The sequence below is a fragment of the Parus major genome, chromosome 1, assembly GCF_001522545.3.
Source record: "Parus major isolate Abel chromosome 1, Parus_major1.1, whole genome shotgun sequence".
Classification (NCBI taxonomy): domain Eukaryota; kingdom Metazoa; phylum Chordata; class Aves; order Passeriformes; family Paridae; genus Parus; species Parus major.
In genome coordinates, this window is record NC_031768.1 from 71,008,072 (window position 1) to 71,111,055 (window position 102,984).

At 38.7% G+C, this 102,984-nt stretch overlaps 2 protein-coding genes across 5 annotated transcripts; both read left to right on the forward strand.

The window, feature by feature from the left end:
* The first annotated feature begins 7,526 nt into the window (after window positions 1–7,526).
* Window positions 7,527–88,364, forward strand: XPO4 (exportin 4). Its single transcript, XM_015640379.2, has 23 exons — window positions 7,527–7,752; window positions 28,136–28,241; window positions 31,692–31,833; window positions 32,081–32,219; window positions 43,974–44,090; window positions 44,870–45,023; window positions 54,272–54,384; window positions 56,800–56,957; window positions 57,222–57,396; window positions 61,314–61,490; window positions 63,356–63,498; window positions 63,610–63,755; window positions 65,010–65,187; window positions 66,669–66,828; window positions 68,436–68,605; window positions 69,560–69,734; window positions 70,840–71,133; window positions 72,043–72,223; window positions 73,674–73,792; window positions 74,691–74,821; window positions 75,585–75,702; window positions 76,901–76,993; window positions 80,098–88,364. The coding sequence occupies exons 1-23, from the start codon at window positions 7,672–7,674 to the stop codon at window positions 80,293–80,295; spliced, it is 3,468 nt and encodes a 1,155-aa protein (XP_015495865.1). The 5' UTR covers window positions 7,527–7,671; the 3' UTR covers window positions 80,296–88,364.
* Window positions 88,365–92,070: 3,706 nt separating this feature from the next.
* EEF1AKMT1 (EEF1A lysine methyltransferase 1) lies at window positions 92,071–99,361 on the forward strand. Of its 4 annotated transcripts, none has more exons than XM_015647877.1 (5): window positions 92,071–92,113; window positions 95,405–95,554; window positions 96,477–96,559; window positions 97,209–97,489; window positions 98,662–99,361. In XM_015647877.1, exons 2-5 carry the CDS (start codon window positions 95,408–95,410, stop codon window positions 98,787–98,789), a joined length of 639 nt encoding a protein of 212 aa, XP_015503363.1. In that variant the 5' UTR covers window positions 92,071–92,113; window positions 95,405–95,407; the 3' UTR covers window positions 98,790–99,361. The 4 variants fall into 4 exon arrangements, with proteins under 4 accessions (XP_015503363.1, XP_015503354.1, XP_015503344.1 ...); XM_015647868.3 differs by lacking the exon at window positions 92,071–92,113 and adding an exon at window positions 92,274–92,624; XM_015647858.3 differs by lacking the exon at window positions 92,071–92,113 and adding an exon at window positions 92,663–95,128.
* The last annotated feature ends 3,623 nt before the right edge of the window (window positions 99,362–102,984 follow it).

A 102,984-nucleotide genomic window follows, 5' to 3' on the forward strand; every position in this document is an offset into this window, starting at 1 on the left:
ATTAACTCACCTTAGACACTATCATCTTGTGCACGGCTGCACGTGACTCTGCAAAGTGAGTGGCTTAAATTTAGAACTCTTAATACTTCTGACTCATCACTATCTGTTTTATCAGAATTACATTACTATTTTAGGCAGTAAGCTTCCCCTCATAGGTGATAGACAGCTTTTTTTCCCTGTTTGACTTCATTAGGCTGTCATTATTATATGGATACTAATCTAATACTAATTTCTGATAAGGCTACCAAAAGTTTGGACTGTCTGGTATAATTGGACCTGCTAAAGGATCTTTCTAATATCTCAACACACCATGAAAATTAACACTAATTTTTTTCAATAAAAACAGTCAAATCCATGTGGGGCTAACAAGAAGAGTTAATTTCTAACAGTGCAGTGCTGTGATGTGTTGCAGGAGGCAGCAGAGATGTGCAAAATACAGGCAAGACTTTCAGTGGTTCAGAACCAGGTTGCCAGTAGTTATCCCCAGAGCAAACTTGGCAGGCAAGAGTGATGGCCACAGCTCATACTAACTTGTCACCCAGGAATCACCTTCTAAGGTACACTGCCATGTTCCATCCACTCAACTCAAGGGAAGAAAGAAATTCTTTGAATATCCAAGTTTATTCTGGAACTGCCAAAGCTGAAAAATCTCCTCAATCTTAGGATGAGCTTTCTGGGAGCTGGTGCAAACTACAGACCCAAAGTGAAGCAGTAAAATGGTTCTATGCAATGATCATTCTGCCCATGGACTCTCAGCTACTGGAGAATCTGTTGGCAAGTACTTCTACAACTTGCTTCTTCTATATATGGTAGAAAAATAAAGAGAAACTAAATGAGTCCTGTTGCATATTTCTACTGCAACTTCACAACTTAACCACCTTCAGACAGCCTATGTACAGCTAACTACTGGACCTTGCTTTCTCTATTGGAATTGATTTCATTACTTGGCACACACTTAGGGTGACTGTACAGAGGACTGGTCAGCTGAAGAGTTAGGTTGCTTTCCATGGACAGCCTTCAAAAGAGGAAATGGCTAGATGATGAACCAACTTGTGAGTACTTCATGGTATTTTTGCATCCAGGAGGAAAATTTTTGAGCTGAAGTTTGTGTCAGACCTCCTGAAGGGAAAACCTACAAAGTAGTATGGCAGCATTTCCAAACACAAGTGAAACAAGCCTGTGGGTGTGTACGTGTGTATGTGTTTGTGTTAGGCTATAAAGGCTTCACTGGCACCTTCTGTGAACTGCCACAGATATTTCACCTCTCAGCTTCTCCAGATCACACTGTTTGTCTGAGAGTGACACATCCAAATTGGGATGAATTCTCTAGTACTAAGGTGGTAAGTCTTACCTAAGGGTCTTGCTGAGGATTTCCAGGTAGGTCCTTGCTTTTTATGCAGGATCAGTGACAATTTGGCTGTGACTTTTAAGTTACTGAAAGGAAAGAAAAGTCACCGCCTAAGCAGATGACCTCAGGGATAAACTAATAGGAGTAGGAAACCCTTTTCAGGGCTGCATCTCTAGAGCAGGGTGAAAACAATATTTTCAGAGGAGAGACTAAAGCATCAGTAGTCTAGCCTTTGATAATCAAAAATGACTCAGTCTTAAGTGAATGACACTTACATGAAACAAGTGTCTAGAGACAGTAGCCTAAAATACACTGGTGCTGCATTGATCCCTTTTGGGTTGGTAAGTTTGCCTTGACAACAACTTTGAGATGAAAGAGACAGTAAGCTGGCAGTCTGAGCTGGCATTTGTGTCCTTCAACATAGAAATCTGCTGCATGAAGGTTTTTAAGTGTTTGTTACAGATAAGTTGAAACAGGCTTGCTTAAGCTATCATCCTGCCATCTATTATACTAGGAAAGTGTTCCCAAATACTCCAGAAGTCCATGGCAGAGGCAGTGCAGAGGCTGTGTGGAGGAAAGCATACATATTTTCCAAATACTTAGTGTAAGCTATCGCTGATAAACTTCCAAGTGTGAATCATAAGCAACATATTCTGATCAACCCGTCATAAATCCTAAAGATAACTCTAAAGGTCAAAATAGCTAAACTTAGTGACTGTTCTGTTGAGCTCCCCCCTTCTCAGCACACTGCAGTGCTAACCCCGACACGTCTGGTTGCCAGAAAAGTGGAGTCAGGAAGAAACAGAACATAAGCAGATACAAACCCAAATACAGCAGGTTTCCTGTAAAACAATTAATGCACTCACTTGCTTTAAACAATGCTTAAGTTCTTATTGCTACAGCTTCAAATACAGGAATGAGTATCATAAGATGCCAAAAGTCTATATCTAGTAGAGCTGCCCACCCAGCCTACATTTTTTAACTCTACTGACATGTTGCCATCCAGCGTCAATCTTTTCCAACGCAAGGCCTAGCTTGTGAAAAGCCAGTTTAAGTACAAGGTGTATGCCTCTCTTGTTGGGAAGAATATTAGTTTAACAAATATGGAGTCTGACTCAGTCATTTGTGTGTCTGACATTCTCCTGAATTCCCCTTCTGCAGGCTGCTGTTGCGGCAGCTCAGCTGATGCTTGGTGTGTGCTGTGGCTGCTCCTGGCCACTTTGACTGTTCACTGCTCTGACAGTGTCACCAAGTTCTGCTCACACACAAATACACTACACACAAATTCTCTATAACCTCATTCTTAGCCCCTGTATTTTTTCCTGTGTAATAGAGTTAATAATTGGTTTGAATCTTGCTTCCAGTAAGACCCAGTCTTGCAATGTGGAGGTTGCTCACATGAATACCTAACATTTTGCCTCTTCCCAGGTAAATTCCATTCTTAACAAAGCTGAGAACCTGAAATTAAATACTTGAATGAGCAATCCAGCTTTGCAACACTACTTACTGCTGTTTTGTAAGAAATAAACTGAGAGCAAGTGACCAACATCACTGGGCAGTGCTATAAAACTTGCTTACAGTAATTTTGGTAGAAGCTTTTCCTCCAGAGGGGAATAGTGACTTACTGTGCCCAGGTAACTTGACTGAAGCCATTTTTATGGAAGTCTAGCCAACCTAGTCTAGGGTGTCTGAAGGATTTAATCTGAATTGTTTTGAAGTGTCTGGTGGGAGATTTTGTATGTCACTGGAAATGAGCATCAAGACCACCACAAGTGGAAGAGTACTGGAAACAGCACTCTGAACAGATTTCTGCTAGGCACTGATGAAAAGACAGTGATAAATCAGGAAGTATTGCAGGAATTTATTGCAGAACTTATTTGCAATTTATTTACAGGAATTTATTGCAGGAAATCCAGAAGAAATCCATGCAGTCAGGGTAGATGTTAGGAAAAATGAGCCTGGGAAAGGGAGCAAACTGGATGTTTGCCAGAGAAATGAGGTCTACTGAGAAAAAAAGTGCAGGCTATGTAGGAAGAGATCTCTAGAACACTGTTGGAAATCAATCCTAGGAACATCTTAGGAAATCAAGCACAGAAAATAAACCAAGATGTATGTCCTGATAGGAGAAGATGGTTTCTAAAGCTTCTACCTAACCAGTGATGAAAGATTAATTCCTCACCAAGCTTGCCACTTTCATGATTGCAGTTGTCATTGTGCTTTTGTACTAGTAAATCCAATTCCCTACTGACTGTGATTTCCTTACCTCATCTAACTCACTTCTCAGTCACTTCTATTTCCTTGCACTAGACTTTGTCAGATGCTCCTGACTACAGCAGATCTTTGCTAGTTCCATTGTATGTGTGCACAGGACTGATTAACACATTCAAAACAAACCCAAATTCATGACTGGTTTAAACAATCAAATGTTTCATTTCCCTTAACATTTTCATCTTTAGCCCAAATTGGCAGTAGTCGGCTGGTTTCAGCTGTGGGAAAAAACAAGGTAGAGAAGGACTACTAGAGCAGGAAGTCCAGGCTGCACTACCAACACTCTTTCTGGCAATGAGTCCAAAACTGAACTATTTTAAGAGGATTAGCACCACAAAAGAGGAAAGTGTGAAGGAACAATGTGATGCATCTTTTTTAGCCATCAGCAGAAATAGCTTCAGCATTCACTCTGACTAGATAAATGAACAATCAGCTTTTCTGAGACTAGCCAAGAGAACATTAAGATTGTAATATAGCTGAGAGAAAATGTGACTACTTGAATGTGTAATTTTTACTGAAGATTACTCCACCCAGTCCTCCCACTCAAAATGAGGACAAGATATACCTGATGATGATATGGCAAAATGCATGATTTTGTCCGCACAAATCATATCATTTGTGAAAGAGCAGTGGATTTAACAAACATGCTAAAGTGTGCCCAAATAGGCAACTTCAGGGCAGAAGGGATAGGTACAGACTGATCAAACCACTATACCTAATCAGAGAAAAGGCAGATGGATCCTGGGGTGTCATACATTATCTAAAATGGAATAACCACCACAGCAGTATAGACTGAAGTCTGACTGAAGTAGGAATCTGGAGGTCCTGGTGGACCGTGGCAAGGACAGAATGAACAGGATGAACAGGTCCACTCCATGAGGATGAATAAGCTGAGGCTGACCACAGGACAGGCAGTGCAGTGCTCTCACCAATCAGGGTGCAGTTCCATGGGACTTGGGTAGGGCTGGAGTGGTGACAGGTCTTCTTGAGAGTCCAAGAGAAGGCAAGATAATGAGTCATGTTCAGAGTCCAGACAGAAAGTGAAGCCAGAAACAGTAGAAGACAGAGTCAGAGTAAAAGAGAAAGGGTTGAAGACAAGGTTATATATTACACAGGACCATTGAGGAAGGACAACTGATGAGCCATGATGAGAGGAGACTGGGCTTGGCACAGGCAAACCTACAGCACTGCATGTGCCAGGTGAGAGTGTCAGGGCAGTTAAAGCCCAGCCATGCACCTCACTTGGCCTGACAGGAGCCAAGCTAAACATAAGTGAGCAGAACACCACAGCGGTGAGCAAGGCTACCTTTATAGAGATATATTAGGTTGTTTTTACAGGCATGTAGCCAACAGCTCAAAAGAAGTACTAGTCCTCTTTACTCAGCACTTGTTACATCACGTCTGGAAAACGACATTGCGCTCTGGGGCCTGCACTATGAGAAAGAATTTGACAAACTGCAGTGAGTACAGCTGAGGGCACTCAAGTTGGGGGTGGGAACAAATGTCCTGTGAGGAAAGGCTGAGGAAATTGCATTCAGTCAGAAGGCTTGAAAAGGAACCCGAGAGTTTTCTTCCAGTGACTGAGATTACCAAGAAAATGCAGCATCACTCTCTACTGAGGTTCACAGCAGCAGGATGAGAAGTAACAGACATATGAGGGCATTCTGATTTAAGGGAAAAATTGACACCAATCAAGCACTGACACGGTTGCCCAGAGAGTTGTGTGCTCTCCATTCTTGGAGACCCCACTGAACAGAGCCCTAAGCAACTTGATCAGAAGGCTGAAGAAACAGAAGTTGTGTGTAGAGACCTCTTGAATTCTTCCAACCTGAAAAATACTGTTCTATTTCTATTGCTTTCATGGCTATTCAAGTGTGCTGCTAAACACAGTAGGCCACAGGAGAATGAAGGACCTTTGAGTATGCTGAAAAAGTTGTTGAAGAATCACATTTTGAATACAAATTACAAGTACAAAAATACTCAATTGAAATAGTTCTTTACTGAACACAGAATTCTTTAAAACATGTTTTTTTCATATCTTTCACAGATTTTTTTTTTTTTTTTACATTTTACCTCTTTGTACACAAACTTCTAAGTCTTTAGCTCTGGTTTCTGTTCTTTAGAGTGAGACTCTTTGTACATGACACTGTTTGCCCAATAAACACACTCCAGGACTTAATGCGTGTTGTCACACTCTTACTACCTTCAAACTGCTCCATCTCTGACTGATCAATTTTACATTGATCCCTCCTTTCAGTGCAGCCCTGCTGATCTCCCCACATTCTTCAACTTGGATGTTGAACATTACCCTGAAATGCATGTTCTAGTTCTACCTCCTAGGTAAACCCCAAAATCAATAATTTACATGGTTCTATTGCTACTTTTAAATTTGTCTAGTAATAAGCACTGCCATGCCCTCTTCAGCATTGAAAGCTGTAATTTCTTAGGGGGAAAATACTTGCATTTTTCTTTGGAATAGGAAAGACGGGTCTCTTGCTGTGATTCATTTTCCTAATTCCTCCTTCCACCTTTGGCTATTACATTGTATCATCTGCATGGAAACATTGTCCATTGACACTCAGATTATGTCAGCAGTCTGCAAGCATTCAGCACTGCTATCAGCCAGCTCAGCTAGATGATAAATTCCAAACCTTGCATAAATTCAGCACTTGAGGTCAGCTAATGCCTCCCCAAGGCTGAGAGAACTATGGCTGGAAACACCTGGCTGTGTTAAGAGCAGAGTGGTCCAGTGGGTTCAGGGGAACACAACAGCTGATGGTGCTCAGTGCTCTGCACTGTGAGGGACGTGCTCTGAAGGTGATCTGGACTGGACCTACTCACTGAATGCTCCTTAGCAATTGCAGATTTTCCATTTTGGCTTTATCTGAAGGTATCAAAGCTCCAAGTCTGCTCTAGTGTGCAAACTGAAGTGGAAACCAGATTTGTTTAAAAGGCCAACAACTCTTTAACCAAAATACAATGCCAGAGAAGGCATAACCTGAGAGTCCTTTCGCTCCTCTGGGTGCACAGCAGTGTTTTCTTCAGCATCCCTTTCAGAGTTATCGCTGTCTTGTTGACTCACAACCAATAACATGAAAGGAGCTCCAGGTGGATTTATGTGGGGGAAAGTACAATTCAGAGCAGTTTTAAATATTGGTGTGGAATTTTTTGTTTGTTTGTTTTGTGGGTTGGTTTTTTTTGTTTGTTTGTTTTGGGGTGTATTTTTGTTTGTTTGTTTTGTTTTGGTGCTTTTTGGGTTTTTTTTATCTGCTGTAAACCACATCATTTGTAAAGACACTTTCCACCCTCTCCCGTCCCCACCACTTTCTAAGCTTTATTTTATAAACTCAGCTTCTCATCCCACCACAGATCTGCAAGCACTGCATTGCACAAGGGATTGCCAGCAACCAGCGCCTGCGGCCGCTGGCACCTGAGCTCATTGGGAAGCAGAAGGAAGCGCATACAAGTCTGCAGGGAGGGTGCCAAGAGGACGGCACCAGGCTCTTTTCAGTGGTGCCCAGCGACAGGGCGAGGAGCAATGGCCGCACTTGAACACAACGGATTCCACCTCAACATGAGGAAGAACTTCTTTCCATGGAGGGTGGCAGAGCACTGGAGCAGGCTGTCCAGGGTGGTTACGGAGCCTCCCTCTCTGGAGACATTCCAAACCCACGCGGACACGTTCCTGTGCAACCTGCTCTAGGCGACCCCGGCTTGGTAGGGGAGTTGGACCGGATGATCTCCAGAGGCCCCTTCCACCCCTAACAAACTGCGAGCCGAGCAAGTGCGGTGCCCCGGACCGGCGGCGGCCCCGCTCCGCGGCTCGGGAGGTTCCGCTGAGGGCGGGCCCCGCCCCGGCGGCGGCCGGGAGGGGCCTGAGGGGCCGGGCCGGGCGGAGGGAGGCGCGCGGGGCGGGCGCTGTCCCCGCCCGGCGCTCGCGGTGCTGCGGCGGCGCCGCCGCTTCGCTTCCGCGGCGGGGCCGGGCCGGGCCGGGATTGGCCGCGCGGCCGCCTCGCCCCAGAATGCAGCGCATGGCGCGTCATTGAAGAGAGACCATGATGGCGGCGGCGGCCGCGGCGGCGGGGGGCGCCCCCGAGGTGATCGCCCAGCTGGAGAACGCGGCCAAAGTGCTCATGGTGAGGCGGGCGGCGGCGCCGCCTCGCCCCCGAAGGGGCGCCCGCGCCGGACCTCTCTCCCCTCCCCGCCTCCGTTCCTGCTGCCCTCGCCCCTCGGGCGCGGGGCTCGGGGCGCAGCCCGCCGAGGCGCGCCGACTTCGCCTCCCCGTCCCGCTCCCCTTTCGGCCGGGCTCCCTCCCTCTCTTCCTGTCCCTCCGCCGCCGCGCCGGCTCGTCCCTGTGGCCCCGCAGCCGGGCCGGCCACACCGCGCCGCTCCTCCATGTGCCGCCCGCTCCCCGCCGCCCCGGGCAGGCTGTGCCCGTTGCCTGCGCCCCGCGCTGCCCGCCCCGGCTGCCGGGTGCCTGTCCCCCAGCCCCCGCACCGCCGCCGTCCGCCGCCCAGACCCTCGCCGAAAGTTGCCAATGAGCAGCTCTCCCTCTCCCTCCCGGGGCCGGGGCCCCGGGCACGTCCCGCGGCCGCGGGGGAACGGAGGGAGGTCGCGCCAGTCCCCAGCCCAGCGGGGGCAGCGAGGCACCCTGGGCGGCGGGGAAGCGGCCTCGGGAGTGGCGCGATCCAGTTCCAGAGTTTTCCTTTAAGCGGAGGGGCACCGGGGAGCCAGAGGCTCACGGTGCTGCCGCCTTGAAGCAAAGCCATTAGTGTTACTTCGCACTTGTTCTGTTTAATTATCATTTAACTGTCCCTGCTGACTGTGTGTTGTCTTGTTTTCATAATTGCGTGGAAAGGAAAGCTCATATGGCAAAGATCGGGAGTGTGATGGAGCTGGATACCAGTAGTGACCATTGATGTTAAAATATCCTAGGTTTGCATCTTTGTAAAAGACTTGTTTGAATGAAAAGCTCTGTGCTGTCTGGTATGGTTTAAAGGTCTTTGTTGCAGATCTTCTATAAATGTCAAGCTGAAAGCCTTCCTCTCAGACTTTATCTTGCCAAAAAGTGATTTGGACAGAAATAAACTTTGTAAGGTGTTGCTATTAATGGGTTTCCAAAAGAATGAAAGAAACAGTAGCAAAGTTTTTCTGGTATCAATAATTAATCAATAGCCAGAGCCTGAATGATTGTGTTTTAATGTCTCACTGAAGTAGCATGACTGTAAAGTGAGAGGTAATCAGCTTTAATTGCGGGTATCCCATCAAAATATGTGTGTTACTCCTTGTCAAGTCAAAGCCTGAAGAACACTGACTGTGTTTCCAAGCAGCAAAGTAAAGGTAAATAGCTTGGCTAGTCCTTTTAGAAAAATACTTCACAAAGTATGCCACCAGTGATGGGTTTCAAGTTTTGAGCTGCTTTTGATTTGTGTGTGCTTTACAAAACTTGTCTGTGTAGATTGTTAGATGTTCTGGTAAGGTCTGTGTGTCTGTGTTTTAAAAATAACACAAATGCAGTAATTACTGTGAGAGTTTGACTGCCTAAGGAAAACCAGTAGCAAGTATTACTGTGTAACAGAACATGTGTGGAATGAAGCTGGTGGTTAAGTAGTTTTCAGTACCAAACGGATAGCATGTGCAGCAGCATGCTTGACTCCAAAGTCTTGCATCTGTGCTTGAAGACTAAATGTAACTTGTGTGGGCATTGTTTCCCTAGCACAGAGAGGGAAAAGCAACTAACTGTGGAGCTGAATTAGGTAAAACCTTCATACTGTGAAAAGGCACAGGCCTCTTATGGTAATGTTTGTGCTTCTCCTGAAGAATAGTTGCTGAACTTGCTGGTAAAAATACATCTTGTAAGCACATGGATGTTAGGATCCTTGCTGAATTTCTACCTTCCTTCCTATAGCCTCCAACAGTATGAAACCTGAGTTGTGGTATTTAGCTTTTTCTTCTTTTATTTTTTTTCCACAGCTGATTTTGGAAGTTTCATAGCAGTAAACTGAGAAGAACTAGTTAGATGGCTCTTACCAAGGAAGTTGCATGAAACAGAGATAATCATTAAAATGATCCATGAGGGTGAGGACCCAGAATCAGGCTTTAAGCAGGGTTGGCTGTGGAAGAGCTGTGAGAACTGTTTAGGGTTCTTGCCCTGTGTTCCATCTCAGCAATCATTGAGTCTTTGGATAGATGCAGGAGAGGAGTGCAGCTCAGCAGGTGCTTCACAAAGGTGGACATGAGACCCCAGAGACTGAAAGAGTTAGGAGCTCTGCTCCTGTTCTGTCTTGCTAGCAACTGTGCAAAAAGAGGGGCCTAATTGTGTTTCAGGACTGCACCTGGACAGTGATGATCTGAATTTCATTCAGCCAGAGGGCAGCACTGTTTGGTTAAAGATTCGCTTGGGGATGAGGGCAACAAGTGTGGCGGATGGGAGAGGTGAACTGATCAAGCAAACTGCTGGGATCACTTAGATAGGTATTTATGTAAAAATCTGAGGACTTGTGGGGTGGAGGGTGAATAACCTGGTGCTAGTGTTGGAGGTCATGAGTCAAGGTCAGCTCCTTGCAGTGGAGCCACACCTGAAACAATGGGAAAGGGCAGAGCTGTGAATGGTCTGACAATAGATGGCAGAAGGTTTTAACTGGGAGGGGAGCTATGGAGGGATTCAGCAAGGTTTTCTTGTGATAGTCTGTTGCAGCTGGAACAGTGAGAATCCTTGCAAAATACAAATGGCTAGGGATTCACCAAAGGTGTTTCAGCATTTCAAAACACAGAGCAGGGAGTGGTGGTGGTTTATTTGATATTTGTCTTGATTTCAAACTGAAATACTGAGCCTTGAGGAGAATGATGGTGTGCTAATAAAAAGATCTGAATGTGTTTAATTAACTTTCCTTGAGCATAAGCATGGATTACTGTGAGCTCTCTAAACCTTTGATAAGTATTTTTATAATTTTTTTTTCATTGCTCTGAGCTAGTTGAGTTTTCCTTTGAAAAATTACTTTTTTTAGATATCAGATAAAGCATGCCCAGGTCCTGATCTCCTAAACTGCCGATCTTTAAGGACTTTACAAACCATGGCATGCCATGTTTGAAAACTGGAAACATTCAATTTTTTCTCTCAGCATGCTTTTCTACAGCTGGAAAGGCTTTTCTTGTGTTGCCAGTAATGCCTTTCAATGGTAGTTCACATTCAAAAGGCTTAATTTGAGAAAGGATTAGAATTTGGTATAAATTGATGAATTATTACAGAAGATGAAACTTATGTTGTCATTAGCTGCCAAATATGACTTTGAAGGCTGGTGCTGTGACAATTTTCTTTAATATGCCTAAAAGTATTTGCAGTATAAAAATTTGGTATGGTAATTCCTTTCTAGTAAAGCTATGTTGTGTTTAGCTGAAGTAAGATTCCATTAGTGCTTTGCTGTGAAGTTTCTCAGTGCCACAGGCTGATACCCACCTTTGGCCTTTGTGACATTTGCTTGGTAAAAACCATACACCAACATCTGTGTGAACTGAATTAATTTACTCCTTCTCTGTTTCCTACTGGCATGGTGTCCCCTGACCATGTATCTCCTCTCTGTTATGTTCTGTTTAGCTCAGGTGGTAATTAATACCAAATATAATTAGTTCTAGTTAAGCACTGTTTTAATAGCTGTTTTCGTGGGTTATTGAAGACATTGCTTGTATTATTAAGGAAAGAAATGTAAATTTCATCCCAGAAGTGAGAGGATGAAGTAGGAAACATGCCAAACACCATCTAGTTATTGCTGAGAGTTTATTAAGGCAGGTTAAAATTTTCTAGCATATGGTATTCTCTGACATCTAAATGTAAATTCACAGGTTATTGCTTGTTTACCCCACCTCTCTCCAAAAAGACGTGCTCTGTTCTTACCTGCAGCTTCACTTTCTCCCTTGTGACTCTGTGCAGAAGATATTAATATTGCTGAGATGACATAGGAATTAAACAAGGGAATGGATTTCTGTCAGGTTAGCAAGATGTATTGGCTATCTTTGCAGCCATTTAGGTTGCAGGGCTAGCACAGGGGCACTGACATTAGATTTTTGGACACGTACAGAGCTGCTCTGCCCCTGCTAGTGGTGAGCTGTCAGGTTGGCTCAAGTGTATAATATACCTTCACTGTACAATTTACTTGCTAACTCAGACTCTCCTGATATTAGAAATGCCAGACTTCACTTAGAGCTGCACACTGAAAAGAGAAGAGGTTACAAGTTTCAGAAGGGAACATTCCAGCTGGAGAGAAGACAAAAAAAAAAAAAAAGATATCACAGTAGTTGTGTTTGGTGAAGGCAGACTGTGTAGGGAGACTATGGGATCTCCCATCTTTGGAAATACTAAATACTTGACTGAACAAGTCCCTTAACAACCTGATCTGACTTTGAAATGAGTTATTTTTTGGGCAGGGGATTGAGTGAAGTAGGTCCAGAGGTGTATGTTAGGCTATTCTATGTGGTGTGGCTCTTGGAAAGTTCAAAGAAGATTTGAGTGAAGGCTTTTGCAGAAGAATTCCATTCTTTAAAAGTTTGTGAATGTTCTGTTTTGACTGTGGTCTGTTTCAAAGGGTGGGTGTTGGGTATGTGAGTGAGGTGGTATGGATTCTCACATCACCACCTTCTCAGGGTGCCACTTAGCTTGTGATTTGTCCTGCTATTCTGATGGAGATTTCAGGTAAAGTTGGGTAGTCTGACAGTAGTCCTACAAATTTCACTTTCAGATGTTCACATAAGTTTACAGAATAGGAGAGTGCATTAGTAAGACCAGATTGTTTATAGCATCAACCATGACAATTTGTATGGTTGACTCTTTTTGACTTACCTTTCTTGGAGGTCAGGCCTGTTGTGGTAAGTATGGTCAGGAAATAAAGCCCCTTGCTTTCTAGCTAGTCCTCAGCGATCAGATGGGCTGGGTGCAGATGGGCTTAATTTCTCATTTATAACCAGATAGGCACTAAAGTCTGGTCATGTTGAATAAGAAATTTCATGGTTGTGCAGCCATGAATGGTCTGTTTTATTGAAGCAGCAGATTATAAGTTCTTCTTGGATTGCTAATAACTGCACTAGACTACAAAAATATCAGTGCATAGCTCTGTGTACAAGTGTTCCCAGGTTAGCTCCAATGCAGTCAGAGATGCAAATCTTACCACAGAGTTGTGCCTGCCTTGAGGAGAGGAAAGGGGCAAGCACATTTGACTTGTCTGCAGAGTGGGGTTGTAATCTTGTCCTTCCATAGTGGAGAATTTCAAATATCAGTTTTATACTTCTTGGGCAAATGGATGAATGACTGTAGTTAAAAATCATTGGCTTCCTGTTGCTGCCATCGTAGATGTGGGGTGGGGTGACATCTGTTTTCTAATTTTCATATTGGTGGGTGTGGTATTTAATATATTAACAAGGGACTAATGAGGGTCTTTGGTTACCTTCATCAAACTGAGCTACCTATCTTGTGGGTGAAATAAACACATCATAGACCTGTGGTACTTCAGTGTGCTCCTCCACACGGCTGAGTCATCATCAGTGGTGGCCATCACACCTTCACCAGGTCTTTACTGCCATCGTTGTCTCCTCAGAGGAGCAGATCTAAACCAAGGCTTGCTGTGCATGGTGAAGGGGCAGTGAGGCTGAGGGCTGGCACAGGGACATGGGTGCTCTTCTGCACTTCACTGAGACATCATCAGGCTGAGGGACCCTTCCTTCAGCCCGGGCACCATTCGGTTGTTAGGCCTTGCTCAAGCCCAGGTGCAAGGTGAGCAAGTGGCCAAGCTTGTGGTTTTGCTGAATCAGCCTCATCAGTTCTCCACTGTCTCACATCTTGACATAACCAGCCAGTCTATTCTACACAAAGACTGTGGCAATCCTTATTCCACAAGGAAGTTCTGTTTCTTGTTGCAATATATTTTCATTGTGAGGCAATTTTTCAGACTGTGAAGGATGGCTCATAGTAAGGGTGAAAGGGAGAGATGGACTAGCTCTGCTTTTGTTATGGCAGGTTGCCTGTTAGAAAAAATCAGACAAATGAATCATTCCAATGCTAAGGTTTGTGAAAATCCTCCAAGTTGTCACCCATAAGACAAGCAGGATGTGTTCTATATTATGGCTAGAATAGACAAAACTTCTTCTCAGATAGGTTTTTTTTCTGGTGTTGGCCTCTTGCTGCTGATGTAGAGAGGTCTGAAAAGTTAAGGATGATCCTTTCACTAGTAGACACTTTATTTGAATTAGCAATTTCAAAAGCTTGAGGTGTTACTGTTTTTCTCCCACAGATATGTCCAGTTGTTTTTGGAATGCCTTTTTTTTTAATTCTAGTTTTCATATGTATTATTTAGTCTTTATATATATATAGCTGTATATATATATATAGAATAGGCTTGTCTAAGTGCAGTGGGGTTTACAAGTAGTTTTGGAAAAAATATAGTTCTTTGAGTGAAGCCTGCTATTTGACAATTTAATGCATTCTTAAATTATGAGAAATGACTATAAAGTATTCTGATTTTTATTCTACAGTATCCTTTGTGATTTTTATAATTCTCTATCATATTGCATCCTCCCGTCATCTCTTAGCTAAACTGAAGGGTCTTGTCATTTTCTCATATGGGATGTTCCCCCATACATCAAGTCATCCCTCTAATTTTTTTGTATTTATGGTACTGTTTTTGAATAAACTGAGCAGAATTCTGTGATGTAAGTACTTGAGGATTTTAGATGGTTGTAAATTTTTGATATTCCTCTGTATTCCTTTCCTAATAGTACTTAACATTGTACTTTTCTTTATTGCTTCAGAGTAGCAAGGTTATGTTTTCAGAGAACCATACCCAAGCTGTCCAGATTGTTTTTTGGAGCAGCACTGAGTAATTTGAGAGTCCACTGTATATTTGTATAGTTTTTTCTTCTTTTGCTTAAGAGCTGGTATGATTGGTGCCTTTTACAGGCCCACAGTTCAGATTACAGCCTGGGAGATAAGTACATGCAGCATGCTCCATGCTAGTGAAACTCTTACCTGGGAGCCAAGAACAAATGTGCATGAAGCTTATCTATACTGAAGTGGAGAGTTGAGATTAGAGAAGTGAGAACTGATAGAGATTCTGATATATTTGAAAAGTAAACATCATGTTTGATGAAATTAAAGTCTAGTGACATGGGATTATACATGCTTAGGGTTTATTCTTCCTGACTGTTTCACAGAGGGAGTATTTGTTTTTTTGAATCAATATGTTTCACACCCATTTGACATGTCACCGTTGCATTGACATATTTCTATATTTTGTTCTGAGTAATCGATGTAAATACTGTATACCTGCTTCTACATTCATCTGCTGGGGAGCTTCATTAGTCCATAACTACATCTGGATTATTCTTCAGTCACTACCTACTGCTGTTTTCCCTTTAACCTGCTTCTTAAGAGTCTTATCGTTGTTATGCTAATCTGTGTTCATTAGTTAGTTAACAGCTTTCCCTATGGAGAGGTGGAAGAAATCCTCTTGATTATTAAGTTGAGCTGATCCTGTCACAAGCAGATAAGTAAAATATTCCTTTTCATCAGTTTCTGACACTGTTTTGATTCTAAAAAGTCTGAATTAGGTGTACATAAGAACTCTGCAATTTTGATGTGTAATGAGGTGTATGAGTGGCATAAATCCACATATGTGCTGGGAGAGGTGGCGTACAAGGGAAAGTGTCAAATCTGAGCTGTAGGAGATGTTGGTCCTTTGGACATTGAAGTCAAAAACATCTTATTGAACAGGGAGTAGTTGTTAAGATTGGGATTCTAGGGAATGAAGGAAAACTGACAGGAGGATATACTTTAAGTAGTCCCTCTTCTTCCTCTTTCCTGTCTCTCAAAAAGGAAAATCCAAAAATTTCCTATTTAGAGACATAACAATGAGTGGCTGCTGTACAGTGCTGTCTTTGGCTCTGCCAAAACATAGGATAATAGTACACCCATCTGAGTGGTTGTATAGTGAAGTAGATTGGGTAGTGAATTCAGGGAGAAAAATGTCTTTTAATTAAAGTAATTTTCACTGTGTTGCATTAGAGACAATTCTACTACCTTGACTGAGATGAGAGAGTTTGCCTATCTATGCTCCTGGAAGAAATTTGGTCAAATTATGTTGTTAAACCACTTAGGAAGTAACAATTATCTTCCTTTTCAAATCAAAAATGATTTATTTTTTTTTAGTAGAAAATACAGTAAAAGTTATTTAAATTGATATAGGAGCAAGTGAATAATGGTTTTTGCTTTTGTTACTTTGTAAATCAGGTAAGTTGGTTTAGTGGTGCCTTCTAAATTCAAAATTGACAGAACAACAAAAGTGAAAATGAAGAAGGGCTAAAGGTATATCATAATTTGTGCTGAAATTGTGAATTTCATTCTTTGTTGTCATTCAGGCCAGCTGTATTATGTGCAGCTGTGCAAAATGCTAGAGGCACAGCTGTGGTAGTGTTGAAAATATGCCTTATGCCAGGGTCTCTCAAAGGCTTTGTATAATTAATCCATGGCTGTGAAATCAATGAAGTGCAGAAAGGTGTTTTGCCATGGAATTTTACAGTTTATAATGGCGGTCCTTGGGATTTCAAAAACCTTGGCTAAAGTAAAGAATATCTGCAGTCCCAGGCTTGTAAGTGTGACATAGACTATTTTCACAGGAGCCTAAGCTAGCCTAACACTGAGTGGCAGAGAAAAAACATTACTTGATTTTTTTGCTGCATTGATTATCTGCTAGGGCAGTGAGCTGGATTGGCTGTCAGAAGGCCTTGCCAGTTGCCAAAGCTAGCACAGGACAATAATGTGTGTTTAGGACTGGAGAGGATTTACCATGGCTGGAAAGAATGGAAGATCTCCAAGCACCACAACTGCTGGAGAGGCAGCCCCTCTTCACTGCTGTCAACTTAGACTAGGATCCTGTTGTAATGATGGAAAATGATAATACCAACATCCTGCACAAATGTGAGTGAGTGGTATGTTCCTCAACTTTGTATTTCAAGTTTTTCTGAATTGGGTAATTTGATAGATTTTAAGACACAAGGAAGTGATGGAGCCATATTCTGTCACTTCAGGCTGCTACGGAAGGACCTTGAATTTGACTTTTTCATGTCACAAGTAAATATCCTGGCTGCATAGGTTTTTGCTCCAGTAGTGTGTGAAGGAGGGCAGGGGCAGTTTGCAGAATTCAAAAAATGTGTTGCAGCATCATTAACATGGATTGTGAAAATCCGGTAGCTGTGTGTACTCCAGAGGCTGCACTGACCTGTGCCACAGAGCGTCTGTGGCTTTGGAACTTAAGCATTGGTTTGCACAAAGATCAGTGGTGCAATTGGATGACAACCAACACTCAGTTATTCCTTCCTTTATTACTGTAAAACAATGTTCCAACTATTGTTAATTGTGGCATCAGTGGTGGGTGAAAGCAGTATCAGAGCTAATAAGCAGCAGAAACAATTGTACAAGCACAAACCATGCTAGCTCATTGATTAGTTACAGCAGAACTGCCACCTGTGTCTTGTGGCAGCACAAGAGAAGTCATATACCTGAGGACAGGTGGAAGGTATCCAAGCTGGTGGTGTAGGGTTAAGTGTCATCCTCTACATGTAGATGCCCAGCATCTACATGTGTTGCTTCTCTGCCTTGGGCAAGCAACAAAGGCTCTTCTCCTTTTGATTATTTCATTTGGTTCTGCAAAGAGGTGGTCTTCAAGGTTTTGTTATTAAATTCCCCAAAACTGATCTGCCACAGCTTGGTCTTGTATTGGTGTTCCTGGCATTCATGTGGTCCCTTAAGTCAATTGCTCATTCATCTTGCTATGACTTCACACAGTTGCTGTTGGTGCTGGCAGACCTTGCCTGCCTGCTCTGAGTTTCTCCCTATAGCTCAATTGGTTTCCTCTTGTGTTACACCCCTCATCTAAAAGCCACATTTTACACATTTGTCACTGGTAGATTTCATGAGGACATCTCCACAGCATCTCTTTGTATATGTGTAAACAGGAACTGGAGATCCCAGGTGGGAGCCTGTGTCTGTGTTGCACAGGACTGCCACCCTGGGAGGCAGGGGAGGAAATATGTTCCCCCTGTGCAGCTTGCTGCTGGTTTCATACTTGGTGTCTTAAAGCTGAACTGTGTTGTTGAAGCCATGGCTGAAAAGCATTACATTAACCTTCATTGATCTTAAATGCAGAGAGAGCTTTGTGTTTTCTGTGCATAATCATTTTGTTTTGGTTTTTGTTTTGTTTTTCATCAAGGTCTTAATTGTTCATATTCAGTTTAGCTTTTTCATCTCCTGGGCCATCAGCTTCTACTGTTTATTTTGCTAATAATGTTGCTGCTATTTGACTTCTCTTTCATGGCTGCATCTTGCATTGTTATTGAGGAAATGTGCAAATAAGTTTACAAAACAGGCAGACTCCTCTCTGGTGACAAGAGTATGAATGGTGCTTTCCTCACCTGTCAACAGCAGCCACCAAAGCCCAAGCACAAAAACAAATGTGCTTCTTCCTGAGAGAATTAGAGAGCGTAAGCTGCAGGCCCTTTATTTTGTGAGGTTGTTTTAAGTGGGATTAAGAACAGATGTTTGGTAGCTTCAGTATAATGAATTGTTTAGTGGGGAATATATAAATATTAAATTCTAATATCAAGAGAAATGACAATATTGTTTCTGGAGCTAGTCTCTCCCGTTCATTTTACAGTAATATTCCCTCTAATAGCACTGAGAATAAAATATATTATTACAACCATATTTCTTCATGGTAATTTTTCAGTGGAGCTTGAATGTGTGGAGCCCTGTGAGTCTTCAGAATTTGAGACTAATTTGTGCAGGTTTCTTAGAGTGAACTCAGGCACTCATTCACTAAAAATTACATTTTATAAATGAAATCCCAAAACATTTCTGTATGGAATTAAAAAAAACCCACAACTTTTGTCGTAGAAAACTTATGTTTAGAAGAGGTTTTCTCAAAATATGTGTCATGTGTTTTCTCTCCTGGTTCAGGCTGTATTTGCAAGAGCAGAGCAAAGTGGTGAAACAAGGTAAAAGTAGAAGACATCTTACTGTCTTGAGCATGTACAATTCTAGATGTTTTTTTTGCTGTTTCCCAGTATGGGCAAACTGGGGAAAGGACCTTTTACAAGGTGTGTTCAGTGAAAGTTCATGATTTTTCCTGGGTTTGAGTGAAAGATGTTATTCTTTATACAAAATTAATTTCAATTTCACAATTTTTCTTGGCTTTCTGATCTTCCACCTAATGCAGGTTATAAATGTCTTCCTCTGGCCTCTATTCAGCTCCTCTTTTTCTGCTAAACCTTGACTTCTTGTCTATACCTTGTATCTGTCTTACCTTATCTGTTTTCTTACATGATTCAGATATTGTACTTGGTGTGTGTTTGACTTGTGTCTGTAAGTTTTCATTAATACCCTAACAGTTAAAAGCCATTAATAAATATAGGCATTTTAGGCCATGCCATTTTGGGAGTACAGTAAACCAAAGGAGTTTTCCACATCAGATTTAGATAAACATTAAAAACTTTCTTATCTGACTTATAATCAACTCTTCCTAAATAACTATGTTAGGACAAAATGGTTTTGACATTTTAACAAGATTGATGGTGGAGGAAGTGCTAAACTCTGAATTTTGGCTGCCCTGTGTGCCTGCCTTTCTTCATTAACTTGGTGAGAGGAAGTGCTTTTTTGATAGGAGTCAAAGCCTAAAACATCCAAAAATCAAAATTTATCACAATCTCAGTTTAAATATTTTATGTAGTGATGGCTTTTGACTTGTGTTTTGGGGTCTGAGGTGCATGGGGGTGACCCCTGTGATGTCTCACTCCACTGCACATGCTTACTGTAGAAGGCTACATGCAAATAAAAGTAATCCCACCCTTACAGCAGGGGGTGGTTATAGCTGTTCTTCCAGCAAGTAGAATTTGAAATTGAGCAATAGGAAAAAAATAGATAGTATAAGACACTTCTTCACACACAATATGAAAGTTTCTTTTGCAGAAGGAGAGCAGGTGCTGACTGTATTTGATGTATAGTGAGCCTGATAAATGGATCATATATTATGTATGTCTCAAGTTACAAACTTTGGAAAATGTGTATTTCCATTATCAGCATTATTATGCTCTCCTGTCCAGTAGAAGAGGCATCACAATGGTTCTTTTTTTACTTCAAATTTTATATTGAAATTCACTGTCACTATCCTGGCTCATTTTTTTTAATGGTGTCTGTGCTGTCTTATAGGCACAAAAATGAGCAATACAGAGGTGAGCTACTTGAATCTTATGATCAAGTTGCAATCGGGATTTCAGAGGCTGTGGATAGGCTAGGATCTTATCTCTTGCTGGAGAGCCAGGACCTGTCGTGGGGATAGTCCACCCGGCAATGAGGTTTGTGGTGTTCCGTGGTGCTGAGACTCCTTTTCACCTGTGTATCTTCCATGCCTCCTTGTGGGGAAAGAGAGAAGCAGCTGGAGTTGGTGGGAGCTGAGGGAGAAATGTGGTTAATTTCCACCAACTCTTTCTTGCTTCAGGATAAGCGGGCCAAGGTCACTCCAGCTCCAGGTGATGGTCAGAGGATGGTATTGCCAAACTGGGTATTACTCAGAATTTAAGGCCATCCACCACCAGCCCTGTGATACCTGAGGAGTAGAGGAGCTAGAATGCATGGGGGATTATTTTCTGCCAAATCTTCCATCCCTTAATAGGAAGATTTTGCCTTTACACAGTTAAAGGAAACAGGAGAGCAGGACTTGAGGATAGTGTGAGTGCAGTTGTTGTAAGGGCACTTTGACTTTTTGTATCCTTTAGTAACATATTTTTAGGGTTCTGTACTACTACGGTAGTCATGTGCCATTTTTACTGAAGTCAAAGTGGGTTGATTTTATTTGTTAACATTAATTGCTTTGAAAAGGTTTGGATTTTGAACAATGAGATTTTCTGTAACTGTTCTGTGTAGTTACGGGATTTTTCTTATCTTTATCCTTCTCTTGCATAGTGAGTCACACTTTCTGTCTTGATTGAGCTTTCTCTGGCATGCATGGATTGACTTCTTGTTGCTTTGTTGGCTTTTGATGACTTAAAGGACCACGTTGATTTTCCATGCCATCGGTCAGTCAGATGTTTTAGAAAAGTTATTTTGCCAAACAGAACTGCAGGTCAGACCTCATTTGTGCTTTGAAATATTAGAACAGTGAATATAGAGATTATAAAATAAATAACATCTAATTTAAGGGTCTGACCTGTAACCTCATGTCAGCATTCATCTTCCCACTGTCCACAGCCAGACTATTGTAGGCTAAATATCCATTATGGGATATTTCTCAGATTTAGCTGTGCTGTGCACATAAATAAATGAAAGGTAATTTTAGTGGAGAACCTGTAATAGTCTATACTTGTGGATCAAATTGTTAGCAGAGAAGTAAAATCTCAGTAGTGTTTGTTGCTTGCCTTGGAGAGAAATCCTAGAAAATGTTTTGTTGTCGGTGGTAATGATTTACTTTGGCTGTTTAGTCAATTGATGTGTGTATATATATATATAGTATCTTATACAAGAACATTACTAAACTGAGAATAGTTCTTATTACAAACCACAATTTGGCTCCTGTTTTACTTGCAAAAGACTTAATTACATATTTCAGCTTCAAAATACAAAGCAAAAGTTGATAAGAAAAGAGTAGTCTTTTTTCCCTATTGTTAAGTTTCTGTATGAAAGCAAGATGTGAGTGAGTAGGTGTATAGGAGGCAATTCCTCCAGCAGTCACACATTTGTTCTAAATATATACTGAAAAATACTGGGCACTCTGGGGTTTAAATAATTCAAGTCATAATTACTTTTGGAGAAGATTTTTTTTTAAAAAATCAAAGGAACTTTTTGTTCAGAAAGTCTTAAATCTCCATCATGTTGTCTCTATTGCAGGTTTCATTGGAAGTTATTAATTGCATCTTTCTTACCAATCTTCACAAATAATCTTTATCTTTTAAATTGGAGGATGAGTTACTGCTGTAATTTAAATGATTGTTCAAAAAATTAAGTGTAAAGGAAGTCACGGGAATGTAGCTGGAGATGATTTTTGTGCTAAGTTTTCTGTAGTAACTGTTACTGAAAGCTAGGCAGTCATGACATGACAGATCTGACTGGGACAGCAAAGGCTGCTGTTGATACCAGTTGTCTAAATTCCTTCTGGCCTTGTGCCCAAGGCTGGAACGTCTGATCTACTTGTAAAGCAGTTGCAGAGCTAAGCATGTTCATCTAGTCTGAATTGTTAGCTTGTGGCATCTGCTTCATGAGAGGACAAGACATCCTTGCATCATTAGGTATCAGTGTCTGCTAGAAAAGTAAGGTGAATGTCTAAGAATGAAAGCGTGGCTAATTGTCCAGTTCTCTGTGCCTGACCCCTATATTTAATCTCTTTGATTAGCTACTCTAAGAAAACGAGTGACAGTTTTTGAGTACGCTATGATATATTGTAGGAAAAAACTTTACTTGAAACACTTGAAAAGTGTTACTGCTAAAACTGGAATGGAAACTTGTTATGGCTTGGCTCCACAAAAGTCAGGGTAATTCAGACTTGGGGTGTGCTGCTTGATGTGACTTTGGTAGAGTTAAATTTGGAAATCTCCTTATTCTGAGAGTCTGATTCTTTTGTATAAATTGCTTATACAGCAGAACTATTTTGGGGAGTAGCTCTTTCAAGGTATTTGTGTTATTTAAGATAGAGAAATCTGTTTTTAGTGGGTTTTGGTCATCTTGGTAGAGAAACACAATAACTTAAAACTGAATGACTTCTGATTATTTAGTTATGTTGCAGCTGTAACAATTGCTTACATGGATGGAGTAATATATTTAGCTGTCCTAAATGCAGTATGTGCACTAGTTAAAAATTATTCCTTGCCCTTGTGTTATTTTCTCCTTTTTTATCTCTTTCTATTTTTGCCTCTACTCCTCAGCTATGTTATCACCATGACATAGTGTTCCCCTGTACATGCTTCTCAAGTTCACTCATGATCTTTCTCCTTTGCATATGCCTCACTATTACTTGGCTTCCCTTCCTGCTGGGACATGTTGGCAAGCCATCTGGGCTTCCTCTATTCCCTGCTTCTCTGAGCATGTCTTGCCTGATGGTGGCTGTCAGCAAAGTCCAGACCCAGCAGTGCCATTGCCATCTGTGGTGGCTTTTGCTTATCCCTGTATTTGATAGAGTTCTGTTTCCTAAGCTCTTCCCACTGGGATTCCAGGCTCTCCACAGCACAGTCTAGACACCATTCTGAAGAACAGGAATGTCTTGAACTGGGTTTTCATAAGCCAAGAGTGACCAGAGTTTGGCAACAGTTTTATTGTACCTTTTGACTGCAAGGAAGGCATAATTCCCCTACATGTTTGGGAAGCTAAGTTTGAAGAATTTGTGGTGAATTTTATGAAGTTGCACTTCAGTAGAAGTATCAGATTTTTGTTTCTGCCCTTGTCAAGTTTGTAATGTACTTCACTTGCAGACATAAACATTGCCTTTGGCAAGAAGGGCTTTAGTACTTGGCTTTAGTACTAGCAGGTACAAGCAATTTGATCATCTCTTTTTTTTTTTTTTTTTTTTTTTTTTTTTTTTTTTAACCAAGAAAATTCTCTTAGTAGGCATGTTTGCCTTCCCATAATCCTGCTGGTGTTTAGGCTGTGCTATTCATAGGGGACCTTTTTTGTAGGTGGGAATACTGTGGGTGTCAGCTTAAAGCACTCCAGTGTACTCTTTCTGTGTTCTCCCAAGAAGCAAAGTCTGGAGGAGTGCATGACTGTTCTTTGTGACACGCTAATTTGCAGGTTTCCCCCAGTGTATTTGTAGGAAGATGCTGACTTGGGTTGTATTCAGTGCTCTTACCATAGCAAAAGTGAAAAATCAAAATTTGTCTTAGCAAGTTTGTTGGTTTTTTCCCCTGCAAGGAATGAATGCTGCTCACGCAATCCTTAGTTATGTTTATATTTCATCATGGCCAGGATTTTTCTTAGCAAAGTGATGATGCAGAAGTACCAATGCAAGCTGGTTAACTAAATATTTAAATAAAAAAAAGACTCCGTTATTGATTTTAATAATAATGTTGTCACTTGAATGGCAGAAGTTGTTACTTTTAAGATACTATCAGTGTCTCAGTGTCTTTAAGTAAGCAATGAGTAACATTATCTGGAATCCACATTGATATCAGAAGAAACTACTAAACAATCAACTTCAACAAGGTGTTGAAGGTATTGAAGAGGTAGAGATTCAGAGTCAGAAACCAATTCAGTCTTTTTTATTTGCCTTGTAAGAAGTTAGACATTTTTTACAGTGAGGGAGGTGAAGCACTGGCACGGGTTGCCCAGAGAAGTCGTGAATACCCCATCCCTTGAACAGGGAAATGTTCATGGCCAAGTTGGATGGGACTCTGAGCACTCTGGTTGGGTGGAAGCTGAAAGTGCCTCTGCCCATGGTGGGGAGTTGGACTAGATGGCCATTAAATGTCCCTTCCAGCTACTATGTGATTCTGCAATTCTATTCTGTGATCTAAAAATATTAATAAAATAATGTAACTTCTAATATTAATAAAAAAAAGTTTATTTTGTATATCTGTTATGATTGACATGAAACTTCCTGAACAGAATCACTTGGGGGAATGGAATTTGATACATTTATTTTTTAAAGCAAAAAGTGTTTTCAGATAAGAGGAAGGAGCTAAAAAAGCAAACTTCAAATGTGGATGTGGTGTTACTTCTTCAGTGGTAAATACACAATGACTTCAACTTCAGCGTTAATGAACATCTCATACTTGCAACCTGTTTACTTCTTATGTATCTATTTGTATCTCTTCTTTGTGCCTATTACTTTAACTTCTTGTCACTTTCTGTCCTGGCAGGTAAGTCATAATTATATTTTTAAAAGGAATGTTACTGAGGTAGGAAATGCTTGTGTAAAGCAGGTGTTTCTGCATACATAGGTGTAGGTTCAGTTCCTCTGTATACATCTGACTACTCCTATTGAAAATAGAAGAAAATCCCAAGGCCCTTATTCTTTTAGCATGTGTGTTACATTACTTTCATAGGAGTTGTCCAGGCTTTCAGGTAAGTTTTGTGGTCCTGCAAGTGTTAGTGCTAGTCTGCTACAGTGTTTCTAGCCTTGTCTTTTTTCAGTTTCCCTTTCCTTTGAGTGGGTAGCTGCCATTTGAAACAGTAGTCCTGCTGGATCCTGTTAGTGGGTGCTACTGCTTCTGGTCCTTTTCTGTATCCAGGCAGCTTTGGTAGTTAAAAGGTTGTAATTTTATTTATAATACTGTGCCAGATAGGAACACTCTTCTTATGGGACAGTAGCTTGTTATGCCAAAATCAGAAAGATGATCACTGTCCTGGAGGAGTTTTTATAGGTAACTTGCAAGGCAAAAGAGAGGACAGATGGTTAGAGGTAATGTCAGACAGTACAGAAAGGAAAGTGATATTGCTGCAAATGGTTTCAAGATGCCAAAAGAACCTGCTCATTACCTTATTGTGTTTTAATTCCTTGTAAGTTGGATAGTAGAGAAGAGTTTGAAGGAAACAATTAGGAAGAACACAGTGAATGGGAATGTGCGTTCTAGGGGATCTTCCAAACGTGATGAATGCTTTGAGTCTATTTCTAACCCTATTGTGCCAAGGAGGTGCTGAGCACCAGGGTACAGGGCTCTTGGGCTCACTAAGCCAGTGTTTCTAAAATATGAAGTTTGCACAGAATATACATATATATGTTGGCCTTTTCTTTAAAGCAAAAACCAGCTGGACTTAACTTTCATTGTACAGATAAATATTGTCTGAAGGCAGTAGATTGAGCTTTAAGCTCCCTCTGGTGGCTTTACAGTACAGTTCAAACTTTGACTGTTACACTTGTCTGCTTTGGACAATTTTGAGACTTGAAGTTTGTAATGTATTATTAACTTCTTTTAATTTTAAAAATTAATACAGGAATATGATGTGCCATATGCCTTTACAAGGTGTCAAAGGTCTTCTGTAACTGGACTTCAGAGAAATAGAAGAGCTAAAATAATATAAAGCAAGAGGTCTACTTTCTAGTTAGTAGAAGCATAAAGGAGGTATATCCCATAAAACTTCTCTGGCTGTTTTCTTAGTGGTGCTATAGTTTGTAGTGGATATCCCTGAAAGTGTCCTTAAGTATTACAGAACAATGAAAGTACATAGGACCCCTGTATGTCAAACTTAAATATAATGTGTTAATGCAAAACTAGTTTTGGATCAGGTAGCCCTGATTTGGTCTTGCTCTAAGGATGTGAATATGAATTACTCTGGGCTTGCAAAAAGTTATGCTTTGTCACACCCAAAAGATTCATTCTAGCACGGCTATAATTAGTGAGGCTTCATGAGACTGCAGAGCTGTGAGCTGCAAGGTCAGTAGTGTTGAAAGGGAAATGTCACTCCACTCCTTTTCTCCCCATCATTGCACTGGCTCTGGCACTTGTCTGGCTTTTTGATGTTTATTAGAGTAAGAAATGTTCATCCCCCTTGCTCCCAGATTTCCTCTCTATCCTCTTTTTCTTTTGTGGACTAGTTGATAGGAAGTATCATGCAAAGAGGTAGCAAGACCATGCAGGTGGGACCAAGAAAGGAGTAGGACCTCTCCTTTTGGTAGCAGAAAGTTATTAAAATAGGTTACTTGTCTCAGGAAGGTTGATTCTTAGTTCTTTTGAAATATCATTGGGCAGAGCTGTGTGTTCCTTGAGACTTAAAATTATTCCCAGTCATTGCACAGCAACAGAGGCTGTAGATAGAATGCACTTTAAATGATAACTGGTGCTGAAAAAAAGCAGCCTATCACCACCCAATATGTCCCGTACTGTGCTAGTTTATGCTTTTGTGTTGGGTTATGGAAAACCAGACAGGGTCCAGATGAAAAAATCTGGGCTGATTTTTGGTAATTACTTCCCCAATCTGTTTCAATGTGCATTTGCACAAGTTCTTGTCTATACAATGTGGGGAAAAATTTGGAGCTGTCTTTTTTTCAGTTGGTTTGGTTTTTTACCAAAGCTCTGACTGAAGTGTGTATCAAGCTGTTGCTGTGTAGGTCATTCCTGCATGTTTGATAACCTGCTTCAAATATTTTTTCTGGCATTCTGTATAACTGATTCTATTGCAGTGAATGTAGCTAGAGTCTGTGCAGAGGAGGACGGTCCTTCACACTGCAGAAAACACAATCTGCTGCTCCCATTAGGAACAGCTCCTGCTGCATGCAGGAGACTTGAGGTTACATCACAGAAATATCTGTTAAATCAGATTTCTTGTGATTTATTTACTGGAAAATGTTTCACTTATGTTAAAAGCGTTGGTCTTGATGCCAAGGTCTTGATGCTTTTATTCTCAAAGCAGTGGATCTAAATCATGACTGAAAGATAGGTGGCACACATGTTCTTCTCAAACTGCTAGGGACAGGGCTGGAATGTGGAGTTCGGAAGTTCAGCTGAAGTTCAGTAACCTACGCTGTCACCTTGATCCTGCTCTGCAGTTTGGATGTGATCTTCCTACACGTGTGCATATTCCTTTCTCAAAGGTTAGCATCACTTTTGCTTACCCTGTTTGTGGTGTCAAGCCCAGTATCTTGTGCTGTGTGTGTTCAGATAAATCCCAAATAGCAGAAGTCAGAGAATATTAGTGGCACAAGTGTAAAGCAGTGTGGTGCTGTGAGCCGCTGATACTTTTTGCATGGCTGTTTTTACCTTGTAGGGCAGTGGGGGCTGTTGGGGTTAGGTGAGGCTGCAGTGCAGGCAGCTCCTCTGTACTTTGTGGGCACCTCACAGGGGTCTTGGTTATTGCATGGTTTCATGCTTTACCTCTAGCTAATTTTCAGGTAGAAACTGCACTGGAGCTGGCTCTCAACAGGAGAGCAGCAGGTGTTACCTGAGCAGCCAGGATGCCCAGGAGGTAATGGGGTGGGTGTATATAGGGTGTAAGCTGAGGAACCACCATAGCCATTCCCAAATGGGCTTCCTTGTCTCTTCAATCACACACGGTTCTCAGGATGTCAGCTTTTATATTAAACACTAGAGGGTAGTATGTTCCTGGTATTACTTTTAGAAGATACCTTCAGTAATTTTTAAATCCCCCAAATTTATTAGGCAACTAAATATTTTAAAACAAATGTAGAACTAAAGAAAAAATAGTGCTTTGCTTCCAGGACTGTGACTGTGCTTAGCATTTAGTGATGTGCAGTGGTATTTTTGGTCTGAGTAGAAAAAGGATTGGTTTGAATTTAGATCTGACTTCTAACTTTCTTCAGAAACATCATTAGGAAACTATACTTAAATTATTCACTCTCTGCCTGATATCTTGATATTCACACCTATGTGCACGCAATGTAAATACAGAGTGGTATATAAGAAGAGGTAATGCCTGAGAGCAAACAGTTTTGCCAAGAGATCCTTGGTCTTGGTATTTAACAATGCAAGCATTTATAAGTTCATGACATTGCTCTTATTATATTTTTGATCAACGCTTGAATAACTTTTTTTTTTTTCTTTCAGGCACCACCTTCCATGGTCAACAATGAACAACGCCAACATGCTGAGCACATATTCTTATCATTTAGAAAATCAAAATCACCATTTGCTGTTTGCAAACATATTTTGGGTAAGTTTCAATAAATTAAGTTAGGCATATAACTGGAACTGTGCTGTTCTTTTGCAGCTGGGACTATGAGCATCGGTTTTGATTTAGATGAGGGGTACTTTTTGATGGAGGGTGAAGTCTATTACTGTCCTTTTTTGTTTTATTTCTGTCAGTCTCAAAGCTGTAAGGTGTCACTTCATGTAGCTAAATTACTAAACTGATTTAATAGATTTCCTCTTCAACATGGTTACTGTAATACTGTCTCATCTGTGCAGCTTGTGCAACTGCCAGTGGTGTGGTTGCTTGGCTTTGTGCTTGCTTCCCATTAAATCAGCCAACAATGCAATTTTATGCATTTCTACCAGATTTTGCATTGGTGCTGAAATGAGAGTTTATGTCCTGTTGAACAACTTAGTTGCTGTTGACAGCCCAGCTGGAGGAAAAGAAGAAAAAGCTAGAAAAGTTTCTGTCCACCTGGTGGAAGCAAGACACTATTGATTTGTAAATTTTGTGTGATTATACCTGTGGAGAAAGGAAAGAGGCAGATACCACCCTTCATCAGAAATTTCTTGGATTTTAGTGGAAGTGCTCTAAATGTGGTTGTGTAGCAAGTTAAAAAAGAAAAATGTTTTTACAGCTGCTGTAGAGACTTAGTAGAGTTTGGCAGCTAAATCTGAAAATTACAGGAGCAGTAAAGATGTTAGATTGCTGCTCAGCACTGAGGTATTGACCAGATGTGAGTGCTGGGGACAGGTGAGGGGGAATTTCAGTGAAAACTGACGCCAAGACCTGACAGGGGTAACCTCAAAGTTTGTGCAAAAGAACACATGCCAAAACCACAAAAATCAACTTTTCTTTTAAAGAGTTTACCAAAATGAACAGAGAAATATTAGAATTGTGTTGAAAATATTGTTTTCATACTTAATTAATTCTGCAGTATTTTTTTGGGCAGTTATTTCTAAGTTTACTGGATTAGAGACTTACAATGAATGAGTATTATGATGTCAGTATTGCAGACCTACTCCTATGTTATACTGTGATGTGTAGACCAGGATGTGCTTCCTTTCCTACATCCACTCTGCAACCAAAATTTTTCTCTACGAATGAGTTTCTTTTGGGTTTAGTATATTACAGGATTACTGCATGTGGTTTGGAAGACTGTAATCACACTTTTTGTTTGATGGGTCAGCAAAACTGATGCTTCTGGTTTTTTCATGTTCATTCTGTTTTTTCTGGTTCATTGATTTTTAGAGGAAGTTAAGTGAGTGAAAACATCCTTAAGTAACTTTGTTTGCAGACAGTTTGGATCTAAATGATACATTCATCATCAATAAGAAATAAATAATGAAATTTCATGAAATCTTAAATGTGGGTGGTTGGAAGGGTGCTGATTTTAATACATATTACATCCCTAAACTTTTCATATGCTACCACCATTGAGAAGCCAGCGTGTTTCCACGTGGGACCATTTTTTTATAGGAATGTAGGCAGTTATAATGCTGAGACCTGGAACTTAGAGACATTAGAGACTTTTTCAAAATTTTGTGCTTCCTCAGTAAGTATCTGTACAATCTGGACAGAAAGAACAAATAGTTAAGGTTTGGGAGTTGGGAAGAAGAGGCGGGGATTATGAAATCAGGAACCAGGGAAAGGAAACAAACTGTTCATGATGAAGAATAAAAGAGTTGAAGTGTATTGAAGAGATGTGTGCAGGAAGGATGGGTTGGAACCAGAGGACCAAGTAGATGGCTTTAAAAACAAACAGGAAAAAACATGGTCAAGATGGAAACTGGAATGGAGGTAGAGAGAGAGAATAAGGATGATGTCATTTGTGGATAGAAGAGTGTGTGAATAACACAGGGAGAATAATGGAGAAGGTAAGCATATGGGAAAGGGGAAGAGCCACTACTATGTTCTTTAGAAACCTGGAGCTGAACCCAAGAGCCACAAGGCTCTGTGTTCTGCTGTAAGCTTATAGCTGTTCAGTGCACTGGCAAAACTTGTCCTTCCTTTAGTAAGTTCCAGTGGTGCTCTGGCTGATTACAGGCTTGTGTTGGGGACTGCAGGTCTGTGCTGTCAGCGTCTGCGGGACTTGGCTCAAAGGAAAAACTCCATCCTTTTTTAATTACATTCTCTTTTTTTCATATGTATGTTTGAGCTTGGTACAGTTAGAAAAGCTGGAGACCCAAGGTAACAAGTGCCAGAATTAAAATTCCCATGCAGGAATAATGTGTGTTAGACATACACATTAATCTTTTACTTAAGCAGTTACTTAGTTTTCCAAATTAAGCTAAGTAGATTTAAATGTGGTTTATTTGGATTTAAGCATGTTTACCTGTGCGGATTTAGATTTGGATCCTAATTAAATTACTTTAAAATATTTGAGTGTATTAGCTGCTATCTTTGCTACAGAACTTGCATATAAAGGAAATTTATATTATAAACTTGTGTGTATGTAACTGGGGGAAGAAAGTTTGTTTTGTAGTAATTAAAAGCCCTTCATGTCATGACTGAGGTTTTTTAAAAACAGTTTTTCTCGTCCTGGCAGGTCAACTGCTATAGCTCAAACTCTTCTTCTTGTTTGGGAATTTTATTTCATCATTTCATATTTCATGTTTTTGCCACCCTGTGGCTACACCCTTTCTGAAAGCTCAGAATGTTTTGAAACTGGCTTCTGAGATATTACCTGCTATTTCCAAGTTAAAATTTTGAAAAGCAAAGAAACAAAAATGTTTCTGTAGCTTTCTGGCATCATAGAAATTATATTAATATTCTCGTATTTCTCTTTAAATTGTACTTTGTAGTCACCCAAACTGTTCCTTTTCTCCATTATATACTTTTATACTTTCCTTAGTGTATCTGTATGCATAGTAATACCATATTCAGATAATAATGGCAAATGATTCCTTACAGTGTGGTCAAAAATTATTTTTTCATTAACTCAAACTAAATCTGGAAACTTGAACATCATGTAGAACACTTTAAATATATCATGGTGTAAAATTTTTTGCTTGGATAATTAAACACAAATATTACCTGTAAGTGGATTTGGTTCTTTTTATTACCCATGAAATAACATGTATTTTTATGTACTATTGGTTTCAAAGGAAAGCATAGAAATATCCAACTTTGACATACCTGTAATATTAATCACTTTTATTAATTAATGTATTGGAACTAAATCTGTCATCTTGTTTATTTTATTCCCCCATTGTGTTAGCATTCTTATTCCTGTTCTTTGAAGCAGCCTCCTAGCACAGACAACTTCTCTCCTAGGTCATTGAATTGTACTGGACAATTTGATAATTGGCTTATTGATTATTTCTCCCTCTTTTGAGTTGTAGATTCCTTCTCTGTTTTCATAGCAACAGTATTCTATTTAATAATAAATTATAGTAAATTCCCTTTTTTTTTGTTGGAAACACATCCAAGCTGAATACATGTTTTAGTTGCCTTTGTTTTTTCCCACAGAAACTAGTAAAGTGGACTATGTCCTATTTCAAGCTGCTACGGCGATAATGGAAGCAGTTGTAAGAGAATGGATTCTCTTGGAAAAAGCTAGTATTGAGTCACTGCGAACATTCCTTCTAACCTATGTCTTACAAAGGCCTAAGTAAGTATAGAAAACACACCTCTGAACATGCAGCATCCTGCATAAAGTCTGGGTTGTCATTTTTGTTTCCCTGGGTAGCAGTGCAAGATCATTTTAAGAATTTGTATTCTAGTCTTAGCAGTTAATTTCTGTCAGCTTTCCCTTATGAATTCACACCAAATATTTGAAAGAGAAATGCATTCAAAATTTTATTGAGCATTGATGTCCAGAATTACATGCAAATATATTTGTGTAATTTTGTTTACAGCCTTCAAAAGTATGTTCGGGAGCAGATTTTATTAGCGGTAGCGGTGATAGTGAAACGGGGATCATTAGACAAATCAATTGACTGCAAAAGCATTTTTCATGAAGTCAGCCAGCTGATCAGCAGTGGTAACCCCACTGTGGTAAGTACTTTAGTTTTTTTTCTTCAAAAGTTAAGCTGTCTCTATCGGCAGCTTATGTTATATACTGAGTGGCTATGAAATTATTTTATACTTCGCTTATCTGATTAGTCATTAAGTTGATAACTATTCACTCATTTACCAAATTGCAGATTGTTTAATGTTTTGGGACTAGGGGTAGTACATGTAGCTCTTTGCTATACAAGGAGACCATATTTTTAGGCAATGTTTTTATGAATAGTTGCTTTGAGTGCCATACTTGTGGGTTGGTAGTTTATGTTGGGTTTTTTTGTGTTTTTTTAAAAAAACCTGTTATTATTTGTTTGTTTTCCTTTTTTCTCTGGTTTTCTTTAAACTAATAGTAAGACCTAAAACAGATTTTCCGTTAGCTGGGAGGTTCTTTGCATACTCCGTTCCCCTTCCATCTGTGCAGTGCTGCACTCCACTGCGGCTCAGCTGTTGAAATAGACTGCGAGCAGGAGGCATAGGCCTCTGCTGTTCTTTGGGAGACAAGTAGGTGGAGAGAAAGGGGTGTGAGGAAGTAAAACATGGAATGGAAATACAAAACTTATTCTTGATTTAATGTCATACTACTAGGGGTAAGTGTTACCTTCGATACTGAGCTTGAAGTGGAAACAAGGTGTCCAATATCTATCTATGCATTTAGTGAAATTCCGTTTGCTATGCCAGGGGATAAGTTTAGAATAGGTCATAATAGAGGCATGTAACTAGAGCTTAAAGAGAGGTGATTTTTTCTCCTACCAAATGAAAATCAAAGAGTATATGGATTCCATGCTGAAACTTTAACTGAAGCTTTTCTCAAAAAAAAAAAAACAACCTTGAGTGAACTGGCTCCTGACTGCTGAGCTTTTGGAGCAGCAGTTATACTAGATAGATGGGAGGGGCAAATGTTTAATGCTGAAAATTCAATCAAAGTGTACTAGAAGTAATCCAGCTCATGTCATGGTCCTAAAAATAGTGTGTCACCTCTGAGTAAGAAGTAATATTGCTCCAGGGTATGGAAATTTCATTTAGTCTTGTAAAACTTAATTTCATGGTTATTTACCTTAAGGAAACCATTTTAGCCTTTTGATTCTGCATAATTTGGATAGAAATGGGAACTTGTTAGGAAGAACTTGAGTTAATGCTTTTTTTCACGAAACATAGTCTTGTTTATTAAAACGCTGTTACAGCTGAGGTTTTCAAGTTCTATGCGTGACACTGTGTATGCTCATGTAGTTTGTAGGATCTTTGCATAAAGACACAAAAGCAGCATAAATAGAAACGTGGACCTTGAACTAAGTAATGCACAGTCCAGCTTGTACAGTTGTATTCTCTGCATGCACTGTCCACAGAAACACTGCACACAGCATACAGCAAGCTAAGACTGCTTGCTCCAAGCATATCAACCATGCTGTGGAGAAGAGTATGTTGCAGAGGAGCTCTGGCTGGGGGAAGGGGTACTCTTCTCCAAGTTCAACTCACTGCCAAATTGAGCTCAGTTTTTCATTTCCCTTTATTTCATTTTCCTTTTATGTCCCCCTCTTCACAAGTATTAATTTCTCCATAGTTTTTCTAAAATATTTGTGCTTAAGTTTTAAGAATGGTATTGAACATGTCTAGGATATATAATGATATTTTCTATTATGGTGTGCTAATAAGACTTAAAAAAAGAGACACGTGATGCTGTTGAAGCATCTTTTCTATATGGCACAGTATATGGTTGTTAGTCTTTGGTAAACTGGTTATAAGCACATGGTCTCATGTGGTTTATATTATAAACCAATTCTCATTCACAAAAATGTTCTTGTAATTTTCTGAGACTTAGCTGCAAGAGAGACTCTGGTATTGGCACCCAGGACTGGCATGTGCAATAATAAGCAGTAGTAAAATGGTGTTTTGGCATGGTACCTGCCAAAACTGCTTTCTGAAGGGAGTCAGGGCATGCCTCTTGTTATAAACAACTAACAACTTTGAAAACCTGTATAAAATAATTCACACAATTAATTATTTATTATTTTAGTTATCTTTTCAAATATGGCTGGGTGGTTTTGTTTCTTTACTAGTGAATCTGTAGAGTTCAGCCATGCCTGTGGGGCTGTGTGGGACTCCTGTGGGGCTGTGCAAGTTGCCTTGCTGCTGTGGGGAGTCTCAGCTAAGAGTGCTTCAGGGTATGGTGTGAAGCCCATGTCCTGAAGGGAATGGTGCTTTCAGGATGTATGGATAGTGCCATGCACTGTCACAGGTGTTTCTGGAGATTTGTTTCTATTAGTTACTTGTAAATACAGGTTTGCATTCAAATCAGGGAAGATGCTAGGATGTAAGTATTGAAAGAGATCAGTAGGTGTTTTCTGGTCCTCTGTGCTCCCCTGTGGAAGGAATAATTCCATTTTTCTGACGCCTTTCCACTGGTGTGATACACACTCTTGCCTCCTTGTACGCTCAAGTTGCAGAAGGATATCATACCTTTGTGACTCCTAATTCTTTTTTCAGTTTCTTTGTCCTTTCTGTATCCTTCTCAGCCTTCTGTTATGACCTTCTGCCCACCCATTTGTGTTGTTCTGCCTGAGGTTCACTACACTTGAAGTCAGCAGCAGGTCACTTCATATTTAAAAGTACTTAAAGCTCTCAAACAAGAGCTATCAGCAGCTTTTAGCTGCTGATAATTACTTAGAGCATGGTACTAATAACACCAAGGCTGTGGATTGGATCCCCATATGGGCCATTCACTTAAAAGTTGGACTCGATCCTTGTGGGTCTCTTCCAACTCAGAGTATTCTGAGGTAATGGCTTTTTACAGCAGTTTATAATTGAAAGTCCATTTTAAAAAAGCAAAGTATTCTCTGTTTCTTGTTTACTTTTTCTTCCCTGTTTGCTGTGAATCTTCTTGATCCATCTTTACCTTGCAAGAATAACATAGGTACTTAATCTTTTCCATTCCCTGCAGCCCTCTACCCACTTTCTATGGGATGTCAGTACTAACTTTGTGATTTTCAGAGTGTTCTGCTCCCTGAAATCTTTGGGAATTTTGAGTAATATCTTGTCAGGTCAAGTCTTGATAGTTGGGGTAATAAGGAGGGCAGTGAATGTAGATGGTCATGTCTGTTGTGTGTCCATCTGCATCAAGGATTTGATGTGCTTACTACCTCAACTTCTCAAGTTCTAGTTAAGATCTTCAGAGATGTATGCATTTTGAGGCTAGAACTTGAAGGTATATAGTGGCAAACTGACATGTATGCAAGACTGATGGATGAACTGTTGAGAATGAAAAAATAAGAGGGAGGTTGAAAGAAAGATAAGAAGAGGAATTGTGATGAGAGTAATAAAATGGCTTTAGTGTTGAGTAATCTTTTAATAGTGGAACACAGTGTACATGTTAAGGAAATAACAGGACGATAAGGAGAATTAATACTCCAGGGATGGGAAGGATGCATGGTTAGAGCCAGGTTTAGAACTGGAGTGTTGGCTTCTGCTGCTGGTTGTCTGCCATTTGGTGCTTTATGAATCTCACTGAAGAAACCTTTGTTTGAGAAGAAAAAGCAAACTTTTAGTCTGGCTGCTGATTATTTATAACTGAGTTTAGGTAGTAATCCTCTTGAAAGACAAAGATTAGCTTTAGAGTTCTTGGTTTTGTTTTTCCTGGCTCCTGTATTGTCAATGCAAGCCATCCCTCTGCTTGTGAAGGAGAATCTGTAATCTCCCTCTGACAGGAATTTCAGGATCTCTTTTCAAAATCTTCATCTCTCTGGGGGACAGAGCTTCTGGCATCAGACACAGTATCATGAGCCAGTCTTAAAATTCTAAATACATGTTTTCTATCACTGATTTTAAGATTTTGGAGAATTACGTGGGCCAAGTCTTTCTCAACTATAAATGCCTTCAATTTATTGACCTTTGTGTTCAAATATTCTGCTTTTGCATAGCTGAAGGATTTCATTTGTCCTTCATCCCTGCCAGAAGGACAGGAATCCTGGCAGCTAAGTGACTGACTCCCAGGAGGATCTGGTCTGCATGTGAACACATTCAGATTTTGTTTAAAACCAGACCAAGATACGGATCACACCTTGATTTCTTCCAGTATATGTATAGGCAGATGCAGAGGGGTCCAGCTGCTATAGACTTGACATGGGACTGGGAAGCAACAGAAGCTGCATTTAAGATCTGCAGTGCATACAGTAAAATGTATTTTAATATAAAGCTCCATATCTGAAGGCTACATATTTTTTTTGTATATGGAAGATTTGTCAAGACTCACTGGGAAAGCTTTGGAATCCTAACAGTTCCTTCTCTTGCAAATTTTTGATTCTGTTGTTCTGTTTCCCAGTGTTCCTAGTTGGTTAGAGAGAGGATCCAGCTGCTTCAGATTACCTAAAGCTTCTGAGGGATGTGCTGTGAATGGATTTCATGTGAGCAGTGGGAAATATTAATAAGCAAAACTCTAGGCATTCATCTTCACTGAGGTTAATCTATCCATTATAATGGCTGCCTGGATAACTAGTTATATTTATTTAGCATTTGCGGTTCTTGTTTCTGTTCTTTAAAGGGAATTTTACTTCTGGAAACCTGTCTAGCTGTTACTGTTCCATGTTGTATGGTAGGAGTTGGAGAGGCCCTCCTGACTTTCACATTTTGACAAAAATATATGTATTATCCATCCCAAGTTGTGTCTTCTGGTCTAGTAAAATTGTTACCTTGTTCTATGAACCTCATTGCCCTTGAGACATGTTGAGTATAAAAAAGAGGGTGAACCAGGATTATTTAGGCTGACAAGTTCTCGTTAAAGGCCGAAATTAGTGTGTTAAATGTTGGTTTGGGAATTTTAGGAATCTAGAAACTATTCCACATGTGAGGTTAAAACTCAGTGATAGAAGTGTAAAAGAACTTTAAACATAAGTGTTTTTTTAGTAGTTGAATTAACCGGGGTGCTTTTGCAGTTCTCAGATTTTTCTCTTGAAAGGGAGCTGTCTTTACCAGAGATGCAGTACAGCAAGTCTCCAGCTTAGTTGCTTAATACCCACTAGAAATGGATAACCCTCAGTTACATTTACACTAAACCCATGGTTTCAAAGACAGGGCTGGGAAGAGAGGAGATGTGTTCCAAGTGGTGAGGTGTGCATCCCATGTTCTATGTGTGGCATACCCTCTCTTTCCTCAGTTTTGTCATCTCATGAGACTTGTGCCTGTGGAGTCCCTCACCTGTGACCTCATGGACTCACTGGGATAAAGGAAATTGTATATTTCCATGTGTTGCAGCATGTATTTTTTTTCATTACAGTGGTGTCAAATGAATAAACAGGCTTGAAGGGAAAAGCCTCTTTTAAGACATTAGCTGCTTGGTGTTTAGTCATTCTTCCTTTCAAAGGTACTGCCCTTTCATAATAAATGTGTTCAGTAATATACTGGATGTTTGTGTTAGTCTGCTTAGAAACAGCCCCTTCTCCCTCACAGCCTCTCCTTTTATTCTTTGGGAAGATCTGCTGTGGAGCACAGCTGTGTAATGCAGCCCATTTGACGTAGCTGGCAGTATGGTAGGCAGAGGCAGGCAAGAAAGACCAGGAATGAGTGCTGGAAAAAGTGGGGGGAGGGAGGACACCTAGCCACCCAAGAGCACTTGCTGGGGTGGTGTATATTCAAAGCTGAGTGCTGCTGATGGTGAGCTGCATGGCTAGTATAACTATTCATTATTTTGAGTTTAATTGAAAATCCTGTATTTGTTCATGCAACTGTGGTAGGAGCGAAGATCGAACTGGTGGTGTTCAGACAAGAACCTGGAGGATATGTTACCTTTATAAATGGTTTTCAGGCCTTCAACTTCTTTTATGAGATTACTTTTTTTTTTTTTTTTCTCTCCTGATTTCTGCTTCACAGCTTTGCCTGTCTCCAGAGAAACAAAGAAAAGCATGTTTTGCACCCTGTGTTCCAGCAAACTCTGCCTGGACCTCTTCCATTATTAGTAGAGGCTGCTACTTCCCTTCTCTCTTTGTCCAAAGCCTGCATGCTTCACATGCCATAAGATCCTCTGGCCCATAGTGATTCACAGGGGAATTGATTTTCTCAGCTCACCCCTGGGAGTTTCCCTTGGTTTGGCCGGGACCCCCAAGGAAGGGAAGCAAGCTCTTGCCTCTTGTGCTGCTGTAGCTCTGACATGTTAACCTGGTGCTGCTCATCTGTCTTTGCTCAGTGGCAGACAGGGAATGAGAGGAAAGGAGTGCACTACCCAGCCAATCCCTTACTGCTGACAGCAGCTGTGGGTCCTATTCCTATCATCCTACCCTGCTCCATAACCTTTTTTCCACCAGTTGGCTCATTTGGGAAAGAACAGATAAAAATCTGTGGGTTCTTCCTGGTGCTTGCTTACATTTCTTCAGAATATGTTCTGATTTTCTTTGGTTGGGAACCACTACTTCAGCTCCTGGGTCCCCCACCCACCTTGCAATACTTCCATGTTGATGAGTTGGAGTGGCCCCTGTTATTCTGTGTACATAAAGATACTTCTTTTGGCCCTCTGGCTGTCCTCTTAACCTTTCAATTTGAAGTTGCAACTTACGTTCTTGTGATTTAGATACTCTGAAAATGCTAGCAAAAGCAGCTGTGCTTATTCAAGGAAATTAGAGAAGTCTGTTATTGCCTTTATAAAGGAAGCCTTGCTTAAAACAATTTATTTAGTAAAATTGCTTTTGATGCATTCTCATTACAGAATTCTGTCAGGAGCAAGGCAGCTAATTCTGCTTCTGATACATTTACTCTTTGATTCTTCCTGCTCTTGTGCAAGTTAAGTTTAGATAGTTTAGGGATACTATTAAGTCTTCACATGGCTTTCCTTTGGTTTCAGTAACAGAGTTTACATTATACATATGAAGACAAAAAGTCCTCTAAATGCATATTCAAGCTGGCAGGGATGTAAAGTGACAGGGTAGATGTTATGATTTGCTCAATTCAGGCAAGACATTCGTTCTTTTAAATAAGCTTACTGCTTTTTCTGTAAGTATAAATTATACGTGCAGAAGGCACTGCATGTTAGTTTAGGTTTTGTAGTAAAATGAATTTTTTAATCAAACCTCTGACAAACTAACTGTATCTCTCCTCTGAATTCAAAATGAGGAAACAATTTTGGTATTGGAGTTCATTCTGCTTTGTCTGTTGGCTTTATTGCTGCAGAGCTGGTGTACCACATGTCCATTTTTTCCTAGGGTGTATTTGAACTCTTCTTCCTTTCAGATGCTTTGTAACCTAACTACCCTCAAATGAAGCACTTCATTTATTCCATGGGCAGCCCAGGCACAAGTGTGAAATCCCTTCAAACATTACTGCTTTAGCTTCTTTTATAGGGGACATTCCATTTGGAGGAATAAGTTGTATTTACCTTTTACATCTGAGCTTTATGAATGATATATGTGTTGTTTATTGTTAAAATGACACACGGTCTTTCTATAGTGTCTGTGTTTTATTAAAGCCATTTAAAAAGAAAACCACTAAAAGGATGTTACTACTGGGTGTCTGATTGCCAAGTTAATCTCTTATCACAAGTCCCATTGATCTTCTGTTTGAGCAGCTGAGAGTCTATTTTATGTATAGCGATCTTTCATAAAGTTTATTCCTGGTAATAAAGCTAACTGGGGTGAGTGCCAAGCTATTCTCAGAGGCAATCCTCTCTCTCAACAAGAGAAGGGTTTTATTTTGTTAGATGGGCTTATTGTTTGGGTATGTACTTGTGGCAGAACTAGTGAAATTGCTAGGGAGTGAGTCAAACTAGGTTCAGAGGTGTACTCTTACTGGTATGAAGTTAATGGCATTGCTGCACAATGGACATTCAGATCTGTCTTTTAATATGATGCCCAGAGTCCACTTGCATTTTCTACTTATTACAGTGTCCTATTACTAAGTTGCATTGTTTATCCCTTCTGTGGTGTGGCAAAAACCTTAAAAAAAAATTAAAAATTAAAAAAGAACCAAAAAATTCCCAGCAGAAAACAAATAAACAAACCAACCAACTAAAACCACACCAAAAACAACAACCACCAACCGAAGAAACCCCAAAAGCAAAACACAAAAACCCCAGAATCCCCCACCCAGAATTTTATATGTGTTAAATGCATTCAATTTTCTTACGTGTAAGAAGAAGAAATTTTACTTCACATAGCGCACCACTATTGGTTTCTCTGAAATTGTTGGTTTTCATATTTTTGAAATCTTTCTTCTGATAATATTTATGTTGAGGTACTTACTGTCTTCACACCAAACATGTCTGTGTATTAAAAAAATGTAATTAAAAATTAGTAGTTAACCTTCAGTAAAATTACTTTATGAAAGTCAAGTTGTTTTTTTTAGTAAAATTTACTTGAGATTTATTCCAGAGTTTCTAAAATATTTTTGTCTATTCAGGAAAGTTTAATAGATGGCTGGGCAAAAACTCTTTTGAGCTGATAATTGGTTTATACTCATGAAAATGGCCATCTTACTGCTATGCACAACAGTCTGTATAAATTCCTATAGTCTTATGGCAGTTCTGAGAAGCAGTGGTGGCTTTGTAGAGCTCTGTGCAAATATTTGACATTGCAAGGTTACGGTCTTGATTGTTCCTCTGCTCTTGTCTGAAAGCTGGACTCCTGGTGGCTGGCATCTGCCTTCTAGGAAACCAGTCTCAAGCCATCTCACCTCAGCCTGTTGCTGCAGTAAATTTTAAATTACTGGCCAGTATCTTCTCTTTGGTCTTCTCCTGCCCTGGTGATCTGGATATACGGGAGTGCTTACAATTCCTTATGGATGCAAGGGGTAAGCGCAGGTGCCAGAAGTATGTGGATGTGCAAATGTTGCACACGAGGCCCTTGGAATGCGAGGGAATGGGGCAGGATTTGCACCCCAGATATTGAAATACCAAGTTAAGGAAGTTGATGGGATGCTGGGAGTTCAGTAGGAGGGAGTAGAGTAGAGGGATGCAGTGTGCCCTGGTATTGGCTGTGAGCTAGCCTGCTGGATAGAATAAGGTGTATAAATCTAGTAACATCATTTTTCTCCTGTCATGCTTAAAACAGGTACTGATGTCCCAGAACTATCTGAGCTGGCTCTCATTGAAACCAGGGGGATAGGTCAATGCTCAAGTGCTCAAGCTGCTTTATTGGAATTTTAACAGATTCAGTCAGCTTACCTGTACCCATTGCTCTTTACACTTTCAAAGAGATGTCCCTATCATCAGTCATAAAATTTAACCTTCCTTTTAAATTTTTCCTTGAAGTCAGGAGAAAAGCACACAAAAAAATCTGTAGCACACTTTTACCATGCAGTAGCACATTACTCTGTAAAGAGAAAGGATAAATTATTACATACTTGCAAACAAACTGGAGAAAAAGGAATGTGCTATTACAGCTAATAATGTTTGTAATCACAGTGGGAACAAACTTTTCTTCCTATTGTTCCTACCCATTTGAACTTGGTGATTGATTTTCCAGTAACTGGCAAATAACTGCAAATGATGGGTAGTCTGCATAGCTGCCCTGTTTGTCCTGTGGTGGTCTAGGTGGTGGCTTGGTGTCCAGATCTTAGTATGCTAAAGCAGAAGCAGTTTAGTTTCAGCCTGGTTGTTGTACTAATGGAGCCACTGATACCATTGGTAATCAGGGTATGTTACAGAGCATCAAAGTGTACAGATTTGTAATTGCAGCTAGTGATGTCCTTATGTCATGAGTCAGTAATTTAAGCATCAAATAAAAACTTGTGTTTTAAACTATTCAGATAGTCATGTGAGAACTTTGCATTGTTTCTTCAAAAACATGTATTCTGATCTGAAACATTGTGCTGAAGTCAGACTTGAGGGGCTTTTCTTAGTTGTTAGGGTTTGTTTTTTTTTACCCAGGTTAATTATTTTCATACACGACTTTTAATGTTTAATACTCAATACTAGTCTATGCTGTTTTGTTTTTTTTTAAATATTAGATCAAATCTGTATGTCCTCTAACTAAAAAAAAATATTTATTGTGTGAATACCTTACAGAGAAATTAGGAAATAAAATACTGAAATGTTTGAGCCAATTAGAAATATTTCTAGTATAGAAATGACAAAGTTGCAATTTTACTGAAGTAGTTTAAATTGTGATGCTGGTTTTCACTGGCTAAATGCTTCTTTAGTCATATGTGTGGTTTGACAGAGCTGCCTGTAAATGAGAAATAGTCCGCATGAAATAAATAATTTCTTTAAAATGGGAGATCTTTTACTTAGCAACTGATCAGGAATATGCTGATCTGCTGTACTTATGGAGCTTTATTGCTTAGTGGAAGAGAAAACCTGTGTATTATCACAAAGCAACTATGTTTGATCTGTCTGGAACTTATTTAGCAAGTAAGAATGTTAATTCAGTGTTTACTGACTAAGATAACTAGTCGTCTGGGGGGGTCAAGGTACTGACTTCAGAGGCATTTCTGAACAAAGATGTTGCAGTTGGTGGGTGGATGGCACTGGTCTCAGCTGTTGTATGAGCTTGCATAAATAGTATCATCTCCACTTTAATCTTTCGGGTGTTCAGAGGTAGTGTGCATATTTCTGTTTAACCCCTGGACACTTGCTGGCATGCATGACCCTTTAACAATTCCTATCCCTCTGTCCATCCCTGGCACCTTGGCTCCAAACAGTCTGGGAGGATAGCCAGTAATTTTGGAGCTTTTTGTAAAGAACATCTCTTTAACAAAAAGTCTTTTCATTTCAGCAGCATACACTTTCTATTGTGCTTGTTACAGTAGTGTACACACAAGTCTGAAGTACTACTTGCACCTCCACTGTGCAATACTTGGTCCCCTTTGTGTGCAAGGATCGGTTAAAAGATATTAAAACTGGTGATGATGGTTTCTGGACTTTGGCATCAGGAAAAAAAGCTTTTTTTTTTTATTTTTTTTTTGTATTTCTAAAAAACAGCAACAAAGGCTGGAGTGTTTCCTACAGCAACTTGGCTTTTAAGTAGTGTTTTAGATAAGGATTTCAATTACCTTAAATTTTAAGAATGAAAAAAATAATTAGACCTTCAGTCTTCATGAATCTATCTCTCTAAAATTAACATGCCTTTTTCTCACTGATTTTATATCACCTCAGAGACATAATTTTGATAGAGTAGATTTAAGGGTTATTTCTGAGGCTTGTCAATGTGGTGCTTTAGAGGGAGGTACTCAAGATCTTTCAAGTATCGGAGCTCTCTGTGAATTCCTCTCATTTTTTTTTTTTTGATGGGGAGAGAGGGAAAAGATGTAGTAGACAGTGTTATTGCAGGTGTTGTTTTTGACAAACTTGTATCACTTTTGGTGCTATAAAGTTAATCATGATCAAATACCAACATGGTAAGTGTAGCAAATGCAAAGAAGGGCCAAAACAAACTTTAGAGTGAGCTGAACTATTAGATCAATAGAAATAAGTGGACAGTGAATCTTCCCTGAGGCCAATACCTGTAAAGGCCTGTGCACGGGGAGACAAAGTAAATGGCAAGGCTGGGAAATGGCTTGCACTAAGTTGGTTTCATTTGTAATGATTATCACACAAATGCCAGCTTTTATATTCCTTGAATACTCAAATTTCGTCTTTAAGGATGGAGCCCTGATGATTCCAGAAATGGTTCATCCAAGGATCTATTTTCCAGAAAGTTTGTTCTAGTTTGTGTTAGAAGGAACTGAAGTAGTAGTTGTATTAAAATGCTAATAAAAAAATTAAGGACACTGTAGGTGCTATTGCATTATTGGACGTCTTTTAGTTATATTATTCCCCCTTATTTTTTTTTATAGCAAACTTTGGCCTGTTCCATTCTAACGGCATTGTTGAGCGAGTTCTCAAGTTCAAGTAAAACCAGCAACATTGGACTAAGCATGGAGTTCCATGGTAACTGTAAACGTATATTTCAGGTAAACTAGTTCTGTATTGATATATGCTACCTCTCTTTCTAAAATTTAACCATTGAGAAGCAAAAATACCTTGTTGTGCCAGCTGCAGTCAGGTACACTGTGTGCCTAAAAGCATTTAATAGGGCAAATACTGGAAATAATGCAGATACTGGCTACTTCAGGAAAATTGTTACTGTATTTTTTAAAAATTTGTATCAAAAATGTGCAACCCCTTTGTGCCCATGTTATGAATGTAGAGCTAAAGATCTTTATGCCATTGGACTCTTTAATTCCTTGGCTACCAATTGCAAACAAAACGAATACTCTGTGGAACAATGATAGTCTTAAATATAGCTTTGGTTTAAAGCCAAGGAGAGCTATGTATGTATTTAAAAATATTATTGCAGATGGTGTAGTCTGGTAGTCTCTCAGATGTATTGTTTGGCCAGTCAGAAATGTTTATATGAAAGCATTGCTTTAAACTGACTGTTGTGGAAAAACTTACCAACTTTTTTTCATGCCAAAGACCAACTTTTTTCTCCACCACTTATTAAAAACATATTGGTTTTTTATCTTTTAACAACTAGTATTTATATGAGGATTTTTTTCATAGTCTTTGCAAATGTAATCAATTAATTTTGACAAAAGGTGGGATTCTAACTGGCAAAGTATTTCCTGTATTTTAATGAAAATAGGGTGAAACTAGAAATTTATTTTTCTCTCTGGAAAAGTATTTCTTATTGATCAATGTTTCATTAATGACTGAGATACTGAATGTATTGTGTTCGTCCTGACTGTAGGAGGACGATCTGCGGCAGATCTTCATGCTCACAGTAGAGGTACTTCAGGAATTCAGCAGACGTGAAAACCTCAATGCTCAGATGTCTTCAGTGTTTCAGCGTTATCTTGCACTAGCCAATCAGGTCTTAAGCTGGAACTTCCTTCCTCCAAATTATATCCTTTTCATGTCAGGCCCTTTGCTTCCCTTGACTTGAGTCACTTCTTGGGTGAGGAATAAAGTCTTTGCAAGGAGAGTAAAGCATAAGACTTAGAAGCTTTGTGTTTAATCCTTGATTTATGTTTTCTTCTGTTAGTGCTTTTTGTTGCCACCATACTTGCTAAGAGATGCTCTTAGAGAAGCTGCTATTGGTCTTCATTAAAGCTTAAAAGTATTTTACATAAAAGAGAAAGCATACAGCGCACCCACCTTTTACAAGTTTATGGTCTGTCTGGTTGGTGCAGGGAGCAGGAAATGTGCAATGTGCTATTTCAGTGTAGAACCATATGGTGAAGAGTCTAAGCCCTGTTCAATTTTTATGCAGAGATCTGATCTGTCCTACTTTTCTCCCTCAGAAGAAGTAGGGACAGGCAAATGCCTTGTCATGTAGGAATATGCACGTTCATGCAGTTAAACCAACTCCCCATAAAAGAACATGGTATATGCTAGAACACGGAATTTCTTCAGACTGAAAAAAAAAAAGTATTTGGTAGCTGAGAAAAGAAATGTCAACTTCATTTTACACTTTCATTTTATATTAATGGCTTTAATGGAAGCCACTGCTTCCACTTTGATATTTTTGTGATATCTGCTGATCATTAGTCCAGAGAAAGGTGGAGCTGGAAAGTAGAGGAGGAAATTGGAATCAGAAAGAGAAAGGCTCTTAGTGAAGGAGAGAAGAAAAATGTTTGGTCCAAAAAATGGGCTAGACAAATACTGTAGAAGTACTCAATCACACTCTGCATTTATTAGGGGTTTTAGACAGCATGTGTCGTAAATCATTATAGTAACTGTTTTAATAGCCAGACTGCCTTTAAGAAGCTTAGCAAGCTTTCCAAGAGCCAAGTTTTTAAGTTGGTCTATAAACTTTTTTTCTTAAAACTTTTGAAATTGCTACCAAGTTATACATACTGCAGGAATCTTGATGTTGCTCTCAAATCCACTGTGAAAGATTTTTTGCTTTCCTGGTGTGACAGTCAGAAGGTGATACCTGTGTGTTTTTGTTTTCTTTTAGTCTGTTCATTATGCAGCAGGCAGCAAAAGTAAATTTATTTGAAACTGGATATTCCTTGGTTCACATCTGTAAAGCAAAATGCCAGTTATATTGGCTTTAAGAAAGGTTCCATGGATTAAAAGTAAATATCCCACTTCTATTCATCCCTGAAGTGATTTGGCAGGGGTTCAGAGAGAAATTCAGTGCATGTGCCGATAAAATGGAGACTGTGGTCATTATTGCACCTTATAAAAGTCTTTGGAAGTGGATTTGGAATTTCAAATAGAAAGGAAATGCTCTTGTATTGTGCAGAGGTGGTTACCTCTGAATTTTAGTCTGGCTCTGCACAAACTTCTGGTGTAGTTCTAAATACAGCATCATAGAATGTTAAGGGGTTGGAAGGGACCTTAAAGATCATCCATTTCCAACCCTCCCTGCTGAGGGCAGGGACACCTTCCACTAGACGAGGCTGCTCAGAGCCCTATCCAACCTGGCCTTGAACACTTCCAGGGTTGGGGCATCCACAGCTTCTCTGGGTAACCTGTTTCAGTGCCTCACCATCCTCACATGAAGAAATTTCTTCCTACTATCTAACCTGAATTTCCTCTCGGTTTGTGCCCATTACTCTGTGTCCTACCACTGCAGTTCCTGACAAGAAGTCCCTCTTCAGCTTCCCTGTAGCCCGTTTCAGACACTGGAAGGTTGCTACAAGGTTTCCACACAACCTTCTCTTCTGCAGGCTCAGCAGCTCCAACTTTCTCAGCCCATCTTTGTAGGGCAGGTGCTCCAGTCTCCTATCAACTACATGGCCTCCTCTGGACTTACTCCAACAGTTCCATGTCCTTCTTACACCAGACAACCAGACCTGTACACCAGGTCAGTAGCCAGTACTCCAGGTTGGGTCTTAGAGGAGCAGCAGTAGAGGTAGAAATCTCCCCCTTCGACCTTTTGATGCAGCCCAGGATGCAGTTGTTCTTTCTGGGCTATAAGTGCACATTGTTGGCTGATGTTGAATTTTCCATCAACCATCACCCCTAACTCCTTCTCTGCAGTGCTGCTCTTAATCACTTCTAACCTGTTGGTGTGCCTGGGATCTTGGTGTAGTTAAACAGTGAAGGCTGTAGTTCTTCATGAGCTCTTTGTCCTCAGCTAAGGTTTGTACTGGTGAAACCAGAGAGAGGGAGATCCATGAAATGTGTGGAGCCTTGGAATTCCAGCTTTCCTTTATACATCTAGATAATATGAAGTGGTTTAGGTGTTAGTAAATAAACGTCACTAGAAATACCAAAGCAAGATGTACTACTGCTTAATCTTATTGTCTGCTATTTGGTCTACTTCAGATACTACAGCTGTTAAACAAGTTTTGCCCATTTCTGGAGATCAGATGGACCTAAGTACTCTTAATGGATCCAGTTCAAATATTTTTGTAATTTCTGATCCACCTGAAATCTTTTTGTTTTCTAGCATTGGATATTTCATTTTGTTCTAAGAATTACAGCACCAGCTTGGGTCTTCTTTATTTATGTATCAACCTGTTTTCACAGAAGTTGGAACTTGAGAAAAGTTGGTCTTAGCTGCCAAAGATTCAGGAACTTTTGGGGTTTACAGTGCCATGTTATATATCTCTTTTCCTTAAGATGACCTCTTTAACTGTTGATTGTTAGCTCTTGGGCAGTGAAACAGAGCTTGGCTATAGTTTCTAAATAGATAGCACATTACATAAGAATGTAAGAATTGCTGTGTTGATTGATTGGTTAGTGTCCTTTTGGTGTCCTCTTTCCAAAACTTGACAGTACATATGCTGAAGCAATAGGCATAAATTTAATACTTAAAGCATGGAGTAAAATGATCCATTGTATTCTCAGATAAATCTTTTTTCCTTTAGTTGGTATTTCCCCTGGCAAGATAGTATTGATTCTCAGTATTCCCTGCAGCACCACAGTAATCTGCAGTATATTTATGTAATATTTAGCAAGATTCTTGTATCCCCAAAAAGGGGAAGTAGCATAAATGTAGATTAACTGTATGGTGGCTATTGCAAAGTGGCATGTTATTCAAATCCCCAGGTTGTTAAATAGAGTCAAAACATACCACTTCTCGAGAGTTCTGTGCTGTTATAAAACAACATTAAGTGTTACATTGTTAAATGCAGTTTTGGACAGTGTTGCCACCAATTGTAAGAAAAGTTCTAGTAAGTCTGCTCTGTCAATTGCTGCCATGAAAGATGCATTCTGGAATATCCACCTCCTTGGAGCAGCAAGTGAAGAAGCTCTGGAACCTACCTAATTTCAAATTGGAACTCAGTGTTTTTAGTTTATCATGGGATGTGGTGCCTGCTGCAGTATGAGGGACACAGCACAGTGACCTAGGAAGCCTCCTTTCAGTCATGTCCAGTTTCTCCCATTTCATTTTCCAGCAATCATCTATTGTTATTTTTATCTGCCTTGAGATATTAGTTTACCCGGTGTTTGTGGAGGCTTCAGAGACAGCATCTTGTGGCATGTTGGCTTCTGCACAGTTTCTTTTTTCAGTGCTGTTACAGTATTGTTAAATGTTATTTACTTGGATGGAGCTAGTTTTAACTGCAGCTTTTCTTAAATGAATGTTTCAACTAATTAAGGAAGTTGATCAGTACTAAAAAGTACAGCCCTCTCCTTTACAAAATTTCCTTCAGAAGTCTGACTTTTAGTACATTGTGAGTACCCAAAGTCTCCAGTTAAGAAGCTGAATGTTGCTGGGGTTTAATACACCTTGGCATGGACATATGAAGTCAGGATGTAATTATAAATTCTATCATTTTATTTCCAGAGATACTACTCTTGTTTACTTTGGGATTTTTCTGTTCCTGGCAGCTATATTCCAATAGACTTTGGCTGAATGTCCTCAAATCTAGAAGTTCTTTAACAGAACACAAGAATTCTGTGCAGTTGTCTCCCATCTACAGAAAGGTGTCTATCATGTTGTTAAGAGCTGTCATAGAACTGCTTATCCCTTATTCTTCAATGTATGGATTACAGTAGATGAATGAAGAGATACTTGAGCTTTAGTTCATGTTTTGGGTTTAGTGCCTGTACTTGCTCGGAAGCAAGCTGGCGAATTTTCAAGTGATTGTAGAATAGGGAGTTTAAAATGCAGGTTATGTAGACCTAGCGGTTTCCACTCTACTAATACACATCATTGCTGTTCCATTGGAATTTTTGATCCCAAGGCAGTTGTATGAACAGGCTGAAGCTTTTGTCTGATCTGAATGTTTTTGTGTTCCTTGGCCATGCAGTTAGAGAGCTCTTCATATCTCTGTTTTGAAAATGTCTTTTAAACCTCGAGCCAGGATGAAACACCTGTCTGGGAGGTTCTGTGAACCAGATAGTCCTGCAGACTTTTAAGATTTGAGCTCAGTCCAACCCAGATTGGTAGCATCTGTTGTGAAAGTGCATGAAAGCCACACAGAAAACTCAGTTGGTTTTGAGGAATAGTTCAAGCTGGCATTGTTGCTGGAAAAGTATCCTGCCTTATCACCTCTCATGAGCATGATGCTGAACAGGGAACCACCTGGCTAAAAATGTGGTGGGATTTTTTTTTTTAAGGAGGTTTTGGCCCCTGGTTTGATTCGTTGCACAGCTACAGAAATGATTCTATCTGTACAAAGGAGTGACAATGTAGATTTCTTCAGCTGCTTTCCATAGGCCTTGTGTTTGTTAGCAGACTGGAATTACCCTGAGTTTACTGCAGCAGTCTGTTCTTATCTGAAAAATGAAGAATATCCTGTCTATTACTTGGGATATAGGGCAAAATTCAGCATAACTGAAACGGCTGTATTTAAGAGAGCTGCATTTTACTTTTATCAGAGTTTTATCATCTACTGCTTTTAGGTGAAAGCCGACCTAGCTTTGAAATCCCTGATGTTTAGAAATTATTTCTAGGATGCTATGTGTTTTCTTGACAGTTCTTTCTATCAATTTTGGGCAAAACCAAGAACATTGGAAGATCCCCTGAATTCTGTAATAATTGCACTAAACATATTTGCATTGATGTTGAACTTTTTAACAATTAATCTTTCATCATTTCAGTTTTCCTGAATGAATTCTGTAATCAGTTGGCAGTGTAACATCTTGACAGCATTGATATCAGAAGAGGAAAAGAGACCAGGAATGACCATTTTTGTGAAGGGGAGCTGATATTCTGGTTTCTTGCCCCAATGGTTTTTAAGTTTCCAGTTTTGCAGTGATGGTTTACAGCACCCTGGATGGCAGCTGATGTGGTGGAAAGGTGTAACTCCTGGGCCACATCTGTGTGGCAGCACAGGTGTTTGCAGTGCCAGTTAGGCTGGAAGTGATCAGCTTGCATATCATAAGCTGCATAACTATAGCAGCACAATGTACTGGGAGCTGCAGAATCCACATGGGTGGTCATGAGCCTTGGAACTGGCATGGCTCTGGAATTGGCCAGGTTTAAAATTAGCTTGGGTGTTCCTGCACTTCCTACTCCTGTTCCTGCAATCTGAGTCCAGTGTCTCGAACACAATGTATTGTTTCATTCTCATGACTGTTAAGAATACTTGTGTTTAATAATATTTAAGCACATGCCGGTTGCTGGATGTATTTGCTGAGAGTGTGAAGTATGGAAAGGTCTGTAAAGGGTTTCTCCATAGGGGGCAGCAAGCCTCTGCACCAGTTTTAGGCAGTTGCTCCTTAGACTCTTCACATGTGCTTGGCTCACTGGCTAGAAAGCCAGAGGAGGTCTTAAGAATCCAGATAAAATCAGTATTTAATGTAACACTAGAGGGCAGGTACCTTTATAATGCAGTTTTTTATTTTTAAAATGCAAGTCTGAGACTGGCACAAAGTACAGAAATATTTCAAAGAACAAAAGTGAAGTGATTAAAACAACTTTTAAGAAAGATATTCAGACCTTAACACTCGGAGTTTTCCCTCCATTTCTGAGATGTTTTTCACTTCTGTCCACAAACTTATGAATGGGGTTCTAGTAGAATAAAGCTCAGCTTTGCTTTTTGAGTTCCAAACTTACTGTTTTGTGGAAGAACAAGCCTTGCCTCTCATGGAAAAAAGACTGTGGGATTCATTCTCAGATACTGGAATTTGTTGAAGTACTGAAGTAAAATATTATAATCCCTCATGACTACCTTAGGATATGAAACATTTTGATATTCATCTTCACCTATCAGTCTCTGCCTGGGACAGAGGCTGTGAGTGAGAGGAAAACTGCACATTTGTTGGTTTTTTATTTTTGTTGTTTTCATATGTTCCTCCAAGAAGCACATAAAACCTCAAACTTTCTTTTCTAAATTAGTTTTAAAATGAAAAAATTATAACTTTGAAAAACTACTCTTATTTTTCCTGCTCCTGAACCAAAACCAAGCACAGAGCTAATGTCTACATGCATAAATTGAGTCAGAGATAAAAGAAAATATCTTTTAACATTATGGTCTTCTCATCTTCCTCTCTAAGCAGTAATATGGACCTTATCATACATTAAGGCATCTAATTATGTTCTATGATTTTTAACAGAGTTCAGTTCACATCACTGAATAATATGATTCATGCAGAAGATTCAAGTCTCTGAAGGAATCAGTGTCCCAAATCTTGCAAAATGGGTGAAACATTGACATGCTTCTGGTAGCTGTTTGTTAGCCTGAATTTCTGTTTCATTCAAAGTGAACTTTATAAAAAAGTTAATAATTCCTCAGTAGACCTGGGAATGTTAGAAGTGTTTGTATTATTACCAGAAGTGGTTTACAATTGTTTTTCATTCTGGAAGCAAAAAAAAAAACCAAACTCTTCAGGATGTCATCAAAGACTAATCAATGCTTACTATTTATCTGTATTATAAGTCTAAATCATAAGCTTGAGTGCTTAGAAAAAAAAGTATTTTGCACATTCTGTACTTCTTGATTCTTTGTGAGTCTTAACAAATAAGTTAATTTTAGATGATGAGGATTGTATTTGTCCTATGTACACCCATGTACAAAGTAATTTTGTGCCATTTTTTTCAGGTTTGGCATAACTAGACTGCTGTTACTAAGACCAAACTGTAGCACGATGTAAGCTGGAGTATTTTGTGATGGCAGTAAACATCTCCACAGCCAGTTTCTGCTAATGCTTGCATGCATGTAGTACATGCTGGAAAATGGTTGCAAGATCCCCACAATAGGTGGAGTCATAATTTGTAAAGTTCAGTGAACAGATATTTTACCCACAAATCTCCTATTGTCAGATGTGTCATCAGTCCGTTAGCAGGAGACTAAAATAACTATAACTATAATAACTATATAAAATAAGACTAAAAATAACAGGATAAGGCTGCGAAATAGTGAGTCTTGTTAAAACAGTGACAGCAAACTAGTGCTTCTTCTATTCTATGTAAAAAATATTTTGTAGCTGGTCCCCTCTGTAGACTCAACCTAGCAAAGAGTAAATTTTTCACAGATTGTTAATGTGTTTATAGTTGTCTTCTAATAATATGTCCAAACCAGTAGCTTATTGGAAAGTCACAGCAAAGGACATTCTTGTCAGTAAGCGATTTTAAAATACCATTTTGACTAAAGCATTTTAAATTGAAAGGAAAAAAAGCATAGCTTAATTTGCCAGATAAAATTAGTTTTAATTTAGGATATTACTTCTGATAAAGGATGCTTGCATGTGATAATTTCATGCATTTTTTTTGGTTTTTTTAGTCAGTAGAACCAAAGCATATTTGATCAATTAAATTACTTCAATTAAAATTACTTCAGATGGAAGTAAAGTAGAAAATGTGACTTTTAGATTTTCCCCATCTGAAATAATGCAGATCTGGTATAGTTCAACATACATTAATAATCTTGAAAATTGTGAAACTGCTATTGTTTTGCACTAGTGTGAAAAACCCTGTTTGTTCTTATGCAGTATAATGTGCTGACAGCAGTCCTGGACAAATACCACCAGTGAAGGTCCTCTTGGTGCTGTACTGTGAAAAAAGTCCTTGTTTTTGTTTTTTTTTGGAATGGAGTTTTGCACTGTTGTCAGGAATTTTGTTTTGTGGCAGAACTCAGAAGACAAGTTTATTTACAAATAACAAATTCTGCATCTTGCTTTGTGACACAATTTTTCATATTAAGCTACTTGCTTTAAATATTGTTCCCTTAAACAAAACCTATCAAAAGTTGAGGTATCTACTGTTTTGACTGATACCACTGTAAAATCTGTTTCATTCTAGACATCGAAATAGTTTCTTATCCACATTTTATGGTACTAGATTACTTACACTACAAAAGGTAATGCTGTTCATTGCCAGTAAGTAAATTATGTGCAGCTGAACGTGCTGTTACTTACTCTGGCGGTTGGGTTAGAAAGGGATCAAAGAGGATAATGTAGGGTTTAAGAAAGACAAATAAAACATTAGTAAAACTGCTTTAACTTAGCAACTACTACTTGAAATGGGTGATGTCACAAAGGGACACTTCAAAAACATTTTGATTTTTGATAAAAATTATTGTGCGATCAGACTGACAAAGAAATGAACCTGTTTGTTTAAATGTTTTTGCTCGTGTCTCTGTTTTTTCAGTGCATTTGCAGAATTTTGTAAATTAAGTTATAACAAAATACATGGTGAGAGCTGAAATGAGTCCAGCAAAATTGTGCCTTTACAGTGTGCACATTTTTAATGAGCGTCTCTTACATGTTGAATATGAAGATGCCTTGTGCTGACTTGTGCTTTTGTTCTTCTCAGTGTGATTAGAAAATGTAGATTAATGCAGGGCTAATATATCTGCATTCTGTGACACATATCTGGCTATTTAGAAAAATAGGATATAGATTTCAATGAGCTATATTTAGCTATGGTAAGGCCTTTTTAAAAGCTGCCAGGAAAATTTTTTAGAAAATGATTTCCTATTTTGTATAAATTTTAACACCTGTTAATTGCGGTTGCTTTTTTCCCTTCTCGCTGTGTCACATTAGACACCCTGGTTATCAAAGTGATCATATCGCTATGGTATGTCTCATAATTATGATCAAACTGTTATCTAACATTCCTGGAGCATTCTTTTTTTCAATACTTAATACCTTTTATTCCTTGGCCTCATGCATGAATTATGCTGTGTATGTGAAGAGGCTTAAAGTTTGTTTCCATTACATTCTTTCTGAATGGATCCTGTTGTATCTAGGATTTTTTTAAAGCCAAGTAGGAATGTTATTGTTGACCTTGACACCAGATAACTGGGCAGACATTATATAGCTATGTTTGAATCCTCACAAAATGTGATGCTAAAGCCAACAGAATCCTGGCGCGAGACCCTCCTGGACAGCAGAGTTATGGAGCTTTTCTTTACAGTAAGTTTCTTTCTTCAACTTTCATAGTCCAGACCACAGGGAAAGCAGCTCCTTCCTGTTCTAAAACTGTATTGTCGGACTCTTCCTTTTGCATCAGGTAGGACTGATTCTGTTCACTTCAGCTTGCTTATCAAAGCAGAGAGAACTATTGTCTTTTTCCTAGGGTACTGAATTGTATTTTGCCTTTTAATTGCTTTAAATTGATGATCACTGGCAATAGAAAAAGGTTTATAGTTATCTCAACTTTTATATGTTAATACTTCTGGACATGTATTCATCAGACAAAAGCAAGCACAATGAGCAGTAGTAGAGTAGTGAATCTTTCAGATAAGGTGTAATGGCTCTCAAAAGATCAAGCAAGTAGTGTGTGTTTGCTGATATTAAAGCATTTGCTCAACAGAACAGCTGAAAATAAGTAATGTAGCTGTAGTTTTCTAGCCACTTTCAGCATACAGAAATCTGCATCTCTTTCCTCAGCACGAAGGGAATCCACAAAAGTTAAAATATATTTAGTTAGAAGAGATAAGGAAGAAGTAGTGTTGGGAGTGTGGAATGTAGTACTCTCTGTAACTTAAAAGCCCCAAAATGTTAAAAATGAATAGAACTTGTTTTGTTTTTACAAACTGCAGTTTGTAATTGTTGCTCATCTAGGACTTTTTGCAGCAGCAATATATATTGGCTTATAAATTCATTTGCTATGCAATTCGACTTAGGTTACGTCTCTTGGGATCTGAGAATTCAATGTTCTCAGGCTTTTTTTTTCATTTTTGCAAAGCAGAGAAATGTGCTCAAAGTTTAGACAAAGTTGATATAAGACAATGTAAATGTAACTCTCCAGTGCTGCTTGACAGTATGTGTTTGGATACATGTCCTTGCTTGACAGGATTTTGGATAAATTTAAATTTTTTTTTTTTTTTTTTTTTTTTTTTTTTACTGCAAGTTTATCCAGCAGTTTTGAAAAGGTGAAAAAAATCACTGGCAGAACTCTCAGCAGCTACACACAATCTGAACAGCTGTCTAGACTATCCAGACAGTTGCTACTGTCAGCTGTGAACCTCCACATGCAAATAACTTTTTGTCTTACATGTTAACCCTTCTTTGTTTAATTGTATGAAGTTGTCAGAGTTGCATATCTGTTTCCTTGATTGGTTTAAAATTACTTATTTGGGATAAGAAAAATATTTTAATAATATGCAGAGTTGTTTTAATACATTTGCATTTTACTCAATAGCAACCAAGGCTCGCCTGTATCTTATTATTTCTGAATGAATGCTAGCCAGGGCAGTATGCTGTCAGTTCTGGTTTTAGATTCCTGATTTGCAGTGGTTGAGGCTTGCAGTAGTAGTTGGCTATTTGAAGTAATGTAAGTAAATGGTAGTAATTTTTATTCATTTATCTGATCTGAGAAATTTTAATAACCTTGCAAAAGTTGGCAGGACTGCTGTGTTAGAGCAAGAGCCTTCATTTCTAATCTGAGCCTCATGTGTGTGACATATATTGGGAGGGATATTTCTGTTGCAGGGTTTGTTTCTCCTGCTAGTTTGATCTTTCAGGGATTAACTGTGTATCTAATTCAACTAGTTATGAGTTGGGTGAACTTGCAGCTATAACACCACAGAAAAATGGTTAGTGTTTTAACTGTACTTTTTGGTATAATATTGCTGGAATAATTTAGCTAAATTTTGCTTCTGGGTGAAAAATCTACTCTATATTCATTTATTAATTCAATAAATCTGTGAAAAAATAGGCACGAGCATTAATTTTTTTTAAAAATCTGTACTTGACCAATTAAAGTAAGAATGTGAACTTATGTTTACTGAAGTAGTAAGATTCAAATCTAGAAAGTCTCAACCACAGAAATAATGACATAACGGTTTGCACAAATGCGGGAAGATTACTGTTGGCCTTGTATAATATAAGGGTGTTGCCAAGGAAGTGATGCATTCATTTTTGTATATGTCTTCAGTGTTTACCTCTGCTAAAGAAGCATCTATATAATCTTGATTGAACTTGTTGACTAACTTTAGCAAGACTCTATAGCCTAGGCATAGTTAGCATAATAGAGATGACTGTCATTATTGCTGTTTTTAGAAGGAGCAAGCATGTCTGACTGGCTGGCATCTGTTTCTCTCTTTAAGACATAACATTCAATAGACAGTTCAATTTTCAACATGTAGGTGAGCCTTAACTAAATGTTCGTTTCAGTGAGTTAATTCAAGGCTTGAGGTTGTGTGAGCTGAGTCACGATCTTGATGTTTGACATGGTTTAGGGAGTTGCAGAAACCCTTGTATTTCAGCCTGAGTGGAAGTTATAGTAAGCTTTTTTTGGTGTGTGCTCATTTGGATTGAGAGCCATGTGACTGTTGTAAGAACACCCTGTTTTCATGTATTATTAACTACCTCGCTTCCTGAAAGGTACATCGAAAAATCAGAGAAGATACAGATATGGCCCAAGATTCATTACAGTGCCTGGCACAGCTGGCATCTTTGCATGGGCCAGTCTTTCCTGATGAAGGTTCACAAGTTGATTACCTGGCACACTTCATTGAGGGATTACTGAACACTATCAATGGGTATGTATGGCTGCTCTCTAAATTTAGATGGCATCTTTTAATCTTTAGTTTGGACTGTAGCATATCTGTGTGGAGAAGTGGTATGGCTTGCTTATTTCTGGATATAATTTGTGCTTACTGTTGGATTGCTTAAATTGAGAAAGAGCAGATTAAAATAGGTGGTGCTTATTATGAAATAGATTTATTGATTGAAAATGTATCAACAAAAGCAATTCCCTTTTAGCAATTTTCTTAATGGCAAAAACCTACTGTTTCTATCTATAGAATTGAAATAGAAGACTCTGAAGCAGTGGGAATTTCCAGTATTATCAGCAATCTGATAACTGTATTTCCTCGCAATATTTTAACGGCCATTCCAAATGAACTTTTCTCTTCATTTGTTAACTGCCTCGCACACCTCACCTGTTCTTTTGGAAGAAGCGCTGCCTTGGAAGAAGTGGTAAGTAGCTGCTCTCAAAAAAGTGGGTAGCCTTTTTCACTTCAATTTGTGATAAGCATAAGGGACATGAGAATTTGGCTATTTTGTTAATAACTGTTGTGAATTCAGTGATTTTGTCCTAGATATTTCTGAAATCACACATGAGAGGAGTTTCTTTTTATTTCACGCAATGTAATGAATATAATTACACGCTGCGTGCATCTTTCAGGCGCTGCTTTGATTTCAAGTGCATCTTAATATTTAAGTGAATGGATTAATTTAAAATATTAAAGTCCTAAAGTATTGCTGACTTGCTGTTGTAGATAATGAACAAGCTGCAGTCCTGAAAGTTTAAAATGACTACATGAACATATGATCAGATTGAAACTTAACTGCTGCCTAGAGTTCTGAGTCAGGAGTTTCTGTTTAAAGTGAGTGTAGCTGTTAAGATCTGTTGTTAACATCATACATGTAGGCTGTTCAGATCATACCTTCTTTGCTGACACAGTTCAAATGGTAATTGTGCGTAGAAATCTAGCACAGGAATCAAGAGGATATTTTTCTTTCAAACTTTGGTTGTAACATTAAAGAGCAGTTAGCATAGCCCTAGTGTTCTGCTCCTAAAAGTTGCATTAAAAATAAAAACTACCACGGACACATAGTTTAAGGAAAGCAATATAAGAATTAAGGTGAAAAATCGTGCACTTCAGCTATTTATGTGCAGTGGCTATAGATTTAAAATGAGACTATCAAGATATTAACTGATATTGCCCCACTATCATCACAGAGGATGATTTTCTTTGTTTTGACAGTTTAGCATAGTGACAGAGTGAGTTTGAAAAAAATTATAGAAGTATTTAGTTACAGAGTTGATGAATCTGTTTCTTTACCAGAGAGCATAGGTGTATTAGTTAACATTCATTGCAGAACATTAGATCATGTCTTCTCTGCAAGGTTAAAATGTATTATATTTGGCCCAGTGTTCACTTAAACTTTTAATTTTTTTATGTCTTAATCAAAAAATTGATGCTCCTGTAGCCTTTATAAGATTCTTCAAAACTATAGGCAGCTATCATTTAATTTCAAAGGAACTAAGAGGATGTTATTTCCTCAGCATCTTGTTACTTGAGAACTGGAATATGCAATCACACTTAATGAAAACAGTGCTCAACATGATGCCATTTGAAACAATCTTTCAGCAAGAGCTTACACTAGCTTGTACCACTATCTGGTGCAATGATACCTTGTGTTATGCCTATCAAAGTTCTACTTTGCATCCCTGAAAACAGTCTTTTGGCTTAGGAATGTCCTGGCCACGGCTAATATGTTCCCCAAGTTTCTTTTAGAACGCATGCAGTGATACTTTCTGAAAGCTTGTGTGCGGTCTGTAGTTAAGAGCCTTCTGACAGATAAAATACCCGGTGTGCTGGGTTCATTAGAATCCTCAGATAATATTCCTGGAGCTTTTCAGAAATGTGAAATACAGCAGAATGCAGGTGTACTCCTTAAGTTTTGCTGGCTGGTTAAACTGCTTTCCGCATATTTCTGCTGCTTCGTATGCCAGCAGACCATGTGAGCATGGTAGAAACCCTATCAGGCACAAGATCTACTTAGCTGAAGACCTGCTATGAAAACTGTCAAAATATAGACATCCTGAATCAAAATCCACAAACCGCTTCAAAGCATCTAATACTGATTTTCAACCATGGGGAAAAACCCACAATCCAAGTATTAGGTTTGAATGCTGTTTCACATTAGCCTGCTGTTTGGGCTTGGGAGATCAGCTGAAGGAAGTTTAAACATTTGCCTGAACCAGCTACACTGGTGGAGGGAGGGCAGTAAGCTTCAGCAGTGCTGAGGGTTAGTTTATAGGGCACGGTGAGCCAGTAATCTCTTCCTTTAATGGTACTGAGATGATGCTCATCCACAGCTTTGCTCTGCCTTGCTCAACACTTAATGGTTATGCAGAAGTAGAATCAAATAGTCCTTCTGAATTGGTGAAGAGTATGAACAGGATGAAAATTCAAATAAAAATTAGATCAAAGGCTTCTTTTTCTCAAAACAAATATTAATATATGGTTTCCGTTTCATGATATTTTTTTAAATATCTTGTGATAGCAGAGATCATTCTGAATTTGGTTCCCTCTGCTGTGCTTCCAACTCTTTGCAGCTTGTTGCTGCTTGACAAATTTTCAAAGTGTTCTTTTTTCAAAGGATCAGCAAACTAGGAAAGAAGGACCAATTTTCTTTTTGTTTCTCATAGAGGAAATTAAGAGGAGCTAAGCATCTTTGCTTTAAATTTACTGAGTTTATCTCGTCTCTCCTGAAGATCTGAGTTTTGATGCATCAGAATGATTCAGCTCCCAGTCTACAGCATGGCACTTTGCCTGTATGACATCTTTGGTAGCCCAGTGGTGGCTAATCTGAAATAAGGATTGAGATGTCTTAGTAAAGTTTCTTTGGAACCAGATTAGTTCAATATGGATAAAATCTTTCTGCTGTTTGGGCATTTATTTTATGGAGGCACTTATTAATCCTAGATTGCTTATGAGAATATCTCTAAGTGTTGAAATAATTTTTCTTCATGGCATGAACTTTTTTATTACCTTTTTGAATACATTAATATATTTGCGTGTATTTTGTTGTTCATAAAAACATGTGTTTATTCGTTTATACTCTCAATTACTAAAAATTATTAAAAGTAATATATGTAAGTTATAGATGTAGATATATTACATACGTGTCAAAATACTTCAGGACTGAATGATGGTCTGTAAATTTGTATGTCCTTTAGCTAGGTTTTAAAAAGACATGTTCTGGTGTTCTTCCTAAATTTATGACTTACGTTACTGTTGAATACAATTTTGCCTCTCTCCTTGTCTTCTTCAGGTTTTGTTTTCACAATTGCATCAGTATGTCCCATATTTTAACTTCTGGAAATATGACAAACTTGCAGTTACAAAAGGATGCTGTGAAGCTATCTTGGAATGCTTCCAATGTGATATCAGTTTTTCCTCTTAATCAGTCATCCAGCCAGTGTTTTCTTTTCCTTGCCTGTTCATCCAACCGTGTTAGTAACTTCACTGGAAGTCAGGAATTCTTGTGTCTGGAGCATGATTAAGGCCTTAATATCTCTTGATTTCATCATTGAACCATTTTACTAACCTCTGCTATCTCAGACTAGCTTCTGTGAGCCATCCTGTTGGTTAAAACTTGAGAAGACAACATCTTAGTAGGCTGTTTATCTGTACAGTCACGCTAAAATTTTTTGAAGTTGGATGTATTTACAAATGTTCAAGTTGTGCATCAAAACAAAGAGTCAGTAGTTACATTAAAAATACTTTTTTTTAAAAATGACCACTTTGCTGTTTGGATTCTTTGCCTACAACTCAGGACTTTATTTTTGAGAGAAGTTATATCCTTTTGCAAGTTATGTACTATATAGAAGCACATGAATAATTAAAAACAAGAAGCATCAGTTGAAATGCACTAAGTAATTATAGCTGCAGGCTTATTCTGTTCTAAGTAATTGGGTTTTGGTTTGTTCTTAGAATAAGAAGTTGTGATACATCATCAAAACTGGCTACTGGCTGGAATAAGGTTTCTTGAACACTTGCAGTCTTGCAGTGATTTCCTGTGGAATCATTGGTTTTTTTCTTTCTATTTTAGAGATAGCAGAATACCTATAAATCTATCTGCAATATCAGATGAAGAGAAATAGCTAAACACATTGACAGGTTTTTAAAGCCTAGCAGGCATGAAAGCTGCAGTGACCTTTTCAATGCATTGCTTCAGTTCATTCTGGTATTTTTTTAGCTATCCTTGGATCCTTTTTCTGTTGGTTTCAACAGTAGAACATCTGTATAATATTGATAAAAATGTTCCTCTGATTTAGTTTAGTAAAAAGATGTTTTGGTTTTTTTTTCTATCTCTTACAGCTTGACAAAGATGACATGGTATATATGGAGGCATATGATAAGTTGCTGGAATCTTGGCTTACTTTGGTCCAAGATGACAAACATTTCCATAAAGGTTTCTTTACCCAACATGCTGTTCAAGTCTTTAATTCCTACATTCAGTGCCATCTAGCTGCTCCTGATGGCACAAGGAATTTGGTAAGCCTTCATTGTAGTAGTTCTGGATGATAACACACAGTAACTAGTCCGTGTCTTTTGGTGTGTGTATATTATGCAGCTAGTACAGAATTGCCGTTTGTGACTTCGGAAATGAAAAAAATTGCTGAACTTGTTATTCAGTTGTGATTTCCCAGTCTATTTCTCTCATTCTGGTCAGGAACTAATGGATTCCAAAGTTGGAAACCACTTTTAAAAAAAAAATGAAAAAATAAACTTGTATCTTAAATCCATGTATATTTTACTCTTTCCAGATACAGTGACAAAACTTTTGACCTTCCATCTGGATTAGAATTCTAGTTAAAATTCTCAATTAAATTTGGGGCCTTTTTATGATTGTTGCCTCCCGTGCACTATCTTCAAAATGTAACCGACATGATTATAACAGATATTTATATATCTGAAAAAATGTAGACTGACTGTGCTCAAAGCTGAAGAAACTTGGAATATCACGTAGTCCTTTTGGATAAAATAAATTCCCGGTTGAGTTTTTGACAGTTGACTGTGTAGAAAAAATTTAAAAGTACATCAAGTATCTCTTGAGCCATTGAGAAAGAAAGATGATTAGTCTGTTTGGCAGGAATCTGGATTTACTAAAATAGATTCTTACACAGAAAGTTGGATGTAGATGTTGGATGAATTAGTGATTGCATAGATTCAATTCAATAACTGTATAAAATCTCTCTTTAATTTGATGCTTTGCGAAGGTCTCAGAGATACCTCATTCTGAGAAGCACTATGTAAAACATAATTCTGCTATCTCAATATGTAACAGATGGTAAAATAACAGTGCCAAAACTGAGAGAAGTATTTCAGAGGAGAGCTTTGAATTCATATCAGGCAATCTTGACATAACTTGTGTACACAGGTTGATTCATGTCATTCTGTGAGATAAGTCATTTATCCCATGGGTAACCTTTAAAAGCCACAGCTGGCATTTTAGAATGCTTCTTGTTCCATATCAAAGCGGTAACAGGAACTTTCAGTCTCTGCTTTGAGAGCAGAGGCTCATCCTTCAGTAAACAGCTGCAACTTTGAAGTTGCCAAAAGAGAATGATTTGCTGGGTTACATAAAGAAAAAATGAGTTAAGAGCGCTTTGCATAAGGATTTGTGTGTGGATTCAGTTTTCCAGGGCCTCTACAGAAACAAAGCAGACTGATAGCTTTCTCCGCCTCTTGTATTTTACTTTGTTACTTGCATAAATTTTATGATTAAGAGATAAGAAAGAAACACTTTTAATATTTATACTTGGTTTCTGCATATCATGGTTCATCTGTTCAAGGAATAAGATCTGATTATAATTTAAATAGTTTTATAATGCAACCAAGATAAGCTTTGAGAAATTGAACACAATGCAACTCCTGCATCAGCAAGAAATAAAGCTGAGATCATCAAGATTATTAGTCTGCTGTTTTCTGAGTTTACAGCACTTACTTTTAATGTACTTTTTTTTAAAATTTAGTAGTACTTTTTAAACCTACTATTTCCCCTTGAACAGTAGGTTAGGGAAAACCTTTAATTAAAGGGCTAACATTTATTTCATCATGAAAAATACTACCTATAATGTGATTTATGTAAGATCTCAGACAACTGAGAACTATTAAAATGTTAGCAAATAAACTGAATGTGGCATTTTTGTATTGAGATTGTGAAATGCTGATTTTGAAACAATATGAACCCATGTTGACTCTGTTTAACTGTTCTGTGTCTAATTTAGTACAAGTCTGTTGTTCATGCAAATTACCTTGCAAGAAAGAGACAAAATAAAGCAGAAAATTGTGGTATTAAAGAGTTTAATAAGCATGACCCTAACTGGTTGCTTCTAATTTTGTTGAAATAACCAAAGACTGCCAATGGTGTGGCCTCTCGGGAAGAAGAAGAAATAAGTGAGCTGCAGGAAGATGACAGAGATCAGTTCTGTGACCAGTTGGCCAGCGTAGGCATGCTGGGGAGGATAGCTGCAGAACACTGCATACCTCTTCTCACAAGGTAAATACAAAAAGAATAGTTATGAATGCAAATCAATAAAGCTGTTAGGAAAAGCCTAACTTTGCCAAAACAGTTTAAAAACAGTGAAGCTGCTTTGTTATTTGTCCACAGTTTGCTAGAAGACCGAGTGACAAGGCTCCATGGACAGTTGCAGAGACATCAGCAGCAGCTACTTGCCTCACCAGCATCAGGTTCAATTGACAATAAAGTGCTTGATGACCTGTATGAGGATATTCATTGGCTTATTTTAGTCACAGGTTAGTGAACAGCTTTAAATAGTACTTAATCTGGTAACCTTCTTGCAACTGGAACACCTCAGGAAAAAAAAAAAAAATCCCTGTATATCAGCTACTCTCAATTGACTATACATTTTATCCCTTATTATGATTTCATCCTACATACAGGACTGGCAGAGTCCTTGTCTTGCTATCATCTGCCTTTAGTAACAGGAATTATCTCTGATGATTACCTTGTGTAAAAAGCTTCATCAATGTCCGTTGGAAATTCCTGCAAGTAATTTTGTTATAGATTTTGAGTTGTGTTATCAGTCAACCTACTCAAGGAGTTAGTCTCTTCATGGTATTGTGGTGCTGGCTGGGTGCACATGAATTAATAAGGAAAGCAACATGAGATCAGGGAAATGGTGACAGAGAATCATGTAAGTTATACACTTTCTCAGTGCTGATAATCCATGACCTGCTATTTTGCTATGTTTTGGGGAATTTAGAGTCTTTCTGCTCTAAATTTAGAGCCTTTTGAAATTAGAGCCTTTTTGGGTTTGATTTTTAGATGGCAATATTTTCTGTATGAAATGTATGAAATATTTGTGGGACTTTTTTGAAGATCTGATGTTTTAGTTGCTCTCAGATGTTGACATGAATGTATTTATAATATTTTTATAACACTGAGGTGAAGTTTGTAGCTCACAGATAGTTATGAGATCAGATACTGAAAACTATAACTAAAGCTGGATTTAATATTATCTAGATATCAGAGTATTGTATGAAAACCCATGCTTCACCGGATCTGCAGTTGCTAGGTGAGGAAACTGTGTTACAGCACATGTACTTGAGGTCTGAAAGACTGACAGATTTGAGATGTTAGCAAAACATCTCCCAAATGATACGGACGCAGTGGGGAAGCTGTAAAACAAGGCTTTTTTACCACACAGCAGAAGAAGAAAAAAATTACAACAAAATGTTTTGTCCCTCCCCCGAGTAGATGAATTGACTGCAGCACTTTTACATGAAGCAAAACTCATCTCTATTGGTTTTTAAATTGCTAGTTTATTTTTCCAGTCTTGGATTATTGTCACTTTAGGTTTTTTTCCTACTGAATGACTTTAAGGATTCTAATTAACTTGTACGCATTTAAGCAGAGTTAGTCAGGGTCTGTACAAACATTTGAGTCTGGTGTGATGTCTGCAGGTAAGCCTATGGATTCTTGAATCAGAAAGCTGTAAATTAACCTAGGGTAGAAAGTTGTGATCACTCTTTCTTTTTTAATGTAAGGCTACCTCTTGGCTAATGATACTCAGGGAGAGACTCCGCTAATACCTCCAGAAGTAATGGAATATTCCATTAAACATTCAGCTGAGGTTGACATTAATACAACACTTCAGATTCTGGGATCTCCAGGAGAAAAGGCCTCTTCCATCCCAGGGTACAACAGAACTGATTCTGTAATTAGGTAAGGATGCATCTTGTATTATTAAGTGTGTTAACTGCTTTTTCAGAGAAAAAAAAAACCTAGAATGTGAGTAGACTTCTTGTCAATGTGAAAAGTAAACAATATGTAAACACTGAACATGGAAAAGGGAAAGATTGACCTGTTAGTCTTAACAGATGTCATGAGCCAAAGTCTTGGAAATACACAGAAATGGTTTTTATATTTCTACTGAAAACCCATCTTTTATCTCTTTCTTACAGAAAATCCTTAAAACTACTGAAGGAAAAAAAGTTGGCAGATCAAAATCTTTAGATAATATATACTCTAAAATTCATTCAGCACATATACAGCATAAGCAAATGCTTTCCAGAACATCAGTGAGCTTCTCTACTTTAAATATGTGTTACTGCCCAGGCTTGGCAGTAGCAGCAAAATTGATCCTCAGAGCGTGAGGAATTATTGTCAGTTATGTACACATATCACCGTCAGCCTATAAAAGAAGCTGGAGAGATGTCCCTTCTCTTTTTGCAAGAAGGCTGATGCTCACAAAGGATTCTTCCATTTGAATCCTCACAGTTCAGAAGATTGCATTCCACTCTTAGTTGACATGGAAGAGTCTTCACCTAAAATTAGTTGTTGCATTCTTCAAATGTTTTCTTGTGGGAAGAAGGTAGAAAAAGTGGACCTTCATTAGCGATGATGTATGTGCCTAGTGTTTAGAAGGTTGTATACTGTTCACTATACTATTGGCCACTTTATGAAGTGGCCACCAAACAGGATTTCTTGATGCAGTGTCTCAGTGGTAGGAATAAAACCAGATCAAAATAAGGATAGATTTGAGGCCCTTTGGCAATAACTCTGAAGTGTCTTCAGGAAATAGGCCACTGTCAGCTCCAAAATTTCTTGTGTACAATTACATTCTTACAAAATTCAATTGATATACTACAAAAGCTAGTATTTAATGCTTTAATTTATATTGTATTATCCATACAATTTATGGACTGATTATATTAATGCAATCACCTCATGATCTACTATTTCAGGCCATTTCCCAGCAGTAATGAACAAGAGAGAAATAACTGGTCATTTCTGTATTTGTTTTCTGATATGTGTCACGCTGCAAATACTGCACAATTAGAACCCATTTGGTCACTAAGATTGCGGTGCAAGGAAGGAAAAAGCAGTTTTTCAAAACAGCTTTTCAGGCACTCCAAGTAGTTCATTTGTCACAATGCTTGTGAGGTTTCTTTGTTGCTGTAATTTTGATGTCAAAATACTTACTTTTTGGAGGATAATTGCTCTTTTCTCTCTCTCTCTTTCTCTCTCTTGCCTTGCATTTCAAAACCAGTAAATTCAGGTGCTTTTTACTTGATTAGAGTTGAATTGCTTTGTATTATCCTGATCCTTCTGTCCTGTTTTGTGAAAAATGAAAGTGGTTTTGGTAGTTTCATTGCTTCTTCAAAAACTGCTCTCAACATCCTCATTGTATTTTAAATCTGCAGGTTGTTATCTGCTATTTTAAGAGTGTCAGAAGTAGAATCTAGAGCAATAAGGGCAAATCTCACACACCTCCTGAGCCCCCAGATGGGCAAAGATATTGTATGGTTCCTCAAGCGCTGGGCAAAGACTTACCTCCTAGTAGATGAGAAATTGTATGATCAGGTAAGGATGTAACTTTTATGAACTTATTTGTGAGTATTAGCAATAATAGTATCCTGTGAATGTAGATCTCAGTGTAGCTATTTAAAAATGCAGTGCTAAAGTATTTTTAATGTTATATGGGTTGTGATTTATTTTGGAATTAGTTTGAAAGTTGATGTTTTCTTCCATTTGCTAATTCGAAATACAAGTTTTTAGGGGACTCTTGTACATTTTGCTGTAAATGTGATTTTTTTTTTGGTAGCCATTGCCATATCAGAATAACATAGTGCTCCTGGGCTGCATAGTGAGTGAAACTCGCTGACTGCAGTGATGTTATAAGTCGTGACTGTCCATCAGAATTTACATTTCATCTCTAATACGGTGATTGCTCTTGATCCGATTCTGAGTTAGATATTTAACACCATCACAAGGTAGTATACATTAGCTAGTGTCATGCTACCTTCTTTCCTCATTCTCATTGTATATATCATAATTTCAACAGTGTGTTTTTTGTAAAGGGCAACTTGTTACCATGCTTGGACAGCACTAATTGTGATTAGAACTTGATCCTGATTTTGCTTATCAAACTAACTGTAATCCAGCTAGCTTGCAGAGGCCACCCATCCTGAGGAGGTCCTGTTGGCTCTAATTTTTGAGAAGTCTCCTCCTCCTCCCCTTTATTTCCACTATTGAAGCAACTAAGAATACTAACGCTTCAGGAGGCCTCTCCTTAACAATAGGTATCACAGACTTGTAGATATTTGGAGTCATGTTATTCAGCTCATACATATAGCACAGCTAAGAATTCATAAAGGAAATAGTTGGACAAGAATTGGATATCATATTAGGAGATCCAAGTGAAAATCAATGTGAAGAAACAAAACTGAATCTGAGTGTCTAGGAAATGCACACATTTAGTTTGTATTGACATGTGACAGTGATTGAAACCTTTATTTAAACCTTGTGCTCAGTCATGAGTTCTTAAGGGTAGAAGTGTTAGTGGTGTGCTGACAGGAAGCCCCTGCACACTTACTACAAAATCTTTGGATTTCACTCTTTAGAAACTTTCTTTAAAGGTAGGAGAACACATAATTTCAAGGAAGCATATTTTAATGTGCCAGGACCAGAGTGTGACATGTTTCCTAAAACAATGTGTAGATTGAAGGAACCATCTGCAGAAAGCAGATGCAGAAAAATTGAGGTGAAAATTAATTTTTACAAGTTTTTATATATGTCAAAAACTATATTTATTTCTAATAATTTTTACCACTGAATTTTGAAGAAGTATGTCTTAAATTCATGGAAACACTTTTGGGAGGTGATTTTGGGATCTTTCTTTTAATTATTAAAGCTTTTGAACTTTCATTGGCCTTAAAAGCTAGACATAATCAAACCTTTTTCGTAACAAGGTTGAAACTTTTCTTTTAGATGTTGTGCATAAAATTGCAAGATATATTTGGCAAAGATTTTTTCTATTACACATATTCTTTGCCTTTGTCTGTGTAACATTTGTGTAATTTAAGTAGGAAAGAAGTGACAGCCTGAAAAGAATTTGCTGACAATGATTGCCATACACTTTTGGGTTCTGGCTTCTGTAAAACTCACTCATTTTAATGCTTTTCTTATAGATAAGTCTGCCATTTAGTACAGCATTTGGTGCTGATACAGAGGGTTCCCAGTGGATTGTGGGTTACCTTTTAGAAAAAGTGATCAGTAACCTGGCAGTGTGGAGTTCAGAGCAGGACCTTGCAAATGATACTGTACAACTGCTAGTAACATTAGTGGAAAGGAGAGAGCGGTAAGTTGCTATACCTCTGGAAGTCAAAAAGTTTCTTTTGCTTCCTTTAAAGTTTTTTGGCCACAGTAATCCAGATATAGGGTGCTTCATATTCATGTCTGTAAGTCAAATTACTTTAGTAGCATACTATAACTGAAAAAAACCACCACAAATTTGTCTGACAAGCTGAGGAGTGAGACCTGTATTTGACAAAACATCACCTAATTTTTATTGCTGTTTAGATGTGCACTCTCCTTCCCTACTTTTGTGTCTCACTCATAAACAGTGAGAAAGGAAAACTCTCCTGGTCTCCACTCTTATTGCAAGGATTTTTGTGTTGCTGTTAAATTTTATTGATTAGGAGTTCAGATACTGGCTAAACCAGTATGAAATATGTTTTGTAAACCTATTTTTTTTTTTCAAAATACAGGTTTTTTTGGATTCACTCAAATTTCAAAAAGTTTTCTTTGATATTGCAAACTGTGAAGCAGGAAGTTCTTGAATGCTTCATTTCTGTCAATTGGCAAGCAATTATACATGAAGTCATGCATTCACAGTCTACTCAAAGACTGTTCTGAAGTATGAGGATTTAAAATGTTTAAGGATTTTTCTTTTAAAAAAAAATTAAACCCCACAGGAGCTAGTTTTGGAATAAATTGCTTATTTTATTATGATGTAATGAGACTAAGCTTTTAATCCATGCAATATGTCCATTAACTCTTGTGTATCTGTGTAAAACTAAAGCACATCCCTGTTTTTCTCCTGTATGTATTGATCTATTTCCAGAGTATATGCTTTAAAAATCTGAGAGCTGAGGCATTAGTAAGATGAAAATCAAAAGGCAATTTTGCCTCAGAATAAAGGAATTAAAAAAAATATAGCAACAAAAAAAATTCTGGCAACTGCTAGAAACCTGATGTGCTCTGTTCATACAATTTTGTGAAGTCTTTAATGATTTTTTTCCCCCTCTTTTAGGGCAAACTTAGTTATTCAGTGTGAAAACTGGTGGAATTTAGCTAAACAGTTTGCAAGGCGAAGCCCTCCTCTTCACTATTTGTCTAGTTCTGTGCAGAGAACACTAATGAAAGCTTTAGTTCTAGGAGGTTTTGCTCATATGGATACAGAAACAAAGCAACAATACTGGACAGAGGTAAGCTGTTTTGATATTTCCATTAACTCTATATAAGCAAGCAGTACAAGGTTAGGGAATTTTATAGTGACACAAAATCAATTTGTGTAACATATTTTGATATTTAATACTGATGATTTTTCAAATTCTTCTCTCTTTGATGGTCAGTGTTTGTATCTGTTGTATCTAAGTTTTATCTGGAATATCTCAACCCAAAAAGAAACTACTGATAATTAATTGGAGGATTTCTGAGGCAGACAGTAGAACAATATATTTGAAAGAGACTATTATAGAAAATTAAAAATTTCCCTTGCACTGAGACATTTCTTCCTTTCATTTTAATTTTATGGTGTTATGAATTATTCTGTTATCAATTGATGACAGTAAGTAAAAAGCTACTGTGGAACGTAATGAAGAGCCTTGGCCATCTCTTTGGGCCCTGGTTCCATTAAAGCTCAGGTATTTATTACCAGAAACGTTGATGCTAGAAAGTAGCTGAAATGGCATCAGGAAGGTAATGGCACCATGTGACTTGGTAAAGCATTGGCCTTCTGAGAATAACATGCTGTTTATTGGTAGAGCTATGACAATAGTGATTTAAGGTAAGAGTGTAATACAGTGGAAGTAACTGGGGAAAAAATAATTAACTATTTTTGTGGAAGTTTCCAAATACAGATGAGGACAAATATTTTTGCTATTGAGAATCATAATGTGGCAAAATAACTATGAGCATTACTCTTAATGGTTTCATATTATTCTTAATGGTTTCATTAATAAGCTGTAACAATTTTTTCCCCTAATAGAGAATTTGAAGGGAATCAAATGCTTTGAGCCAGGGAAAGTCATTGTCATTTGTTTAAATGGTACAAAATGACCTGAAGTATTTATGGAGGTGCTAATTTTGACACCTGCCTGCAGGCCATGATGGACAATGAGAAGCACTATTCACTACCACTTCTGCTTGCATTAATGTGACAGTTAATGACATAACTGAACTATTGGAAACTGGAAGTGATTGATTCTTGTACTGCCATGCCAAAAGCAATGAGTTTGCTAAATTATTTAAACCTCACATCTCATATAATATTATGATTATCTTAATGTGACTTTTCTGAAAAATTTCAAGGTTCTTCAGCCACTTCAGCAGCGATTCTTGAATGTGATAAACCAAGAAAACTTTCAGCAGATCTGTCAGGAGGAGGAAGTGAAGCAGGAAATCACAGCTACATTAGAAGCACTCTGTGGCATTGCTGAGGCTACCCAGATTGATAACGTAGCAATTCTCTTCAATTTCCTAATGGACTTCCTTAATAATTGCATTGGATTAATGGAAGTATACAAAAACACACCAGAGACTGTTAATCTCATAATAGAAGTCTTTGTTGAAGTTGCACATAAACAAATTTGCTATCTTGGAGAGGTAAATACAACCAGAAAGGGAAGGAGGGGGCAGAGTGTGTGTGTGTGTGTGTGTGTGTGTGTGTGTGTGTGCATGTGTGTAAATGTGTATACAGAGCTATTCCTTAAACAAAATAAAATGTAGTGATTTTTATGGAGAGAAAGAAAGAAAGACTATGTGGACACATCTGTTAAGGAATTCCTTTGCTTTAAAACACACCCTTGTGAAGATTAAAATCAGGGCATTCAGCCTTTTTTTTTTTACCAATAATTTTTACCACAGTTCATCATTAATCTAACTATGCACGGATGGCAGAAGAGGACCGACTATGTTGAGTACATTTTTATAACAATATCAAACTTCTCTGAAGTCTAGTCTAGGAGAACAGCAGTGTTCTATGTGGCAAATGCCTACCATAGAGACACTGCCTTAGTCTTAGTCAAGGCACTATTAGACACAACAAATTAACAGTTAAAATTTTGACTTTGTGCGATGCAATTGCACTGTTGGCTAATTTTGTTTTCACATCTGGAAGAGTTGCAAACTGGGTATGCACAAACAGTATACTGTGGCTCCAAACTTCTATAAGTAAAGTGTCACCCCATGGTATTTTGTTGGTAATCTAGTTTGTGAGATTAGTGAGGTATGTCAATCTGTCCCAAACCACTCTTGTCTGGATTTTTGTTAAGACTGAAGAATCAAGAAAATTAATGTTTTGCTGTTTCAGTTGGTATCACATCAATAGATGGCCATAAGTGTTCTTACTGTCTAAAGTGGCTGTTTCCTTGATGATTTTGTGTACAGTTGGCACAAAAGTGATCATACACTGAAATTGAACTCTTAAAGTATTTATCTACCAAGTAATGCCATCTTAAAGTGTTTCTCTTTTAGCATATGGAAGTTTTCTTATTATGTAAAATTGTTTTATAGGCCAAAGCCATGAACTTGTATGAGGCCTGCCTAACTCTGCTCCAGGTGTATTCCAAGAATAATCTAGGTCGACAACGGATAGATGTTACAGCAGAAGAAGACCAGTACCAGGACCTCCTTCTTATTATGGAGCTTCTCACTAATCTTCTATCAAAAGAATTCATAGATTTCAGTGATACAGGTATTCAGGAATTGGTAACTGATGAACCACATGTTGTTTTCTAAACTGAACCATTTTTTGGGCTTGTGTTCAGTCCATGTAAAGTAAAAGCTGAAGTTTAGGCTTAAGTAGGTCAGGATATGGAAATTGCTATTTAAAGTAGCAAAGAAGGACTTCTCACAATATTCTAACATCTGAAATTACTGCTGTCATAAAATAAAGTATGGATGTATGAAACAGCTTGAAAGCTGAATGTTGCAAATCTGAATATGTTGTACCAGCAGTTTTATAACAAAAAACACATAGAGAAGTTGTAGTAGTAAAGTACTGGAAAAGAGCAGATGGGTTGTCTTCTTAGTACAGGATTCAACTTTTGTGAAATGTTGAGTCATTAAAATTCCATCATGTGAGAGTCTTCTGTATTCCTCTTTCACAGAACAAGCTTTATGGTTTGTGGGTGTAGTTAAGGGTTCCTTCTTGTATCCCATCCTGTTACTTTCTTCAGTTAGCTGTGGTGCATTGCTTTTGAATAAGCCAAAACACATTTCCATGGTTCATATCTCACCATGTTCTATACACTTTGCATAGATAACAACCCAGGCAGATTCTGTTTGATACCAAGCATGTTTTGATATTCATTGCTTTTTGGAGGTATGTCTTTAAAGAGAGAATCTTGTACTCTGAAATGCAGCACATTATTTTTTCATCATGCATACACAACACAAGTATAGAACCAGTTTTAGACTTTGTCCATTGAATGGACAACCCAGTGCTTTTTAAAGTATTTGCTTTGAGATCTGGGTGTTAGTTGCATGGAAAACACCATGAAACAAGTAATGTGAATAAAACCTAGATGCAATGCCCAGAGATCAAATCTATTGCGAGTTTTCTGTATACTGCTGCTCACTCAATGCAGGAGTTATAAAAGTAAGGTCACTGCCAGTTGATGGGAAATGTAGGCCTTAACCTAAAGTCTTTAACCTGTAACTGGAGAAAACTTGGCAACATCCAAACTGCAGAACTTTCTCTGTTAGCTCTCCCATTTTTTTTTCTACTTCTGTTCCTAATAGATATTAAACCATATGTAAATATAATATATATATATAAAAAGTACAAAAATGCAGTAATATTTTACTCACTATGTTTGTGTGCAGGCATGAAGCAGCTATCACTAGAAACAAATGCAATGTTCTGTAATGGAAGGGAGCCCTCAGTATCTGAAGCGTTCTGGTTTAGCATGCCATCTGGTACAAGTGATTATGAAATGCTTAGTCCTAATGAATATAAATATAGAGTGATGTGACAGCCTCCACTCACTAAGTTTCTATTTTAATACAGTGCCTCATGGTTTTGTTTGGAGAGAGGAGACTAGTCCTATTTTTAAAAATGTCTGTATTATAAAGAAACGGGACTGTTCCTTCAATATGTTTAATCTTCCTTTTATACAAAATACTTTTTTTGTTTTTTGCAGATGAAGTATTTAGAGGACATGAGCCCGGGCAAGTTACAAATAGATCTGTATCAGCAGCAGATGTTGTCTTATATGGGGTTAATCTAGTTCTGCCTCTAATGTCACAAGATCTGCTGAAGGTAAGTATATTTTTTACACAGAGCTGGTAGAATATGGAAGCTTTATAGTAATGAATTCCCAGAACTCGTTCCTATATGCATTCCACCTCCATAAACTGAATTTTCTAGACTTCATAAATAACTGTTCCACAGTTCTAAATATTATTTGAAAAGAAACACTGTAAGCTGAGAAAATGTATGTCTGAGGGTCCTAAACAAAACATTTCTTCTAAAAGCAAGTCTCTGTGCAGATCAACAGCCAGACCTGAAATGTGGCTCACCAGAGTGCTTTTTCTGATAGTGTCAGAAATGTGACAAGAAGCATAAACAGTGATATGAGTTAAAAGTAACTATTTATTTGCACAATACAGATGGCTGTTGATTGTAGGCATCAGCAGCTCGTCAGTAGAACAGTAAAATATGAAACAATGGGACAGCAGCGTTTCATTGTTGCCCTGTGTTCATGTTTTACTTTGAATTAGGGGAACACTTCTAGGGGGTGTCTCAGCTGGCCCCTTTGCACATTCCTTCTCATCTGGTAGCACTTGCTGAGCACGTGAGCTCTGTCCATTTTAGATCAAACCAAGGTGAGGGATGTACTCTGGGAAGCCCTCAATTGTGCCTCAAATGCTTATGAGGCTTCTACCCCGCAGGACTAGATCTGTCTGTGTCTGAAGTGAAACTCCTTTAATTTGTATAGAGCAGATACCAGACTGCCACCATCTACTGTTTAGTAATCTTTTATTGTACCACAGTGTTTGTATTGATATAAAGTTGTAGACATTCTAATGACTTAAGTTTCTTACTAAAATTCTTTTCTTCAGTGCAAAACATCAGTCATGTCTCTTTGTATCGTTGAAAATTATGCCAAAATAGTTACGTGATTGAATCTAAAAATACCATGTTTTTCTTTTGACAGTTTCCATCCCTGTGTAATCAATATTACAAATTAATCACTTTCATATGTGAAATATTCCCTGAGAAAATTCCACAACTTCCAGAGGACCTCTTTAAGAGCCTAATGTACTCACTGGAGTTAGGGATGTCATCGTATCCTTTACAGAGCTTGGGAATGCTTTTTAAAAAAATCTAAGTTGCTTTTATAAGGATCTGTTAATTTTTTTTTTCTTTTCCTATCAATATCTGCATGTATAATTATATATCAGTAATTGACTCTTACACTGCTCTCTGGGGATTGAGAGCTTCATTAGTTTCCACTGAGATTCCAGCATTAGCTGAATTGCCTCTGACTTGTGGTGCTTGGGCACAGCCTTTAAGTAGCTTAGCATGTAAGTTTTTTCTGGCAGCCATTCCTGCCTCCTCCATTACTTCATTTCAGAGTGTGTAACTTCATAAGCCTTCAGCTGGTATCCCAAAGCCATTCCTGAATTAGTGTCTCAGCTGGTAATACAAAACATTGCTGCTGTTCTACTGGGCTGGCTCCAGAGCATTTCCTGTCAGGGTGCCAATGGGCTCTCCCTCTCATAATGGGAGTACCATTTTCACTAATCTGTGGCACGTGTCAGAAACAGATGAGCTTGACCATAAGGGACTCTTTCTGAAAATGTTATGTCAGAGAGGGTTATGTTACCTTAGGGTATGTAGCTAATAAAAGAAGGCAATGAAGTTGGAATCCTTTTTTCACCCCCTTTTTCTAGCATTTTTTTAGTTTGATTTTTTAAATTAGCAACTTTGTAATAAAAAGAAACTTTGAAATATACAAGCATTTCACGTATTTTCTAGTGTCACAGCTGGGTAGTTTGACCATAATTTAATTAAAATCTGATTTCAATTCTTTAACACCCATTATCAGAATGAGCTCAGAGGTCTGCCAGCTCTGTCTGGAGGCTGTAACACCGTTAGCAGAACAGTGTGCAAAAGCACAAGAAACAGATTCAACCCTTTTTCTAGCAACAAGGCACTTTCTTAAGGTAAGGCATCTTTCTTGTTACTTTGGTTTTTTGCATGAAGGTAGCATCCAGAGCCCAAACAGTGGTCATATCCAGATGAATCAGGATAAGAGGGCATGAAGAACTGAAGATATCAGACTAGGGTACAAAAGAGGATGGAGGTGTGGAGGGAACCAATCCATTATTGTCAGTAAACAAAAGACCTGAGCCTCTCAGAATGCAACTTTTCTATCCATGCTCTGTACTAGAGATTGACAGTTTTAGCAGTTATTGAGGAAGCTGTGAACAAAAAGCTTCCAGAACTCTCTGAACTGGAGGCTGGGTAGAGTGCTAAAAGAAAAGGCATGAAAAAGAGCATAGCTGGGAACTAGAAAGGAATGCTGTCATTTATTCAGTGTATCTAATGAATTACACGTTTTCTTAATTCAATATCTCATTCAGTACTTTACTTGTAGGACCATCCATTTTAATGAATTTTGGAGTGACCTGGTAGCAACCAGGTTCCTAATAACTGGTAACAAAGTAAATTCTAAATTGTAGAATTTGTGTGCTTGTCTTCTGGTTTTGTATAGGCTTGAGTTTTACTTAAGACATCTTTTCTTAAAGATGTCTTTTCCCAAACTGACGTTGGGATTTCTAAGGATTGCTCATTAAATGCTTCCATCAGACAAGCTGATAGAATGAGAAATTTGCATAATTTTGTCTTAATGTATCTTCTAATTTAACATAGTTTCAATCCTTATTTCTGAATTTCCACTTAAAATTTTAATATTAGTCTTTACTAATATGTTCCCTGTTTGACTTTCTGTGGGCAATAGGAGTCTCCAAAACTTGAGGAAAAGTTCTGTATTTTATTCTGCAAGAGCAAAGGCTTTTTTCATTATTTCTCTGGCATATCTGCAGCTTTTGGAGAAAAATACAAGTGATGGAGTGTTTCTCTGAAGAACAGTTGATATAAATCAACAGGTTCCAGTGCTTTGAGATGTGAACTTATACTGTTAAGCCAAGAATCAACTTCAAAAAGAACTTGGCTTCTAAATTTCTGGTATCTAAATTAGAAAAAAAAAAAAAAAGGCAACAAAGCAAACAGCAACCTTGGATCTTTGTAATACATGTTCATTGTTATTATCAGAAGTGAAGATGAGCTTCAGCAGCAAATGTTTATTAAGTAGAAAATTAAGTTTAGACTTATACAAATACTTCTGTTTTACGATTTCAGATGGTTTTTGATATGCTGGTACTTCAGAAGCACAATACAGAAATGACAACTGCAGCAGGTGAAGCATTCTACACGTTAGTGTGTTTGCATCAGGTATGGCATTCAGACACCCTGAAAAGAAGTCGTTTATTAAAGGACAGTGGTTATTTCTTGTGCATAATCATGGAATCATTTGGGTTGAAAGGGGGCATCCTCAGGAGGTCTGCCTGTTGCAGCTGCAGGTCTTTGCATTTGTACTTGCTGAATTTCATGACTCTCCAGTCAGCTCATTGCTCCATCCTGAGTGTCTCTAAATGTCAGTCCTGCCCTTGTATGCAGTGGCTGCGCTCCCCAATTTGGTTTTGTCCCCAGACTTGAGAAGAGTGTATTTCCCCTCCTCCTCCAGGTCACTGACTAAAATATTTAACAGGATAGGGTCCAGATGAGAGCTCTCGGTGCCACTGGGAAGCAGCTTCTAGTGGAACATGAGCCATTAGCCTCAATCCTTCACAGGCTGATGGTACAGGTGTGTTTTTACACATGTAGTAGTTCACCCATTTAGACAGTAAAATCTTAGCTTGATTGCAAGGGTGCAGTACACAGGTACTAAAGACCTGCTTTGCCTTAGGGATGCACTGCTCATCTTAGCCATAGATATAGGTCATTTTGTCAAAGAAGACAAGTTGGTAAAGCATTATTTTCCCTTGGTAAATCCATACTAGCTTCTTCTCAGAATCACAGAATATGCTGAGTTGGAAGGGACCCGTGAGGATCATAGAGTCCAACTCCTCGCCCTGCACAGGACCATTCCCAAGAGTCACACCATGTGCCTGAGATCAGTGTCCAAACACTTCCTGAACTCTGAGGCTTGATGCTGTGACATCCTGGGGAGCCTAGCCATCCTCTGGGTGAAGAACCTTTTCCTAATACTCAATGTAAACTTCTCCTGACACAACTTCAGATCATTCCCTTGGGTCATTTGACTTTCACTTGCCCAGAAATAACTTCTAGGAGTACTTGTTTCATGATTTTCTTAGTCATTCAAAGATGATAGACAGCAGCCAGTAATGAATGACATGACCCAGCTGTCTGAACCCTTGGATAGATTCTGTCAGGTCTTAGGAGCTTGCATGCATCAAGATTTCTCAAGAGATCCCTGGGTTGATCCTCTTTATTATGCATAGTTTGTCTCCTCCTCGTCTCTAGTCACACAGGTCTGGAAAAACCTGTCAGTGAAGACCAAGGCAAAAGAAAGCATTGATTATTTCAGCCTTACCTCTTGTCTACTATCATTAAATCTTCTATTCCATTCAGCAGTAGAACCCATCTATTCCCTGTTCCTTCTTTTACTCTTAAAGTACTGGTGGAAGCTGCTTTTGTTGTCTTTGTCCTTTGCTAAATTCAGCTTTAGCTGAACTTAATTTTTTTTTTCATTGTTCTTGTCCAGACGATGTTTCTGCTTTACTCCTTTCTAGCTGTTCCTGCTTCTGTTTCCTGCACGTGTTGCCCTTGTGCTGGAGTTCAGTCATTAAGTCCCTGCCTAGCTGAATCAGTGTCCTTATTGTTTTCCTCTTATCTGGACAGACCATTTTTGTGCTTGGAAGAGGTTGTCCTTAAAGACCTGTCAGCTCTCTTGAGCTCTTTTTGTCTTCAGAGCTCACTCCCACAGGATCCCACCCACCAGTCTTGAAGAAAGTGACATCTGCTCTTATGATGTCCAGGTTGTGTACTTGGCTGACCTCTTTCCTCGCTTTCCTAGGAATCCTTAACTCCACTATTTAATGATAACTGAAAGCCTGGCATTAATTACCACATCCCTGACCAGCTCTTACTAGCTGTGAATACCAGACACAAAGTCACACCCCTGGGTAGCCCATCTGGTATGTGTGCAAATGTCAGGGAGATAATCTCTTGTCTGATCTGGAAACTTCCTCAAGTTGCTTTAAGACTACTAAAAGTCCTGTTCTGGAGATTTGTAATGAGATGTCACCCCAAAAGATGATGTCATCTTTACTGCTTCTCCTCTGATCATGATCCATAAGCACTCAACTAGATTGCTGCCCAGTCTGTAGAAAACCATCTTTAATTTGAGCTGCCTTTTCACAGAAGTGTCAATCTTCTGTCATCTGCTGTCCTGAAGATACCTAACAAGCTTCCACCAGTCCCTTGGAACACTCCAGTCATGCCACCTGTCCCACGCGTATCAGTGCCTGCAGTAATGTTGCAGCTCTGAACCTGCATGTGGAGATTTAGCTCCTTCTGTTTCCAAAGCTGTACACATTCCTACACACGCATTTCAGGTTGGCCTCCTTTCAGCCTGTTTCATCCTTTCTGAGGAGCACTTTTAAACCCATCATATTTCTTTGTGTTCTTAATACTCTTGATCTGTCTCTTTACTTATGTACAAGTTGCTACCACTATCCCTCAATGTGTCCTTTAAAGCACTTCCTGCTGGGTTGGCAAGCCTTTGCCAAAGACGATGCTAAGCCACTTTGTCCTATGACTCCTCTCTCTTGTTAGCAGCCCTTATCCCTCGAAGAGGGACTTGTGAGCATGTAAGAGAAAAGGACCTTGTGATACCACCCACAGGTGGCAAGTTCTTTTTGTCTACCCTCACCTAACCCCTCATGGGTAGAATGGAGGGAACTGCCATTCTAACGCCTGTGTCCTTCACCTGTGCTGCCAGAGCTCAGTCCCTTTGGATTTGCTTCAGGTGTGTGCCCCTTGGCAGTGTCCTTCTAGTCATGTTTGACATGTTTCTTTGTCTTTTGTTTCTGTCTAAATAAGTATGAGAGTAAATAGAAAACTCTTAGAAAGGAATCTAAGCTCTCTGTTGCAGGGAAGGAACCCTAGAATACTGAATGGGAGGAGATGAGGGGTATGGAACATGGGACAGGCATCAAGAAAAAACAGTCCAGTTTTCAGGAATAAGCCTATTCTAAGTAAGAGCCAGAAGGCCCTTTGTCTTAAAATTGTCATCTTACTCTGCACTGCAAAGCAGTGTACCTTCTTTTGAAGGCTTCTTTAGCCTTACTAAAATACCCAGCCTGGATGAAGGATTTTATCTGGTTTAGAGGTAAGTGAAAGGCTGTGAGGACAGGTGAAGAGGTACTGATGGTTTTCTGTCACAGCCTTTATTCTGGATCTTGTCCTGATGAGAGAAGTTGTATATATTGTATCTCTCTCTTCTTTTTTTTAATTTCTTGTTTGTTTAACAGGCTGAATATTCAGAGTTAGTTGAAACATTGCTATCAACTCAACAAGATCCAGTAATTTACCAGCGGTTAGCAGATGCCTTCAACAAGCTTACTGCAAGCAGCACTCCTCCTACACTGGACCGTAAGCAGAAGATGGCCTTCTTAAAGAGTTTAGAAGAATTTATGGCAAATGTTGGTGGACTTCTCTGTGTAAAATAAACAACAAAACTCTATGCCTAATTTAGACCCTTTCTGCAAAATGCACTGAGAAATGCTGAATGCTGACTAAGTCTTGTACCTGTCTCTGGGTTCTTTGCAGCCATCTCAGATTCTAGAGAGCCTGGAATTTTGAACATGACACCATGGAATAGGAGAGGTCAACTTTGAATCAGCTTCTGCTATTATGTGTTAGCTGCAATCTGTCATACTTAGGTGTGGAAAAGAATGAACAGAAAATCTGAATTGAGTTTTTTTCCATTTATGCGCAAACAGATATGGGCACAATGAAATAAATGCAGTGCCTTTCCCCCTACACTGGTTTAAAATATGAGTGGTCATATAAACATGCGGATTTCTTTTCTACCCAAAATCATGTTGGAGTGTGATGCAGATACATATAAAGCTCGAAACAGTTTAGCTGATTTTAAGCTTTATTTTTCCTCTCTTAAAGTTTGAGTTTGTGTTCCAATGGGGAAGAAAAACCAAATGGTATTTTAACTTGTGTTTAGTTCTGTTTTTCTACATCAACCTGACATTGCAGGTTTAATGCAATGCAGGTTTTTACATTATGTTCTGCTGCCTAAAGTTCGGAGAAAAAAAAAAAGGTGTATATTTTTGTTCCCCTAAAATGAACTTTAGGAACTGTAGCCATTTCATTGCCTTAATTTAAAAGAAAAAAAAAAAAAAAAGTTCATATACTTTAGGTGAGAAATTTAAGGCAAGATTTGACTCTTGAGAGTTGGTTTAGGATGTTGGCACTGAGCTGCTGTGTACCTGTTGCAGCCCTTCATGTTGACGTGTTGTTTTGGAATGAGTGTCTAATGCAAGGTTCATGTGTAGTTTTACTTTCAGTATCTGTTTTGATTCTCACCTGGGCTGCATGCAACTGCAATGTATTTCTACACTGAACTGTTTGCTTAAGCAATAACAACCCAAAAGGTGTGAATTACTGGCAAACTTTGTAAAGTTGGGGCATTAGCTAAAACAATTATGCTAGCACAGGGGCATCAAACCCTTTTACTCAAGCATGTCTGCTTGACTCCAGTGGGGAAGGGTAATTGGGAAGTCTGCTGTAGGAGATTTTTGTTTTTGCTGAATCCAGTCCCATGTCTGCATAGCTCTCCCAGCTGCTCTGTTCTTGCTTGGTTTTTTATATCAGCACTTTAGCTTTTTTTATAGCTGAATATAGTGCCCTGAGTATACAGAACCAACAAGGGAGAGCAGCACATGAATATGAGAGCAACTGCTTTGTCTTCTGTCATGAGCCAGAGGAAACTGAAGCAAACACAAATGCTGCATGTCTAGTAAAATGATTTTTTGTGGAAAAACCCGGAGGCAGAAGTGGGCCCTTCTGTTTAAGATCTTTGCTAGATTATGCTGTTAACTATTCCCCATGTGTTTTTACAATTTATATAAAAAGTCTGGTATACACCTTTATATGGCTATGTATAGCTTCATGTTTGCAATTCTGTGCCATTCTTCAGCTGTTCATCTCAAAATTAGTCACAATAGCCAGAATCTCACAATAGACACAAATCTCTAATACTGTGCTATAAGTGATCTAAGGCTTTTTTTTTTTTTTTGCTTTTTTGTCTTTAAAGTTAAATCTGTAAGTGTCTCAAGCATGGATCCACAAGGCAAAAAATGCCATCTCTTTATTTTACTTTTCTCTTTTGATGTGAAACTGATTTCTTCACTGATGTGAAAACTGGGCAAGGGAAGATTTATATATTACAAAGTGACCATGAAACTTCTCAATGTACCTTCCCAGATAGTATTTTATTTCTAAGATAACTTGCATAGTATTTTATAACAGGGGTATTGCTCTCAATATTTTCTTGAAACTCTAGTGCTTTTCTTTAAAGGATTTCTTGACTGTGCACTTGCACAAAATACAATGATCCTGGCAGATCATTCTGTTCCAAACTGTTGTGATGGCTGAGTTTTTATTTTTAAATTGGGGTTTGCTGTTTTTGAAACTGCTTCTGGAGTTTTTCTGAGTTTGTACATTGGATAGAGCAGAAGTTCTGAAACCTCATTTTTTCAGATGAAGGGCAGTGAAGCCTGGGAACATCAGCGGCAGTAGGAGCTGCTGGTTTGTTATGATGTGCTCATCAGGTATCTAGACTGAAGTCTTCAAAGAGATCATAGCAAATATTCCATGTTTGGGGTCTGACTGAGTAACTGATACACTCAGTCATCCTTTCTTTTATAACTAGCTCTGTCACTATTGTTTTATTAATCCTAAAGCTGGTTCACTATTTAAGAGTATTTATTAACTTTTAAGTTTTGAATTCCTTTTGCATATTGTGATGAAGGGGAGCACAAATTGAGTTTGTATTCTGGGTAATGTGCATACCCATTATTTTTCTTGTCAGGCCCATTGTGCTGTAACAAGCAGACACACAGCATTTCTGAGTATCAAGACTTTAGCTAAAGTATGAACACCCACTTTCAAAGACTAGTTCTAAAGTTTAAAAATTTCCTTTGCCCTTCTTTTAAAAATAATATTATATGTTAAAGAAAAACTGTCCTAGTAAGGATTTGGGGTTTTTTTTTGTAATTTCCTGCCTGATGTTACACTCTCCTGTTTTTTAATTTTACTTTCATTCTCATATATTCAACAGGGATCTTTCCATGCCATTTTATGTTTCTTTTAGAGCAATGGTAAGATGTCTCTCCTTAGTGACATCCATGAAATGATTGCAAAGGCTTCTGGAAATAAGTCCTGTTCATTCATACTCCTGCTAGCTTGGTGACTATGTCTACCTGAGTTATTTGACTTCTGTATCCCTACCAAAAAAAATAGAAAAAAAAAGAATCTTCTGTGATTTTCGACACATCCAGTTGCTGTAAATCGGGATGTGAAAGCACACTGAGGTCCACAGGAAAGACTCAGACTGTTTGTAGTGGACACTGAGAGCTGATTCCACAGAAGTGCTCTGAAAATTTTACAGCATCATTGCATTGATTTTCCATTCACGGTGGAAAGTGAATAATGGTTCTAAAAATGTGCCTGTGTTTTGAATGAAGAAAAAAGGCAATTCAAACCAAGTTATAAATGCTACATGATATAATTGTAACAAATATATTTGTCTAGACTTTTCTTGCTGAAACAGATTATTGGACCAGTGTTGTCACTCTGACTATTTTCTTTTCCATTTTGCCAGCTCCTTCCCCATTGTAATAGTTAGTTCTAATGCTGGCATAAAAATTTTGTTCAACCTATAGGTTGCAATGCTGACAAGCATGACCATCGAGTTCAATCATAAAATTCAAAACCTTGTTGAAAGCACAGATACATAGGGAAAGGAAGAAGTAGATTGGATGCATGAAACTTTCACTTTCATGTGCATTTATGCCTTAATTAGCTTCACTGAATTACCGTCAGAATCTGCTACTTTTTTGCCCAGAGGTTTGAGTTTCACTATTTAATGGTAAAGGGCTCACCTTTTTTCTCAGGAATGAGAAATTTGTTTTCTCAGCATGTCCAAATCCTACTAGTTAAAAGAGAGGGGTTGGAATTGAAGTCATCACTTTCACAGTGAGTAGAACTCACTAAAGCCCCAGTGTTTACCTGGGCAAATCCCTTTATATCTAAGCCATGTAGTTCTAGAAAATAAGCTTACTCAGAGCAGTCAGTTGTCCATTTAAAATCCAGTTCTTTAAAAGGGAAAGCAAATTCTAATTTGTGATCTGTAAAACAATTAGAAATACAAATTTGCAGCATTTTGCTTGTAAAACACTCTAAGTAATTTCAGGTTTGGTTAAGTAATTACATAAGGAGGGGTGGTTTCTTAATGGAAGTAGCTTGATGAATATAAGCGCAGGAGTAGGAGCCAGGCTCCTCTAATTTTGTAATGTTTTTCCACAGGATCCTCTGTGGCTGTTGGCAAGTCACTAGAACTGTGTTGTTGTTAAAATAGCATTAACACTTACCTACCTCACAGGGATGTTGTGAGGATTAGCTTATGCCTATAAAATGCATTGAGGATCTGAGATGTTATGTAAATATTATATACTTTAATTTTAGTTTTGTGAGGTGTAAGATTTACTGTAATGAAAACAGAAGATTTTCATAATTGTAAAGCCCAGTAGAGGCAGCAGTGGTACAGTATTCCTAGGACTGATCTACTGCAGTACAGTAATGCTTGCTGTAAATTGTCATTATTTCAATTACAGCTGATTGAAATGGCGGCTTCTTCTTAAATATGGTGAGATTTGCCACCAGTGTGCCTCGGTTCTGATCTACAAAGGGAGAGGACAGATATTGGTTATTAAGGCTTTGGTGCCTCTGCTTATAACAAGTGCTGCTTGTGGTGGTAGGGTTTTTTGTTTGGTTTACTTTTGGGTTTTTTATATTTTTCTGCAAGGAACAAACACTGCTCATTTCTCCCATGTCTGTTCCAGTCACTAAGTACAACCAAAGCCTAATGATAACAATTAAAACTTAAAGAGCCAGCCCTGCTCCCCCATAAATAAATTTGCATTTGAGTAGATTGTGCTCTGTTTTCAGTAAATTAATGTTTTTTAGCACTGATCATGAATCAAATCATGAAGTGTGTTTTGCTCTAGAGCCTCAAGTTCTCACCTCTTATAAAACCCTTTTTTCAATATGACATTTCCTGGGGCTCTAGAAGCAGAAGTAAGATATCTCTGGCTTTCCCTTCTCTTCAGTGAATTAAAATTGATTCTGCTTTTCCATTTTTTTCCATTCTCTTCCCTGCTTTTCCTGTCTTTTTAAGCTGTTCTTAAGCAAATTTGGAAGGCCCTTCCAACCTCAAGAGGAAGATAATACTACCCATGTAATTTTCCAATCTGTTACAGCTTGATACTTGAAATTGATAAAAAAACCTCTCTAATAGCATTGACCACACATTTCAATCTCCCATTAAACCATTCTGGAGTTTTTAATTAGGAAAAAAAATACAATATTTGTTCTCTTTGTGCTAAATAAGAAACCTCCATGCAGTGAACATGCAGTTTTTAAGGCAATAAATGCTAGTACTGCTGTTGGTCAAGTGTGTAAATATTTTAAATGTGTCATTCAATACTGTGTTGAGTTTATATATTAAAAACACAGGGATTGAAGTGCTAGTTGATTTCAAGTATTGTTTTATCTGTACAGTTGAAGATACGAAGTTGCATAGAAATCTTTCACAGTTTATTGCAATAAGACTTGGGAAATGGCTGTGTAATCGAGCCTTATCATGACTGAATTTTCAACTTTGAAATGATGACTCTGTGTATTTTTAAGATCCATAAGCAGGAAGAGGATAAAATTGTTTTCCACTAAAGATTTTTTTTTTATTTTGTTTTGGCCATGTGTGATTTGTGTGTATTCTTGTTTAATGTTTTTCTAAAATCTCACCTGTATTGAATCCCTGAAAAAGCATTTGTTATACTTCCTTACAGTGGAAACATAAACAGCAACATTGTGAAACCTTAGGCTACACCTTTTGCTCTTTGGCTACATTGAATACACAGCAGTTAGGTTAAAAGTTGGTGGAGTAACTTTGGTTTACATCAGCACTTAAGGCATGAGTTTGTCCATCAACAAAAAAAAATTATGACATGGGGTGAAATAGCAGTATCTCACACTGGACTGCAATTATCAGAAATTACTGTGAATATATAATCAGATTAATCTTTTCCCCCATCTTCCAAGAGAAGTTTTAACATTGACTTTTTTGGTCACTCTTATTGGTGGCATTTGTCCACTCAAAAGGAATACTGGTTTCTGGGTCTTTAATTTGTGTGTGTCTGTATGTGTGTATTTAATCTAAACAGTTTTTATGATGGTATCTGGCACAGAAGTGTTCTCCAAACTCATAATCTGTTCCTATGTAAGGAACATCTAACAGCATGTTACTTCATGGATATCAGAAAAGTTCAGTTGCAGGCAGCAGTTCCTAATGTGCTATAATGCATTTAAATAAACAACAGGTATTTTCTATTGTTCCCCTCTTACTTCCATGCACTTACATCATTTAGGAAAGGGAAAAAAAAAACGCTTCACAAATCCTGAAAGTAAAACTACGCAACAACTATGGTGGTGACAGCTTGCTATATATCTTGGCTGTATGTATCACTAGAATTTTACTGGTTTCAAAAGTAAGATTATGCAGTTATATATTTATATTAGCATGGTTTAGTTCAGTGAATATTTTGGGGAAGGACAGAAACATTTAAGGTAATTTTGAGGAAATTCCTGAAAGCAATTGGTAAGACTAACAGCAGCGTATCCAAGAGCCTTTCATGTAGAAAATGGAACTATTCTGCTTTACCTTAAATATGAGTTCTGGAATAAACTTGATCCATTTGGGTACAAAGCCTTTATTCACACTTGTTTGTCTAAGTATACACAAACCCCATCAATTTTGCCTTTCTGAAACTTGTATTGGCTTCAGTTGTGAGTGGTGGAGTTGGTGGTGTATTTTTTCCTTCAGTGATTTTGCATGTCTTACAAGCAGAAAAGCAGGAAAGCGCAACCCTCCAAGTGGAATTTGTCTGGACAGCCAACCAAGGAGCAGGCTGTACATGAACTGGTAGAGGGAAGGAGGTGGAGAAGAAAGTGATAACTTTGCAATCTAATCCAGAAAAAGGAAAATAGATCAAACTTCTAAAATAAGAAAACTTCTACAAGATTGAAGTATTATTTTGTAATTTTTAACCCATGACATCTTGAAAGGGATTAGTAAAAGCCTGCCATTTTATTAACAAGTTTGTTGGGAGAAAGTACTGTTTTGGAATTCTGAAATGAAATGTGATACTATTAATGTAAGTTTTGTTAATTAAATAATAATTCATCTTTATTTTGGAAAACATTCCACACAAATCTATATATCCAAAGAGAACAAGGAAGCTACCCACTGTGATGGATACGTACAAGTTTTTCTGCTGTCTATATTTGAATATTGTGGAACAGCTGTTTTCACTTTAATATCTATTAATGGTATTTGATTTAATTTTTCTGACACGCTGTTGCTTTTGCAAGTTTGAGTAAAGCAAAGCTGTGGGTGTGATGTACTTCCCTTTTTCTTCCTCTCTCTGTGTGGCCTACTGTTAATGGTTGTAAAGAGAAATATGTTTGAATTGCTTTAACTTATTGTTTTGGATGCTGCAGTTTAGGTTTGTGGCATATTCAGATTCCTCCTATCTCCATGTTTGGTGTTCCCTGAATGAAAGTCATCGCTAGACTCCAACACAAGTATTGATTGGAAAGCCTCACTGGTAACTTGGTTTTATAAGCTGTCAGGACATTTGCTTTAGTTTTGGAACTGCACAATACTACTAATGGTCTTTTTTTCATTGAAATGATTGTCGTAACTCACAAAAAAAACCCCCAAAGCCAAAAGCCCACCACCACACTGTGGAATCTCTAGGAAGATCACTGATGTCCTCACACAAGATCAACACTACTTTGGGGAAGGCTTATATTCTTCTGCCACTTTAAGGAAAGACTGTTCTTCTGAAGTACTTTCTGCCTGCTTTTAGGCTGTTATGCACTTTCATGATTTCTTAACAAACTACTGTTAAAATGTACTGTAACATGGATTTTGATAAGCGCACATGTATTTAAAAAATTCACTCAGCCTCAGGAAAGCTGGAAAAATTGGATACCTGTTTTGTATCTTGGTTAAAATGTTTGTTACCTGCATCCCTTAAGATGGCCAGATAATGTCTAGATCCTGTGAGTGTAACTATTTAAGATACCAGTATAGTCTGTAAAAGGAGGACAGTGTAATTTTGCTTTAGGGACAGAGAAAAGGGTGTCCTTCTCTTATTTTTCTTAGCAGTATATATATATAGTCTGAATTGGAGTTTCAAAAGCAGAAAGCAGTAATAAACCCCATTTACTGTTCAGGAAAAGAAATGTTTTCTTTCGTAACACTATCTGATTTCTATTTTCTTCCTTCTCCTTAAAGAGTGTGTGTGAAATAAGTGCAGAGGTATGTGTAGGAAAAACTGTAAAATCTGCTGCTGTACATGTTTGCTACTTGACTGCATTTTCTGTTCCACTTTAATTTTACTGGTTTTGCTAAATATATTTTATATATTTTCCTTCCTGCTTCTTGTGATGGCAGAGTGATTACATCTTTTGAGGGAAAAAGCAAAAACAACCATGACAAGGCTTTGGGGCCAGAAAATGCCATGAAGATTGGCTGTTACCATGTATCTTGGGATATTTTTTGAGAGAATTGTGTAAGTCAGAAGCCGTGGTAAAATCTATGGGAATGTGAAAATGTACAGAAGTACAGATACTGGTAATTTCTGTTGAAGGGTTGGGTGGTTTTGTTGTTGCTTTTTTTCAAATACTTGTCAAGTCTGTTTAAAATGTCAGTACTGCTAGGTGGTATTAAGTGACTAGTGGTCACTTATGCAGACCATTTTTCTGTCTGAAACCTGTAGCCCTCTGTGGATCCTGAATCACTTCCAAGGGATGCACAAAGCTTGGCAAAATAGAAGTCACAGGGATCCTGTCTCACTGTCATGTTTCTAACATTTCTATCTCCACAGAGAAAGAGTTGGGACTCCATTAACTACTTAAAGATGAAAGCTTACTTCTGTACTTGAATTCCTGGAGAGACTGCCAGCTTTTAGGAGGCTGACTGTCAGTCTGTTCTCCTCTTGTGCCACAAGGTCTTGGGAAGCTGTGGTGCACCTGGCCCACAGGTACCCCACAGGGCTCCAACACACATTAGTTTTTGCATCTGTAGGGGGAACAGCTTGGGAGTGAAAGTAAAAGTGCAGCAAGCTTTGCTTACAAAGAGGAGGTGTTGCAGGTTATTTTCCAAGTAGAGTATTTCCACTTTGCTATTTTCCATCATCAGGAGTAGGATTATGTTGTCATTAACTAGAAATAATCCTTGTATGGTTGTAAAGCATTGTGTGCTTCGCTGCCTTCCAAATCAGTGTGCAGTTGGTTTGCCAGCCCTAAACATGTGGGGGTTTTTTCCAGAAAAAAAGGTACTAGAAACATTATAGAATTAATGGCAACAGGGAAGATTGTACAATTAGAATTTAATAATATATTTTCATATTAATTAAAGCTGATTATACTTTTTTATATGGCTATGGCTTATGCTACACTAAGAATGAAACTAGAATTTCATTAGTAGAGAAAAAATACAATACAGTAAAATCAAAAACTCAAACCCCCAAACAGAAAAGCATTGTAACAAGTTGCTATTTCCAGGGTAGAACTGTTTTAAAACACTGTTTTTGACCTAGAGAATGATTAGTGAAGGGGCAGTGATCTATGTCATCAGATTTGTCTCAAGGACACCGGTGTCACTGCTGTGTGACATGGGTCTGTCAGTGAAAGGACAGGGAGACAGCTTAACTGGAAATACCTGTCTGCAAAAAATAATAGGGAACAATAAAGCCCAAATATTAATAGGAAATTTCTTTCAGGGTGCACTTTACAGGTATTCCTGTGTTTGTGATTCATTTGTCCTTGCATCCCAAAGAAATTGCAGTAAGAGATAACCTGTTTTTTTTTTTCCTTCCTACAGGGTCACTTGAGCTCCTTTGGAGCTTTGCTGCTAGAACTGTCTTGTAACAGGATTCAGGCAAGGCCCTGAGCTGTGTTTGTTGCCAAGTAGTATCTGATATCATAACCTAAATAATGTCATCCTGCCCACCCCCAAGGCCCCACACAGCCATGTGCCCTTATGTGATCTGTCTAACCTTTCTGGTGAGGAGGAATTGCTTGCCAAGGGGCAGTCTGCTGCTCTGGGAAATCTGGACTGAGAGTGTGTACTGCCCTAGTCTCATTTCTGCTTTCATTATCAGCCCTGTTTTTCATGCAAAATGCCTTACAAACATGCATGAACTAGGAAAATTACTGAAGTGTCACTTTACTGTAGTACCTAAGCCACATTTCTTGCTGCACTCAGTAATGCTATGCAGGTATCAATATCAAGACAATTGTCACTTTGCACAATGCAGGGAAAAGGGGTTGGTTTGTTTGTTTTAAATTACAGCAGTGGTGATAGCATAAATAGATATGAATGCCCTCCATATGTGTGATAGTCTTCTGTGCTGGGATGAAGACTTATTTTTGTGGAGAACTTTCAAAGACAAAGTGGGTAATGCACTGAATGCCAGATCCACACTGCAAAGAAGTCTTTTAAACCAAATGAGAATGTCCACAGTCCTCTACTGTCATGAAAAACCTTGTTTCCACATTAGGGAGGTTAAAAATATGGACATCTGAAGAAAAATTTTTCTTATTCCATACCCTGTGGTGGCAAGAAAATTTGATTACCTGCTGTGTATGTAAGCTATGCTGCAAAAATATTTTATGAATTTAATATTTCTGTCTTCCAAAGCAATAGTACTGCGCTGTTTGTTAATGCCCAGTGCTGAGCCCCTGATTTTCTGTTCAGCCACAATGAAATGTTGTGGCAGATGAAGACTGAGCATGTTGTAGGTAAAACAGCAGTTTCTTACTCAGCTCACTGCTGATACAACTTGTTGCTCTAGAGAATAGGAGAGTCTGCTGTCAGGTTAAATAATCTGATGGGCAACCTCCTGCGAGTTGATTTATAGGAGAGTCATTACATGATAGAAAGACAACACTATGCACATGATTTTTACAGACATCAGACTTTATAAAGAAGGAATGAGGAAAATGGGTGAGCTTTTGGTCTTGGGGCAATGAAATCATGAGAAGTGCCAGACAAGCATGTTCTTCCTATGCATGAGAAACAGGAAAATTGGAAGTTTTTATAACCAAAGGCAAAGATATAATGAATTAATTTTTTCCCTGCTGCTTTAGTGAGATCCCACCTAGAACACTGCTTCCAGCTCTGGGGTCCCCAGCACAAGGACATGGCTCTGTCGGAGCAAGTCCCAGGGAGGGACACCAGGATGATTAGAGGCAGGGAATACCTCTTGCATGAGGGAAGGTTAATAGAATTGGGCATGTTCAGCCTGGAAAAGAGAAGGATTTAGGGTCACCTAAATCTTCCAGTACCTGAAGAGAGCCTACAACAAGGACGGAGATAATGTTTTTACAGGGGTATATAGTGACAGGAGAAGGGGAAATGGCTTCAAACTGAAAGCAAGTAGGTTTAGATGAGATACTAGAAAGAAATTCTTTACTGTGACAGTGGTGAGGCACTGGAACAGGTCCCCCAGAGGAGCCGGGGATTATCCCTGAAAGTGTTCAAAGCCAGGTGGGATGGGTCCTGAAGCAGCCTGGGATAGCAGAAGGTGTTCCTTCCCACGGCAGTGGGCTTGAAACTAGATGGTCTTTAAGGTCCCTTCCAACCCAAACCATTCTATGATTTTATAAAGTTAAGCAAGGAAGGTATCTTAAAGCTTGCTATCTTTTGAAAGCATCTAAGAATCGGCTGGACTTCTGTTTGTATGCAAGAAAATGTATGCTGTTTGTTCCAGCCAGCCAATGCGTAATAGAAATGGAAAGCCTGGACAGAAGAGCCAGATGTAGAAAAACGGTTTGGGGCTCTGGGCTGCGGTGCAAGGCAGAAGCTCGTGGCTTTTGAACACTTGACATGTAACTCGAGGCATGCCTGTGCTCTCCAAGTCTCCGTGTGTCCGTGGCTGCGTCGCCGCCCAGCCTCATTCCGGTACCTGTCCCCCATCCCGGTACCTGTCCCCCATCCGGGCGCACACGCAATTCCCCGGCGCGCTCGCGGGCGGGGCCTCAGGGGGCGTGCCCGGGAGTTCCGCCTGACCCCGCCCCTTCCCTCCGCTCCCAGCAGGGGGCGCGCGGCCCCCGGCGCGCGCGGGGCGGGGGCGGGGCCTGGGGCGAGCTGCGCGCGCGCGCGGAGAGAGCCGGCGGGCGGTGAGTGGCGCGAGGGGCGCGCGCGGAGAAAGGCGCGGCCCGGAGCATCCGCGCGCGCCCGCCCGTGACCGCCGTGAGGGCGGCGGCGCTCCCGGCCGGGGGCGGCGGGGCCGCGGCGGCGCGGAGTCACCACACCGACCCCATCGCCGACCCCACACCGACCCCTCACTGCCCGACCCCGCTGCGCCCCGCGGGCGATGGCGGCCGAAGTGTGGACGGGCTAGCCGGGGTCACCCCTTGCCTCCTCGGGGTTCTGTGTGGCTGGAGGGTGCCCTCGAAGCGATACAGGCGGGAGGGGACTGCAGGAAAGGGCCTTCTTCGGGAACCCTCCGTGTGTCCCGTCAGCCACGTGTAGGGGGACCGGCCGTCCCGAACTCCGCCTGCGCGCCCTCGGTGCTTACTGAAAAGGATGGGAATGGAGCTGGGACACATCCTGTTTTCCTTTTGCTTGAAGTAGCCACCAGGCCTGTTGATTTTACTTTGCTAATCCAGTGTAGTTTCTGCGTATTTGGTAATCCTCTGAGAATTTCTCTTCTATGAACTTTATGTGTCACTTTGATGCATTGTGAAATCCCGGCTTTTGAGGTGTCAGGGCACAAGGCCAGACATTTAGTATCTTTCCAGTCTATGAGATCAGGACTTCTCTACCTCCAGACAGGTGGTTGCAGCCCCTTCCAGGTGATTTTCATTACAGTTGCACACCGCTGGCCAGCTTTTCTCGGTGTGTGCTGCAAACACCGTGGATGATGAGCTGCTTATCTCAGAGACTGACTTGGGCAGATTGGAAAAAAACGCAGAGAACTAGATTTAACTCCATTTCGTGCTCTCTGCCTTTTGTTCAAGGTTACTCTTAGAATAAAATATTTTCTGCAGTTGCACATACGCTTTTTATATTCTTGGTAAAAGATCTAAAGGGCTAACACTCTTCCTAGCGATGTTAGCCCTGGCTTTCCAGTTGTATTTCTATTCCATGGCCTTTTAGCAGTCTTTCCTACTGTTTTCTCATCACCTGTTCTCCACATGCCAGAGGCACTGTGGGTTTCTGTGCTTCTCATCCTCCCACAGAATTTCAGGGTTGCTTTTGGACTTGAAAGCAGTGAACTTTCTGGAAGGGATAGTGAAGGGATTTCAAAGAGTAGAACTGTCTCCCTTGAAGAAATTTACAAGTCTTGTACACAAAAACTCAGTTTAAGAGTTTTCTGATGTAGTTCTTAAGCATGAGAATGTCTTCATGCTAGTGACCTGAGTCACTATATGCATTCAGAAAAATATATTGAGCTTTGGAGGCATTTGTAATAGGTGTGTGCAATATTTTTAGCATATGTTCTGAGTTACCTCTCCTTGCAAAACCTCACAGTTAATTACTTCTTGGTTCCTAAGGTTTTAATTTACAAATCAAAAGGAAGGCTATGAAAAAAATCAACAAAAAGATTATTAATAGATAAAAGATGTCTATGGCAGTATGCCTTTTTATCTCCTGAAACAATGGCAAATCCTTCATAAGCAGCTTTATCTGTGAGGGTGTGGTTTCATGGGCATGGATTTAGTCCTTGCAAATGCCAGTAGGGGCTCACTGAACAGAAAATCAAAAATTTCAACTTTGACTAAAAAGCAGAAACTTTGCAGCTGTTTCAGTTTCTTAGTGTCAAAGCATAGATGTGTTTTTGCTTAGGGGGTAATAGCAAACCAAATTACTGTATGTATCATTCAGTTAATAAAAAAAAATAAATTGTGAGTTAAGGAGCGATTGCAAATTTCTACCAAAAATGAATTGTTGTATAGGACCTAAAATGGATCTATGTATTGTTAGAGTTATCATTATGGTTCTGTGTATTGTTAGATCATTGTGGCTAGAAACTGTGTTATTTGTCTGAATATACAGTCATTTCTATAATAAATACTTTAAATAATATGTAATTTAATAACCTAAATATTCTTAAAGCATTTGTGTTCTGTTCAACAAAATCTAGGGGAAGAATAATGATTTTGGTTTTAGTAGGTAGATTGACTGTGGAATTCTCTTGTGTGAGGCTAATGTCATAGGTGGGTCTTTGGGCTGTGAAAAATTCCCTGTTCAGCCAGCCTGGCCTGAGAAGCCAGCAAGTCAATAAATGATACTCTGGAAAAGCCAGATAAGAGATGTCCTTAGGTGTGTGCTGTGCCAGAGGAATGGCAACGTTATCTCACAGTGCCAGGATAAGGTACCATTTTTCCAGCAAGCAGGAAGAAGCTGTTTTAGAAGACTTCATCTTGAAAGCTCTGCTAAAGCAGAAGGAAGGGTTGAAGGGGAGGAGACTGCCAGTTCTGGAGCTCTCCTTGTAATGCAGGGAATGAGGAGAAGAAAAACCATGGGCAGCTCCACTTGAAATTGCTCAAAATGTTCACTCACTATTCAGGTGGCCGTGGCTCTTGGTGACTTCTGCTTAATGCAGGTGTGTCCCTGTCTCCAGGCTCAGTTAAAGACATTGCTCGTGTGGTGGTTCTTAGGCCAGATGTAGGGAAAATGGGTTTCTTGAGAGAAGGATCTTTCTCAGATTTCTCCAGTGCTTTTCACGTGCTGAGTCCTTTCAAACAATTCTTCCACGAGGTGGCACCGTTCCCTGGGAGAGGCTGCTGCGCTGCCTGGGGTCAAAGGGCTCAGGGATGCTTCCGGGCAGAACCAACTTCAGCAGCTTTCTGAAAATGGCTGTGCTTTTCCACTCTTTCCGTGTCTCTTTGGAGCTTCCTGACTGCTTTCTGGGGTGGTTTTTTTTTTTAGTTTTTGTTTGGTTTGTTGTTTTTTTTTTCCTTTTAGATTTGTGGCATTTAGAGGAATCTTTTTTATGGCATGGAAGTTAAAACCAGGTGATGCCGAGCTAGAATGGTGGTTTACTTAATTTGGAGTTAAAATTGTGTGGCTTTTGAACATGAAAAGGAATGACCAATAGCTATCATTATTTCTAGGAAGGAAGGGAATTATTTCTACAGGATTTTCCAGATTCACAGGAAATGAAGAATTGTAATGTCAACTTCCATGTAAGAACACAAGCCAAGTCCATGTTGTATAGAAAGGGAACAGTGTTGCTTTTCTTCCTGAATTCTCTGTGGAGACTTGTTATTTCCAATTGACCTCTTGCTGATTTAAGAGCACTTAAGCAGAGGGAATAAGTTTTCTTTTGTTTAGAGGTTTTCCTAGTTAGCTGCATTCTTGGTGGAAGTTGTTTTACCTCACAAGATTATGCTTTTACAAAAAACATTCACCATTGAAAAGGGTTTATTTAATTAATTTCTTTTTTCTTGTTGACATCTAAGAAAATGGACGATGATGATGACATCCCCCAGCTTTCATCCCATACGTTGGCTGCCCTCCAGGAGTTCTATTTGGAGCAGCAGCAGAGAGAAGGCATGAAGACCTCCCAAGGGTTTAATCAATATTCCATTGGTTCAATAGAAGAAGACTGGGTAAGAAACTATAAATTTCAGTAAATGAAGCACAGATAGAGGAGTAGCCCTGACCGAGTTTCTTCTGTGGCTGGATAATAAAATGAAATTAAAGAGGGGAACGCTCAAGACATTCCTATTAATGGATGGCAACACTGTAGGGAAATTTATTTTAGTATTAAATCTGAGTATAGTTGTTTGCTCTGCATGTGCATGGGGGGTACAAACTGAAAGTACATGGAGAGGGAATAAAGCTGCTAACAGAAGCATCTGTCCCTTCTGGAAATTTTAACTCCAGCCTGGGATGTGATAGTAGTAAAGACTCTTCCCTGAGTCTGAGACAAACATAGTGTAACAAGACCAAGTGATCTTTCATATCACATTTTTTTGTGTGTGTGTTTTATTTCTTTATTTTTGAGGATGGCTGTTTTACTGGTTTTTTTTATTTGTGACAGACTGATTTCTGATTTGTCTCTGGGTTGGATTTTTTTGGTCTTCCTTTTTCTGATCCATTCTGATTTAGTTTTTGGTTTTTTTTTTATCCTTTTCTTTCTTCCTATACTGTCACTTTTCAAAGTCCTTTTTCCTTGTCTGCTGAAGTAACTCAATTTAAGGGCATGTAAATAATGTGCATCTGCACACTGGGTTTGAAATACCTTGTCAGTGGTTTGGATTATTTGTTTTTCCTGATACTGCATTTCACTCTTTGGAAACACAAGGGTGTAAGGTATTTGCTGTATATCTGTAACTAGGTTATGAGGTAGAAAGACTCAGGATAACAGTCACCTTTCCAGTTGACAGTTTGTGAACTGAAAAGTTGCTATGGATTGTGGTTTTCTTCAGTTACGACTCGCCACACATAACTCTGCATAGCACAGCCAGAAGATTTGATGTTGTTTGTAATTCTGCTGTTGTTTGAATTCTTCTGTAATATCTTTCTCAGCAACTGAGCCAGTTTTGGTACAGTGATGAAACTGCATCGTGCCTGGCTAAGGAAGCAGTTCTGGCAGCTGGAAAAGGTGGCAGGTAGGTTTTAATAATTGTGTTGTAGATTTAACATGTCTTTTCTGCAAATATTTTGTTTCTGCTATATAGACAAGAGCATGCAGTTTAATTCATTACTCATTATACTTCAGTTATGTTCAACTGAGATAAATGCAGAGCTGCTTTGATATTATTTAGTTAATAGTTTGTACTGATCTCCCTGTTTATTATGTCACTGAATGTTGTAGGCTATACCTTGTAAAAGTTTACTATGAATATTCTTAATTTTTTGAGAAATACAAAGTGCTTCAGAGCATATTATTGACTTGTAATTACTTTCTTAGTTTTTATATTATGTTTCTGTAGGACAGATGGAAAAAACTTGGTTTTCTTCCTACTTTTATAAACAGTAATTTTTCAGTTTTTGAGTGTACTTCCTTGCTTTTCTGAAACAAGACTTTCCCTGTAGTTAAGCTTAAGATCTTTATTTAGCATAGGGTTGACTTCCATACTTAAGACTTTATTATTAAAGTAATTAATTGTTAGAATGGAGGAAGAATACTTTCCACTTTTGGGACTAATGTTTAAAATGTTTTCCCAAAGCCTCTCTGAGGATTGCTGTACAGTTTTATTGCTGTTGTTTGTCTTTTAAAATTACAATTTTAAGTTATTGTGGTTTTTTTTTTTTTAGGATAGCGTGTGTCAGTGCACCGAGTGTGTACCAGAAACTGAAAGAACAGGACAGTGAAGATTTTTCTGTGTGTATACTGGAGTATGACAGAAGGTTTTCTGTGTATGGAGAAGAATTTATCTTCTATGATTACAACCACCCTTTGGACTTACCTGAAAATGTCCTGCCACACAGTTTTGACATCGTAATAGCTGATCCACCCTATCTATCTGAGGAATGTCTTCAAAAGACTGCAGAGACCATCAAATATCTAACAAAAGGAAAGATTCTGCTTTGTACAGGTATAACTAATAAAAATATTAGGTCCCCTTAAGTATCTTTTTCTCTCTTTCTAATGACAAATTTACATGAGACAAATACTAACTCAATCATCTGAATTATCATCAGTTTAAGGAAGAATATGCATCCCAAACTTTTTATTTGAGTACTTGAGTTCAGCCTTTATTTTAAACAGAAGGCAAGTTGGTTTTAATAGTTCAAATCGGTACTTTCTTCCTATGGAATTATGAATTTTACTGAATTTTTTAAGAACTATAAAGTCATCCAGCAAATTTCCAGAAATATAATTTTTCTTGTAGAAGGGCCACTCTGTATAATTGCAGTGATTGAAATCTGGAAATGGCAGACACAGGTGCAAGTTATTGTTTGTGTGTAAGTTTATGCTGAAATACAGCAGAAGGAATTAAAAAACAGTGATAAAAGCAGAAACCAGATAACTAGATATCTGTACTTGTGGAAGATGCACTTGCTGATTTGAGAAGTGATGTGTGTCTACCCAAGTAATGGCTTTTCTTAAGCTGTACTGTTATTATTGTATTGTTATCTGAGGACATCTGGAAAACCTTTCCAAAAAGCAAAAACCCCTCTGTGTGTACAATTTGAGGGAAGGCAGCCGAGCAGACAAAATAAAGAAAAATTAAAATAATGTGGCCACAGAAAGCCTGCTCCTTGGTTTAAGTGCACATGGCAGTCACACACAAGGGTGGTTCTCAGAAGTTTTTCCCTAGAATGGATAGGTGGTCCTTCAGATTTCTGCTCAAAGCAGTGATTTCTCAGTGTAGCTGCAAATATCACACCGTGGTTTATGTAAGTGAAAGTGTAGATGTAATCTGTTTGCATTTCCCATGGCTCCCTACCATTTAACTTCCTTGGAATGTAGCAAGAAGACTGAGTTCAAGTTTGCTTTCTGTAAAAAGGACACCGATACCCTCTACTTATTTTTATGAAATTTCTTGGACATTCATTTCCTTGGGATGTCTTCCATTTTTCTAGATTTATTATAAGTTTCCCAATAGATTCTGCTGTTAAGGAAGGGGGAGAGTGTAGCTGCTTTAAGCCTGCCTTCCTTAAAAAAACCAGCCTCTCTATGTATGCATTTTGGAGGAGCTATTAAAAAGGTTCAAATATTCTGTAACTGTTCTTTCTTTTTGAATACGAATTATTTTTGCTGCAGGTGCAGTCATGGAGGAACAGGCAGCAAAGCATCTTGGTGTGAAGATGTGCAAGTTTATTCCAAAACACTCACGAAATTTAGCCAATGAATTTCGATGTTATGTGAACTATGCTTCTGGACTGGACTAATTCTCCTAAGATCATCTACAGATCTACAACAAGTCAAGCTTCTTTCTGTTTTTTATCAGTTACACCACATTTCTCAGGGCTGAAATATCCAGCTCTGAGTACTGTTTTCTGAGATATCTGGAATTAACAGTGTGATAGTCTCTCTCTTTTAAATGAGTAAGCATTTGCAGTTACTGTGTTTCATATTAGGTAAATGCAGACCAAGCAATGCAGGTGCTGGATAATGGGAACTTCTTTGTTAGAGTTTCATTTAATGGTAGCTTTTACCATTTGAGGACACATCAGTGAGCTCTTAGAAGTGATTTTAGCTTATAGCAACACATAGGTGTTTGCCTTGCAGGCATCATTGCCAAAGAGTTAGATACTTCTGTAGTAATGGGGCCCATACATGTCCCTTAAATCTTGAACCACAATGGCTCTGATTAAGTGTAGTGCCTGCTTTTTAATAATTTCAATATCAAACTAAAGAGGATCTGCAGGTATGTCAAGTTTATAGTTACAAGAATGGTTTTTTTCAGTTGTGTGGTTTTATCTTTTTCTCCTGTTCTACAGACAGCAGCAGAGCAGTAGAATAGAAGCATCTTAAAAATCATTGAATCTTACAAGGCCACTGAGGAATAACATATTGATAAACTCCCACTGTTTCAAATAGAAAAGTGTTAGATTTATATTCAAGGTTTGGATTATATCAATATAGATGATATGTTGGAAAAACTTTGCATAAGTAGAGATTTTTGATAATTGGGATTTTTAAAGCCAGTTTTGACTAACCTTTTAACTAATAAATAATTACTTTTACTACTAAAAGTAATTATTTATTTTTCTACTAACCTTTTACTAATAAATAATAAATAATTTAATACTACTAAAGTATTTTTGGCTGAAAGTTAGTTCATAACTTTCAAGGCACTCAACACTTATAATCTCTAAAAACACTCTACAAAACACAAGCACTTGTCTTTGTATGCCACACTGTGTAAAGGCTAACCAAAATGCTGCATCTACAAACTGAATCACATAAAATCAAGTACTAAATTTATTTTGTGGTGGGAATAAACCTAATTAAGCTTGTGATATGAGACTTTTTATAAGGCAGTGATAATACTCATCTTTTTGCTGTTTGAATGCAGATTTTCCCATCTAGTGGAGTAAACAGCTGAGCAGAAATAATATAGACGGATTATAATCCTCCCTCAGAGATGCACTCAGAGAATGGTGCTGTCTGAGCTGGACACAACTGTGGATCATAAATATCCACCCAAGCCACTGTAGCTCTCCTCCCTATTTTCCAAGAGCTCTGTTTGCTTCCCAAGGCTTTGCCCTCGTCATATTTTATACCTGCTGCTTCTTTGCTGCATTTAGTGTTCCATGGTAACAGTTTTCTTCTTCTTTGACATGCCTTGGTTTCTGTCAGACTGGTCACAGGTGTTGTTAAAATGAGGGAAGTGCAGCAGAGGAAGTGCTCGCAGGGAGAACAGGCACTGGCCTCTCCTTTCTGGTCTGTGAGCCCAGGGCCCATACAGTCTTGGCCTTTCAAACCAGATGCCATCCTTGCTGCTGAGCCAGAACTCCCCTGGAAATGACTGTCCACAGGTGAAATACATCTGGGTTTAGTTGTTTTCCAGGAGGCTACACCATCACTTTTATGTGGCCAGATTGAAAATAAAGCAAATCACAATTGTAACTGCATAGCTGCTGGCAGTGAGCTGTACTTTAAACTGGTTTATTACCTCAGTGTCTTCACACCAAGCAGATGGAGACAATGAAGTAACTCGTGAAACTTTGTTTTTAACTACACAGAGACTTCAAGTTGGACAGGTATGATTGCTGGAAGGGATGATACTGTTCCCCTGCCACACACCTAAATTAGAATGTGCTGTTCAAATCGAACAAGCTTTGCTGCTTGGCTCACTTCATTTTGGTAAATGTGTTATTGGGCTCCCCATAGCAAGAGTTAAAAGTCAACTTGGCTAACTTCATCAGAGGTATTTCTTAAAAAGTGCACCATTCAGTTGTACCAAGAAGTTCACTTCCAAGAAAATCACTGCTGCTTCTCACATGTAGGTCAGACCTCTTTGAAAAGGGGCACTGTGAAAATGCATAGTTACAAAACTGAGGGTACATGAAAATCTGTGCAGATGCATTCAACACAGCAGCCTGTTGTCCACCACCTTCCCTCTTAAAAGCCTGGAGAGTGCAGGCAGCTGCCCAAGCAGAGCTTGACTAGTGGCATTTACAGCCTTCATCAGTGATAGGAGTTAAACTGTTTTTGTCATACTTGATTCCTGTTTCTGAGAAGGGTACAAGTCACAAATATCCATAGTGAATTTGTATTTTGTGCCAGTGTGGTAACTTTAAGAAATAGTATGTGACAGCAAAACCCTCTTTTCTTCTGTAACAGGATTGTGAATAAAAATATCAGTGTCAAGTAGTGATTGACTTTACTGGGGGTGTCTGATGGATGGACTTTCTGATGGAACAGGCTTTGGTGAAGTGTCAGCACCATGCTACTTTTCCAGCGGCATTTATGACTGCACAGTCACATGTGCTACAGCCTCTTTAACTCCCCTAGTCCAGGCAGTTGTTACGGCTGTTCCCTAGTCCCAGTGAGATTAATGGGTATTTTTCCTTTCTGAGCACATCACAGTTTTTTTCCCTTTTCTTCCTGCTGCTTTCATGTTCATGTTCCCCCATGCAATTCCCTGTAGATCTTCACCTATTCAGACAGACACCTTCAGGTGATGACCGGCAAGTAAACCCAAAGTAGCATCTCAGGCTTTCCTCAGCCTTCCTGAATGATTGGAATTTTCCAAATTACCTTAAGTGATAATACAGACAAGAAAATAATCTCTTTACTGAGGATATTGTTCGGTGTTTTGTGGGTCCTAATGTATTCCAGGGACAACCTTGTTGAAGGAAAAGATTTTCCTGGCACAACAAAAAAAATTCTCAAATCAGCTGCAGCTGCCAGATAGTTCTAGCTTTGAATTGTTTGCATTTATTGGGCCTGGAGTTGGTTCAGTGAGGCATTTCATGTCTGCCTTCTGTCAACAGTTTGTGAAGCCTTGAAGCAACTCCAAGGAACACTCCCTCCCCCATGCAAATTAAAGGCTTCAGCAGCTGTAACCAGAGGGCTGGAAGCTGGAAAATGTCACACCACATTTGAAGTGAAACCGATATAAATCCATGATGTGATGACCTTGTTAAAAAAACAAACAATTCCAAACAAATGCAAGCTACATTTAACACTCAACCTTTCCCACATGAGTAATGTGGAGAGAAAGGATATATGGAAGGATATTTTGAAGGCCAGCAAGTGTTTGTGTAGCTAATAGCTCTTGTTCACTACCAAAATATCAAACAGTTGCTTGTGCTAAAACATAATCAGCTTTTAAGAGACACCAAACTGGAAAGCTGGATCAGGAAGCAGATTGGCTCAGCTAAAAAGTCTGTCACAGAGGAAAAGGAGGATTAAGAAGGGAAAATGTGCTTCTGAACAAAATCACATAAAGATGCCTGAACCATGGGAAACTTTCTGCACTTGTTGCAGTGTGATGAGGAGGTCACCAACACAAGCGCTCTATTGACCAATGGAAGTTTTGCAGTTCTCAACTACTTTCAGTCATCCAATTTCTGAAACTTTCTATAATCTGAAGCATCTGCTTTTCTGGATCAGACAAACTGATTGTTCCATTTACCTGATTTTAGCTTGCACCTCCCAGGAATTCCCTGAACATGCTCTAGTTACTTGAAAACCTCAAAATGACTCCATGATTTATGTCTGGAGGACAGGAGAGTTGCAATAAAAAAATGAGATTTTTTTTTCTGCCACATCATGCAAATTATATTCATGTGCTCTAATAACTAATTTGTTGCAGACAAATTTGTATAACAAAAGTGTGTGGGCAGACAATGAGTTCTGCTGGAGGGCAGTGTTAGGCCAGACTTAGCTGGTAGCCCCTCTGGGTATTTATTACAAGTTAAGTGCTGCATGGTTGGATATTTTGCTGTTGTTTGGGGTCATTTTATTGCCTGTTAGGGTGAAGACTTCGCTTTCTATGCCGTTGGAGACTGAAAGTTCAACTTCACACTGCTTTAAGTGTACATGTGGAGAAAAACCTCACAATGTAATGGTGAAACTGGAAGGCATCAGACTACTGAAACATCACCTAGTGCAGTGTTTCTCCAGTTTTGT

Coding starts and splice junctions, on each gene's coding strand:
- EEF1AKMT1 (XM_015647858.3), top strand. CDS start 95,102: ATGAAGAATTGTAATGTCAACTTCCAT. Junction 95,555..96,476: donor GTTCAATAGAAGAAGACTGG/GTAAGAAACTAT, acceptor TATCTTTCTCAG/CAACTGAGCCAGTTTTGGTA. Junction 97,490..98,661: donor AAAGATTCTGCTTTGTACAG/GTATAACTAATA, acceptor TTTTTGCTGCAG/GTGCAGTCATGGAGGAACAG.
- XPO4 (XM_015640379.2), top strand. CDS start 7,672: ATGATGGCGGCGGCGGCCGCGGCGGCGGGGGGCGCCCCCGAGGTGATC. Junction 57,397..61,313: donor GCGCTGCCTTGGAAGAAGTG/GTAAGTAGCTGC, acceptor TATCTCTTACAG/CTTGACAAAGATGACATGGT. Junction 71,134..72,042: donor AAATTTGCTATCTTGGAGAG/GTAAATACAACC, acceptor ATTGTTTTATAG/GCCAAAGCCATGAACTTGTA.